Below are 128,800 nucleotides of genomic sequence, written 5' to 3' on the forward strand. Positions count from 1 at the left end.
TGTCATGGTACATCAGTCATTGAAGGTTGGCATGCAGGTATAGCAGGCGGTTAAGAAAGCAAATGGCATGTTGGCCTTCATAGCGAGGGGATTTGAGTACAGGGGCAGGGAGGTGTTGCTACAGTTGTACAGGGCCTTGGTGAGGCCACACCTGGAGTATTGTGTACAGTTTTGGTCTCCTAACTTGAAGGACATTCTTGCTATTGAGGGAGTGCAGCGAAGGTTCACCAGACTGATTCCCGGAATGGTGGAACTGACCTATCAAGAAAGACTGGGCTTGTATTCACTGGAGTTCAGAAGAATGAGAGGGGACTTCATAGAAACGTTTAAAATTCTGACGGGTTTAGACAGGTTGGATGCAGGAAGAATGTTCCCAATGTTGGGGAAGTCCAGAACCAGGGGTCACAGTCTAAGGATAAGGGGTAAGCCATTTAGGACCGAGATGAGGAGAAACTTCTTCACCCAGAGAGTGGTGAACCTGTGGAATTCTCTACCACAGAAAGTAGTTGAGGCCAATTCACTAAATATATTCAAAAGGGTGTTAGATGAAGTCCTTACTACTAGGGGGATCAAGGGGTATGGTGAGAAAGCAGGAAGGGGGTACTGAATTTGCATGTTCAGCCATGAACTCATTGAATGCGGTGCAGGCTAGAAGGGCCGAATGGCCTACTCCTGCACCTATTTTCTATGTTTCTATGTGTGGTGGCTGATGTGCAACGGTCACCACACGTTAAAAAAATCCATGCACAGGCATCTTCCACCTCCTCAACTGGAGTTCAGGACTGGAACATCAGGTCCTTCATTGAAACATCTGTGAACTCTTGTGGAAGCAAGTCATCCTCGTTCGAGGGACCGCCTATGATGATGATGATGGTTATTGCCACTCGAGTTCTATTTCTTTTTATCAGTAATGGACACAGGATGAAGGGCAGACTAGACTTGGCTTTGCCCTCTCGCCACAATGATATCTAAGAAGCCTCTGACACTCACCACACTGGCATTAAGGAAACCCCCCTGAGGGGGACAGTTGGAGGGCGGCTGATGGCTTCAAAACTCCCCACACCAGAGTTGGCATCTTCAGGAGAGTGGGAGAAGAGGGGGACAAATTGTGAAGAGGGGAGAAATCTGCACTGAGAATTTCAAAGTTTGCAGATCTGTTTTGATATTTGTCATGAACCCTTGTTGAGTGGCTTTGGCATATGCCACAGCAGCTGCCTTCAAACTGGTACATTACTCCTGGGCAATGCAGGAATCAGAAGAGTGGGATTTTAGTTCACAGATTAGTCTTTGGGTTTCAGTTTCTAAAGCAACCAGATGTGACTTGCTTTCCGACCTTAAATTGGCTCCGCTAATCTGCAGAGTTTCCTGAACCAGACCAACTCAGCCACTCCAAGTTCGGCTAAAATTGCAGTAATGCTGCCCTGCAGGCATTCTCCTTTGATACTAAATGTAGACTTGTGCCAGTGAAGAGTTGAGCATGTTTAACCAAGATAGAATAATTCAATTTTTTTTGCGATCTTGAACTGCTCCAACAATACAAGGACCTACTTTGTAGCAGAAAGGAGCAGTCAATCAAAGAGTCACTTGTACTCCAGCAGGTGCAGACAGAACCACTTGGAATCATCAAGCGAGGAAGGGAGAACAGAAAACCAGCAGAGGTTTGTGGGAAGCTAACTGATAGCTTCCCACAAACCTCTGCTTCAGATACTGGTTCAATCGGAATTAAGATTTAGGATTAAGATTGTCTGCATCCAAATGGGTAGCCTCGTTCATTCCAGTTGAAATCTGAATAAGTAGTTCATTGAATATATTTAATTGGAGATAGACAGATTTTTGAATGATAAGGGACTCGAGGGTTATGGGGAGCGGGCGGGGAAATGGAGTTGAGGCCAAGATCAGATCAGCCATGATCTTATAGAATGGCAGAGCAGGCTTGAGGAGACAAATGGCCTACTCCTCCTATTTCTTATGTTCTTATATGTACTTTTTGCACAACTTGTACCCTGCTGTGCTCCACTTCATACACCGCTTATTACCTGTAGAATCTTGTGTTCAGTGTTAATTGTTATGTTTCTGTTTGTTTTTTCCCCTCGCTCTTCTATTTCCTTCCCTCCTCACACAGCAGATTTTCACTGGTGTACAATTCCATGGGCACATCCAACTGGCTGCTCTTCATGATTGCCATTTTGAGTGTGGGCAGGCTGTTCTATGCAACTGTGAGTAGCATCACAGCTGAGCCCAATTCTGTTCTCCCGTTAGATATCTGCAGATGTCCTTTCGGGCAGTGGTCACTGGAACGCGATCAAGTGTGGAATGGAACCCTGGCTAATTTTTTCCTGCTTGAGCCAGGGAGCTGATTCCAATGGTCAGGATCCAACTTGCCACCCCAGCTGAGTGTAACGCAGACTAGCAATCCGATTCGAGACCTATTGATCTGTATGGCTCAGTTACTCCGCCTTTGAAGCAATGGAGGAGTGTTCCTGTTGGGAGCTAACATCAATCTGAGTGCCATGACACGTTCGCACACAAGCCTCTGGTATTTCTCTTTGTATTTGGATGTTTGGGTAACTCCAAGCTATCCCATAAGCAGATTTGGCAGCATATGCCCCTCATTTTTTTTTTAAAAGACACAAACTAAACCACATTGTGCAAACGATGCCAGTGGCATAAATCATTAATTCCAAATTTTAATTACAAACGAATTACAATTTTTACAAACCACATTTGATTTTTGTCCTTTTTATAAGCAAGAGCTTGTACGTGATTTGCAGCAGAGTACTTAGTGGTGAACCCTTTATGGAACGATGCAAGAGTCTACAAGATCTGTCTGTTGTGTGCTGCAAAAATCTACCGTAATTTCATAAAAATAAGTGTTAGTATATGTTTACATCTCAATAATTGCAGATTATTCAGAGGTTATGGTTGTGGAACGTTTCCAGGTACCATGCATCTCTCCAGATCTAAGTCCATTGAAGAGCAAGTTCTTGTCTGAACAAAGATGATTGAAAGCTTGTTTTAAAAAAACATTTAGGGCAAATATGTTGTATTGATGTGCATCTGGGTATGTTAATTGTGCTAAAGTGCCAAAATGTTTTTGTTTTTTAAATCGAAAAAAGTTGTGCTTATTGGGTGTGTTCATAAAATGTTTTAATTACAAAAATGCTTTGTATGCGTGTTTTTAGTTCGTTAGATTATGCTTTCTGAGCAAAGCCAGGGTTAGCGGTTTTCACAGAAATAGACGTTTGTGAAATGTGATTGCCAAACGCTGGTTTAAGGATCTCCGTTTTGTTTTTAATGCTCTCGCCATAACCCAATGGTCCTAATTATAGGCAATAGCATAGCCTTTTATATATTCTAGGTAATTTCACCCGGTTTCCATTTGACAGAAAACGAGAGAGCAGCAGAGACTCTGCCCAACAGATTTTTCTTATCAACCCATCACATAAGTCAATTTTACTCATTCAATCACCATAAGCCATTGGTCCTGATTGAACCAATGGGTTTATTTATGTATCAGGTGTTGTAGGCTTTTGTTTTTAACGCACTTGAATATTACCAGCTTTCAAGCTATTTTAAATAGTCACTGAGTCTCGTCACACTGGACCTCTTAGCCTTGCTTATTCTGCACCACCCCAAATTAATCCAGCAGCATAAATATGTGGGCAAGCAGTGTGTGGACAATTCTCAGTATAATTTTTTTTTAATTATGTCAGTCATGTTCACTAAATAACAGATGATCAGAAATCTCCTCCAACCACCGCCTCCCCGCTCCCCCCTTGCGAGATGTTTGCACTCCTCTAATTGTGCCCTCCTGAGCATCTCTGATTGTAACCGCTCAACAATTGGTGGCCGTGCTTGCTGTTGCCTAGGCCCCAAGCTCTGGAACTCCCTGCCTAAACCTCTCTCCACCTCTCTTTCCTCCTTCAAGACGCTCCTTAAAACATACCTCTTTGATCAAGCTTTTGGTCACCTGCGCTAATTTCTACTTATGCGGCTTGGTGTCACATTTTTATTGCATAATACTCCTGTGAAGCAGCTTGGAACGTTTCACTACGTTAAAGGCCCTATATAAATACAAGTTATATATTTCCCATTCCCTATTACAGCATTGGTCCATAGCTTTGTAGGTTATGGCCTGAGGCCCGAGGAAAGGAGCACTTTGAGGAGATCTTCAATCAAGACTCTGCCTTTGACTCGAGCGTTCTCGATTCCATCCCACAGCATGCCACCCGCCACCAACTCCGTGAAACCACAACAATGCACGAGGTTGGCAAAGCCATAAAACAGCTTAAGAATAACAAGGCTACGGGTGCAAATGGAATCCCTGCTGAGGCACTAAAATATGGCGGAGAGGCGCTGTTGGCGCGGATACATGACCTCATCTCTCTCATCTGGAGGGAGGAGAGCATGCCTTGAGATCTGAGATGCAGTGAATGTGACCATTTTTAAAAAGGGGGTCAAGTCCAACTACGGCAACTGCAGGGGAATCTCCCTGCTATCAGCCACTGGGAAAGTTGTCACTCGAGTTCTCCTCAATCGTCTTCTCCCTGTGTCCGAGGAGCTCCTCCCGGAATCACAATGCGGATTTCGTCCCCTACGGGGCACAACAGACATGATCTTTGCAGCGCGCCAGTTGCAGGAAAAATGCAGGGAGCAGCGCCAGCCCTTATACGTGGCTTTTTTTCAATCTTACAAAGGCTTTTGACACTGTCAACCGTGAGGGTCTAGGGAGCGTCCTCCTCCGTTTCGGATGCCCCCAAAAGTTTGTCAACATCCTTCGCCTGCTTCACGATGACATGCAGGCCGTGATCCTTACTAACGGATGCATTACAGACCCAATCCACGACCGCACCGGGGTTAAACAGGGCTACATAATCACTCCAACCCTCTTCTCAATCTTCCTCGCTGCCATGCTCACAATCAACAAGCTCCCCGTTGGAGTGGAATTAAACTACAGAACCAGTGCGAAGCTGTTTAACCTACACCGCCTCCAGGCCAGGTGCAAGATCACCCCAACCTCTGTCATTGAGCTGCAGTATGCGGACGACTCCTGCGTCTGTGCACATTCAGAGGCTGAACTCCAGGATATAGTCAATGTATTCACTGAGGCGTGTGAAAGCATGGGCCTTACGCTTAACATCCGTAAGACAAAGGTCCTTCACCAGCCTGTCATCACCGCACACACTGACCTCCAGTCATCAAGATCCACGGCGCGGCCCTGGACAATCTGGACCATTTCCCGTATCTCGGGAGCCTCTTGTCAACAAAGGCAGACATTGATGCGGAGATTCAGCATCGCCTCCAGTGCCCCAGCGCAGCCTTCGGCCGCCTGAGGAAGAGTGTTTGAAGACCATGCCCTCAAATCTACCACCAAACTCATGGTCTACAGGGCTGTAGTAATACCCGCCCTCCTGTATGGGTCTGAGGCATGGACGGTGTACAGAAGGCACCTCAAGTCGCTGGAGATATATCACCAACGATGTCTCCAAGATCCTGCAAATCTCCTGGGAGGACAGACACACCAACATCAGTGTCCTTGACCAGGCTAACATCCCCAGTATTGAAGCACTGACACACTCAATCAGCTTCGCTGGGCAGGCCACATAGTACGCATGCCAGATACTAAACTCCCTAAGCAAATGCTTTATATGGAGCTCCTTCATGGTAAACGAGCCAAAGGAGGACAGCGGAAACGTTATAAGGACACCCTCAAAGCCTCCCTGGTAAAGTGCGACATCACTGACACCTGGGAGACCCTGGCCGCAGAACGCCCGAGGTGGAAAAAGTCCATCCGGGGGGGCGTTGAGCTCTTTGAGTCTCGACGCAAGGATCATGAAGAGGCCAAGCGCAGGCAGCGGAAGGAGTGTGCGGCAAACGAGTCCCACCGACCCCTTCCCCCGACAAATGTCTGTCCCACCTGTAACAGGGTCTGTGGCTCTCGTATCGGACTGTTCAGCCATCAAAGAACTCACTTTGGGAGTGGAAGCAAGTCCTCCTCGATTCCAAGGGACTGCCAATGATCAGGTTATGGCACTTCAGGTGCATATCCAAGTATTTTTTAAATACAATGAGGGTATTTGCCTTTATCACCTTTTCAGGCAGTGAGTTTTAGACCCCCACCACCATCTGGGTGAAAAAAATTCTCAATTTCCCTCTAATTCTTGTACCAATTACTTTAAATCTATGCCTCCTGGTAATTAGCCTCTCTGCTAAGGGAAATGGGTCTTTCTTACCCACTCTATCTAATCTTCTCATAATTTTATACACCCCAATTAAATATACTAAATATATTCAAAAGGGAGTTAGATGAAGTCCTTACTACTCGGGGGATCAAGGGGTATGGCGAGAAAGCAGGAAAGGGGTACTGAAGTTTCATGTTCAGCCATGAACTCATTGAATGGCGGTGCAGGCTAGAAGGGCTGAATGGCCTGCTCCTGCACCTATTTTCTATGTTTCTATGTTTCTATACCCTCAGCCTCCTTTGTTCCAAAGAAAACACATCCAGCCTATCCAATCTTTCCTCGTAGCTAAAACTCTCCAGTCCTGGCAACATCCTCATAAATACCCTCTGTACCCTCTCCAGTGCAATCACATCTATCCCGTAATGTGGTAACCAGAACTATACACAATACTCTTGCTGTGGCCTAACTAGTGTTTTATACAGTTCAAACATAACCTTCCTTCTCTTGTATTCTATGCCTTGTCTAATAAAGGCAAGTATCCTGTATGCCGCCTTTTAATCACTTTATCTACCTGTCCTTCTACCTTCAGGGATCTGTGGACATGCACTCCAAGGTCTCTTTATTCCTCTATACTTCTCAGTATTCTACCATATATTGTGTATTTCCTTGCCTTGTTTGCCCTCCCCAAATGCACTACCTCCCACTTCTCCAGATTGAATTCCATTTGCAACTTTACTGCCCATCTGACTAGTTCATTGATCTCTTCCTACCATCTACAGCTTTCTTTCTCACTATCAACCACATGGCCAAATCTAATCATGCCCCCTACATTGAAGTCTAAGTCATTGATGTATATCACAAAAAGCAAAGGACACAGTACTGAGTCTTGTGGAACCCCACTGGAAACAGCCTTCGAGTCACAAAAACACCCGTCGACCATTACACTTTGCTTCCTACCACTGAGTCAATTTTGGATCCAACTTGCCACTTTGCCCTGGATCCCACGGGCTTTTACTTTTCTCACCAGTCTGCCATCTGGGATCTTATCAAAAGCCTTGCCAAAATCCATATACACTACATCAAACGTGTTACCCTCCTTGTTGCCACCTCAAAAAAATTCAAGCAAGTTAGTCAGACGTGACCTTCCTTTAACAAATCCATGCTGACTGTCCTTAATTAATCTGCGACTGTCTAAATGACAATTAATACTGTCCCTCAGAATTTTTTCCAATAATTTTCCCACAACCAAGGTTCGGCTGGCTGACCTATAATTACTCGGTCTATCGCTTTCTCCCATTTTAAACACTGTTAGCAGTCCTCCGGCACCACATTTGTAGCCAGAGAGGATTGTAAAATGCTGGTCAGAACCTCTGCTATTTCTTCCCTTGTATCTCTTAACAGCCTGGGAAGCATTTCATCTGGGCCTGGTGATTTATCTACTTTCAAAGCTGCTAAACCCCTTAATATTTCCCCCCTCACTGTTTACCTCATTTAGTATTTCACACTCCTCCTCCTTAACTACAATATCTGCATCGTCCCTCTCTCTTTGTGAAGACAGACGCAAAGTATTCATGAAGAACCATACCCAAGTCTTCTGTCTCCACACACACATTACCTTTTTGGTCTCTAATAGGCCCTACTCTTTAGTTATTCTTTTGCTCTTTATGTATTTATAAAACATGCTTGGAAGTTTCCTTGATTTTGCATGCCAATAAAATGTCATGCCCTCTCTTGCTTTCCTAATTTATTTTTAATTTCACCCCTGCATTTTCCATACTCCTCCGCTGTTACCTGCAGAGGAAAGCTACACCCGCACTTTTGCCAGTGGGGGTCAGCGCTCTATTTCTGCCCCTCTGGCTCACCCAGGAGCACATTTGATAAACTTGTGCAAACCCAGCCCATGATTATCTGTCCATTTAAAACCAATGGATGACGAATCACAGGCTGATGGTGTGCAATGTCGCAACATGTACTCCACCATACGTCAGGAACGCAGAAGTTTACCCCAGTGAGATGTTTATCAAAGATCTCACTCCATTTACTTTCATCTCTTGTAGCTGCTACGCACTTCGATAACACGCATCCAGTGTTACAATCGTCTTTATTTAGACTTTGCTTAAAATAGCTGCCCAGTCAGTAAAAATTATTACCTTCTAGGTTCTTGGTGACTACAGGTGATAATGCTGACCGCTGTGTTGAGAAGAAAGATTCAAACTTTAATGTTTTTAAGTAGAGTTATGTGTCATTGCTTTTTATTCTCTTCCTCCTAATCTGACCATGACAGTTAGAAAGCCAAGTGCTCACTATTGAGCAGACTTGAACATGAGAAATACTTGAATAGGAAGCACACTGTCAAATGCAACATCAAAATCACCTGCATTTGGGTCTTGAGCAGCATCTTATTGATGGCTTTATGCCCATTATAGGAACATTAGGCTGCAAATGCTTTGTGTTCTGTTCCTGAGCATTGGCTTGTATCCATATGAAAATCATGAATGATCTCCCGGTTGGGTTTCTGACACTTTCAGCTGCTGTGGCCAGGATCACTAACCTAGTAGGTTGGAACATAAGAACATAAGAATTAGGAACAGGAGTAGGCCATCTAGCCCCTCGAGCCTGCTCCGCCATTCAAAAAGATCATGACTGATCTGGCCGTGGACTCAGCTCCACTTACCTGCCCGCTCCTCATAACCCTTAATTCCCTTATTGGTTAAAAATCTATCTATCTGTGATTTGAATACATTCAATGAGCTAGCCTCAACTGCTTCCCTGGGCAGAGAATTCCACAGATTCACAACCCTCTGGGAGAAGAAATTCCTTCTCAATTCGGTTTTAAATTGGCTCCCCCGTATTTTGAGGCTGTGCCCCCTAGTTCTAGTCTCCCCGACCAGTGGAAACAACCTCTCTGCCTCTATCTTGTCTATCCCATTCATTATTTTAAATGTTTCTATAAGATCACCCCTCATCCTTCTGAACTCCAACGAGTAAAGACCCAGTCTACTCAATCTATCATCATAAGGTAACCCCCTCATCTCCGGAATCAGCCTAGTGAATCGTCTCTCTACCCCCTCCAAAGCTAGTATATCCTTCCTTAAGTAAGGTGACCAAAACTGCACGCAGTACTCCAGGTGCGGCCTCACCAATACCCTGTCCAGTTGCAGCAGGACCTCCCTGCTTTTGTACTCCATCCCTTTTGCAATGAAGGCCAACATTCCATTCGCCTTCCTGATTACCTGCTGTACCTGCAAACTAACTTTTTGGGATTCATGCACAAGGACCCCCAGGTCCCTCTGCACCGCAGCATGTTGTAATTTCTCCCCATTCAAATAATATTCCATTTTACTGTTTTTGTTTCCAAGGTGGATGACCTCACACTTTCCGACATTGTATTCCATCTGCCAAACCTTAGGTTAAGCGAATGGGCTATCTAAATCTCTTTGCAGCCTCTCTGTGTCCTCTACACAACCCGCTTTCCCACTAATCTTTGTGTCATCTGCAAATTTTGTTACACTACACTCTGTCCCCTCCTCCAGGTCATCTATGTATATTGTAAACAGTTGTGGTCCCAGCACCGATCCCTGTGGCACACCACTAACCACCGATTTCCAACCTGAAAAGGACCCATTTATCCCAACTCTCTGCTTTCTGCTAGCCAGCCAATTCTCTATCCATGCTAATACATTTCCGCTGACTCCGCGTACCTTTATCTTCTGCAGTAACCTTTTGTGTGGCACCTTATCGAATGCCTTTTGGAAATCCAAATACACCACATCCATCGGTACACCTCTATCCACCATGCTCGTTATGTCCTCAAAGAATTCCAGTAAATTAGTTAAACATGATTTCCCCTTCATGAATCCATGCTGTGTCTGCTTGATTGCACTATTCCAATCTAGATGTCCCGCTATTTCTTCCTTAATGATAGCTTCAAGCATTTTCCCCACTACAGATGTTAAACTAACCGGCCTATAGTTATCTGCCTTTTGTCTGCCCCCTTTTTTTTTAAAGAGAGGCGTTACATTAGCTGCTTTCCAATCCACTGGTACCTCCCCAGAGTCCAGAGAATTTTGGGAGATTATAACCAATGCATCTGCTATAACTTCCGCCATCTCTTTTAATACCCTGGGATGCATTTCATCAGGACCAGGGGACTTGTCTACCTTGAGTCCCATTAGCCTGTCCAGCACTACCTCCCTAGTGATGGTGATTGTCTCAAGGTCCTCCCTTCCTACATTCCCGTGACTAGCAATTTTAGGCATGGTTTTTGTGTCTTCCATTGTGAAGACTGAAGCAAAATAATTGTTTAAGGTCTCGGCCATTTCCACATTTCCCATTATTAAATCCCCCTTCTCATCTTCTAAAGGACCAACATTTACTTTAGTCACTCTTTTCCTTTTTATATATCAGTAAAAGGGAAGAGTGGTAACGGACATTGGAACCAGGTGATATCCATGTACAATTTTTTTTTTTTCCCTTGAATTTCCTGTCCACTTGCCCTTTTTATTTTTTGCTTGCTTGGTGGGGCACTGTTCCTTTGGTTGCCCACTTGTTGTTTTGGCCATTAATGTGAAAGCATAGACCGCAGGGGTTAACAGGCTATTCGATCACTCGGCTTTGTAGCTGAGCCAATTCCTCTTCTTGCACTATTTCCATTGGTGCATCTTTCGGCAAGTGTCACAGGGTAGTAATTAGGAATGGGAACTTGGATTCCCCCTCCCCCTGCCCCTTGCAGCTGCCCTGGCTGAGATCATAAAGCAGCACAGACTGCGATCAATCGTGAGACTTTCCTGGTCCATATAATCACAGGATAAATACAGTTGAGGGAAGCCATCTTACTCATCTGTCCTTCGTGTAAAGAATAACTTTATCCACCCTATCCATCACATCATTTCACCATTCCCATCTCCACTACCCAACTGGAAATCTGTTCCAAGTAGTGACCATTCTGTGTGCGATGAAATCATCTTGACATCAATCCTAAGTTGGCTTTTCCCGGTTTGAAACAATGCCTCTTTTAATGTCCTCACTTACCTTGGCAATATTATTCTGGATTTACCTTGTATATACCATTAGTATCTTATATATTTCTGTAAGGTCTCAAGCTGAGGCCCAGTTTCTCTCGCTTTTCCTTGTGCAGCTCTGTGTTACCAGCAAGTGACCTGGTGCTTAGTTACTTGCTGGTTAAATTCATTGAGCCATTGGGTGGGTGGGAGGGGGGGGGATGTAAATTTACTTCTACCATTTAAAAAAAAAACACTTAACTTTTTTTAACATTAGCAAAGTTTGGCCAAGTGAGAAAGTTGACAAATTGGTTGGCTAAGGATGATGCTATGGGACTGTTTGAAGGGAGCTCATGCCTCTTGGCAGAAGTGTAAAATCTCACTGTTGCGCTGCTTATCCGATATCTGCAAAATTCACCGTTAATATTTTTGCAGGTCAGGTTACTGTGAAAAACACAAGAATGTTGCTATCTAGAGTATTGACTTGGAAGTGGGCTTGTGGACAAGGGGGCAGCGCTACATATTCTACTGTGTGTGGTCTATAGTTGCGTCAACCTTGGCTCAGTGTGTAGCACACTCAAAGTCAGAAGGTTGTGGGTTCAAGCCCCACTCCAGAGACATGAGCACATAATCTAGGCTGACACTTAATGCAGTATTCAGGGAGTGCTTGTTGCCTTTTGGATGTGACGTTAAATTGAAGCCTCCTTTGCCCTCGGGTGGAAGTAAAAGATCCGATAGCACTATTCAAAGAAAAGCAGGATAATACTCGCCAATATTTATCCCTCAACTATCATCACAAACAGATTATCTGGTTATTTATCTAATTGCTGTTTGAGAACTTGCTGTGTGCAAATTAACTGCCGTGTTTGCTTACATTACAATAATGACTACATTTCAAATATACTTAATTGGCTGTGAAGTGCTTTGGGGTGCGAAAGGCTTTCTATAAATACAGACTCACTCCTTTTTACCCCTTTCTATAGATTGACTGCATCTACAGACTAATGGTGCTCTATTTATTCACTGACCATAGCATCACATCAATCTTAATTTATATTTCAGATGGGACCTGAGCATCGTGTGAACAAGTTTCTGGCACTTCTGAAAGACGAAGGAAGGTTGGTTTCATAATTTATCTACCTCCTCCACCATTTATCTCAAAGCGTCTGCATGAGTCGTTATCTTCAGGACAAGAAATTAGAGGGAATGAAACTGCTTGACTGCTATGTCATAGCTCTGGTACACAAGTCTGAAACTTGGTTATCTGTTCCAATTGGATATTGCACAATATCCAATCAATATTAATAAAGTGTGAATATAATCTCATCTGTTTGAACTGTATTTCCCAAGCTTAAAATTGACTAAGAATGCATGTGGACGAGGTGTAGATTTTCCAAACAGGAATAAGTACATGTGCACAATGTTCTGAGGGAAAAGAACAGACTCAAAATCTGTAGTAAGACTCTAAGTCAAAAGGTTTAGATAATGTCCTAAACTGCAAGAGTGCGGCTCAAGTGCTTTATAAGAACATAAAAATAGGAGTAGGTCATTTGGCCCCTCGAGCCTTCTCCGCCATTCAATAAGATCATGGCTGATCTGATCTTGGACTCAGCTCCACTTCCCTGCTCGCTCCCCATAACCCTTTACTCTCTTATCGCTCTCAAAATCTGTCGATCTCCGCCTTGAATATATTCAATGACCCAGCCTCTGCAGCTCTCTGGGGCAGAGAATTAACCTAGATTTACAACCCTCAGAAGAAATTTCTCCTCCTCTCAGTTTTAAATGGGCAGCCCCTTATTCTAAGACTATGTCCCCTAGTTTTAGTTTCCCCTATGGAAATATCCTCTGCATCCACCTTGTCGAGCCCCCTCATTATCTTGTATGTTTTAATAAGATCACCCCTCATTCTTCTGAACTCCAATGTAGCCTGTGATTAAGTTACAGCCTTCTAGTTATGTCCTACTATCAATTATTTTTCCAAATATCTATTATGGTTGGAAGTGTAAACCGTGACAATAAGTTTGTTTTAAGTAGTAGGACTGAAATTGTCCCAATTGGAAGCCTGAGACACATTAGTGACTAGAAAATAATAGTGGTGTTATTCACAACAAGGTAATGAGGGAATTTAAATGATAGGTTTTGTTGAGATTGAAGTGCGTTAGATAGGAAACGATTAGGAATACAAATTATCAATAGAGTAAATCCTTTTAAATTCTTCTCCTTGACTTTGAATTCTTCTATATCCTGGCTCCTCCTTTGCAATCTTCACCAAGCCCATGTCTTCTGGTCTGTGTCTCGTTCCTTCAGCTTCTGCTCCACCATTGGTGGCAGACGCTTTAACCATGGCCCTACCCTGCACAGTTCTTTTCCTAAATCCTTTGTACATCTCCCCCCACCATCAAAAGCCTCCTCAAAAACCCCGACCTGTTTAACCTTGCCTTCAGTCACCTCCCCTAACTCACTGACCTTTCCTGCTCGGTGTCCAATCTCCTCTGTCAGATTCTTTGGGATGTTTTGTTACATGAAAAGTGCTATAAGTGGAAATGTTTTATATGTAAATGCTTCAGTTGAGTGATATTTGGTGTTTGGTGAATGCACAATAATGTGGCACAGGCAATACACACATGCCACAGTATAAATGACAAACCAACTCCCCAAAGGCTTATTGGGCAAAGTAACTGGCTGGCATGGCACTATACTGTCGGCAACAGTTGGAGCAGAAGGTGTTGGGTTCAATAACCTGTATGTTTTTTGCTGATGTCAATGGGTCAGCCCCACTCCAAAGACATGAACACACAATCTATGCCGACGCTTCAATGCAATATTCAGGGAGTGCTGCACTGTCGGAGGTGCCGCCATTTGGATGCGATTGACCCCCTCGGGTTGATATACAAGATCCACCATTCAAAAAAAAAAGCCAGTGAAAACTATTGGTTTTGGTATTGGAATGGATGTGGGGTGGAGGTTGTGGAAGGGAAGCTCTGTCAGAGATCAAGCTATACACTGACATTCCAGTGACCAGCGCTGGCTCCAACGGGATTGACAAAGAAGAGGCCAGAGGCGCACAAGTGCTGCTTTAGTTTTGCTAAATTTAAGTTGAAAAAGATCCAATCTCTGTGTAATCTAAATCCAGTTTCTCTCTGCCAAGGTGGTACAAGGTCATTAGAAGTCACAAATAACAGCAACAATGACGGCTTGCATGTATATAACGCCTTTAACATAGTAAAACATCCCATGGCACCTCTAGAGCATTTTAAGGTTTTTAGAAGCGTCTTAAAGGAGGATAGAGAGGTTTGGGGAGGGAATTCCAGAGCTTGGAGCCTAGGCAGCTGAAGGAATGACTGCCTCTGGTGGAGTGCAGAAGGCCAGAATTGGAGGAGCGCAGAGATGTCTGAGGATTGTGGGGCTGGAGACGGTTACAGAGATGGGGAGGGATGAGGCCATGGAGCGATTTGAAAACCAAGATGAGAATTTTTAATTTGAGGCGTTGCTTAACCGAGAGCCAATGTAGGTCAGCGAGCACGGGATGATGGATGAACAGGATTTGGTGGAAGTTGGGATATGGGCAACAGGGTTTTTAAGGGAAGTTGGCCATGAGAGCATTGGAATAATCGAGTCTAGAGGTAACAAGCCACTTGTGCTTTATGAAGTACAATCCCCTCTTTCCCCTTTCTCCTCCCCTCCGAATAATCTTCAATACTGGTTGCTCTTTGTGCCTTGCAGTGATCCTCATCGCCAGGACAATTGGGATTAAAGGCAGGAATGATCATTTGGTCGGCACTATGAATAGCAACCAACGAATGAAGCACTAACTTGACCGGTCAACTGAGAAGAAACAAATCTTCAGTCTAAAGACCCTTAGCATTTTGCATGTTCCTTGCAAAGAAACTTCTCTTACATGTCTTAAATTAAAAAAGAAATATATAGACATCCGCATTCTTGGTTTTACTGATTTTAATATTGAAAATCCATCAGATATTTTTAAAGGATATTTCCATTTGTTGCTATACAGAGCTCTTTCATCATCACTCCCTCCCACACCGTCTCCCCCCTCCCGCCCTCCCCCCTCCACAATTTGCGTTTTAAAAAAAAGTGAGCATTAAATAGTTAAATTGCAGAGTTTGGACTGAATGACACTGTGAGGAAGTTGGAAAAACCGACCCAGTATCATTGCTTTAGAGCCCTGGAATTAGCAATATATTGGATTAGTTCAGTTAAGGAAAGCCAAAAATACATTGATCTATAGGAAAATCTTAACAACCGGAATCTGCCCACAGTGGCACACACAAGGGGGTCTCGACTGCATTTGAGTCTTCTGTAACCCTGCAAGTCTTGTAACATCAATATGGGGATCGCAAGCTGAGCATCCACTTGCTTCTTACAGGTGGAATGTTCTTTGGGTAACATTTATGTTTAATATCGGTCAGAAGTTTGAGTTTCCTGTAACTGAAGTCCTAAAGTTGGTATCCGCTTTTTACCCTTGAGTTCTTAAAGTGGCTGGAATAGCGCATCAAAAATCTATCGAGCCCCCATTTTTCTCTCTCAAAAATTATGGTTCCCCCATACCCTCTTGATTTAAATATTTCAAGCATAATGTAATTGTGCAAAAATTGAGGGAGCTTTCTGCTGGATGAATTTTTTTTATGTCCAATATAAACTATAAACCAAAGCATTGTTCTTGACATCTGTTAAATTATTTTTTAAAGTCTTGTCAATCTGTACTTCTGTTACATGCACATGGTTTGTTGTAGTTAGTTTAAATTGCAGTAAGTTGGCATTTCATTCTGTCCCTGCGACAACTGTACCAACTGCTTCACGCACTTGACTCTTATTTTCTATTGTCTCTTTCTCTTCCTGATCCTGCACTTCTTTGGAATCATAGATTTTGGTTGAAAAGATTCAGTACGAATCTCAATCCCGGAAGCGATTCTCGCATTTACTAGCCACGCACAGTTACTGCTCCTGTGTATGAGAGGTACAAAGGAAATCGCAACTGGTAGAACTTGGAAATGCACAGTAGGCTGATCAGGATCTCATTTTATTTCATATTCCTGTGGATTGGGGTGCTGACGTGATGGAAAGATGGTGTTCGTTGCTTAATTTTAGATGATCATCAAAACTGTTATAAGAGCAGTGTTGCAAAAATGTTCTAGCAAATTTTTCAGTAATTGTATAATAGGCTATTCTTGAAACATAAGTTTGGGGAATAAAGGGCACCTTAACTGTCCATCCGTCTTGCTTGACTAGGAACACGAATGATGCATTACTCCTCAGTTATGGAGCATTCTCTGGTCAGCCTGCTGGCACTACAAAGTTGGTGTCAAAACAGATCTAGTGTGTACTACTCTCTAGAACCAAACACTTTGGAACAACAATGGTTTCAGGCTGTGTATATCTTCACTGCCTCCCACCCCCCACCCCCCCAGCAGTCATGGGTTTCGAACACTGTTCTGGAGGGAGATCAGAATTCAGTATTGGTTAAAGATGTTTCTGGGAAGCTGGAGACTGGTGAAGTGTCCATGCTCCATATCCCATGTGTGTGTTTAAAGGATCGGAAATCTGCAGTTCTCTGAATGTTGTAGACTTTAAGTGGGTGAATTAGTTTACTCAAATCACTTCAGAGACACAGTGTGTGACATTGGCTGTAGGTGCTTCACAGTATTAGCATGCTAGCAAAAATGCACAGGAAGGGATTGGACCAGTACATTTTTATAACATTTCCAAAATTCTCTCTTTAACTGGGAGAAATTTTTCTCCATTTAAAAATCAAGTTTGGGGAAACAAATTGTGGAAATGTTCAAACCAAAACCTAAAATGCAGATGTCTACTGATAAATGTTTTGGCGTCTTGCTTGGGAAATGCAACTTACCTTCAGTACTGTATTTATTTCTGTGCTGTTTACAATGTGTAAGTATTAAAGAGAATTAAATTAAAAATAAAGTTGTTCTGTGTTGGCTTTCTGTTGGGTAGTTGAGGTGATCTGTGTAAAGTAATGGGCATAATCACTTGCTGGTTGTGCCCAGATATTCTTTGTCGAACCTTGCTGACCCCGTGTCCCAAGTTGTAATGAATTCTGTTCTAGTGTGATGTAAATCTTTTTACAGTGAAAATGTGCTGTTATTCAAAGCTGTTTATTATATGTTGAGTTAAATGCAGCTGTGATGATACAATAAAGATGCAGATGACAGACCTTGTCGGGTACCTTATGATGATTGAAGTGTCACTAAAACCACAAACCAAACATGTAGCAGAGAGTGAGTGTCAAATGCCCTTTTCACTAAGTCTTCTCATGATTACATTCCACAATTTGATCTGTTTTTCTGTGATAGCACAAAATCTTGCATGTAAATCTCGCTGCCAACAAGAAGACCAAGCAAAGTGGTTGTCCGTGTTCTCGTCATGTAGTGTAACATCAGAGACCCTCCCCTTGCAGCTTTGTCATTGATTCAAATCCGCCAGCTGCACGTGAGTGTGTGCAACATTTTGGGCTGGATTTTCCGGTCCTTTGCACTCCGGGTTTCTCCCTGGAGCAGTGTGAAAGGTGGCGACGAGGTCGCCTGCACCCCTGGTGCGATTCTCCGGGCGGGATTTGCAAGAGTTTTGACTCTTGCCCGATCCGTCCGCTCGGGAGTGCTCGCAATGACCGTCTGGGAAATCAGAACGGTCCAGCCATGCTGGTGGCAGTGAGGAAGGTAAAAGTGAGAGTGTGTGTTTTTTGTTTTAAATTTTTGTGCAATTTGTGTTGCGGTGGCGTAAGACCATAAGAAATAGGAGCAGGAATAGACCATAGGGCCCCTCGAGCCTGCTCTGCCATTTAATACGATCATGGCTGATCTGATCATGGACTCGTGTCTACTTCCCTGTCAGCTCCTCATAACCCCTTATTCCCTTATCAGACAGTTTCTTAACCATCTCGGTCTTAAATATAGTCAATGTCCCAGCTTCCACAGCTCTCTGAGGCAGCGAATTCCACAGATTTACAACCCTCAGAAGAAATTCCTCATCTCAGTTTTAAATGTGCGGCCTCTTATTCTAAGATTATGCCCCCTACTTCTAGTTTCCCCCATCAGTGGAAACATCCTCTCTGCATCCACCTTGTCTAGCTCCCTTCATCTTGTTTCGATAAGATCACCTCTCATTCTTCTGAATTTCCATGCGTAGAGGCCCAACCTACTCAACTTTTCCTCATAAGTCAATGCCCTCATCTCCAGAATCAACCTAGTGAAGCTTCTCTGAACAGCCTTCAATGCAAGTATATCCTTTCTTAAATATGGAAACCAAAACTGTACGCAGTATTCCAGGTGTGCCCTCACCAATAACCTGTATAACTGTAGCATGACTTCCCTGCTTTTATACTCCATCCCCTTTGCAATAAAGGCCAAGATTCCATTAGCCTTCCTGATCACTTGCTGTACCTGCAGACTGACCTTTTGTTTCATGCACCAGTCCCCCAGGTCCTGCTGTACTGCAGCACTTTGTGATTTTTCTCCATTTAAATAATAACTTGCTCTTCGATTTTTTTTTTTCTGCCAAAGTGCATAACCTCACACTTTGCAACATTATACTCCATCTGCCAAACTTTTGCCCACTCACTTAGCCTGTCTGTGTCCTTTCTCAGATTGTTTGTGTTCTCCTCACACATTGCTTTTCTTCCCATCTTTGTATCGTTGGCAAACTTGGCTACATTACACTCACTCCCTTCTTCCAAGTCGTTAATATAGATTGTAAATGGTTGGCGTCCCAGCATTGATCCCTGTCAAACATGACTTCCCCTTCATAAATCCATGCTGACTCTGACTGAATTATGATTTTCCAAATGTCCTACTGCTTCTTTAATAATGGACTCCAACATTTTCCCAACCACAGATGTTAGGCTAACTGGTCTATAGTTTTCTGCTTTTTGTCTGCCTCCTTTTTTTAAATAGAGGCATTACATTTACAGTTTTCCAATCTGCTGGGGCCTCCCCAGAATCTAGGGAATTTTGGTAAATTACAACCAATGCATCCACTATCTCTGCCGCTACTTCCCAAGACCCTAGGATGCAAACCATCAGGTCCAGGGGATTTATCTGCCTTTAATCCCATTATCTTACTGAGCACGACCTCCTTAGTGATTGTGATTGGGTTAAATTTTCCCCCCCTCTTCCACCCTCCTGCCCCCCCCCCCCCCCCCCCCCATAGCCCCTTGACTATCCACTGTTGGGATATTTTTAGTGTCCTCTACAGTAATGACTGATACAAAATATTTGTTCAGAGTTTCTGCCATTTCCATGTTCCCCATCACTAATTCCCTGGTCTTGTCCTCTAAGGGACCAACATTTACTTTAGCCACTCTTCCTTTTTATATACCTGCAGAAACTCTTGCTATCTGTTTTTATATTTTGTGCTAGTTTACTTTCATAGTCTATTTCCCCTTTCTTAATCATTGTTTTAGTCATTCTTTGCCAGCTTTTAAAACTTCCTAATCTTCTGTCCTCCCACTAGTTTTGGCCACTTTGTATGACCTTGTTTTTAATTGGATACTATTCTTTATTTCTTTAGTTAGCCACGGATAGCTATCTTTTACACCCTTTCCTCCTCACTGAGTTATGAAATATGTACACCACTGTTCATCAACCATCCTACAGTTTAATCTATTTTCCCAGCCCACTTTAACCAACTCTAACCTTTGCAGTCTTCTTTATTTAAGCCGAGTGTGCTGGTTTGAGATCCAACTTTCTCGCCCTCCATCTGAATTTGAAATTCAACCATGCTATGATCACTCATTCCAAGGGGATCCTTTACTAGGAGATTATTTATTGTCCTGTGTAATGAGACAGGACTAGATCTAAAATAGCCTGCTCCCTAGTTGATTCCGTTACATACTGCTCAAGGAACCCGTCACTTATGCACTCTATGAACTTTTCCTCAAGACTACCCTGACCAATTTGATTTGTCCAATCAATTTGGAGGTTAAAATCACCCATGATTATTGCTGTTCCCTTTTTACAAGCTCCCACTATTTCTTGGTTTATACTCTGGCATGGGCAATGTTTTAGGAATGTTTTGTTGGGATTTTTTTAAGGTTCCCCCTCCCCCAGGCCACTCTGAGCATTCCTTGGCTGACATGTTTGTCCATGAGATTCCCATCCTGCCCTCCCTTAGCGCTGCACCCCCTGACGCAGGGCCCAGATGCCCAAACTTACCTACTGAGGCGCAAACTATACCCAGCTGTAACTTTCCCGCCCGCCCTCCGTTTTCGTCCCAAAAACAGAAAAGCTTAAAATCCAGCCCAAATTGTGTGTGTGAGGTAAATGTTTTTCTATTAGCCATCCCATCAGGGCTCAAATGAGAGCCATAAGCTGATCAAGTTACCCTGAGCAAAAGAGAGAGCGAATATAGTAAGTATAGGAGCAGGGAGGCCTTCTTGCAGTTGTAGAGGGCCTTGGTGAGGCCTCACCTGGCATATTGTGTTCAGTTTTGGTCTCCTAATCTGAGGAAGCACATTCTTGCTATTGAGGGAGTGCAGCGAAGATTCAGCAGACTGATTCCTGGGATTGCTGGACTGACATATGAGGAGAGACTGGATCGACTGGGCCTGTATTCACTGGAGTTTAGAAGGATGAGAGGGGATCTCATAGAAACATAAGATTCCGACAGGACTGGACAGGTTAGATGCAGGAAGAATGTTCCTGATGTTGGGAAGTCCAGAACCAGGATAAGGGGTAAGCCATTTAGGACTGAGATGAGGAGAAACTTCTTCACTCAGAGACTTGTTAACCTGTGGAATTCCCTACCGCAGAGAGTTGTTGATGCCAGTTCATTGGATATATTCAAGAGGGAGTTAGATATGGCCCTTATGGCTAAAGGGATCAAGGGATATGGAGAGAAAGCAGGAAAGGAGTACTGAGGTGAATGATCAGCCATGATCTTATTGAATGGTGGTGTAGGCTCGAAGGGCCGAATGGCCTACTCCTGCACCTATTTTCTTTGTTTCCAGATCTCTCTGCGGGATGTTCAGATTCTCTGTGTGCTGAGGAAGGGGATTGCCATTGTCACCCAGACTTGAACAGCTCCTGGGGTTCTTTATTGCCCACTTTCCCAGCTGAAAGCTGCTCTGATGAACAGAACTAAACAAAGTTGGTGGAAATCTGTGAATGAGTAGATTTTCTCTCGGCTGTTGCTGTAAGCAGTGGTTCCATACCCAAGCCCAAAATCATGCACTTTGGGACATAAGGTGCAGAAAGGAAGATCAAAGACTGTACTAGACCGATGCTCCAGGCCAATGTACTTGGTTTGTTAGAAAGAGTTTAACTAAAACAATTCAGATGACTGCTTCCTTATTTACATCGCCATCACTTGCATTTATGCGTGTGTGAGACCACCTTTAGTTGCTTTTACCCCCTTCATTTAGGAAGGGCGTTCTGATCTACAATCGGAGATTGAGATTTAAATCAAGACAGAAGGTTAAGGAAGTTTTGATTTTTCTCTCTCAGAAAGAGACTTTGAGGTGGTCTGATTGAAGTTAAGAGTGAAAGATTAATCCCAGCAAATTTATACTGAAGTGCTGGAATACCAGTGGAAGTAAAGTAAGAAGAGTTCAAATGAAATTATGTTTTTACACATAATTAGACGAATAGAATAAATCACGGGTATGCCATTGAAGTGAGCAATAGAAATGGATTCCAAGAGACAATTAGATGTTTCTGAAGAGAATGGATGTGGTAAGAAAGGGGTAGGTTGGGATGATATCAAAGGGATGGGGCTGTACATCTAGAATTGATTTCCTGTGACTCTACAGATCTCAAACAAGCCCATACCCTAGCATTCTGGCAAACACTATTTCATCACTGCAACTTCACCAGCAAGACTAGTTCATTAGAGTTACTCTGAAGTGAGGGAATTTAATGATTATGCAACAGGAAATTCCATGTGACCAGGGTTTTTGTTTGCTATCCATTTCCTCCCCTCGAAGGTGACTGGTCACTCATCTAATGGCTGTTTGTGACACTGCTGGCACAGAATGGCTGCCATTTTGGTCTATGTAATGGCCACTGCACTCCTAAAATGATTGTATAAAGTGCTTTCAGATGAGACGTTAAACCGAGGCGCCATCTGCTCTCAAGTGGATGTAAAAGATCCCATGGCAATATTTAGAAAAAGAGCATGTCCTGGTCAATATTTCTCCCTCAATCAACATAACAAAAATAACATTATCTGATCATTATCACATTGCTGTTTGTGGGAGCTTGCTGTGTGTAAATTGGCAGCTGCGTTTCCCACATTACTACAGTGACTACACTCCAAAAGTACTTCATTGGCTGTAAAGTGCTTTGAGACGCCAATGGTCGTGAAAGGCGCTATGTAAATCCTTGTCTGTCTTTAAGATATTTCAGTGTAAAAGGTGCTATGTAAATGCCTATGTTGCTGTGTACCTGCTACTGGTCAGCTCTTGAACAGCACTGGTGTGGGCTGGGGAAGACAAGTGTTGAAGAGAGATTCTGCAAAGGCAAAAAGGGAGCAAATCAAATTAATTGCCAAAACAAAAGGCTGCAGGGCATGCAGGTGCTATTCTGTCCCACTTGTGCAGTCGATCTGTTGTTATTGCCAGTGGCAAATAGTTCAGAAAATATTCAGTAGTAATGTAATGAGGCTAGAAAATCTGCTGTGTCCAAATGGGGCACGATTTTTGAAACCCAGCTTTTTTAGAGCATCAGTATTGTAGTAAAATATAAATGAATTGGTATAAATCCTAAACCTGATCTTAACATGATTCCAATATTATCATTTTCATTCACTCAAGTGTGCAACACAGCCTTTATGTAGAAATCTGTAACCGACAGATCAGAAGGCAATAAAGATGAAGAGAGCTACAAAGAGCTTTAGAAGCAATAGAATCTTTCTTACTGGTGAAATGATTTCTGACTTCAAGAAGATATTCAAATCTGGCCCAAGAATCAGACATTATGGGAAATGTGTAAAGACCAAACCGCAAACTGAAGGAAAAAAATGACTTGCATTTATAGGCAATGAAGTACTTTATAGCCAATGAAATACTTTTGAAGTATGGTCAATTTTGTAATGTACGAAACACGGCAACCAATTTGTGCACAGCAAGCTCCCACAAACAATGACCAGATAATCTGTTTCTTAGTGGTGTTGGTTGGGGAATAAATATTACCCAGAACAACAGTGAGAACTCTCCTGCTCTTCTTCAAAATAGTGCTACGGGATCTTTGAGGGAGCAAACGGGGCTTGAGTTTAACATCTCATCTAAAAGACGACACCTCCGACAGTGCAGCACTCGCTCAGTACTGCGCTATATTGGATAATAGAAACCTTCGCAAGTAGTAACATGATATTGCATTTGATGGGTGGTCTGCAAAGAATTTGGAGAGCTCTTCCCTTACTACTAGAGAAAAGTGGTTCTCACACTGATCTGTAGAAATAGGCAAACTCAATTGCACTAGTAATTGTGGAATCTACTTCCTATGACATGCTGGAGCAATAATGACATCTTGCAAAAGGACTGAAAGAAATCATGTGAATTGCAAGTTGGGTTCTGTGGTGAAAAGCGTGCCAAAAACAAGGCTTCCACTTTGGCAGCTTTACCAGAAATACAAGGACTACATAAAATGCATATTTATATCTATGTTGATTTTTAAGAATCTTTCAGTAATATTTAGGGAGAGTCTTCTGGGTAGTGACATGATATGATTCATGCAATGTCTTTGCATGCTGAGGGGCCATTACAGCAGCATCTTAAGTTGCATTTGGTCAGATGATTCACTGGTGCAAGACTGAAGTGCGGGTGTGTGTGCGACCTCTATTTCTCACAAGAGATTATTGAACAAAATTAGGGCTCATGAGATTGAGGGTAATATAGCAGCATGGATTGAGGATTGGTTAAGGGACTGAAAACAGAGTAGGAATAAACAGGTCTTTTTCAAGTTGGCAGACTGAAACTAGTGGGGTGCCACAAGGATCAGTGCTTCAGCCCCAGCTATTCACAATCTATATCAATGATTTGGATGAGGAGACCAAATGTAATATATACATTTGTGATACAAAGCTAGGTGGGAATGTAAGTTGTGAGGAGGATACAAAGAGACTTTTAATGAGATATAGACAGGCTAAGTGAGTGGGAAAGAACATGGCAAATGGAATATAATGTGGGAAAATGTAAGTTATCCACTTTGGTAGGAAAAATAGAAAAGCAGGGTATTTTTTGAATGGTGAGAGATTTGGAAGTATTGGTGTTCAGAGCGACCTGGGTGTCCTTGTACACAAATCACTGAAAGTTAACATGAGGGAACAGCAAACAATTAAGAAAGGAAATGATATGTTGGCCTTTATTACAAGAGGATTTGAATATAAGTGTAAAGATATCTTACTGCAATTATATAGGGCCCTGTGAGACCACACCTGGAGTATTGTGTAGTTTTGGTCTCATTACCTTCTCACCGAGGGTCGTGAATCTGAGGAATTCTCTACCCCAGAGAGCAGTGGAGGCTGGGTCATTGAATATATTTAAGGTGGAGATAGACAGATTTTTGAATGATAAGGGAGTCAAGGGAGTGGGCAGGGAAGTGGAGTTAAGGCTAAGATCAGATCGGCATGATCTTATTGAATGGCGGAGCAGGCTCGAGGGGCCAAATGGCCTACTTCAGCTCCTATTTTTTATATTCTAAGGAAGGATATACTTGCCATTGAGGGAGTGCATCGAAAGTTCACCTGACTGATTCCTGCGGGGGGATTGTCCTATGAGGAGAGATTGAGTAGACTAGGCCCATATTCTCCAGAGTTTAGAAGAATGAGAGGTGATCTCATTGAAACATACAAAATTTCTTACAGGGCTTGACAGGGTAGATGCAAGGAGGATGTTTCCTCTGGCTGGGGAGTCTAGAACCAGGAGTCACAGTCTCAGAATAAGGGGTCGGCCAGTTAAAATTGAGATGAGGAGAAATTTCTTCACGCAGAGGGTGATCAATCTCAGGAATTTTCACCCCCAGAGGGCTGTGGAGGCTCAGTCTTTGAATATATTCAAGAGATGGATAGATTTTTGGATATTAATGGAATTAAAGGATATGGGGATAGTGCAGGAAAATGGAGTTGAGGTAGAAGATCAGCCATGATCTCATTGAATGGCAGAGCAGGCTCAAGGGACCGAGTAGCCTACTCCTGCTCCTAGTTCTTATGTTCTTATATCAAACTTTGCACCGTTGCATGGATGAATCTGAAACATTATTGAATGATGATGCCAATTTCAGAGTGCTCGGATTAGAGAAGCATTGTCTTCAATGGATCCAGAATAAAATCTCCAGGGATAAAGTATGAGTGGGAGCTAAGAACATGAGGTGCATGAGCTGTTGGAGCGCTGCGCTGTATTTAAATAAATGAACAAATATAGCAATTGTGAAGCGAGCAGAGCAGTTCATAGTGAATGACTCATGGATTTATCAGTCCTATATTGTATATTAGTGGTTTGTATAAGTAGTGTTCCTAACCACACTCCATAAAACTGCAGTGTGGGATCATTCCACAAGCTGTGTTCCGCCGAAGAAACATTTTGCACAGTTGGTTCTGCTCAGTCAGAATCAAACACAGGATCAAGCTGGCACCCATTTTAGTTGTCATAAATTATATATAGCTCAGGATCCCGGCTTGCAGGTACTCCATGTTGAATTATTTCAAATTCCATCCAAAAATGATACTCGTGGTCAGTTCCCATTTTAAAGCAAATGCCTACAGTGTGAAGGTCCATAGCCTGTTAACCTAGCCTAGTATGAGTTGTCCAGCACTGCATGTTCTATTCCTTCAACAAATATATAATTCGTAGCTTTCTCAATAAGTACAAGATGATACAGAGCTGTATTGGCCAAGTAGACCCCAGGATGAATATCTGAGTTTGTGTTGAGTTGGCTGAACTTAGTTTGGTAGCAGAATTGTCCTCAGCACACCTGGCTGGTGAGGAGGTGAGGGGGAATCATCTGGATTTCAGCTCCTAAAAGCTATCCAGTGACTCCTGCTGGAAAAGCGGTGTGTATGTTCAAGTCTTAGAGGTTTCTGATCCTCAAATTTTCCAGTCCTGGCTGTGGGCTACAGCGGTATAAGAACATAAGAAATAGGAGCAGGAGTCGGCCACCTGGCCCCTCGAGCCTGCTCCACCATTCAATAAGATCATGGCTGATCTGATCCTGGCCTTCCTCGCCCTCTCCCCATAACCCTCGACTCCCTTATCATTCAAAAATCTATTTCCACCTTAAATATATTCAATGACTCAGCCTCCGCAGATCCCTGGGGTAGAGAATTCCACAGATTTACAACCCTGAGAAGAAATTCCTCCTCAGATTTCCACCTTGAGAGAGGAACAGTTGAACCTTTGGCTACCTGGAAACTAACTTTTAGTAAATGACAACATGCCATTAAGTGCTAAGATAACAAGATCCATGCGATGCGCCGACTACCTGCTTAAAAGGCGGCCGATTAGAGGTGAATATCTAGATCACCTGAGAGCACTTTTCCAGAGGTTTTTTTTTCCTTTTTAGCCCTGGGGTTTTTTTTCTTCTGTTTTTTCGCCTCTCCCAGATTACGGCAAGTCATGATGCTCCAGGCATCAGCAGAGCGGGACAGACTTGACAGATCAGCTGGTCTTTTCCTATAGATGTTAAAATCTAGAAACTGCTGATTGCAAAAATCCAAGTCTATTCACTGATGTCCTTCAGGGGCGTGAACCCAACACCCCTACCTGGTCCAGTCTACCCGTGAAACTAAGCCCACACTACTTAGTTGATCCTTAATACCCACGAGACAAGTAGGGATGGGCAGTAAATACTGCCTTGGCAGTGTGATCCCCATCGCTACGTGAGCTGCTCCTGATTCCTAAATCCTAAGTGGAGGAAGTGCATCCGGGAGGGCGCTGAGCACCTCGATTATCATCGGCGAGAGCATGCAGAAATCAAGCGCAGGCAACGGAAAGAGCGTGCGGCAAACCAGTCCCACCCACCCCTTCCCTCAACGACTATCTGTCCCACATGTGACAGGGACTGTGGTTCTCGTATTGGATTGTTCAGCCACCTAAAGACTCATTTTAAGAGTGGAAGCAAGTCTTCCTCGATTCCAAGGGACTGTCTATGATGATGATACTCCCGATTCCTACACATTGACACTCGTGGGAGGATGGCAGCTGAGCACAGGATTCGGCTCAGCTGTGATTCTTCCACAGTCAACTAGCCGGCTGACACACACGTGAAGAATGGCACCTTCAGCAAGGGCCGCCAGCGGGCGATGAATAGTACGACAGCGGGAGTTAACGTCTGCAGCAACGCAAAGAAGAATGAATCTGTACAAAGATTTCAAATCAGAATCGGTGAGTACGAGTTGTCAGGTAAGAAAGGACAGTACACTAGAGTACACTACATGAATAAATTTTATTTCTTTGTTGGTAGCTATTTGTAATACTAAGAGAAGAATATGTACACTGAGTGACAGGAGAGATTATACATTTAACATCCGCTTCCATAGAGCTGACTGGATCCTGCATTGTGAAGCACGATAGTAAATGTAGCTCACACTGCCTTCAAGCCACCATGGCAAGTTTATAAACTAGAAACAGCAGATAAGACACTTTCTGCAAATATATAATCTCAGTTGAGTCATATATATACACATTGTGCAATAAATAATTATAAAAACATAGGCTTTAAGAATATAAAATCAAAGGGTCAAACATCTAATTTGTACAAAACTTTGGATATAGCAACTTGCAATACAGGTTCAACTTGGAGCTAGTAATTCCAGACTACAAGGTAGAAAAATGCTACGATAAATGTTGCAGACTGTTGATTAATTTTTAGAGCACAGGATGTCAACGCCCATCGCTTTAAGTAACTACTTGCTCATTCTGGGAAAGGTATCCATGGGGCTCAACAATGAATTCCCACCTTGCTTCTTTATCTTATCCCATCTCTTGTTTTTTCTTTCACAGAAAGAAGGCACATTGTTTGTAAATAGAATTACTCTTCACTAGGTGGTGAATGCAAGGTTCCCCGTCTGGAGGAAGTCACGTCCACATCCGTCCGCCAGGTCCACTCGAACCTCAACTTTCAATCGTTTGATAAAGATGTGATTGGTAGTTGAGAAGTACTGGCAGTATTAATACTTAGATCAGGTGTGGTGTGTGATACAGTCACCATCCGAAAGAACTAGGAAGTTTTTTTTTTAACAAGGATCTTGTCTGATATCTTTTGACTTGGGGATGGAATAAACGTAGAGCTGGAAGACTAAGCTGTTACAGTGTTAATATTTCAGCTTGTATCCTGGAGCCAACCGAAGCCCTGTGGGATATTGCAGTGTGCAAAGGATTCTGGGGGTTATAGTCTTTACTGTCAGGTTTGAAGGGACTTAATTCAGAAATACACGGTCATTTCAGAGGTCAAAGTACTAACTCCTAAACTAGCTGATTTAAAGGTGCACTGTCCTCAGGATTACTAGCTTAGAAACCAATAATTCAAACACTCACCATTCTGGGATGGTTTGTTGCAGTTCAGACAAGTATATCTTTGACAGTTTCAAAGGTAAAGGAATCTTCACACAAAAGCTCTTCTGTGAAGCTGTCGCCTCGAGAGACTTTCCTAAAAAATGTCTGTAATGTAGAAATGCAAAGGCCAAACATCTTCACCAGCATCCTTTATATACCCTTCTGCCTAGCGCTTCCAGAAATCGCCGAATTAGCTTGTGTATATATCTACGTCAATGTATGTGTCATTTATAATCACCAGTGCTTTGTATGGTGGCTCAGTTGACTTGTGCGATGATTATGTCCCTAGTTGAGCAGCACCTTATAGTTCCGTCCTTACAACAGTGACTACACTCCAAAAGTACTTCATTGGCTGTAAAGCGCTTTGAGACGTCCGGTGGTCGTGAAAGGCGCTATATGAATGCACGTCTTTCTTTTCTGCCACCTCTGTCCCGATGGCAAGTCTGAATCCCAGGGAAGGTCACATTTTGTCAGTTCTGGGATAGGAAACATGATGGAACCCAATCCAACTTGAGGTCCATCCAAATATTGAACAGCACTGGGTGGGGAGCGAGAATTCTCCCAATTCCCTCACCATCTGTCACGGCCTGTTGAGCAAGTTACCATTTTGATTGGGCCAAGCTTCAGCCATATGTAATTCATGCAACTATGGGATGGCCACAGCATCACTGAATGTATCGGTGACAGTAAAGTGGCAGGCCATGTAGAAAGCTGGGAGTAGGGCAGGAGACAGAAAACTCAAATTGTTGCACCAAAGGGGAGCTCAGGATATTCTGGAGATTTAAAATCACTGTCACTTTATTGCTTGCTTCCTCATCCATCTCAATAAATGACCAGCGAATCTGCAATTTCAAGCTGAGAGCAGATGTTCCTAACCTACCAGTTTTTGGATCATATAATAAATTTGACTTCTCTCTTTCCTCATATGTGCTTTTTGGTTCAGAGTAAGTTTCTTTTTAAGCTGGAAAGCCCTACTTGCTCCTAAGAGAGATTGAATAGATTGGCGAAAAGACTACACTCCCCAGAATTTATTTCTGCAATGTGCATGCACAGTAAAGTGCTCGTGTTTTGTTTTGCCCCGACAGTGACTGGCAGGTTCCAGATTGTGTGACCTTATTTCTTTTGTGTGTGTGTGTGTGTGTGTGAGAGAGAGAGTGAGTGTCCTGTTATTTGCACGTATGCACATCGTACACTCGAACGCACTCCTGGCAGCTGACGTAGCAGCACCAGTGGAATATGCAGTGACATTTCTCCTTGCGTTTCTCCGTCCTGGTGTTATGTCCACGGCCGCAACACAGCAAGTCGCAGCCATCGATGCCGTGAGAGGTCACGTTGCAGATCCTGTCCCTGGTCCCAAAGGAGCCCGTTTCGGGGTTTGGCTCGCAAAAGTTTGGCGAGTTTTCGTAATAGACGAGGTCTCGCTCAGTCGGGGGCTTAAAGAGCTCGTACTTGGCGCGCAGGGTCTCCACCCAGCCGCGGGACTCTCGGTGCTTCTCCACCACCATCTCGGACGCACTGTCGTACTTGTCCTTCAGATAGTCTCCGATGACCCGGAAATCTGGCTGTGCCCACCAACAGGTCTTCACCTCGCAGCTCCCGGACAAACCGTGACACTTGCATTTCAGGTGCATGTGATCCAGGATTGACTGCAACAATGATGGAGAAACACAATTAGCCAACACTAGTTAGGACAGTACAGTATTACCCTGATATATCTGTACATTTAAATGGAGAAAAATTGCAAAGTGCTGCAGTACAGCAGGACCTGGGGGACTGGTGCATGAAACACAAAAGGATAGTATGCAGGTACAGCAAGTGATCAGGAAGGCCAATGGAATCTTGGCTTTTATTGCAAAGGGATGGAGTATAAAAGCAGGGAAGTCTTGCTACATTTATACATGGTATTGGTGAGGCCACACCTCGAATAATGCATACAGTTTTGGTTTCCATATTTACGAAAGGATATACTTGCTTTGGAGGCAGTTCAGAGAAGGTTCACTAAGTTGATTCCAGGGAGGAGGGGGTTGATTTATGAGGAAAGGTCGAGTAGGTTGGGCCTCTACTCATTGGAATTCAGAAGAATGAGAGGTGATCTTAACGTATAAGATTATGAGGGGGCTTGACAAGATGGATGCAGAGAGGATGTTTCCACTGATGGGAGAGACTAGAACTAGGGCACATAATCTTAGAATAAGGGGCCGCCCATTTAAAACAGAGATGAGGAGGAATTTCTTCTCTCAGAGCGTTGTAAATCTGTGGAATTCGCTGCCCCAGAGAACTGTGGAAGCTGGGTCATTGAATAAATTTAAGAGAGATATAGACCGTTTCTTAACTGATAAGGGAATAAGGGGTTATAGGAAGTGGGCAGGGAAGTGGACCCAAGTCCATGATCAGATCAGCCATGATCGTATTAAATGGCGGGGTAGGCACGAGGGGCCAAATGGACTACTCCTGCTCCTATTTTTTATGTTCTTATGTACATCATCAGATATATCAACAGCATCAGCTGTGGCTCAGTGGGCAGCACACTTGCCGAGTCAGAACGTTGTTGAGCACATAAATCTAGGCTGACGCTCCAGTGCAGTGCTAAGGGAGCGCCGCACTGTCAGAGGTGCCATCTTTCAGATGAGCCGTTAAACCGGGGCACTATTTCAAAGAGCAGGGGAATTATCCCTGGTGTCCTGGCCAATATTTATCCCTCAATCAACATAACAAAAAAAAATTATCTGGTCATTAACACATTGCTGTTTGATGTGCACAAGTTGGCTTCCGTGTTTCCCATATTACAACAGTGACTACTCTCCAAAAGTATGTCATTGGTTGTAAAACGCTTTGAGGTGTCTGGTGGTCATGAAAAGCGCTATATAAATGCAAGAATTTCTTTCTTTCTTTACATTTATGTGGAAAAAATCTTTAATATCAACTTATCTGTGATATATTATGTTTATGCACATTTCCTGTCTATAAAATCTTAATTGTAGAAAGATTTCTGTCATGCTTTTGTGTCAACTTTTTCCATTATAAATTCCTTTATCCACATTTATAATGGAACCTGCCTGTCTGCCTGTGTAAATGTTTTATGCTGTAATTACATCCTCCTGCCACTGGTGGCACTATGGTTTCTCGGAGCTGTGGCCCCCAGCAGAGAGACTCCTCTACTTCCCAAATTGCAGTAAATAATAATACAAACTCAAAGTATTACATCAAAATAAGTACAGAATATGTGACTTTAAAATGGTGACTTAATTATGTCTAGGCATCCAGGTCCAATTATCGGCTACCCTATCACCCCACTCCTCATGTACATGAGATATCAAACACAATAGGGCAAAAATTGCAGTCAATGGCTTCCTGCAGGTGGACACTTCCGACCAAAACTTTTTTTTACGAAGGTACCTGGTGGTCCCGGAGGAACATATACTTGCGCTCCGAGGCCTCCTCTCTCAGCTCAGCCCACACATCCCAGGAACGTAAACGCAACCTGGAATCATGTGGGCCTGGACCACCAATGCACATGGAGTATTCTCATTGATGATAATGGTAAGTTCCGTTTGTACGAGCTGCCATTACTATCAATGAGAATATCCCCAAAACTCTGAAACACAACACACTAAATTTAAAAAAAAAACACCTCACATATTTAAAATAAATTGAAATTTAATTTAATTAATTATTTTAGACTGAATTTTTTTTTAATATATATTTTAATAGGGGTAAAAATAAACTAGCCTTAATGAACAGGGTTTTTAATATAAAATTCAGTGATGACATTTAATTTTTCTATTTTTTTAAAACTCCTACACTGGTAAAAGTAGGCTATACGAAGGCAGGCGTAAGAGTTTGAAGGACATTCACTGGGCAGGCCCAATCTCCACCCGCGAAGGCCCTTCCTGCGGGGATGCGTGCGATCTGTCCAAAGACATTTTGACAGACTGCAAATGCCGGTTCTTGGCGCATACACTTCGCGTGCCGAGAACTGGCATTTGTGAGGCTTCTTTGGGTGCGTGCGCGCATCGTACGCACCCAGAGAGGCCGCAATTTACGGCCCTATATATATATTTTTTTTTTCTTTTGGTACCATGCCAAAGCTGCTAAGTATCCATTTAGCACTTCAGCTATATTCTGATCCTCAAACCAAAAGACCCTGCTAAATAACATGAAGGGCCTATGCCATTTAGCTTCTGACATAACTACTCCCATAATTGCCTGGATAGGTCGGAGAGGAATTCTCCCAGATTTTCTCTCTCTAAATCGGCCTGGGTTTTTATCTGGTTTTTGCCAGAGATCACATGGCTCCGGTTGGGGTGGAACATAGAATGTTTCAGTATAAGGGGTGTTGCAGTTTGTGTGAGGCGGATTGGTTGGGCTGGGTGTTCTTTGCCTTTCAATCATTGTTCATAGGTCTATATGTAACCTTTAGGGCTGCTGACCAAGACTGTGCGGCTCTTTGTCGGCCGGCGCGGACACGATGGGCCGAAATGGCCTCCCTCTGCGCTGTAAATTTCTGTTTCTATAAGGCAGGAACATACCGAAGAATGGGATGCTCTAGTTCAGTATTAGGCCAATTGAAGCCACTAACTTTCTCCTTGGGCCACAATCCCAACCAACTTGCGTGAGGGCCACTGGATGATATGATGCATGGAATTATAGAAATTCATAGAAAAATTACGATATAGAAGGTGGCCATTTGGCTCATCGTGTCCATGCCGGTCGATAAAGAGCTACCCAGACTAATCCCACCTTCCAGTACTAGGTCCGTAGCCCTGTAGATTATAGTTCTTCAAGTGCATATCCAAATACCTTTTAAATATGGTGCGGGTTTCTGCCTTTCAGGCAGTGAGTTCCAGACCCGCACTCTGGATGGAGAAATTTTTCCTCACCTCCCCTCTATTCCTTCTACCAATTATTTTAAATCTATGCTCCTGATTGTTGACCCCTCTGCTGAGGGAAATTGATCCTTCCTCTCCACTCTATCTAGGCCCCTCATAATTTTATACACCTCAATTAAATCTCTGCTCAGCCACCATTGTTCCAAGGAAACCAACCCCAGCCTATCCAATCTTTCCGCATAGCTAAAGTTTTTCAGTCCTGGCAACATTCTCATAGATCTCCTCTGCACCCTCTCTAGTGCAATCACATCCTTCCTGTAATGTGGTGACCAGAACTGCACACAGTACTCCAGCTGTGGCCTAATTAGTGTTGCATAAAGTTCTAGCATAACTTCCCTGCTCTTGTATTCTATGCCTCGGCTAATAAATGAAAGCATTCCGCATATCTTTTTAACTACTTTCTCAACCTGTCCTGTTACTTTTAAGGATCTGTGGACATATACTCCAAGGTCCCTCTGTTCCTCCACACCTCTCGGTATCCTCCCATTTATTATGTATTCCCTTGCCTTGTTGCCCCTCCCGAAATGCATTACCTCACACTTTACCGGATTACATGCAGTGGTAGTCTTGCATCCTAACAATATTCCTTTACCTCCTTTGGTGAAATATCACAGGCAGGTGACAAATAGCCCTTTGATGTATTATGACCTCCAACAGTGCAACGTTATACCCAGCCAACAGGGGGCACAATGCGGATAATGGAAGATGTGCAATGCCAGTTGTCCTTCCCGAGATAGAATGCCTCATGTCTGTATGGCAGTCCAACCAGCAACTCTCTGGTCACTGTCAATCTTCACTCAATCACAGCAGATACATTCAAGAGATTCTTAGCCCATGCCCTCCTGTCTTAGCCTGAAGCCCTTACTGCATGAGACCAGAATGGATAACTATTTTCAGCTGAGCAATTACATGCATGGATTCTGGAACAGGCCAACAATACTTGAGAATGCAACATTCTCCATAGAATCACATAGAAATGACACCATGAAAAAGGACCTCCCAGCTGTTTCTCCTTTGACTGTATGAAAGTATAACAGGAAAGATAAACTATTGATAAGAACAAGGATTTATTTGGCAAATTCTGCTTTCTTTAAACTGCAACTAACTACATAGACTAATGTGAATACTACAATATTTCAGAAACTCTTTTGTGCAATGTGTAAAAGCTACCCTTTGTCCTTTGTTACTATACCCAAGAATGGCCAGTGTCACATTAGGGCGACACAGTTCTGACGAAGGGTCATCGACCCGAAACGTTAACTCTGTTTTTCTCTCCACAGGTGCTACCTGAACGGCTGAGATTTCCAGCATTCTCTGTTTTTATTTCACATTAGGGTGGGTTCATGACTATCAAGGAGCCATCAGTATTGGACAATAATGGCTTTGTGACATCATGGGTCCAACAAAGTAATTGAAGTCTGGCATCTGAAGTGCAAAGGACATAGCTTTCAAAAGAAAAAGGGGTGAAATATTTTACACATTATACATATAGTTAACAGGCTATCAGTGAATGGTGTGGGGAAGAGCAGGGGACTAAATGGATCACTCTTTCAAAGAGCTGGCACAGGCATGATGGGACGAATGGCCTCCTTCTTTGCTGCAAGATTCTTTGTGGCATCACAAAGGAAACCAGTATGGGCCAATATGTCTGAGAGTGATATTTTCACAGGTATACATACAAGCATCAATCCAACAAGGGCTTCCCATGAAATTTGCTCCATGACAACATTTAAATCCATGATGGAAGGGCTAGACGAGTTGAATGGCCTTTTCTTATTCCACGCTTTCTTAACATTTTTATACAATTGAACCTCTTGTTTCTGTTCTGAAAATGACTAGCAATGTGTCAACCATGGCAGCAGTGCGTACCATCTGTAAGATGCACTGCAGCAACTCGTCACAGCTTCTTTGACAGCACCTCCCAAACCCCCGACCTCTACCACCAAGAAGGACAAGGGCACGGGAGCACCATCACCTGCAAGTTCCCCTCCCAATCACACACCATCATCACTTGGAAATATATCGGCCGTTCCTTCATCGTCGCTGGGTCAAAATCCTGGAACTCCCTCCCTAACAGCACTGTGGGAGTACCTTCAGCACGGACTGCAGCGGTTCAAGAAGGCAGCTCACCACCACCTTCTCGAGGGCAATTACGGATCGGCAATAAATGCTGGCCTTGCCAGCGATGCCCACATCCCGGAACATTTTTTTTTTTAAAGTTGAGGTGGTTATGCAGATCAGGGTGCTATCAGTAATGACCAAGATCTACAGGACATCAGAGCAAAGCAAGTGAATAATAACATTGGCAATCCAAATGGCTGAAAATTAACCTATTCTGACATTAACACACATAGATTGCCAAGATATAATTTTCAGAAAAGATGCAGAAATAAAGTAATTTGAGTATGTAATCATTTTAAACTTGTTTATAAAGAACATGCATTAAACGGCTTTATACAAGAACGGAATCTTGTAATACGTTAGTAGAGGCAAAGTAAATTAGTTGCTTATAATCAAAGTTGCGCATAATGAATCAAAATTAGTGTCTATGAGTAGGTGTAAACTGTGGCTCACTGGTAACCCTCTCACCTCTGATTCAGTGGGTTATGGGTTCACTGCCGAGGTGTGAGCCATAGAATCTAGTTGGCAGTCCAATGCAGTACTGAGGGAGCACTGCCTTTCAGATGAGATGTTAAGTGGCCTGGCTCATATTTATACAGATTGAGCGTTCAGAATCCAGCAACCTCGGGACCAAGGCCGAGCCGGTTTTTGTGTTTTGACGGATTTTGGAACATCTTTCTGATGTCACGAATCCGGAAACACCCGAGCCCAGGTTCGGGTTTTTCCGGATTTTGGAACATCAGAAAGAGTGGCGGGGGGGGGGGGTACCTGGCCGAGGAGCTGTTCGGGCCCACCAAGGAGGTGTTTGCGTCGGACGGGACCCTGCTGAGGCAGCTGTCGGGTGGGTTGGCCCCACAGTCATGGTGTTCGGGCGGGGCCCCGCCAAGGAGGTTGTCAGGCCAGCCCCGCTAAGGTTGTTTCAGTCAGGCGAGGCCCCGCCAAGTATGTCATCGTCGGACAGGGCCACGCCGGGGGGGAGTTCGCATGGGCAGGTCACGTTGAGGAGGTGTTCATGCAAGCCGGCAAGGAGGCCCCGAGGTCGGGCAGCGGCGAGGCCCCGAGGTTGGGCAGGGTCGCCTTGTCCGGATTCCGGAACATTTTACGGATTCCGGATAGCCCTGCCACAAATTGTCCCGGAGTCCGGATTCCGGAACATTCCGGATTCCAGAACTCCGGATTTTGGACGCTACACCTATACCTCAACCAATATTACTACAGAGTATCTGGTCGCTATCACATTGCTGTTTGTGGGAGCTTGCTGTGTGCAAATTTGGTTCAAGCATTTCCTGCATACAACAGTCAATTCATTTTTTTTTTTAAAGTACTTCATTGGCTGTAAAGTGCTTTGGGATGTCTTGAGGTTGTGAAATGCGCTATATTTCCTTTTTTCTTCATGAAAGGAGCAGAAAGGGGCCAATGTGCAGATATCAAGTCATTGCCAGGAATGTTTTCATATTGATATCACATGAATGGATGGAAGTGTACAGGGAGAGGCATGATATCGAGCAGCAATGTTTGTAAAACACCCGTGGGAGTCTTTCCTTCCCTGTGTCTTGGGGCTGCTGCTAATGTAGCCACGATAGGTTACGGAGGATGAGATTTACTGCTGTCTCCTCTCCTCCTGCTTCCCAGTGACAGACAAGGTAATGAACAGTAACCGTTACACACAAAAAAAAGCACAGTGTTGAATATTTAGATTTCTCTTTTGGAAATTAGAGGTACAGATAGATTTATGGTTTCAGCGCTCAAAACGATTGCTTTGTTGAAGGTGAGGCAAGGAACTCCATAATCTACTGGAATAAGAACATAAGAAATAGGAGCAGGAGTAGGCCATTTGGCCCCTCGAGCCTGCTCTGCCATTCAATAAGATCATGGCTAATCTGATCTTGGCCTCAACTCCACTTCCCTGCCTGCTCCCCATAACCCTTGACTCCCTTATCGTTCAAAAATCTGTCTATCTTCACCTTATTCAATGACCCAGCCTCCACTGCTCTCTGAGGTAGAGAATTCCAAAGATTTACAACCCTCAGAGAAGAAATTCCTCCTCATCTCTGTTTTGACCCCTTATTCTGAAACTATCTAGTTCTAGATTCCCCCACGAGGGGAAACATCTTCTCTGCATCTATCCTGTCAAGCCCCCTCAGAATCTTATACATTTCAATAAGATCACCTCTCATTCTTCTAAATTCCAATCGGTATAGGCCCAACCTGCTCAACCTTTCTTCATAAGACAAACCCTTCATCTCGGGAATCAACCGCGTGAACCTTCTCTGAACTGCCTCTGTGAAAGTGAGAAGTGAAAGTAGTGTTATGTTTACAATAATTGGAGATTTTTTCCATCATAACAGCCCCACCTCCAGCACACAAACATTGACAAGGTTGCTGACAGAGGCGCCCATTCTGTTTGGTGGCCGTGTGTAAACTTGCTCTCCTCAGGTCGGAGTCAGAGGGAATTGAGGGGTACAAGTTGGATGCGGGCCAAGAATGTGATCATGATGTCTAAACAGCATTTGAAAATATAATATAATATAGATGTTCAAAAAAAAAGACTTGCATTTATATGGCGCCTTTCACAACCTTAGGACGTCCAAAGTGCTTTCCAGCCAATGAAGTACTTTAGAAGTTGCAAAGGAGGAAATGCAGCAACCAATTTGCGCACAGCAAGGTTCCACAAACATCAATGCAATAATGACCAGATAATCTGTTTTTAGGGATGTTGATTGAGGGGGAAATATTGGCCAGAAAAACTGTCCTGCTCTTCTTCGAAATAGTGCCATGTTTTACATTCAACTGAAAGGGCAGACGGGGCCTGTTGTAAAGTGTGTGTGTGTGGGGAATTGGGTCAGGGTTGTGATGCAGCCTAATATCTCATCTGAACGACAGCGCCTTTGACAGTGCAGCAATCCCTCAGTACTGCTCTGAAGAGTTAGCCTAGGTAATGTGTTCAAATCCCTGGAATGTGACTTGAATTCATAACCTTCTGACTCAGAGGCGAGAGTGCTATGCACTGAGCCATGGCTGACACCATAAAATGGCATTTTTTAAATGGGTTGCAGGAAGGGTGATGAAGAACAACTAGTATGTAAGGTATAAAGGCTGCACTCTTTCTCTCCTGGCAGTGCTAACTCAGCATGGGTACAGTTCCGCAGACACCCTTAGTCCTCTGGTACTTCACCCAAGTGGCTAAACTTTTACATGCATGATTTCATACAGTATCAGCAGGCTATTTGACCACAGAGTACATCACAGCCAACCCTGATCCTGTCCCCACCAATGCTCGCACACACACACCTTTCAACAGGAACGGCCATGAAAAGCAGGAACCCGGCTGATTTTCCCTTTCCTCCAGCCCAAGGTCACTGAGACCAGCTGGACCAGATCTGGCATGTCAGCGGACACTCAGGATCCAACCGGGATCTTGCTGGTCAGCACGGCTCAGATCCTTGATAGCTGAGCTGGCAAATGCACCATCAGAGAGCAGAGTTTTATATATTTAAGACATCGCTTACCATTACCATGTTAGCAGCACTTCTGATAGTAGAGTTCAAATTAATGCATGTTCATCAGAAACGGAGCTGAGAACCCTGCAACGGAGCTCCGACCAACCCACGACGGAGCTCCGAACACTGCATGACGGAACTGTCTGCAGCTCAGCCAGAAGACCATCACGTGTGAGCCTGTAACTCCAGGATTCCCCGCTCAGGCCTGAGTTAAAATTAGAAATCGGGTCTCAATGATGTCATTGGGCCGCAACATGCCAATGTAACAAAGGACCCCTTTGGCCCCGGGTGCGTGTCCTTGCTGCCTGCTCAGGTGAGCAGGTTAAAATTGTAGATGATGCGATCATGGCGATTAAAGCCAGGGCGATTTTAACTGCCCACCGGCCAAATTTCTGCTGAGCGAGTCAGGTTAAAATTACCCCCCCCCCCACAGCCAAGTGTAAGCAGGGGACCACAGCCACGTCTGAACCTTCCCCCTCCTTCACACACACACCCCGCACACATGCTCCACACATGCTCCACCCCCCGCACACGCTCCCCCCCCCTCATGCTCCTCCCCTCATACACCCCCACACGCTCTCCCGCCTCACACACGCATCCCCCCACACATACACGCTCCCTCCCCCCACACACACGCGCTCCCTCCCCCCGCACACACGCGCTCCCCCCCCCAACTCCACACACGCTTCCCCCCCCACCACACACGCTCCCCCCTCGCCCCTCCACACACGCTCAACCCCCTCCCCTCCACACACGCTTTCCCGCCCTCCCCTCCACACACGCTTCCCCCCCCTCCCCTCCACACACGCTTTCCCCCCCCTCCACACACGCTTTCCCCCCCTCCACACACGCTTTCCCCCCCTCCACACACGCTTTCCCCCCTCCACACACGCTTCCCCCCCCTCCACACACGCTTTCCCCCCCCTCCACACACGCTTCCCCCCCCTCCACACACGCTTTCCCCCCCCTCCACACACGCTTTCCCCCCCCTCCACACACGCTTTCCCCCCCCTCCCCTTCACACATGCTCCCCCCTCCCCTCCCCCCTGCACACGCTCCCCCCCCACACACACATGCTCCCCCCCCCCCCTTCACACATGTTCCCCCCTCCCCGCCAATCACGCTCCCCCCCCCTCCGCACACGCTCCCCCCCTCCCCTCTGCACGCTCCCCCCCACACACACATGCTCCCCCCCTCCCCTCCACGCATGCTCCCCACCTCCCCTCCACGCACGCTCACCCCCCAACGCACGCTCCCCCCCTCCCCTCCACGCACGCTCACCCCCCTCCCCTCCACGCACGCTCCCCCCCCTCCCCTCCACGCACGCTCCCCCCCCTCCCCTCCACGCACGCTCACCCCCCCTCCCCTCACGCTCACCCCCCCTCCCCTCCATGCACGCTCAACCCCCTCCCCTCCACGCACGCTCACTCCCCCCTCCACGCACGCTCAACCCCCTCCCCTCCACGCACGCTCACTCCCCCCTCCACGCACGCTCAACCCCCTTACCTTCCACGCATGCTCACCCCCCCTCCCCTCCACGCATGCTCACCCCCCCCTCCCCTCCACGCATGCTCACCCCCCCCTCCCCTCCACGCACGCTCCCCCTCCCCTCCATGCACGCTCAACCCCCTCCCCTCCACGCACGCTCACCCCCCCCCCTCCACGCACGCTCACCCCCCCTCCCCTCCACGCACGCTCACCCCCCCTCCCCTCCACGCACGCTCACCCCCCCTCCCCTCCACGCACGCTCCCCCCCTCCCCTCCACGCACGCTCCCCCCCTCCCCTCCACGCACGCTCCCCCCCTCCCCTCCACGCACGCTCCCCCCCTCCCCTCCACGCACGTTCACCCCCCCTCCCCTCCACACACGCTCACCCCCTCCCCTCCACACACGCTCACCCCCCTCCCCTCCACACACGCTCACCCCCCCTCCCCTCCACACACGCTCACCCCCCTCCCCTCCACACACGCTCACCCCCCTCCCCTCCACACACGCTCACCCCCCTCCCCTCCACTCACGCTCACCCCCCCTCCCCTCCACACACGCTCACCCCCCCTCCCCTCCACACACACTCACCCCCCTCCCCTCCACACACGCTCACCTCCCTCCCCTCCACATGCTCCCCCCCTCCCCTCACGCTCCCCCCCTCCGCACACGCTCCCCCCCTCCCCTCTGCACACGCTCCCCCCTCCCCACTGCACACGCTCTCCCCCCCCACACACGCTCACCCCCTCCCCTCTGCACACGCTCCCCCCCTCCCCTTCCCTCCACGCACGCTTGCCCCTCCCCCCAAACACACACACACGCGCCCCCCCCAACCTCCACACACGCTCCCCCCCTCCCCTCCACACACGCTCCCCCCCTCCCCTCCACACACGCTCCCCCCCTCCCCTCCACACACGCTCCCCCCCTCCCCTCCACACACGCTCACCCCCCCCTCCCCTCCACACACGCTCACCCCCCCTCCCCTCCACACACGCTCACCCCCCCTCCCCTCCACACACGCTCACCCCCCCTCCCCTCCACACACGCTCACCCCCCCTCCCCTCCACACACGCTCACCCCCCCTCCCCTCCACACACGCTCACCCCCCCTCCCCTCCACACACGCTCACCCCCCCTCCCCTCCACACACGCTCACCCCCCCTCCCCTCCACACACGCTCACCCCCCCTCCCCTCCACACACACTCACCCCCCTCCCCTCCACACACGCTCACCTCCCTCCCCTCCACATGCTCCCCCCCTCCGCACACGCTCACCCCCCTCCCCTCCACACACGCTCACCTCCCTCCCCTCCACATGCTCCCCCCCTCCGCACACGCTCACCCCCCTCCCCTCCACACACGCTCACCCCCCCCTCCCCTCCACACACGCTCACCCCCCCTCCCCTCCACACACGCTCACCCCCCCTCCCCTCCACACACGCTCACCCCCCCTCCCCTCCACACACGCTCACCCCCCCTCCCCTCCACACACGCTCACCCCCCTCCCCTCCACACACGCTCACCCCCCCTCCCCTCCACACACACTCACCCCCCCTCCCCTCCACACACGCTCACCTCCCTCCCCTCCACATGCTCCCCCCCTCCCCTCCAATCACGCTCCCCCCCTCCGCACACGCTCCCCCCCTCCCCTCTGCACACGCTCCCCCCTCCCCTCTGCACACGCTCTCCCCCCCCACACACGCTCACCCCCTCCCCTCTGCACACGCTCCCCCCCTCCCCTTCCCTCCACGCACGCTTGCCCCTCCCCCCAAACACACACACACGCGCCCCCCCCAACCTCCACACACGCTCCCCCCCCTCCCCTCCACACACGCTCCCCCCCTCCCCTCCACACACGCTCCCCCCCTCCCCTCCACACACGCTCCCCCCCTCCCCTCCACACACGCTCCCCCCCTCCCCTCCACACATGCGCCCCCCCCACCTCCACACACGCTCCCCCCTCTCCCCTCCACACACGCGCCCCCCCCTCCCCTCCACACACGCTCCCCCCCCCCAACCTCCACACACGCCCCCCCCCCTCCACCTCCATACACGCACCCCCCCCCTCCACCTCCATACACGCTCCCCTCCCTCCCCTCCACCTCCATACACGCTCCCCCCCCCCCCTCCCCTTTCCAATAGGATAATGGACTGAGGCCATCGCAATGCTCTGATCATTGGTTGAGATCACAGACCAGGGACCGAATCTTGGACCTTCCTGCTCTGAATTGTTGTGAGTGACGCCTCTTTTACCGAAGTGCCAGACTGTTGCCTCTGAAGTTCAAAAAGGACCCAGAATCCAATGCAATCTCGGGCCTTCACCTTTGGGCCCTGGGGACTACTCACTTGCCAAGACTCTGAAGGCTTGTTGCCGTAGGGTGAGACGCTGTTGAGTGAGACGCTGTTGACTTACTGTCTGAGTATGAATAGAAGAGCACACCACAATTGTGCAATTCCACGGCTAATGCAAGTGCTACTTTCATTCGTGGTACACTTGATAACTCCAGTTGCAGCACCAGCTCACGGTGTGATGAAACAAATAAATATCGGTTGCAATGACGTGTGGAAGCAAAGTCAGGAAAGAGAAAAAATATTTAGCCCATCGAAGCTCATTCCTCCAGAACAACAACAAACACTATATTTATTTAGCGCCTTTAACATAGTAAAACGTTCCAAGGCGCTTCACAGGAGTGCTACAAGACAAAAATTTGACAGCGAGCCACATAAGAAGAAATTACGACAGATGATTCAAAGCTTGGTCAAAGAGAGAGTTTTTAAGGAACGTCTTGAAGGAGGAAAGTGAGGTAGAGAGGCGGAGAGGTTTAGGGAGGGAGTTCCAGAGTTTGGGGCCCAGGCAGCTTAAGGTACGGCCACCGACGGCTGAGCGATTATAATCAGGGATGCTCAAGAGGGCAGAATTTGAGGAGCACAGATATCTCGGGGGCGGGGGGGGGGGGTGGGAGGGGGAGGTGTTGTGGGACTGGAGGAGATTACAGAGATAGGGAGGGGCGAGGCCATGGAGGGATTTGTAAACAAGGATGAGAATTTTGAAATCGCGGCATTGCTTAACTGGGAGCCAATGTACAGGGGTGATGAGTGAGCGGGACTTGGTGCAAGTTAGGTCATGGGCTGCCCGAGTTTTGGATGACCTCAAGTTTACGTAGGGTAGAATATGGGAGACCAGCCAGGCGTGCGTTGGAGTAGTCAAGTCTAGAGGTAACAAAGGCATGGATGAGGGCTTCAGCAGTGGATGAGCTGAGGCAGGGGTGGAGACGGGCGATGTTACAGAGGTGAAGATAGGTGGTTTTAGTTATGCTGCGGATATGTGGCCGGAAGCTCATTTCAGGGACAAATGTGACACCAAGATGGCGAATGGTCTGGTTCAGCCATTAACTCTTCCATCTCATGTGCTCACTCTCAGTCTATTGGCCTTGATTATTTTGCTTGGAAGAATTATTCTGAACATTTCTAACTCTTTCAGTAATTATTTTTTCTGATATCGGTTCTAATCTTAAATTAATTTCAATTTATGTATCCCTAGCTCCATTTGTTGGTGCATTGTGAAATAATAATCTGAAATAATGCCTTATTTATACAATTTAATATTTCACACATGTTGCTGCACCAATGGCCTGTCCAACTGTGACTTTTATAAAAGTTAATGCAGCCTAGATAACACTTTCATATTCTACAGAAATTGTTATTTGGATCAAACACTAACATGCTCACTGTCATGACTGTCAATTTGTTTTATCTGTGTTTTGACTCAAATGTTTGTGTTTAAATTGTACAGGGTAAGCAATTATCAGCAAGTGTCCCGACTGCTGGGACAACTGATTGTGGAACTACTGACTGAAATATATCTGTTGCAAGCGCATTCTAATTCTCTGAGTGGTACCTCAAATAAACCCAATGCGACCTGTCGGATCGGGCTTCTATGTTACCGGGCGGAGCGGTAAATTTTGCGCCGGCAAATGGTTTGCGTCTGCTGCAGCAAATTTCATCAGCTGGGCCCAGAGTTTGGAGCTGGGCGCTAAGGGAGGCGTTGCACACCTCTTTTAGGGCGCTAGGCCAACTGAGCAAGGGAAAATCCCAAGCTAAACAACCGGCCTCGGAGCACCATAACAGAAATCTAGGCTGATACTCCAGGGCAGTACTGAGGGAATGCTGCATTGTCAGAGGTGCTGCCTTTTTGGACAAGATGTCAAATCGAGGTCCCATCTCCCCTCTCAGGTGGGTGTAAAAGACCCCGTGGCACTATTTTGAAGAAGAGCAGGTGAGTTTGCCCCGGTGTCCTGGCCATTATTTATCCTTCACCCAACATTACCAAAACAGATTATCTGGTCATTACCCGATTGATGTTTGTGGGAACTTGCTGTGCGCAAATTGGCTGCCACATTTCCTACATTAAAACAGTGACTACACTTCAAAAATACTTTATTGACTAAAGTGCTTTGGGACGTTTGGAGGTCCTGAAAGGCGCCATGAAAATGCAAGTCTTTGGGGTGGAAATTCAGTCTTCTGCTGCCCCCATTAGTGCCCGGAGGGGCGGCAAGGAGAGCAGAAAGCACTAGCGCCCGGGCAGCCAGGTATCGACGGGGTGCGGAGTAGTAGAAAGACTTGCATTTATATAGCACCTTTCACAACCAGCGGACACCCCAAAGTGCTTTACAGTCCATGAAGTCCTTTTTTGAAGTGTAGTCACTGTTACAATGTAGGTAGGTTTTAAGGAGTGTTTTAAAGGAGGAGAGAGAAGCGGAGAGGTTTTGGGAGGGAATTCCAGAGTTTAGGCCTAGACAACTGAAGGCACTGCCGCCAATGGTGAGGTGATGGAAATCGGGGACACACAAAAGGTCGGAATTGGAGGAACGCAGAGGATTGGGTTTAAGGTACAGTTAGAAGTAGAGTCCATTGCATTTCATTTAAAAAGAGTGCTGCTGGCAGCTGGAGTATGACAGGCAGCAATCGCCAGGTTAAGAAGGGCCACGAGTGTAGATTAAATCAGCTCAAGCAGGCCTACTGATATTTCTTCTCACTTCCCTACTTCTAAAAAGTGACTAATATGGATTACGCTTCTGTTTTAGAAGAGTCCTGAGTAAGAATGACTGACACATACCCGTAGGGTGCTAAATCTTCAGTGCATGCCAGAAAGGTACACTGGCGTCACGCCACCTATCTGTTGACACACAGCAAACACCTGGATGGGATTTTTTTCATGCCAAAATGCCTAATATCTTATTTACAGTGCCAAGCTAGTTCTGAAGTGTAATCTACCGGCTGTTATTTACAGCACTAGGAAGTTGCCATAGTAAACGTGGTCACTCCCTCCTCAAACAACTATCCTCAACCCAGCCATCCTCCCAAGCTCTGCACCACCTCTATCCTCCTTTCCCTTGCTTAGGTCCTCAAATGTGATGTTGGCTCCAAGGTCTATGCCTACCTCTCTCAAAGCTCCCTGGTTGTATCCCTTCAGTCTGGCTTCCACCCTTTTACCATTACTGAGACTGCTCTGACCCAAGTCCCAAATGACATTCACTGTGACTGTCACCATGGTGCACTAACTCTCTTTGCCCTCCTTGACTGCTCTACAACACTTGACAATGCCTTTCTACTCAACGGTCTTACCAGTGTTGTTCCGCACGATGGGACTGCCTTCACATAGGTTCACTCCTATCTGTCTGAACAGTCAAGGCATGGCCCGCAATGACTTGTCTTTCTGCCCACTCAGCATTGACCATATCCTTGGCCCTTCATCGTCTCAAGGGGTCTACTCCTGCTCCTAATTCTTACATTCTTCCTAATCTACATGCTGCCCCTTGGTGACATCATCTGCAGGAATGGCATCAGCCTCCATATGTAAGCTGACGGGACTCAACTCTACCTCGCCATCTCCTCCATTGACTCTACGACCAGCTCTACGCTGTCAGACTGTCTCTCCAGCATCAAGGCATGAATAAGTCCAACTTGTTCCAACGGAACAACAGAACGACTGAAGCCATTGTTATCAACTCTCACCATAGACCCTCACATCCCTGTCGCCGAGGTACACCTGTCAAGACTGGGCATACCTCTGTTAACCCTGTGTCAAGTCCCAACTGAGTGCCACCCTTGCATTGATGGTCCTGTAGGTGCGGCGGGGGCTTCATCGCCACAATATAGGTTTTGTTGGGTAAGGGTATTGAGGGATATGGGTCAAAGGTGGGTAAATGGGGTTGAGGCATAGATTAACCTCGATCTGAATGGAAACAGGCTTGAGGGGCTGAATGGCCTACTCCTGTTCCTATGTTCACGAAGGCCATACAAGAATTCTCTATTCAAATATTGTTCTACATTTCCTTCCGTAACCAGACACACATGATCCTGTGATATGCTTCATTGTAAAGTGCCTTCAACATCAAGGCTGTATTCAACTGACTGACACCAAGGAACCATGGAAAACTGAGGCTTGTAGGGAGGGAGGGCTGTCAAAAGGAAAACCCTCCAGTGGCTGGAATCACACCTGACACACAGGAAGGTGACTGCAGGGGCTAATCAATGCCAGCCCAGGACTTTCCTGCAGGAGTTCCTTAGGGAAGCGTCCTTAGCCCATTATAATCTCGGAGTGAGACTGCTCGGTGACAATCCATAGCACTCAGCTCCATTACAACTCCTCTGATAATGAAGCAGCCCATGCCTACCTACAGCAAGACCTGGGCAACATCCAGGCATAAGTTAAGTGTCAGGTAACATTCAGACAATGACCATCTCGAACAAGAGGAAACCATCTGCTCCTAAACTTCAAGGGTACCACCATTGCCGAGTTCCCCACCATCAATATCTTGAGGGGCGGCCCTGACCAAAAGCTGAACGGAACTAACCATACAACCTGGTGGCTATTGGACCAGAGTAGAGGCTGGGTAACATGTGGCGAGTAAGTTCACCTCCTGACCACTCAAAGCCTCTCCGCCATCTACAGGACTCAAGTTAGTATTGTGCTGAAATGCTCACCGCTCCCCTGGATGGGTGCAGCCACAGTAACTTTACAGAAGCTCAACACCATTCAGGACAAAGCAGTTTGATTGTTTAGCGCCACTGCTGCTGGTCTTTACACCCACCCCCTCCACCACCAGTGCACTGCCGCTGCAGTAAGTACGAGCTACACAATGCACAGCAGCAATACACCATGATTACTTTGACAGCACCTCTGACCCCTGTAGCATTTTCACTGAGAAGGACCATCACCTCATACACCATCCTGATTTAGATGTTCCTTCATCATTGCTGGTCAACATCTTGCAATTCTCCACCTAAAACCACTGCGGGAGCACCATCACACAAAGGACTGCAGCAATTCAAGGCGGTGGCCCACCTCCACCTTCTCCGGGCAATATGTGTGTGATTCTGCCGGTGTTGCCCACATTCTGGGAGTAAATAAAACAAAATGTCCGATGCCAGATAGTAACGCTCACAATGTGTCTCTCGGTTTGCTAATAATCCACACCTCCTGCTTTAAAATGCTTCCTTAGTTACGTGGATTTATTTGCTGCAATATTCCTTTTACCCTTTCATAATATTCAAGTGCACATTCTACATTGTATACTGTTTATTTCCCAGACGCTGAGATTATGAACATCACAGTGATAAACTCATTTCACTTGTCACACCAGACTGCATCCCACAGTAGCAGGGTGGTGTGACTTATACACAGAGAGTGTGAAGGTGCGCTGTAGGTTGGGTTACTGCAAGCGAAGCACAGCCTCCTCAAAGCATTCTGTTCGGGCAATTGGAGGCAGGAGCACTTTGCTTCATACTTTCTGAGTGTGGGGCTATCTATGGGTGGCTGGTGTGAGCCTCTGTGCTGCCTGGCCAGCCTGTTTTCCTCTTTCTCTAAAATATGAATAAATGGGAATTCCAAATGGGAACGGCCTGGTGCCATCTGTGCAATTAGGGAGTGGGAGGGCAACTGCAAGCCTTGCAACATCAAAAAAATATAATTGCCTGATCCTTACAAAATACCTGCTGGGCTCTAAACTCACTTCCACCTATCCTCCACTGCCCAGCAATCAGTTCTACAGGCGAGAACATGGCTGGATGCCACTGACACTAAATAGGTCAATGCTGCCTGATTTGAATGCGCAAACCCATTTTAGGCTGAGTGCTTTTGCCATCTGTTGGAAATGACAACAGGTAAAGGGCAACGGTGGGCAGGGATCCAACATAATAGGTCACTGCCCAAATGTGGTACGACGTGGAAACTTTATAAGCTCCATTCATCGGTGACATATTCACACATTCACATTTTTGTGGATCTGAAAATAAAGGTGTTTATACTATAAAGTACAGCCAATGGAGTGGGACCGCATGTCTCTACTTGTAACATGCGAGCACCCAGTAGAACCCCAGAATACCCAACCTCCCTCTCATCTTCACTATTCAGTCCGAAGCAAGTAGTCTGCCAGTCCATGTGACACTCTTCGATTTTCTGGCCGTCCTTTTCTGGGAAATCTCCATAGAAAAGACTGAAATTCCAATATCATTTACAAGGATGGTAACACTGCACAGCAGTGACTGCACTGAGATAGATGCAGTAGTTGCAGGGCGATGATCCCCAACCAGCCCCCTTCACCTCATCAGTCGGAGTACATTAACTGTACTTACACCAGGGTTCAGTGGGTGGAACTTTTGCTCCTGAGTCAGAAGGTTTTGCATTTAGTCCCCAGTCCAGCTTGCCACCTCAGTGCAGTGCTGCATTGAATTCAGATATGCTGTTCTTCACAGATGGGACTCTAAACTGAAGCCTCAAACAGATGCCTTGAAGATCCCATTCAGTGTCCCTGTGAATATTACTCCCTCACAAGGTAAAAAATGAACTTCAGCAGTGCAAAATGGCTTTAATTTTGCCAATATGTTCGAATTAAATTTCAATCTAGAATAGAAAATTTAAAAAAATATCATAGTGCATCGAGTTCACCTCGTTCCAATTCAACTCAATGTAGTCTGAAATTAATTTGCACACACGCCAGTCCACGTCTATCCCACTCCTTACCGTCCGTCCAGCTTCATTGTTGTGCCGGTTCATGGCAGACCTGGCGTCCGGCCTGTTCTCCCGGGCGTCGGCAAACTCCCGGGACACCAGCACGCCGAACTCGGCGTCCTCGCTGCAGCCGCCCCACTTCCAGCCTTCGCCCGGCGGGCCCTTGTGGTGCGAGTCGCAGCCGCAGATGGTGTTGGAGCCCTCGGCGCACGAACGTGTCACGGCGAACGCCACTCCAGCTGAGGCAATGGCGTGGACAAAGGCCGACTCCCGGGTGGCTACGAGTAAAGACAAAACAAGAAGAGGGGACAGCAGATCAGGAAGTGCACAGACTTCAGCACAGCCACAGAAAAGAAGTCAATGGGGCATGTTTTGTAAAATGTACTAACGGCATGATTTATCTGTAAACCATTGTGAAGATGTCTGCTGCCAGTGCTTGTGTTTCTTTTTGATACTTTGAAATTTAATTAGTATATATCACATTAAATAGCAGACATGGTAATGTGGGTTAAAGAGAGTCTTGCCATTAGGGCCTCTTCTGAGAATCTATTGCTGAAGTGACAATGAACTGAAGCAGTATTTTAATTTTTCTTAAGTTCAGTTTTATTTTGTTGACTAAACCGAGGATGGAAAACAGTGTTAGCAAACTAGCCCAGAGTATGTCACTGAACCTCACAGTGTGAGGGAGTCCAGTTAATTGACATCCTGCAAATGATTCTGGCTTCATTACTGTATTTACTGTTGTGAATCCAGCAGCCCCTATTTAAGAAAAAGTATTTAAACTGAGCAGAAATAGAACTTTTTTTATTTTTAAAAGTTTTTGATCTTCATCATAAATTTGCAATCGCACTATTTTTCCCCCCAGAATATTTCTCCTATTTTCTCTCCTAAAATACTCTCAATCATGTTGGACTCCAGATCCAGGGGCACTTGCAGCCTTCCAGGACCCCACACTTCATTCTCCATTTGAAAGAAAGACTTGCATTTATATAGCGTCTTTCATGACCACTGGACGTCTCAAAGCGCTTTACAGCCAATGAAGTACTTTTGGAGTGTAGTCAATGTTGTAATGTGGGAAACACGACAGCTAACTTACGCACAGCAAGCTCCCACAAACAGCAATATGATACTGACCAGATAATCTGTTTTTGTTATGTTGATTGAGGGATAAATATTGGCCAGGACACTGGGGATAACTCCCCTGCTCTTCTTCAAAATAGTGCCATTGGGATCTTTTACGTCCACCTGAGAGGGTAGGCGAGGCAGACTCGGTTTAACGTCTCATCCGATGAGAGCTATTTAACTGTTGGGGCATCACAGCCAAGCCTGATCCTGTGCTTACCCTAATGTGCAAAGGCTTGAACAATTTCCAGCAAGGCTTACTGGATAATAATCAGGAGAGGGGTCTCTGGCTTACTGTCCCGCTTTCTCACTCAGAGACACTCAGGCCAATTGCAGCAGAGAAATTGTCTCATTTTTTAAAATAATATATACTGATGCTGAAACTCCTCAATTAAAAGGGACACTGATGGCAAGATTGCCCCATTAAAAAGGAGCACTTATGATGTCACTCCTCTTTAAGAAGGGGCACTGAAGGTGAGAATCTCCAAATAAACAGGACACTTATAATGAGACTCCCTCTTCAAAGATGATGAGAGTCACTGTTTAAAATGAAAATGTTCCCATATTGAAAGGAGTATAGATGGTGACATCTCTATTAAAAGAGCTACTGATGGCGAGGTTCCCTCATTAAAAGGGCCACAGATGGTGAAATTCCCTCTTTAAAATGGGACGCTTATTATATAGAATTATTACATGCATACTTATTACATAGAATTATCACATACATACTTATTAGATAGAATTATCACATACATACTTATTACATAGAATTATTACATACATACTTATTACATTGAATTATTATCATGGTGCGATTTCCCCATTTAAAAGTTTCACTGATGGTAAGATTCTGTCTTTAAAATGGGGCACTTAGGGTGAGATTTCCCCATTAAGAGAGGCACTGACGGTAAGCCCCATCTCATTAAAAGGAGCACCAATGGTAATAGTTACACTTTCAATGGAATCTCAGAGGTTTGCTGATAGTCTTGAGTTCTCCTTTCATGACATCAACAAATCCCGTCCATTGAGTTGCACACTGGGGACTCCCTTCAAAGCATCCGTTATTAACTTGCCAGTTACATTGGAACCATTTGGCAATGAGATCAAATTAGATGGAATTACATTCACATTTCTACATCAATTCATTAAATAACCAATGTTGTTACGTGGTAACATAACATTTTAATGGTTTTGTACAACATTTCTCTGGACATCATTTTAATGGAAATAGTGCCCCATTTATTTTAAGTTGGTTAACCCCTCCATTAAAAACAAGACAGGGGAATTTCATCAGGATCTGCTAATGTTTTCAGAATGTAATTATAGCATAGTGTGATTTTGCCCCACAAATCTATTACCTTTAGAGGAACTGGGATAGAGTGGGTTTGACACTGGCCATTCACCTCTGGGGAATGAATTCCAATTAAACCCAGACTAATGGGATGAACGCTTTCTCTGTTGGTTGGGTCCAATGTGAACTGTGCTTTGGCAATCTCATGCAATGTTACTTGATCGGCTGTAAAGCGCTTTGGGCTGTCTTAAGGTTGTGGAAGGCACACCCTTTCTCTCTTTTTCTTCCTTTCTTTCCCACAGAACTTGGAAAGACACAAGAGCAATCCCAGGGTAAGTGTCTCTCTTGTTTCTCCTCCGTTCCTGTGCGGTACCTCCCTGCAAGGCACAGCTGGCATTGGGACTTGACTGTGTACAGAAAGGATGGTCAAAAATTCGCATCCTGCCTACTCAACCGCTGTGAGTGACAGACCTGAACAAGATTGCACTCATCTGTGCTACCATTGACAGTAGCGCTTGCCAAAGCTCATGTGAAGAATGGCCCCCTGAATGAGATAGTGGGAGATGACAATACCTATGGAACTCTTTACCCCAGAAAGAATCAGCACCTTCAGGAGAGCAGAGGAGAGTAAGTAAGGGTGAAAGTGCATAAAGAAACACATCACAGGATCAGTACACCACACTGCAACAGTCTACATTCACTTTCTCAATACAAGTTTTCTTTGTCTTTAGAAATATCCCATCCCACCTCCCATCCTCTTCTGTCCTGTGCCCAAGACAGCAGTGTCCTGGCGAATATTATCCCTGAACCAATGTCACAAAAAAAAGATTATTATAGAATCATAGACTACAGCACAGAAGGAGGCCATTCAGCCCATCAAGCCTTTGCCGTTATCTGTTCATTTATTTCATTGCTATCTATGGGACCTTGCTGTGCACAAATTGACTGCCATGTTTCCTATATTACAACAGTGACTACACTTCAAAAAGTACTTTACTGGCTGTAAAGTGCTTTGGGATGTCTTGTGGTCATGAAAGGCGCTATATAAATGCAAGTCTTTATAGCGGGGCCCGGATCTCCAGCCGACTCCTGCTATTTTGACAATGTAGCTGTTCTTTACCTGTGAGCCTTCACTGTGGACTGTCACACTCAGTTCCATAATGGAAACCTGCATTGTCTGCTCTCTAATTATTCACATTTCTCTGTCTAGCACAGATAATGCTGTCAATTATCTCTGGCAATCTATCCTCTAGTCTGTGTCAGTGTGTTGCAGTATGTGTGACTGAATTTAGAAATCTGCTAAATACAAAGAAAGGGAAGGAAAGAAATAAGGAAGGCAAGAAAGATATACTTGCATTTATATAGCGCCTTTCACAACCTCAGGATATCCCAAAATGCTTTACAGCCAATGAAGTACTTTTGAAATGTTGTCACTGCTGTACTATAGGAAATGCAGCAGTCAATTTGCATACAGCAAGCTCCCACAAACAGAAATGAAGTAAACAACCAGATCATTTGTTTTAGGTGCTGGTTGAAGGATAAATATTGGCCAGTACCTCTGCTCTTCTTTGAAGTAGTGCCATGGGGTCTTTTACATCCACCTGAGAGAGCAGACGGAGCCTAATTTTAATGTCTTATTTAAAGACTGCATTCTAACATTGCTGCATTCCCTCAGTACTGCATTGGAGTGTCAGCCTAGATTATGTGCTCAAATCTTGTAGTTCATGGAAATCCTGTTTCCCCACCATTATGTTTGCTGGCAAACTCACTACATGTATATCAGTGTTCAGGTTCATCAAGGCACTTTTACTCAGGAGAATCAAATCCAAGTTGATGTTACAGTGAAACCTTCACTAAATGTTCATTCTCTGAATTGACTTCAACCTATTGCATAAAGACGTGGCAGCTTCAATCTAAATGGTTTCCCTGAAGGTAACTAAAAATGACCATGAAAACTATTGAATTGTGATAATGACCCATTGGTTCCCTAACATCCTTCATGGAAAGGAACCTGTCACCCCTACCCAGGTTGACTTTTAATGCCCTCTGGACAATTAATGATGGCCAATAAATGTTGTCTTACCAGTGCCACCCACATCCTGAAAACAAATGACAAAATGGCAAAAGATATAAACAATGAGTATATTTGTGTTTGATCCTTTGTCCTAAATATCAGAAAGGGAAGATGAGTCACAGATAAGGGTGTTTGCATGTCCAGTGACAGTAAGATAGAGGAGTGTGAAGATAATGTTGAAGACATGGGAATGTTTTGATGCCAGGAGCAAAACAAGCCATGTTAAGACAAAACAAAGTAACTGTAATGAGGGAGCTACCAATAGGCACGGTACAAGAGCAATGGATAACAACTTATGAGACTAATTTATGATAGAGGAATGGGAATGTATTGGACAGTGTGAGAGGGAGTGAGAGTGTGATGCTGGAGGTGTGGGATTGTATAGGACAATGTGAGAGTGAGTGTGAGACAGCGATGCTGGAGATGTGGGAATGTCCTGGGATAGTGTGAGAGAGTGAGTGTGAGAGAGCGCTGTCAGAGATGTGGGAATGTATAGGACAGTGTGAAAGAGTGAGTGTGAATGTGAGAGAATGAATGTGAGAGAGCGCTGCCAGAGATGTGGAAATGTTCTGGGATAGTGTGAGAGCGCTGTCAGAGATGTGGGAATGGAAAGGATAGTGTGAAAGAGTGAGTGTGAGAGAGCGATGCTGGAGGTGTGGGAATGTCCTGGGTCAGTGTGAGCGAGTGAGTGAGAGAGAGCGATGCTGGAGGTGTGGGAATGTCCTGAGCCAGTGTGAGCGAGTGAGTGTGAGAGAGCGATGCTGGAGGTGTGGGAATGTCCTGAGCCAGTGTGAGTGAGAGCGCGAGTGTGAGAGAGCGATGCTGGAGGTGTGGGAATGTCCTGGGTCAGTGTGAGCGAGTGAGTGAGAGAGAGCGATGCTGGAGGTGTGGGAATGTCCTGAGCCAGTGTGAGTGAGAGCGCGAGTGTGAGAGAGTGAGTGTGAGAGAGCGATGCTGGAGGTGTGGGAATGTCCTGAGCCAGTGTGAGCGAGTGAGTGTGAGAGAGCGATGCTGGAGGTGTGGGAATGTCCTGAGCCAGTGTGAGTGAGAGCGCGAGTGTGAGAGAGCGATGCTGGAGGTGTGGGAATGTCCTGAGCCAGTGTGAGTGAGAGCGCGAGTGTGAGAGAGTGAGTGTGAGAGAGCGATGCTGGAGGTGTGGGAATGTCCTGTGACAGCTCAGGACAGAGGCTGACTCTCTTGCCTAGAAAATGAGCTCCATTACCTGCTGAGTATCTGAATCTGCCTTTGTTAGCCCGGTGTCACACTGTATTATTAATACAATGGAGAGAGTTACTTCAGGCAACGTTACCCACTGCAGAGTTCTGGCATTCCCTGACAAATCGTAGCAACAGCCAACTATTCTTAATTCTAGTGTGTCCCCAATCGGGTGGGATAGACTAGGAAATCCCTATTGAAACACTTTCATCAAAATGACTAAAGGGCGTGTGAATGGCGCAGCTATGGCCGTAATCACTAGTTCGCGCTGATATAGTTTGCCCTCTCTCGCAGTGGGGTAGGAGCTTAACTCTTTTTCTCAGTATAAGCTTATTTTGCTCTTTTTAATCCCTTTAGCTCATGAAGCATCAAAACTGATCCTGGCCATTTCTGCCCAGAAGCAAATAATGATTTTTTTTTTATTTAAAGGAGATATGCTTTAAAAATGTAATTTAAATGGCAGTAATGAGGCAGAACCAGGCCGCAACATCTTGTCGGGTCTGCTGACCTGGTGCTGGGAGGTTGGGTTGAGGGGCGGCGCGGATCAGGGTTGAAGGTGTCCCCGGCCGCGACACACACACACTCCCCGCTAATCTCAGCACTCTTTCCCCCCACCCCCGACCTGATTGACGAGCGAGAAATTTCAGAAGAAGAAAAAAACCTACTGCATCTCTGAACAGAAAAGCAGAGGAGACAGAACCACGGGGTGCAAAGAGAAAAAACCGAGAGGGGCTGCTGGGAATAAATTCTAAAGGGCAGCAAACACTTTAAACTGATTTACTGAGAAGGGGGTGCGCAACAGTCTGACTCTGACATACTGCGGATAAACTATGCTTTTATACACATCCTCCATTCAGTTGTTAACTGATTCATTCAAATTTTTAAAACTGATTCATTTCAAATTCTTAAAACTGATTCGTTCCTTTCTTAAAATGTATCAATTAATTAATTCTTAAAATTGATTAATTAAAGTCTTAAAATGTATCATTTGATTCATTCCTTCTTAAAATGGATTAAAACATGAATTCAATTCCTAAAAACGATCAATTAATTCATTAATTTCTTAAATTAATTCATGTTTTTCTTAAAATTGGTTCATTCATCTCTTAAATGTATTAATTCATTCATTCGTTCATTTTTTTAAAGGTTTGCAGGGTTCAGGGAGAAAACCACTCGAATTATTGAATATAACCCCCCCCCCTTCAAAACACGGCCCAAATCTCAGGAACCCCCCCCAACCCACCCATTGTACTCGAAATGCAATCAGTAATTATAAAGCAATCATCCATTGACCCGGTTGTGGGATGTGTTCCCCAAACCACTAACGCCGCAGATCCCGGTGAATGTAAGGCTACCTCAGTGATCAGTGGCCCGCGATATCTTTAGACACGGATCGCTGGTATAACATTCCTATTACTATAGTTGGTAGAGCAGCCCAATATAACAGTGATAAGTCATTGTTGCCCAACCACCAGTTGTGTGTCCCTGTTCCGTGCCTTGTAACTTGCTGTTAACCCGTCCGAGACAGAAGTATTTTTCGCGGAATTAACAGTAGTGTGACTGAGAAATATACGGGGGCTTTCCTTCTCTCTTTCTCATCAAATTACACACTATGCGGACACCTAATCCTGAAATATTACCCTGTAAAAATGAGACTCTGGAGGAAAATAATCTATTTTGGGATCTGCTTAAAAAAAATGCTTCTGTTAACAAATCCTCAACTTATCCCCAGCTAACTGCGAGCGACGAGGACAGCAGGAGCTGAGGTGGGGGGGGCGAAAGGATGGGTCAGGGTAATGTTGAGACCCACGGTATTACTGAACACAGTGAGGATTCGGTACCACTGAGCTGTGCTTAGACCCCAGCCTGATGCCGGAAAGGCGTCCATTGCATCTTATATTTTCCAGACATATATACATAAATGGAACTACAGCTTCTTAAATGTAGTTAAAGTACAAATACAAGTTCTTATTCTGAATAGTGAACACTGCAATGTTCGGTCCCTTCTCTGGTATAAAATGCAGTGGAGGACCACTGGCTCCATAGGTCAGAGGCAACTGGTCTCGCTGTTGATTGCCTGAAGCGCAATATAATTGGGAGGTATTACACTGAACTGTGCGGCAGTGCACGGAGCAGTGGCGAGGGCATGTTTGGGGTAGGAGAACCCTATCTGATATACCCTATCATTTAGAAACATAGAAAATAGGAGCAGTAGTAGGCCATTCGGCCCTTCCAGTCTGCGCCGCCATTCAGTATGATCATGGCTGATCCTCTATCTCAACACCATATTCCTCTTTCTCCCCATACCCCTTCATGTCCTTTATTTCTAGAAATCTGTCTCCCTCTTAAATATATTCAGTGACTTGGCCTCCACAGCCTTCTGTGGTAGAGAATTCTACAGGTTCACCACCCTCTGAGTGAAGAAATGTCTCCTCATCCGAGAGGCGTATGTGGCCGATTACTCTCTCCTACAGCTCCCCGACAAGACTGCCCATTGCCTGGATACAGAACCTTCACAGAACCTTTGCTGCTCCTGCAGCAAGTGACATTCCATCTTTATGAATGGGCGGTGTGCCAGAGAATTTCAGACTGGAGGCAGCACACAAGTCTCAACACTTTTCGAATATTCTCTTGTAGTGCAAATAAAAAGTTGCTCGCGATTGGTCAGAGACCACGTAACAATGTGCAGAATCATTCAAAAAAGAACACCTTCACAAATGTCTATGAAGATCCCTTCATACAACAGAGCGTTTTATTCAATCAATAAAAGATTCTAAACAAGTATCGTTAAACCATTTATCATATTTTGTGTTACATTCTGCAAAAAGTTACAGCAAGTCCCGCACCGTGAGCTGCTTTTACATTGTGCTCCACTCAGAAGCATCCCGCAGAGTGAATTCCAGGTGCAGTCACTTCTGTCTGAATGTCCCAGCCCATCCACACAGCAACACATCACCGCCCCAAGGTTTAACAAAACACTAGAAATCAGAGACCTCATCAACAAAATGCAATTTCATCATATTAGGAAGTTTAACAGCACATTACTCAGAGATTAGAACAGGGCGGCGGGTCGTGTGGATTGCTTGTTGATATAAAGTCTGCCGTTAAATTCGGCACTGAGCTTAGTCAGAATGGTGATTTCACCACAGGCTGCGATCCTTTCGGGGAGTCAGTTTCAACCTGAAAATAGTTTCCCCCGAGGTCAGTCTCCTCCTGTCTCCCCCCGGGGTCAGTCTCCCCCTGTGGTCAGTCTCCCGTTGTCTCCCCCGGGGTCAGTCTCCCCCTGAGGGTCAGTCTCCGCCTGTCTCTCCGGGGTCAGTCTCCCCCTGTCTCTCCCGAGGTCAGTCTCCACCTGTCTCCCCCGGGGTCAGTCTCCCCCTGGAAGTCAGTCTCCCCCCGGGGTCAGTCTCCGCCTGTCTCCCCCGGGGCCAGTCTCCCCCCAGGGTCAGTCTCCACTTGTCTCCCCCGGGGTCAGTCTCCCCCGGGATCAGTCTCTCCCCAGGGTCAGTTTCCGTTGTCTCCCCCGGTGTCAGTCTCCCGCTGTCTCCCCCCGAGGCCAGTCTCCCCCTGGGGGTTAGTCTCCCCCTGTCTCTCACGGGGTCAGTCACCCCCTGGGGGTTAGTCTCCCCCGGGGTCAGTCTCCCCCTGTCTCCCCCAGGGTCAGTCTCCCACTGTCTCCCCCGAGGTCAGTCTCTCCTTGGAAGTCAGTCTCCCTTCGGGGTCAGTCTCCCCTAGGGTCAGTCTCCGACTGTCTCCCCCGGGGTCAGTCCCCCCTTGGAAGTCAGTCTCCCTCCGGGGTCAGTCTCCCCCTGTCTCCCCCGGGGTCAGTCTCCCCTAGGGTCAGTCTCCCACTGTCTCCCCTGGGGTCAGTCTCCCCTTGGAAGTCAGTCTCCCTCCGGGGTCAGTCTCCCCCTGTCTCCCCCGGGGTCAGTCTCCCCTAAGGTCAGTCTCCGCCTGTCTTCCCCGGTGTCAGTCTCCCGCTGTCTCCCCCCGAGGTCAGTCTTCCCCTGGGAGTTAGTCTCCCCCTGTCTCCCCCCGGGGTCAGTCTCCCCCCCTGGGGGTTCTGTCTCCCCCTGGGGATTAGTCTCCCCCTGGGGTCAGTCTCCCACGGGAACAGTTTCCCCCTGTCTCCGCCTGGGGCTTAGTCTCCCCCTGGGGTCAGTCTCCCCTGGGGTCAGTCTCCCCCTGGGGGTGAGTGTCTCCTGGGATTAATCTCCCCCTGGGGCTAGTCTCACTGGAATCAGTCTTGCTGGGATTAGAGGAGAGAGAGTTGGAGAGGTGGAGAGGTTTAGAGAGAGAATTCTACAGCCTAGGGCCGAAGCAGCTGAAGGCGGAGCCCCGATGGTGGGGCGAAGGAAATCAGGAATGCATAAGTGGCCAGGACTGGAGGAGTACAGATTTCTCGAAGGGTTGTAGGGCTGCAGGAGTTTACAGAGATAGGGAGGGGTGAGGCCCCGGAGGGATTTGAACACAAGGATGAGAATTTTAAATTTGAAACGTTGCAGGACTGGGAGCCAATGTCGGTCTGTGAGCACAGGGGTAATGGGTGAACAGGACTCTATGCATGTTACCCTACGGGAAGCAAAGTTTGGGATGAGCTTACATTTATGAATGGTGGAAAATGGGAGGCTGGCCAGGAGAGCATTGGAGTAGTTGCGTCTGGAGGTAACAAAAGCAAGGATGAGGGTTCCAGCAGCAGATGGGCGGAGGCAGGGGCAGAGACAGACTTGGAGTGTAACAGGCCACAAAGATTCACACATATGTTTGTTGGATAAATAGAACTTCCAAAGGGATTGTGATATTCTATTCTATTGCTAACCTGGAGCTAATACTACAAAACCAATAATACATTGTGCACGGTGTCTTCTAACATATAAGGTATAGCTGAGGGAGAGGGCAATGTTTCCTTGTAAAAACAGTACCAAAGTTGGAGTTTTGTGTATGTGATAAATATCAACAGTTAAATGAAGAACACCCTAGCTTGTATCACTATTCCAAGGTAATCTCACCCACTGTGTCTTTTTACTTCACCTGACCTAGTAGCAGCCAACCATTTAGGTTATTGTGTCATGGCTGTTAGCACTCTTTCACTATCGTGCCTAGCGGGAATTCTTGTCGTGTGAACCTGTCAGCAGGCCATTTGGTCTGACAGCCATCACAACACAACCAGATCCAACTAGTTCACTAATTTCCTTCAGGAAAGGGAGGCTATCTGATCTGACCTGCATGTGACTCCAGTCTCACACTGCATAGTTGACCCGTAATTCCATTTGTAATGGCTTAGCAAGCCAGTCAGTTGTAAATAAAAATTGCACTAAAGCAAGAAGAAGACCATCTTCACAGAGCGATTAGGATGGGCAATACATGGGGGCTTGGCAGCACCATCCACTTTCTAAGAGCAAATAAAAACCATCATACCTTGTACAGATCATCCCAGTAAGTTAACCAGTTTCATATCTGATGATTAGGGAACTGGTGAGGGTGCGGGGTTGGGGTGGGGTAGGGGCGGGGGAGGTGGGTTAGTGGGTTAGTGGTTGACCTTCTACCTCTGGGATCTAGCTTTGAGTCCGGCCCAAGCTAATGGGGTGAAAGTAGTGTCTGTGTACAGACGCCCTGCATCCTATGTGAACGGTGTTTTGGCGAGTCTGACACCAATTAGTGTTGGCCATGAGCCCACAGCACAACAAGTGGCCATGCCCCTCGGGATAGCTGCTGTGCAGGAAAGGGATGTGCTCTTCTGGATTTGCAATTGAGGCATGGTGTTGAGCGAGGTGCATTGATGAGAAATGATGGAGCTTTATTTTACATGCTGTACCTGACCAGGGTATCCAAAATGGAAAGTGGCCTATTCTTCAACACTAACATTCTTCATCTCGATGAGCAACAGATATTATTAATAACAAGATTGCACAGTATCTTAGATCTATGCAGTCATCATCATGATAGGCAGTTCCTCGAAGTGAGGATGACTTGCTTCCACGCCAAAAAGGGATGAGTTCACAGGTGTTTCAATGAAGGACCCTAATATTCCAGATCCCGAACTGCATCCTGAAGGGTGGAAGATGCCTGTGCGTGGATTTTTTTAACGTGGGCTGGCCGTTGCACACCAGCCACCACACGGGCTTGACAGAGCTAGGTCTTGGTCCAGTGGCAAGGATTACCCAAGACGACTGGAGACCAGCTCTGCTGCACAGACTGAGCGCGCACACATATCGTGGTGTGGGCTGGCCCGTGCTGCCCCTGGACCATCGCCTCTTCTGGGGCCCAGATTCATGTCTCTCTTGGGCCCCAGTCACTTCCCTCTATGGCCTCTTGCCGCTCCTTTGCCCCTCCTGCTATGCCTGCCCGCACTGCAATCAGCGACCTGGCTTCATAGCTGTCGCCCTCCTGCAGTGGTATGCCGCTGCGCGCTGCTCTCTCCAATGGCCCCGGCCTGCTGATGGTCTTGCAGGCCGGGACCACGCTGATTTCTGGGCCGGGCCGCCGCACAAACACACACACACACACACACACACACAGAAACACACACACACACACACACACACACAGAAATACACATACACACAGAAACACACACACACAGAAACACACGCACACATACGCACACACATACACACACAGAAACACACACACACAAACACACACACACAGAAACACACACACACACAGAAATACACACACATACACACACACACATATACATATGTATACACGCATCTATACAGTGGGACATACCCAGCCCTACATTAACTTATGAAGCCTGTAGCATGTGGAGGTCACATAAAGAAAAGAAAGGCTTGCATTTATATAGCGCCTTCCATGACCTCAGGATGTCCTGAAACAATTTACAGCCAATCACTTACTTTTCAAGCATAGTCACACATGGCATGGGCTGGTATTTATTTTTACTATCAAACTCAGAGATTCAGCTATATAATTGTGAAAGTCATTATATAAATGCAAGTCATTCACTTTCCTTTTCTTTATCTGACAATTGCACCTTCCAGCACAAATCACTGGATATGGATTAGGATAGGGAACCTGGCTGATTCTTTCCCCATCCCTAACCCAAGGTTTTGAGACCAATTGCATCAACTTAACTGCCACCTTGGTTGAGATTAGCTAACTCAGCGCAGACTGGGGAATTGAACGTGGAACTCTCTACACGGTAAGTCTCAGCATCACATCCTGCGGTTCTTGGCCATTAAGGAGTTAATGCAAAACCTGCTGTTAATAGGCTGTAGGTGTTCCTCATTCTCACGGAGTACTGAAAGCCCCACCATCTGCACCTGCTTCAGATCACTGTATGAGGTACTCAGAGAGGGAACAAACGACATATTTGCTTTGATATGGATATAATCTGTACCTCAGCAGTTCACTTCTTCATATAATCCATCCCAAGCATGCTGATCTTGAATGATCATACATTCAGGCCTCATGTCAACATAACAACATACAATCAATATGGACATCGGTGAGGCTCACCATTCAGTCCCCACATTAACAACTATTCAGTGGCTTGAGGTCTGCACACCACAAAAGTCCTGCAGTTAAACATCTCTTAAGTAAAGCATATTAATATATATTCATGTGACTTTTGGCCTGTTTCCCTTTTCTTTATTCACCAACATTTTACATTTATTCATAATTATCTAAGTAAGGGATGGTGGCAAAGAGACGTGTAACACTTTCCTATTCCAAGCACCCAGTGTCAGCAGCATTGTGGTTAAATTACAATAGCATAGTGGTTAAATTATGGGGCTAATAATCCAGGGACCTAGACTAATAATTTAGAGTTCAAATCTCACGTCGGCAGCTATGGAATTTAAATGCAGTTACATTTGAAAAAAAAAAGCTATCAGTAATGGTGATCATGTAACTACTGGATTGTTGTGAAAACCCATCTGGTTCACTAATGCCGATTAGGGAAGGAAATCAGCCGCCCTTACCTGGTCTGGCCTATATGTGTTTATGGCTGTCAAGGGATATGGGGATAGCGCAGGAAAGTGGAGTTGAGGTAGAAAATCAGCCATGATTCTTATGGTCATCAAGGACTCCCATATACAGGTTAGATGAAGAGTAAATATCCTTTTACTCTAGCTCAAAAATGTGCCTTGACCACTATCTCAGATAAAGACATTGCTGTGGCAGTTGCAATTTTCCCAACAAGTGGTCCTATTGGCCTTCTGAGTGGAATTGCTAATTTAGTACTAATAAGGGACATATTAGACATCTGCACAGAAACTGGGTTATGACTGCCCAAACTCATTTGTGTATGATCCCCAACAGCCAGCAGGCAGAGGAGACTTTAACCCCTCAGTCTACAACAACTTGTATTTATATAGCACCTTTAATGTAGTGAAACGTCCCAAGGCAATTCCCAGGAGTATTATGAGATAAAACATTTGACAGTCTAGGGTGCAGTCAAATTCAGATTCCAGAAATAAAAAGCTAGAGAACTAATCCACGGCACCACCTTAAATAACAATATATATAGTGCCTTTAATGTAGCAAAACGGCCCAATGTACTTCACAGAATCATTATCAAACATTGACACCAAGCCAAAGAAGGAGACGTTAGGATGGGCGACCAAAAGCTTAGTCAAAGAGATAGATTTTAAGGTGCAACTTTAAGGGGGAAATTGGAGATGAGACAGGAGGCCTTCATGCTTTATATAGTAATTCCTTTCTCTTTTACTAAGTTGTCAAGGAAAATGGTCAATAAGCAAAAGACAAAAAGGAAAATATAAGATGCTGCAGTTCTAATGATCCAATAAGAGACAGACTGGAGGAAGTCAATAAATAAGATGCCACCCTTTGCCAAGCAAGCCCTAATCTGTGACCAACTATAACAAGTGGAGCGATTCCAAGTAAGTGATGGTAAAACTGCTTCACTGTCAGTGCAAAGAGCAGCTGGGGGCTTCAGCCAATGATGCTGCTGGCAGCCCTGTTTTTATTTTTATCCACTGTTGTTAACCACCCCTCACCTCCCCCCCTCACCCCCCAACCCTCACCTCCCCTCTCCCCCCCACCCCATCACCTCTCCCCCTCACCTCCCCCCTCATCCCTCACCCCTCACCTCCCACTCTCCCCCCCACCCCTCACCTCCCCCTCACCCTCCACCCCCTCACCTCCCTTCTCCCCCCCCACCCTATCACCTCTCCCCCTCACCTCCCCCTATCACCTCCCCCAACCCTCACCTCCCCTCTCCCCCACACCCCATCACCACTCCCCCCTCACCTCACCCTCCTCATCTCACCCTCCCACCTCCTCACCTACTCCTCCACCCCCTCACCTCCCCCCTTCCCCCACCCCCTCACCTCCCCCTCTCTCTCCCACCCCATCACCTCTCCCCCTCATCCCCTCACCTCCCCCTTCCCCAACCCCTCCCCTCAACCCCCCACCCCATCACCTCCCCCCTCACCCTCACCTCCCCCTTTCCTCCCACCCCTCACCTCCTGTCTCCTCACCTCAGCCCCTCCCTCCTCACCCCTCCACCCCCTCATTCCCCCCCCCTCACCCCCCCCCATCCCCTCACCTCACCCTTCCCTCCACACACCCCCTCCCCCAACCCCTTTCATACAAACAGGGCAGTTTTAACAGGAAATGGTTGAGAATTCAAATATACAGAGCCACTTTATCAGTGTGTCCCTACTTTGAAAGCTCTGTTAAATCAACTTCTGGAGCTTGTTGGAAATTGTATTGCTGCTGTAGTTAATGGGTGTACGGTGCCTGGGAAATAGATATCAAATTACAATTGTTAGACTTTTTATATATATATATATTATATATTTATATACACACACACACTCACACACATATATATATACATAAACATACACACACGTATATATATATATATATATATATATACACACATACACACAAACATACATATATATATATACACATATTATATATATATTAAATACACATACATATATATAAATTATTTATATAAATGTATGAGAGAGAGCGAGCAAGAGAGGAAACTATGTTTTACACTGCTACCATTACTGCCAACCTTCCTAAGCTTGTGATATTTGGAGACTATTCAGTTGAGTTCCCAGCAACATCAATGGCATATGAACTCAGACAGTCGCTGAGACAGGTAGAAGGTGTAACATACCCTCATGTAGCATGCTGGCTGCACACTCAGTACAACAAGGTGTCCCACTGAACTGACTGAGGTGCAGACTGGGACAGACAAATGATCATTCACTAGCTCACTAAAGCATAGGTCTTGTCCAAGAGTTTGGATTGGAAATGAATGAACCTAATGATTTAATACAACACTGAACTCTGGGTATTGAACTTACAGTGATTTGCTGCCTGCTGCTGACATGAAACACCCTGAGCTATTTTGCCTACATTTTCCCTGTAAATGTTAGCTCTACATACTGCTATACCAGAACTGGGCACCATTTGCTGTTTTACACTAGATGAAAGAGAATATTTATTTAAATTGTTCTGCTGCATTTGAACTCTGATGGCTACACTTTTGCCCTGTACAGTATCTTAAACAATCCAATAACTTACCCAATATAAACCTGAGACAGCTTCTATTACCAATCTATGCTATAATCCAAACTATTCCTTCAAATTATTATACAGACTACTTCTGTAAATTGTATCTTCTGTACCATAATTCTACAGAAAACCAACACTGTCTTGTTTAAAACGTACAGTGAGTTAAATTATTTAGGGTGAATTCTGTACTGAAAGTGAAAGATGTCGGTGAAGGAAAATGGAGAATTTTTACACCCAAGGGTCGATATGCTGAGTTCTTGCCCTTGCCCAAGAAACCTGACCCACCATGAACTTGGTTCGGAAAATACCTGGAGATTGCACTATCAATTTTCCCATTGTAGTGGGTAAGAATTTCATAAATCTGCCGCCAATCTCAACACTGAGCACTCCTTGAGTCCACAAGAATATCTTCATCATCATAGGCAGTCCCTCGGAATCGAGGAAGACTTGCTTCCACTCTAAAATGAGTCCTTAGGTGGCTGAACAGTTCAATACGAGAACCACAGTCCCTGTCACAGGTGGGACAGACAGTCGTTGAGGGAAGGGGTGGGTGGGACAGGTTTGCCGCATGCTCTTTCCGCTGCCTGCGCTTGATTTCTACATGTTCTCGGCGGTGAAACTCAAGGTGCTCAGCGCCCTCCCGGGTGCACATCCTCCACCTCATAACCTCATACAAATAACCCCAGCCACATCTGTGCAACATTTCAATTTCCCATCCAAGACGTCCTTATAATTAATTGCCCTGCAAGAGATTGGCAACTTAGTGCCCCTTAGTGCAGCGTTCCCCTGCGTGGATCCTAACCAGTGTACTCTGGACTCAAATCGACCAAAATAATTTCACTGCCATCAGAGAAAGGAGAGTCTCGTTACTTCTGTCAAGGCTGATTTTAAATCCAAATACCAGAGGTGAAGCCACAGTGCCTAACTCATTGCACCATCTGGTCAGCTACATAGTGTTCAAAGTTTGGAGCTTTTAGGACCACCTTCTTCAGTGAAGAAAGGAGACTGAGGTGCTGCCAGGAATGATTTCTTATACTGAGAAATGTGGCTGAAGAGCTGAGAATGGGATGCCACCAACACTGAAAAGAGTAGAAGAGAAGATGGGGGAAAATGTCAAGATGTAGTTGCTAGGTGACACTAAGCTTGGGGTTTCTCAGGAACTGAAAGGGTAGAGGACGAGAAGGGAAGAGAAGATAAAGTTCAAGAAAATGACTATGGGACAGACAGGAAGACAGGGCCAGTTCAGTTCTGGATACTCACAACTACATGTCTTAATAACCCGAATCACTTGCTATGTCTCCAATAATGGCAATACTAGTTTAAAAATCAGAAGGAGAGCGTACAGGGCCTAATTTTTTGAATGTGTGCTCCCGACATGGGGCATCAGTCAATGGGAAACAGCTACTGGGACATCGCGGGCATGCTCCCTACGATTTTTCATTCATCCATTGTAATGGATAAAAATATTGTAGAGAGTGTGCATGAAAGTGTCTGATAGGCACTGCTGCCGGGTGAGGTCTCATGCTGGGTGCACTCATTCAGAAAGATTGTCTCAGTACAACGCAGCATTATGCAACCAATGTGAACTGTACAAACCCACAGTGCAATGCACAAATCACTGCACTATTAACAAACCCGAAACAGCGTTACAGAAACCAAATGGTATTGTTGAAATTGAAATTTTTTCAAGAACCAATACATTATAAAACAAATCAATAGGGTATCACACGGTCTTAACATTTTGATGTGGGAGTTATAAAGGTGTGCATGAAATTTCTACTTCCACAGTTTTAACGGAGGCGTTAATATATTTAAAATAAATGGATTAACAATTCTGTTAAAATAACAAAGGAGGGAGTCTCACACTTTAAGCATTTGTAATTAGTTTCCCATGGCGTAATGTCAAAGCCAACATGTTTATACAACCCACTTAGTATAGTAATAGATAGAATTACAACTGTAAGTTTTAAACACCACATTATAATGTTACACAGAAAAAAAATCACAATATAATAAAAACTAGGAGTCCATGTATGGAATCTACACAGCAATGGGTCAGCAGATACTGTCCCTACATTTTTTTGAAGAAAGCCCTGACTCACCAGAATATGTATATAATGGGGTGAGGTCACTGCTCCCACTGGTTTGAACTAGTGGTAAGCAACGTACAGTACTCACCACCTATACCCTGCAGCAACTTAGCCTGGCAGTGGAGAAACTTCTGCTTGTCCAGTCAGACAGTTGCGGTGTATCTCAATCTGTGCGTAAAGCTAAAGACAATTATTCTGCTTCACTTTGAAATGCATCCCAGGGTATTACAGAGATGGCGGAAGTTATAGCAGATGCATTCGTTATAATCTACCAAAATTCTCTGGACTCTGGGGAGGTACCATCGGATTGGAAAGCAGCTAATGTAACGCCTCTGTTTAAAAAAGGGGGCAGACAAAAGGCAGGTAACTATAGGCCTGTTAGTTTAACATCTGTAGTGGGGAAAATGCTTGAAGCTATCATTAAGGAAGAAATAGCGGGACATCTAGATAGGAATAGTGCAACATGGATTCATGAAGGGGAAATCATGTTCAACAAATTTACTGGAATTCTTTGAGGATATAACGAGTATGGTGGATAGAGGTGTACCGATGGATGAGGTGTATTTAGATTTCCAAAAGACATTCGATAAGGTGCCACACAAAAGGTTACTGCAGAAGATAAAGGTACTCGGAGTCAGAGTAAATGTATTAGCATGGATCGAGAATTGGCTGGCTAACAGAAAGCAGAGAGTCGGGATAAATGGGTCGTTTTCGGGTTGGAAATCGGTGGTTAGTGGTGTGCCACAGGGATCGGTGCTGGGACCACAACTGTTTACAATATACATAGATGACCTAGAAGAGGGGACAGAGTGTAGTGTAACAAAATTTACAGATGACACAAAGATTAGTGAGAAAGTGGGTTGTATAGAGGACACAGAGAGGCTGCAAAGAGATTTAGATAGGTTAAGCGAATGGGGAAGGTTTGGCAGATGGAATACAATGTCGGAAAATGTGAGGTCATCCACCTTGGAAAAAACAACAGTAAAAGGGAATATTATTTGAATGGGGAGAAATTACAACATGCTGTGGTGCAGAGGGACCTGGGGGTCCTTGTGCATGAATTCCAAAAAGTTAGTTTGCAGGTGCAGCAGGTAATCAGGAAAACAAATGGAATGTTGGCCTTCATTGCGAGAGGGATGGAGTACAAAAGCAGGGAGGTCCTGCTGCAACTATACAGGGTATTGGTGAGGCCGCACCTGGAGTACTGCGTGCAGTTTTGGTCACCTTACTTAAGGAAGGATATACTAACTTTGGAGGGGGTACAGAGATGATTCACTAGGCTGATTCCAGAGATGAGGGGGTTACCTTATGATGATAGGTTGAGTAGACTGGGTCTTTACTCGTTGGAGTTCAGAAGGATTGAGGGGTGATCTTATAGAAACATTTAAAATAATGAAAGGGATAGTCAAGATAGAGGCAGAGAGGTTGTTTCCACTAGTCAGGGAGACTAGAACTAGGGGGCACAGCCTCAAAATACGGGAAAGCCAATTTAAAACCGAGTTGAGAAGGAATTTCTTCTCCCAGAGGGTTGTGCATCTGTGGAATTCTCTGCCCAGGGAAGCAGTTGAGGCTAGCTCATTGAATGTATTCAAATCACAGATAGATAGATTTTTAACCAATAAGGGAATTAAGGGTTATGGGGAACGGGCGGGTAAGTGGAGCTGAGTCCACGGCCAGATCAGCCATGATCTTGATGAATGGCGGAGCAGGCTCGAGGGGCTAGATGGCCTACTCCTGTTCCTAATTCTTGTGTTCTTATGTTCTTATGTTCTTTCATTGGTTTTAATGACAATTTAGCAGGATATTTTTTGCTTTACCACAGTGAGTTAGATTTTATTTCTGATTATATGACTGGATAGACTCTAGATTATCCATCAGAATAAGTAGGGTTAACCTGCCTTGATGAAGCTGTTACAGGTTCTGTACTTTACTTGTTACTGAACTCACACATGGCTTTGTTCTGTTTTCTTCCCTCTGCTCCTGAAGGTGCTGCCCCTTACTGGAGTCCAGTTTCACACGGGCCATCAGGCCTTATCCAAGTATGCATTCTTCACGTGCAATCCTAGACAGTATCCGCAGGGCATTTGATGGTTGACGCAGAGCCTGATCTTCAGCTGATGTCCACACAGGTGGACCTTCTAGCAGTGGTCTATGGACAGCATTCAGGTTGTGGAACCATGGCTGATATTTTTTCTCCCCCCTTGCTAAGGGTCAGCAGGGCCCATTGACTCAGTGTAGACCGGAATTGAACCTGGGACCTTTGTGGTCTATATGGCCCATTTCCACACTTGGCAATACATTTAAAACTTCAGGGAAGCTGTCTTAATGAAAAGAAAGAAGAAAAACTTGCATTTCACAATCTCAGGATGTCCTAAACTCTTTTCAGCCAATGAAGTGCTTTTTGAAGTGTTGTCACTGCAGTAATGTAGGAAATATGGCAGCCAATTTATGCACAGCAATGTGATAATGACCAGATAACCTGTGTTTTTTTTAAGCAATTCTGGTTAAGGGATAAATATTAGCCAGAACACTGGGGAGAAGTCCTCTGCTCTTCTTCAAAATAGCACAATGGGATATTTTATGTCCACCTGAGAGGTTTAACATCTCACCCAAAAGTCAACACTCCAACAGTGCAGTGCTCCCTCAGTTCTGCACTGGAGTGTCAGTCCAGATTGTGTGCTCAAACTTCATAAGTGGGACTTGAAGCCACAACCTTCTGACTCAGGCCAGAGTGCAGCCACTGCACCACAGCTGACAACCCATGAAAGCAAATTAAAAAACTATAATATGTTTACTACGTGTCTATCTATCTGCCAAAAGTCACCGGTTCCTCTGTAGTTCTCCATACATCGATTGCAGGAGTCATGTGCTCAGGTGGCTGCAAATACAGGACACAGGCAATATGTAGAGCCACATGGGGCAGGAACTGTCAGTTAGAGGGGTGTTCCATGAGCTGACACATATTTTGGTGGTGAGCTAAGCAATGAAAGGATGTGGTGATAATTAGTAAAGTTCAACTAGGGTGGTCAGCTGTGAGGACACGAAAGTACTTTTAACAATATCATTGGAAAGAATCTGTCACGTCTTTAAAGACGTTCCCGGCAAAGGGATATAGACATGTTTAGTGAGTGGGCAGTAAGATGGCAGATGTGGGGAAATGTGAGCTTATTCACTTTGGTAGGAAGCATAGAAAAATAGAATTATTTATAAATGGTGAGAGACTATCAAATGTTAGTGTTCTGGGAGATTTAGATGCCCTCGTACAGAGAGTTAGCATGCAGGTACAACAAGCAATTAGGAAGGCAAATGGCATGTTGGCCTTTATTGCAAGGGTTGGAGTACAAGAGTAAGGAAGTCTTGCTATAATTGTACAGGGCTTTGGTGGGACCACACTTGGAGTACTGTGCTCAGTTTTGGTCTCCTTATCTGAGGAGGTATATATTTGCCTTAGAGGCGGCGCAACGAAGATTCACTACATTAATTCCTGGGATGAGAGGGTTGTCTGGTGAGGAGAGATTGAGTGGATTGAGCCTATATTCTCTGGAGTTTAGAAGAATGAGAGGTGATCTCATAGAAAGGTATAAGAATTTCAGGGAGGTTGACAGGGTAGATGCTGAGAGATTTTTTCCCCCTGCCTGGAGAGTCTAGAATGAGAGGCATAGTCTCAGGATAAGGGGTCGGCCATTTAAGACTGAGATGTGGAGCAATTTTTTCACTCAGAGGGTTGTGATTTTCTGGAATTATTTCGCTCAAATGGCTGTGAATGCTGAATTATTGAGTATATGCAAGGCTGAGATAGATAGATATTTGGACTCTAGGGGAATCAAGGGATATGGGGATCGGGTAGGAAACTGGAGTTGAGGTTGAAGATTACCAATGATCTTATTGAATGGTGGAGCAGGTTCGAGGGGCTAGACGGTTAATTCTTACGTACTTGTTCTTTCAGCTGATTATTTCCCTCCAGATTGTTTTCTCTCTTTTATATGCAGCTCCCCAATTCTGGAGGTAAAAGGTCTGGTCTCCCAAAACTTTTCTTTTCTCTTGCCCGTTCTGGCAGACCTGCAAGGAATTTCCAGCATTTTCTCTTTTTATTTCAACTCTCTGGAGTTCCAATGTTTTTGCTTTGATTGACGTTTTACTTACAGAGGCAAAAGCTTTCATGGACTTGCGACTTACTCTCCCCTTGATGTTTCTTAACACTCCTTCCACACAGTTTTATTCAAAACTACACTGTGCATTAGACACACACAATATGTTACATCACTGTACACAACATTTTATATGAGCCTATCTGGTACATCTGCGCAGATTTGCACGTTATTTTATCGATATAACCCTACACTGTATTTTGTATGTATCTGTAGGGTGTTTTATACCATTGAATCCCAATAGACTCATTTAATTGCTCATACTGCAATTGCCCAGTATAACATTGTAGTACAGAACATATTGGGCAGCAATTTGTGGCCCTATGGGCGCATACAAGGTGTGCATGTGCCCATAGGAGCCGCACAAGTTCTGGGTTTAGGCATACGCTGCGCATACGCTAAAATCCGGAACTTATGATCTGATTCCCTTGACAGACTGCACGCATCCCCAGGAACAGGGCCTCCGTGGGCGGAGAGTTGGGCTATTTTCCCAACTTCTGCCCAGTGAATGTCCGTGAAATTCTTCCACCTGATAAGGCCTGCTTTTATCAGTGCAAGAGTTTTAAAACAAATAAAAATATATTTTTTTCATTCATTTAAATATTGTAACACAATAAGGTAAGGTTATTTTTAGCCCCTTTAAAATATTTAAATTCATTTTCAAAAAATTAAATTTTTGTTTTAATGTTTAATTATATTGTATTTTAATTCATTTTAATATGTAATTTTTATGTTAAATGCATTTTTTATGTGATCCCCATTCATTCTTAATGAAGTCTGTGCATATGGAATCCCCAAAAGTATGAATGGGGATTCCCTTCTTTGACTGGTTGAGCCAGCTTATGTGATCCCAGGGGTGCTTGTGAACCGCATGTGCCCCTGGGATATGAGGGCCTCTATGCAGGTCTATGTGTAGAGGCCCTGGAGCACAAGTTTCCATGGATCCTGAGGCAGAAGGTAAGCATGGAGCCTCCGACCGCAAATTCAGCCCCGACATGATTGAGAAAGTGATATTTCTGTTTTGAAAGAAAGGCATGCATTTATATAGCAACTTTCACAACATCCGAAAGTGCTTTACAGTTAATGAAGTACTTTTGAAGCGTAGTCACTGTTGTAGCATAGGAAACGTGGCAGTCAATTTACACACGGCAAGGTCACACAAAAAGCATGTGATAATGCCCACATTAATGATGTTGGTTGAGAGATAAATATTGGCCAGGACACCAAGGAAATCTCCCCTGCTCTTCTTTGAAATAATGCCATGCAATCTCTTACTTCTACCTAAGAGGGGGGGACAGGGTCTTAGCTTAGTGTAGCATCTTATCTGAATGACACCACCTACAAACAGTGCAGCATTCCCTCAGCACTGCACTGGAGTACCAGCCTAAATGTTGTACTCAACCTCCTGACTCAGAGATAAGAGTGCTGCCACTGAGCTGCCATATAGCATAGCTGATCTATACTGAACTGAATATTCCAAAATGCTGAGTAATTAAAACATGAATAATTAGAGACGGTTTTACACTTGGATCAGAATTCTAGGAAATCAACCTCTGTCAATGTAATGCACTCACAGATAAGGTGGAATTATATAAATAAAAGTTGTTGTATGTTCATCTGGAGCTACCAAACCTATACAATATTTTATCAATCTACACAATATTCTGCCATGTTCGTGCAATATTTGTATTTTGTACAATCTTACACAGTATTCGTCCTGGTCTATATTCCTATATATCTCAATGGGTTATCCTTATACAAATCTACACTCCAGCCCCAGCAGTGAAAGTTGGTGATATTAATGGTCGAACAATTAACAACATTCCTTTTCTGCTATTTTAGCAGAGCCGTTGACATTTAAAATAAAGAGGGTAATAAAATAAACAGGGACAGAGGAATATCATAAGATCACATTAAATGTTGACCCGTTATTACCATCTGTAGTAATATTGTTGGCTAATATCATTATACATGAACATTCTGCAAAGCTATACTGTCTATTTTTGTATTTGTTGCCCATTTCTATTGCAATTGAGTAGGTGGTAGTGAGCCGCCTTCTTGAACCGCTGCATTGCGTGTGGTGAAGGTACTCCCATAGTACTGTTAGGGAGGGAGTTCCAGGATTTTGATCCAGTGACAATGAAGGAACGGTGAAATATTTCCAAGCCACGATGGTGTGTGATTTGGAGGGGAACTTGGAGGCGATGGTGTTCCCATGCGCCTGTTGCCCTTGTCGTTCAAGGTAGTACAGGTCGGGGGTTTGGAAGGTGCTATTGAAGAAGCCTTAGCGAGTTACTGCAGTGCATTTTGTAGATGGTACACACAGCAGCCATGGTACACCGATGTGGAGAGAGTGAATGTTTAAAGTGGTGGATGGGGTGCCAATCAAGTGGGCTGCTTTGTCCTGGATGGTGTCGAGCTTTTTGACTGTTGTTGAAGCTGCACTCATCCAGGCAAGTGGAGATTATTCCATCACACTCCTGACTTGTGCCTTGTAGATGGAGGAAAGGCTTTGGTGAGTCAGGAGATGTGACACTCACCACAGAATACCCAGCCTCTGACCTGCTCTTATAGCCACAGTATTTATGTGGCTGGTCCATTTAAGTTTCTGGTCAATGGTGACCCCCAGGATGTTGATGTTGGGGACTCGGTGATGGTAATGCCGTTGAATGTGAAAGGCTCTCTTGTTGGAGCTAGTCATTGCCTGGCACTTGTGTGGCGAGAATATTACTTGCCACTTATCAGTCCAAGCCTGAATGTCGCTCAGGACTTGCTTCATGCAGGCATGAACATAAGAACATAAGAAATAGGAGCAGGAGTAGGCCATTTGGCCCCTCGAGCCTGCTCTGCCATTTAATAAGATCATGGCTGATCTGATCATGGACTCAGCTCCACTTCACCGCCCGCTCCCCATAACCCTTTATTGTCTTATCGTTCAAAAATCTGTCTATCTCCGCCTTAAATATATTCAATGACCCAGCCTCCACAGCTCTCTGGAGCAGAGAATTCCAAAGATTCATGGCCTTCTGAGAGAAGAAATTGTTCCTCATTTCTTGGGCTGCTTCATTATCTGAGGAGTTGTGAATGGAACTGAACACAGTGCAATCATCAGCAAAAATCATCACTTCTAACCTTATGATAGAGGGAAGGTCATTGATGAAGCAGCTGGGCCTAGGACACTGCCCTGAGGAACTCCTGCAGCGATATCCTGAGGCTGAGATGATTGACCTCCAACAACTGCAACCACCTTCCTTTGTGTTAGGTATGACTACAGCCAGTGGAAAGTTTTCCCCCTGATTCCCATTGACCTCAATTTTACTAGGGCTCCTTGATGCCACACTCGAACAAATGCTGCTTCGATGTCAAGTGCAATCACTCTCACCTCACCTCTGGAATTCAGCTCTTTTGTCCATGTTTAGAACAAGACTGTAATGAGGTCTGGAACCGGGTGGTCCTGGCAGAACGCAAACTGAGCATCAGTGAGCAGGTTATTGGTGAGTAAGTGCCGCTTGATAGCACTGTCGATGACACCTTCCATCACTTTGCTGCTGATGATTGAGAGTAGACTGATGGGTGGTAATTAGCCAGATTGGATTTGACCTGGTTTTTGTGGACAGGACATACCTGGGCAGTTTTCCAAATTGTCGGGTAGATGCCAGTGTTGTGGCTGTTTTGAAATAACTGAGCTAGGGGCGTAGCTAATTCTAGAGCACAAGTCTTCAGCATGACAGCCAGGATATTGTCGGAGCCCATAGCCTTTGCTGTATCCATTGCGTTCGCTGGTTCTTGATATCACGTGGAGTCAATTGAATTGGATGAAGACTGGCTTCTGTGATTGTGGGGACCTCAGGAGGAGGCTGAAATGGATCGTCCATTCGGCACTTCTGGCTGAAGATGGTAGCAAACGCTTCAGCCTTGTCCTTTGCACTCGTGTACTATGCTCTACCATCATTGAGGATGGGAATGTTCCTAGAGCCTCCTCCTCCCGTTAGTTGTTTAATGGTCCACCACCATTCACGACTGGATGTGGCAGGACTACAGAGCTTGGATCTGATCTGTTGGTTGTGGGATCGCTTAGGCTTTTAAAACTCGAGCCTGGTATCACTGAACCACAACTTTTTGATTCAGATTGTCTTCTCTCCTACTTTCTGCAACTATGGTAGTGCAACTGAGGAACTTGACTCTTCAACTGTTCGACATTAAACAAATCTACAATCTTGTCAAAAACTATACTTGTTTAACTTTAATAAATTGTCTATTTTACAGGTTCCCAAAATTGTCCTCATGAAAATAAATCTTATTATTATTTTGATTACTGTCTATGCTGATAACATTGATAAAAATTTATTTTTATTTATAAAAGCTTGATTGCAATAAACTGTAATTACTGCTTCAATAACCTTCAAAAAGAAAATGGAACAGCATTCTTGTTTATTCTATTTTCTGAACCTAAACTTGATTTTTAAAATGAACGCATATTACTTCATCTAAGTCTTTAAAAAGACATTTATTTCCATTTAAACCTCAGTTATTATGTTAATCGTGTCTCCCAAGTGTGTTGTAGCGAGAAAGTGTATGACTCTCTCATTGAGGCTATCGCACAGCAGTTTGAATTTGCATCTGGTACAGTCTAACCACAGCCAAATAGGAAGCTGCATTTCAAAGATGCTTGGGCTGCCCATTGAACCAGCTGAGAACTCATATACGTACTATCCAATATTTTTAATATTAGCGGAGCATTGATGCTTGAACTCTTCTAACATTGCTTAGGGAGTAGAGCACTTCATAAACATCCATGAAGAAAGAACTTGCATTTATATAGCACCTTTCACAGCCTCAGGATGCCCCAAAGTGCTTTACAGCCAATTAATACTTTTGAAGGGTAGTCGGTGTTGTAATGTAGGAAATGCAGCAGCCAATTTACACACAGCAACTCCTACAAACAGAAACATGATAATGACCAGATAATCTGTTTTGGTGATGTTGGTTGAGGATTAAATATTGGCCAGGACACCGGGGAGAACTCCTCTGCTTTTCTTCAAATGCTGCCATGGGATCTTTTACATCCACTTGAGAGAGCAGAGTCTCAACTGAAAGACAGGATCTCTGACAGTGCAGCACTTCCTCAGTACTATCCTGGATTATCAGCCTTGATTTTGTGTTCAGGTCACTGGAGTGGGACTTGAACTCACAATCTTCGGCCTCAGAAGCAAGAGAGCTGTTCACTATGCCATGGTTGAAACACATCCAAGCACAATGCATAGACCTCAGTGTGATTCGCAGTTGGCAGTACAACTCTGATGTGCCAGCACGGCGCATCACGCACCACAGAGACTGTTAACTGCAGCTTCATTTCTAACTCTGTTGCAAATAAAGACAAGTCAGCTGCTTTAAATATGGTCGACTGATAAAAAAAGTAACTAGGAATACAGATAACGTTGCTGCCTAACTGGGAAGTGGATGTTATGACAGGTTAGTTACTGGCCTTTCTGTCTCTTGGGACCTGGATTCAAATCCAGCACTGAGAGGTGGGATGAAAGTCTTTTTAGCCCTCTGTGAAATAAGATCAGGCAGTCACAATCTAGTTCTGAATGGAACATGTCTCTACAGCACCAAAGTGCCCCTAATGCTGAACCAATGTGCACTGTCACTCATTGGCCTAAGGACAGTTGGTGTGGGAAATAGTAAAAATAGCCAGACTAGTGCAGTCGGGAGTGCTTGATGCTGATACTGAGAGTCTGAAATAAGAGTTCAATTCCTCAGCACTAACTATCTTCACCAGATAAATCGGTAAAAAAAAGGCTGAAATCAAAAGTAACATGACTGAATAAGTCAGAAAAGAAACTGCTTATGCTCCTCTCCTAAATCCTGGCCCTAAAACATAGTTTTAATCTCTGATAACCTTAAACTTGTAATAAGGGGGTGGTTTCCTCTGTAGCATAGTCCCAAAGCAATACTAGCATTCAGCTAACCATAGAACAAGGCTCAATTAATCAACAACTTGCCTTTATAAGTTCTGATGAAAGGTCATCGGGCTGAAACATTAACTCACTTTCTCTCTCCACAGATGCTGTCTGACCTGCAGAGAGCTTCCAGCATTCTCAGTTTATATTTCAGATTTCCAGCATCCACGCTTTTGAATTTGTATTTATACAGGAATGTAGGAAAACGTCCAGTCACTTCACAGTAGCGTAATCAGACAAAAATTGACACCGAGCAAAAGGAGGAGGTATTGGGAGGGGCGACTAATAGCTTGATCAGAAGCAGGTTTTAACGGGGGTCTTAAAGGAGGAGGGGGAGAGGCGGAGAGCTTTAAGGAGGGAATTTCCAAGTATAGGGCCTAGATGGCTGAAGGCACGGCCACCAATAGTGGAGTGAAGGGAACAGGGGATGTGTAAGAGGCCAGAGTTGGAAGTCAGAGATCTCGAAGGGTTGTAGGGCTGGAGAAGATTATAGAGATAGAGAGGGGCAAGGCCTTGAAGGGATTTGAACACAAGATTGAGAATGTTGAATTGGAGGCATTGGAGAACAAGGCTTAGTCCCTAAACAATGCTACAATCCAGATAATTTCTTAACCCTAACAACAGTGCTACAATAATATTATCCTAACCAATACTATCGTATTTTTCAGTGTGCGAGTGGTCAATCTATGGAACAGGCTTCCCAGGGAGATGGTGGAAACAGATAGTGCTGATTCACTCAAATGTAAATTAGTTAGATTTCTTTCAGAAAGTAACATTTTGGGATACAGTATGTGAGTAATTTGAGACATGACATATGGTGAGTGTAGTGAGCTTGGGAGGAACAGATGACTTTGGACCACGGTTCCCAAAGCTGTCCACTACTGGGGCTTTCCTCGCCTCATGTCTGGGTCTGTTGTAGACTCATTGATCGAGATCGATCGCTGTGATTGGTCAACAACTCCATTATTGCTGGATCATGTGACTACCAGGATGGCAGAAAGTGAATTAGATGCAGCTTGGTCTTTTTTCATCTAGCGATTCCTATGTTAATTCCCTAAAATGTGCCGATAATTTTGGCCAACCCTTCAGAAGGGAGCTTTTCCCATCCTAATGAGAAATCTGCCAGTAAAAAAAAATCAGTACCTACTTGGAATAATCATAGGTGCAGATTAAAGGAACATAAAATTATTTAAGAAATTAGAGACACGTTTCAGGAAGGATTCAATTGTGTTGTGGATTGGAAGCACAAGGATGGGGAGCTGCACACTCCAACCTCTCTTACTATAGAAGAGATTCTGTTGCCAGCTCTGATCTGCTCTCACTGCCACATCGTCCAACACAACTCCAGGCTTCAGCGAGTGCCCCAAAGAGAGTCGCAAAAGAGAGATGAAAATATTGTCCCAGAATTTGCTGGAGCAGGGCATCTCATGTTAGTTAGACTTTACCTCACCCTTCAGTTTGAAATATGTTGCTGGAAATGCAAGTTGATGTATGGATAACAGCATGAGGAGGGCGACAGGGAACATGGGACCCCAGTTAATCTCCGATTAACCAATTAATTTAAAGATTAAGAAGGAAGTAGATTAATGATGGAGAAGAAAATACGGTGAATTAGAGTTTAACAAAAATGTATTTGTTGATGGGGCGTGGGCATCATTGGCAAGGCTAGCATTTATTGCCCATCCCCAGGTAAGGTATGTTCATAAGGTACAAAAAAGAAATAAAGAGGTAAAGAAAGATTGGATTAAGAAAGGGGGAAAAGAGAGACAGGAAAAGTAAGCAATTTAAACATTTTTTAAATGTTTTAATTTTAAAAGTATTTCGGAATAATGTATTGCCTCTGCAGGAGTGAGATTCCACCGTTTCAATGGTTCCCTTTCTGAGCCTCTCAGGTTGAGTGACATTGCAGGAAGATAAGCCTCGTCATTAACAGAGTCCTTATGTGGTTAAATACCTACCCTAACTTACTATGGCGAGTTTAATTCGTTTTAATAGCACAAACGCAACAATTTCTTGTCACTCACGGGGAGATTGGTGGCGAGCTCCCGTTTTCATGAGGCTAACAGCGGAGCAGTGCAAATCGTCCAGCAATGTGTGGCGATTGGCAACTCGTGGCGTATCTCTTTGCCACAAATTGCTATTTGTACCACTAATGGCGTACATATTAAACTTGCCGTTAATCCACGGCAAATTCTGGGCCATTGACGGAAGAGCTCAGACAGCTGAAGGTTTTGAAATGGGACTATTTGCGTCGGATTGTTCTGCAATAAACTCACAATCCTTATCATTCACATTCACATTTATTTTACGAGCTATGCTTGAGCAGATTTCCAATTTACGGACAATCCCTCATTTCAATGTATCGGCACATAGCAGTATTAGAACTGGCTCGCAGGTCAATTAATACCAATGGTTTAAGCACAGTGAACATTAATTCTCCATAGGAAAGTGACGGCGAGGATCCGCTTTGAAGTGCATGTAGGTTTCCTCTGGTCATAAACGGGTTACTCCAACAAATCAACAAACCAACAAACATTCAATCAACTCTCTCAGTTCAGCATCATTCACTAGTTTACTCTGAGTGCCAGTCCCCATTTCTGTAAAAAGTATTACGATTATATAGGCTAGCCGTTCCCATAACTCTTACTATTAATTTTTTTTCATGGTTTATTGAGACTGGGAAATCTGCCCTACGGGTTAAGATTGCAGTAGAATACCAATCATATTCACTAACCAAGAGTTCCTTGATTGGTTGGTTGTATTTGGAGTACAATATGAGATTCGTTCAGGAACTGCTCAGTAAATATATTTGGATATCTATTTATTTCTCTCTTCCACTCTCTGATTTCTTCCTTCCTTGCCTCGCCCCCCGCCCCGCCCCCGGTGCAGTTCTGCGTGGCCTTGTCTAATCTTGCCCGGGGTATGTCGCACTGAAATACCTTTGTCCAGCACCGGTCCGAAGATGGCCAGGTTGTCATTGATGGTGGTGCAATTCCATCTCCTGCCCCTGAACTGATGTTGGCATTCCTGGATTCCGATCTTGACTCCCTCGGCCACACTCGGCATGATCTCGATGTAGTTCCTGCAGAAGCGGAGTTGCTTCGGGACGAGGCCGGGGATGCTACCGCACAAGATGGGCTGGGAGCCGAGGGACGAGTACTGGTGTCCCAGGGCCAGAGACCTGTACAAGACAAAAGCTGGTTAAAACACTCCATTTCACCGGTCAGAAATAAAGACAAGATCTTGTAGCTACAATCTTGCATCACATTTATTCCAGTTCCAGCCAGACCATTGCATTTATTGGTTCTCAGCACAGATACGATGGGCCGAATGGGCGCCTACTGTGCGGCAGGATTATTACGGGTCCTGATGGTTTACAGCTACAATCTCCTGATGCAGTAAGGACTATCTGATCATGTCACCAGCGAATGGTTGGTTACCTTCAATTACATTTTAACCCTATGTCAAGAATCTGCAGACTAAGTGAATCCCAAACGCGCTATTTTGCCAATAACTAATTGAGTGATGTCAGAATATTCCTCGCCAGGAAATGTTTCTAATACAATTACTATCCCGTGTAATTACTTTTCTACCGGATTCAGTGTATGGTTGGCTCGTTCGTAAACACCTTTGGTATTTCTCTAGCGCCCTGTGCGGTGAAATACTTTGAGATGCTTGCATTGGAGAGAGTCCTATCTCTTTCACGATGTGTATGAAACGATGATACAACCACATACATACACACACACACACACACTGACAAGCAAGTTACGAGACATTGCAGAGGTAACGAACCAAAGGAATGTATAGACAGAAAGACTTGGATTTATATAGCGCCTTTCACGACCACCGGACGTCTCAAACCGCTTTACAGCCAATGAAGTATTTTTTGGAGTGTAGTCACTGTTGTATCGTTATAATCAAAAAGGCACCGACTGCACGGGTGCGGCGATTGGCAGGGCCCACACAGCCAGTGTCTGTTGGTGATCGCTGTGAATTCGGGCTAAAACCTAGAAGTGGAACGTTTGGGATGTCAATGGGTGCAATAAACATTCAGGGCACCTGAAATTATTCCGGAATTTAGGCTAAAAATTATAATCTTTCAAATGGGGGCTCCATTTTTATATATATATATATATATATATTGCTGTTCAACAATCAGCATTGGTCTCGTAGAACAGGGAAGCGAAAGAAAACTGGAAATTTCGACGGGAACTCGCAGGGATAATCTGTTCAATTTTATCGAACTGGGTAAATCAGACCGAGAGCCTGTCGGTGGGTCATGTACCGAGCGCCTGTGGTATAATACTTCTGCATCCTAGACTTCAGAACTCATATAACTTTATCTAATCATTGTAAAATGTTTGTAAACATCACCAATTAATATTTCTCCCTCCCGAGTTCCCATTAAATGCCCTTTTCCAAATGCAAGCGTGCCTGCGTGCTATTCTCATTCCCATCAATTTGAAAAAAAAAATTAAAGAAAATGTTGAACGTCGTTATATTCCAGTAAACTTTCTCGGGAAAAAAATCTGGTCAGATTCCCTGTCCGCTTTTTCTCATGTTCCTAAACTCCCCACTCCGGCAAAAAGAAAGGACGAGTTTTAAATCATCTAAATATTGATCGAAAAAATAGGCCTCGCTGTCGGTGCTGGAAGGTTGCGGTGTGGTATGGTCAATATTGTTAGTTGCTGATTATGCACACTGCAGCTCCAACTTTCGCCTTGGGTCCGAATTCTGGCTTCCTTCAGTTAAATTGTGTTATTAAATATGAAGGTAGTATTGACAATAGCACAGCTGATGACAGTGTGTGGACTGGAACAACGGTATAGAGGTTGTGGGTGTGTCACTGATTTATAAATGCCCGCATCCCATCCATGTACAAACACTTTTACCATCTCCCCACTGATACCTTCTGAAGGAGCTGAATTCACGCCACAAAGATGTTTTACCGGGTGACAGAAGAAAATCTACAAAATGTTTTTTCACAAACACCGGACGTCTTAAAGCGCTTTATAGCCAATGAAATACTCATTGGAGTGTATAACTATTGTTGTAGTGTGGGAAGAACAGAACTGGTTAAATAATTGGTGTCGAACTTGTTTTTGATGTGGGCGAGACCGTAGATTCCTTTACCGGTTCTTCAATAGTTCACTCGTGGAATACAGTAAATAATCCACTTTGTAATGCATGATTGTTAACCAAATGTTTAATATAACATTAATTAATCCCAATTACAAATTAATATAGTGAACAAAACAGATTTAAAGATATAAATGTAGCTGACAGTCTGCGCGAACCAGAACATCGAAAAACACCCACATGTGGTAAAAAGATATAATTGACAGCCACTCAGCCAAGTAGCTAGAAACACATTCTAACACTTGCAACATTATACATATATTAGCGTGTATACACGTAAAACACGAGCACAGTCACACATAACACAAGTTTTAAATGGATTATCAATATTTAAAATATAAGAGTTCAGAATCTTGTACCGACAGGAGAAGCACTGATGGGCTGTAGGAAATATGGCAATTTACTTTGATGCATACACACATCAACATTATTGAAACATGCATACATTCACACACACTTACATAAATATAATATACACCTACATACACACACACATACATAAATACAATAGAAACATGCATACATACCCACACACTTACATAAATATAATATACACATAGATACATTCCCACATGTGCATAGAGATATAATCGTGCCCATGCACAAATATAATCAATACATGCATATATTAATATGTATTTTATTTAGTATTTTTAAAACATAGCTACTGTAAGTGGAAGTGTAAACATGTCAATTCACTAATTATACATCCATTGGAGTTTTAGTTTTTTCTATGTACTTGAGAAAATGGACAGAGAATATTTCCTCTTCTAAATGTTAATTTATTTTTCAAACAAATTTTGACGCTAACTGAAAATCCCTACTTGTTTTAATTGATAGTTAGAAAATGCAAGTATTTCAATTACTGACAGCTGTGAGACTGTAAGAGAGAGAAAAAGAACGAGTCAAGAGACAGAGTGTCTTTTCTCATCCTGATGGGGTTAATAATACAATCGATTTGAGCTTGAAAAGCAAACAAAGTGTTTTGGTGAAAACGGAGAGCGGGTTTTGGATAGGAGAGGGGAGCAGGTTGAGAGTGCGGGTGCAGTGGTCTCGGGCCCCTCAACCTACGTCCTTGGGCAGAGTGGGGGGTGGATGGAGAGGGATTAAGGGTGAGATGAGTTGACAGCAGACAGAATGGAGTGGACATTTCAGACATTCAGTGGGTAGTTCAAAGGGCAAGAGGCAGGGGTAGTAATGAGCATGAAATGGGCTAGTGATGGGGTAGTAGTAAGGCAATGGGAATAGTCAGAATGCAAAGGGACCCACGAAGGGATGGGGAAACACAGCTCATGGGAGGGAGGGCCTGGGAAGGCAGCTGCTGAGATCGACATTGTCCCTCCAATGTCCACCAGAAATTGCAGGCTGCAGCAATCAGTAGCTCCTTCCCACGCAATCCACTACCTCACATCTGAAAGAAAGAAGAAGAAGGAAGATGGAAGATGAAGAAGAAGAAGAAGATAGGCAGGAGAAACAAAATTAAAAATTGAAAGAGAAAAAAATGAGTTGCAGAAGAGAAGGGAAAGAGAGAGAGAGGGAGAGATAAACAAAAGAGGAGAGACATAGGGAGAAACAGCAACACACAGGCAACAGTGAAAGGAAACAGAGACCATATTCTCTGACTTACCATGTGTAATGCCATGGGAGATTCACTAGTAGATATAATAGCTACATAGATAGGCACACATATATAAATTTACGCACATACATTTCCATACATGTAGATATAATAGATACATGCATACTCAGACATACAGATAATATAGTGCATACATACCCACATACCATAGATATAGATATAGTAAATGTATACATGCCTACATGCATAAATATGATACATACATACCCTCACACACATAGATATAAAGATCATCATCATAGGCAGTCCCTCGAAACGAGGATGGCTCGCTTCCACGCCAAAAAGGGATGAGTTCACAAGTGTTTCAATGAAGGACCTAATATTCCAGGTTCTGAACTACATCCTGAAGGGTGGAAGATGCCTGTGCATCTTTTTTAATGTTACACACCAGCCACCACACAGGCTTGACAAAGCTTGGTTTTGGTCCAGTGGCAAGGATTAACCAAGACAACTGGTGACCAGCTCTGTTGCACAGACCTAGTACACCCACATATCGCAGTGTGGGCTGGCCTGTGCTGCCCCTGGGCGCTCGCCTCTTCTGGGCCCGAACTCACGCCTCTCCTAGGCCCCGATCACGTCCCTATACAAACTCTCGCTGCTCCTTCGCCCTGACCTCGCGCTCCTTCACCCTGACATCACCACAACTTTGCCCCGACATTGACGCTTCAGCTGTATCTGCCCGCACTCCAATCAGCGATCTGGATTTGTGTGACATCAAATCCAGTCACCCTCTTTATAGCCATTGCCCTCCTGCAGCATTAGGGCCATTAGAGGGAGCAACATGCGGCGGTCTGGCCTTGAAAGCGGCGTGGTCCCGGCCTGCAAGACCATCAGCACGCTGGGGCCATTAGAGTGAGCAATGTGCAGTGGCCTGGTCTGGAAATTGGCGCGGTCCCGGCCTTCTGATGGTGTTGCAGGCCGGGAGCGCGCCGATTTCCGGACTGGGTCGTCGCACGTTGCTCCCTCTAATGGCTCTGGCCTGCTGATGATATAATGATACATACACACCCACGCACATATAAATATAATGATACATATATAGCCACACACATAGATACAAAAAATAGATACATAGTCACACACATCTATATCTGACAAATCTTTTTTAAATCTGCATGCACGTCCTGTCTACAAACCTTACATTCTGATGTTACATTTTTTGGGGTCACACTTTTGTGTCCATTATAAATTTCTATATCCACATTTAAAATAGATATCTCTCTTTTCAACTGGCTATTTTCACCTTGAAATGAAATGTTCAGGTCGCTTGGACACACTGTATTATGATTTCTCTATAAATTACTTAAAATGTTTTCAGAAAATTTATCATTTACTTTTTTTTACAGTCACTGAGATTGCAATTATCCAAATTAAGGTATTATACAGAATTTAAAAAATCAAAGTTATTCCTTTCACAATAACATGACTAATAAGTCAGAGACAGATAGAAGGAAAGAGACAAGCTAATAAAAAGCAGATAGCATGTCGTTCCTCATCTTATTTTGATTTATTTAATACAAAGCAGGTAGGTTGAATTTTGAAAGCAAATAAGTCTTTATTTGAGGAAAATAGATAGGAGGGGAAGAGGGAAACAGATTTAGAATGAGCAAAAGCAGACATCTGGCCTCTTGTCACCTGCCCTCAGGGTGAGCAAGTAAGAGTGAGATGGGATGGATGGAAGATTAAGAGTGAGGTGGCGGACAGCAGAGCAAGGAGAGGTGAGGATAAAGTGGGTTGTTCAAAACAGAAGAAGTGGGTTAGTGATGGGTTGGGGTTAGATGAGCAGGGTATCAATAGCAGTGAGGGTGTAATGAGGAGGTGAAGAAGTAGAGGACATGATTTAGGTTGAGGATGGCGGAAAGTAAAGCAAGGGGAAAGGCTGGAAAGGGAACCACTGAGAGCCACATTTTATGCAGAACTCCCACTGGAAATTGCAGCCTGCAGCAATCGATGGCTTTTTCTCAAAGCCTTCCACCCATAAGGAAAAATAAAAAGACAGGAGAGACGTAGAAAAGGACAGAATGATAAATAAAATGAAAAGAAAGCACAGAAAAGTTAAACATAAGAACATAAGAAGTAGGAGCAGGAGTAGGCCACCTGGCTCCTCGTGCCTGCTCCGCCATTTAACACGATCATGACTGATCTGATCATGGACTCACTTCCCTGCCCGCTCCCCATAACCCTTTATTTCCTTATCGCTCAAAAATCTGTCTATCTCTGCCTTAAATATATTCAATGACCCAGCCTCAACAGCTCTCTGGGGCAGAGAATTCCACAGATTTACAAACCTCTGAGAGAAGAAATTCCTTCTCATCTCAGTTTTAAATGGGAGGCCCCTTATTCTGAGTTTAGGCCCCCTAGTTTTAGTTTCCCCTATGAGTGGAAATATCTTTTCTGCATCCACCTTGTCAAGCCCCCTCATTATCTTATATATTTCGATGAAATCATTTCTCATTCTTCTGAACTCCAATGTGTAACCTACTCAACCTATCTTCATAAGTCAACCTCCTCATCTCCGGAATCAGCCTAGTGAACCTTCTCTGAACAAGAGAGAAGCAGTAGCAGAAGAGGAGTGGCAGAGCAATATGAAGACAATAAAGCCAGGTAAACAAGAGGCTTATTCGCTGACTTGCCATGCGTAACTCCATGTGAGATCCATGTATATGTACACACACATAACAGATATATATACATACCCACATACATATAAATATTGTACATACACACCTATAGACATAATAGGTACATACCCACACTTTGACAAACATATGAAAAATAACAGGCAGGAAAAGACTAGCTGATCCATCAAGCCTGCCCCAAATTCATGATTGCTGGAGTGTTGTGACTAGATATGTTCACCCTCAACGCCCCTTCCAACCCCCAATGATCCCATGGAAGAGGAGCAATCCCAGAGAAAAATAAGGGAAAAAATGATCTGCAAAATTCCTCTCTGACCCCTTCAGCCGATCAAAACCAGTCCGAGATCACGTGGACCATGTGCCACGTGTTCATTACTTGTTAATCCATACACAATAGATACATAACTTTACACGCACACATATATATAATAGACACACACATACTCCGATATATACAGATATAACAGATATATACCCACATACATACCGATATAACAGATACATATATATATATACCTTCACATACCATTATAGATAGATATACACACTACATATAAATATGTGACTAGATAAACCAGTATAAATACTATTTCAGTTCTGAAGTCTATTACCAGCTCCTCTAATAGTCATTAAGTGTTGGCTGCGCTAAAGAACAGCCGAGGCCGGAGGCCAGAGAGGTTTATTAAACAGTTGGAGGCTTTTGTTGGACTAACACCGGCTCAGGTTTATTATTAGACAATGAAGGGCCCTGATTGGCTGGCCTTCAGTCATTAAGATATTGGATTTAAGAATAACTTCCAAACTATTATACAGGGAAAATAAAACGTCGGGGAATTAAAGTTAGGATTCCAGGGATAAAGTGAGCACTTTAAACTGCCAACAGGAAGAAAATCTAACACAAATATGGCTTAAAAGTTAATGTGCAATAGGCACCTTAACCCATCCTCTGATTAAAATGACCCTAGTGCTTATTATTACCAGGTTCTTTGAAATAGTGTGGGAACTAGAGCTCTCGCTAATATAATTAAATAGAGGAGGGCATAAAATATGGTGCAGTGTGGCACAAGGTGATTGGGCTCATAGAATAGCTGGGCTCTGGCACAGCGAGCGGTGTCAACGTGACGTCTTTCCTGGGTGTATATTCCATGAATGAATAGTTGATCAGCGCCTTTCGCTTGGGATGTGTTGGTCTTGTAAATGTATGTGAACAGTGTTCCATCAGTGATCCCACTGACAGTGAAAGCGGCTGCCATTAATGGTTTAAAAATAGGCAATAGGTGCAGGACCTTTTCCATGAGGTCACACCCGTTGTTAGAACCTCGGTGGCGTCTCAAGCCCAAAGTTTGAGGTGAGCAGAAGTTGCAACGCAGGCCTGACTTCAGTTCTGAGTTAGGTCAATAGTATACAGGTTTACTGGTGCTGTCGTGTTGATGGGACGCTCACTGCACCCCGCGGGTATTGGTGTAAGAATTCTGCAGTGAGCAGCCCATTTCCAATGGGAATAATAGCGGCAGTGTGCTGAGGAATCAGCTCCATACAAGAGGGTGAGCTTTCTGTTTGTCTGGAGTGTGCTTATAGGCTTTGGAAGCGAGAGGGAGTAAATGATCACATCAAACCATGATTCCGGCCATCACTGTAAGAGTGACAGCTTGTGAAGATAATTACTTCAACAAATGCCAGCACTGAGCTTTACAACAAATGCATTTATTTAAGGATACTTTTAAAATGTTGTATCTGCTCCAGCCCCACACCCGTCCGAGATGTCTGCGCTCTTCTAGTTCTGGCGTCTTGAGCATCCCCGATTTTAATCGCTCCACCATCAGCTACTGAGGGCCGAAGCTCTGGAATTCCCTCCCGAAACCTCTCCGCCTCTCTACTTCTCTCTCCTCCTTTAAGACGCTCCTTAAAACCTACCTCTTTGACCAAGCTTTTGGTCACCTGCCTTTATATCTCCTTATGTGGCTTGGGGTCAAATTTTGTTTCAAAACGCTCCCGTGAAGCGCCTTGCGACGTTTCACTACTTTAAAGGCGCTATATAAATGCAAGTTGTTGTTTTTTAAAAGCGGCATGTCGTAGTTTAATACATTGAAAGGTTTATAAAGGTTGTATGTTATTGAGGGAGATCAAAATATCAAGAAGGAGCCAGCGAATTGCCCCTAGGTGACAACCTTGGCTCACTGGTCGCACTCTCACCTGTCAGACAAAACGTTGTGGGTTTAAGCCCCACTCCAATCATTTAGGCTGATATTTCAGTCGATGCTGTCTTTCAGATTCAAGGTTAAACCGAGGCCAGTTCTGCCCATTCCACTAAATGTAGACGACCCCAGGGCATTATTCCACCAAGAGCAAGGAGTTTCTGGCCAAAGTTTATCCCTCAACCGACACCGCCAAAAAACTGGTGATCTAGTGATTTGCTGCTGTTTGTGGCAGCTTGCTGTGCACACGTTGCCTGCCATCTTCCCCTGCGTTACAATAGTGACTACACTTCAAAAACAAATAGTACTTCATTGACTGCGAAGTACTTTGGGACGTCCTGAGGTCTTGAAATGCGCTTTGGACATGTAAGTTCTTTTGAGGAAAAAATATACTATCAGAGTGAGGAGATGTCTGGTTTTAAACAGGCGGCTGAGCCGGTGCTTGCTGAGGACGTGGCCTCTGCTTTTCCACATGGCGACACATTACCTGAAGCACCTGTCACTCAATGGGGATGAAGAGCACTTTGTTCCGTCACACGAGCTGAATACATTGTACTCAACCAGACAAGAACAGGCACCTGTGTAAGTGATTGATAAACTGTGTACACATACTAAATTAATTGTGTCAAACACAAAGACACAACGGGTATGACTGCAAAAGTAACAAACCAGAGAGGAGATTGGAGCTGGTTTTCAAAGGAAACTTGCATATCACAGCCTGCTGGATAGACCGAGACTTCACAGTGTTCGGGGTTGATCGCTTTTGACTTTCTAACCTGACTGGGCCGCAGCAACGTAGAAATACAGCAACAACAACGTTTATTTATATAGCGCCTTTAACGTGGTAAAACGTCCAATTATATCTCCACGGTAATCACCGTGCTATGAATATTTCATCTTAAAAATTGCATTTTAAGCTTTGACTGTCAGATAGGAGGCCGTCACTGTGTGCCCCGAGTGGATTGTTCAGTGTCCTGGGCACCTTACCAGATCCCGCACCCTCTGCCTTTCCTCGCATTCATTTGCTCGGTCTCATTCCTGCCCCCAGTCAACACGTCCTGATTCGCCGTCTGTTGCTCTTAAAGGTGGCCCTTGACCCTTGACCTTGGTTTGGAAGTTTTCAAATCGGTGCAATTTTTGTACCGCCGCGTGGTTCTGTGGGCATCGAAATAGTCACACTGGCGCTGGGAAATGAAGTAAGGGCTGTTGGCCCGGCTTCTATTCGGGCAGACATCTGGCCAGAAATGTTAGTTTAGGGGGCGACAGACAGGATTGGAGCAGAGTACCCACAGACACTGGGAGCATTTTCTGGGTCCAAATTCCTCATCTACACGATTCTAAGGGATTCCCTTCCAGGAGTGAGGCGGTGTTATAATCGGTATTCTTATAATTGACCATAATATATTCCTATAACTTTATGTATTTCAGTCGCATTATTTAACCTGAGCCCTCTTCAGCAGTGCAGCCCTCTGTGTATATCCTGACTCACGTGGCAAGCAGCAATGCCCTGTTTTACCAACCTTTAGCGCTCAATATGCTGAATATATATTTCACCTTGCACTTTCAATTCGATTAGTTTGGACTATACTTTGCAATCATTTTGCCTATAACCCGAGATATTCCAATGGAGGGACGGACGGGTCGCTTTAGTCAAAGCATCTCTGGTAATGATTTTATTTTATAATCCGTCTAGGAATCCGTTCAGACATTCTACATGTTCTGTGGGGGTTTGACTCGACTCCTTAGAATACACTCTCTAATGCCATGAACAGTCAAGTATAAACCACGCGGTCGTCCCTCCGGGCCCTGCATCAGGCGCTAGATGCACTTTTCTCATTTTCCCCCTTGTAATATGACAACTTGCTTCAATCTTTGCTTGACATAAAATTGCTGGGCTTCAGAGCCTGTCGGTTGCAACTGAATCGATTTTCTGCGATTATATATAGAGAGAGATGCATATATACACACACACATACATACACGTGTGTATGTGTGGGTGTGTATTCATCTCTCTATTGTATATCAATTTACGTGTGTATGCATCTGTGTGTTTGTGTGGGTATGTTTGTGTATGTATCGCTATATGTTTGTGTATGTATCGCTATATGTGTGTGTGTATCTCTATTTGTGTGTGTGGGTATGTGTGTGCGCATGTATCTCCTCTATTTGTGTGTGTGGGTATGTGTGTGTATGTATCTCTCTATATGTGTGTGTGGGTATGTGTGTGTATGTATCTCTATATATAGGCGGGGATGTGGGACTAAGCACAACTGCTGCTTCAAAGAGCAAACACAGGCACTACGGGTAGAATGGCTTCCTTCTGTGCTGTAAGTTTCTATGAATCTATTATGAAACTATATCTCTTTCTATATGTGTATGTGTACCAGATAGACAGATGGAGAGGTGAATGCAGCGACACACCAAGGAAGAAATAAATAGACACATGAATGCATAAACACGGCAGACATATAAACAGATAATAGATGTATGAATACTTCGACACAGAGAGATAGACGGAGTAACCGAAGCTTCTGGTTGGAGCAACGTGGAATTGTAATGTGGCGTGTGGCTGAGATCACGCCAAGATGAATCGGCTATCCTTTGTTGTAAAACGCGGATCTTTCTTCTATGTCCCACTAGTCCCGATTTGTTTCACCGAGCAGCAGGTGAAACAAATCGGGAGCGGGGTTTTCCTTCTACATCACAACAGTGACTACGCTCCAAAAAGTACTTCATTGGCTGAAAAGCGCTTTTTGACGTCCGGTGATCGTGAAAGGCGCTATATAAATCCAAGTGTTTCTTTTTTTCCATACCTGTGACAACAGTTATAGATCTATGTTTGCAATGACTTTAGCTAGTTGCCTCAAAAGGCCCACCCGATGGAAATGCCAGCGGTCCGCATGATGTGTTGTTCTAATGAACATTATGTTACAACCACTGCAATTAACAAGAATCACTTCCCCGCTTGCATTCCTCCTAAAACAAGTAAACTACTACACTAAAGGACGTGGAAGTAATTAATATAACTACATCCAAAGAAACTACCGAGTACACAAAATCCACATTAATGATGTGGGGGGAAATAGCAGAACTGCAGCAACCCGCCTAAACCAGCCTTTGGATGACAGCCTCGATATCTCGCGGAGATGATTTACATTACACTGAACAATGTTGTACAGCTTTTAACCGCAAATAGCTGGCACGTTTGCTATGTTGACGGAGCTCTGTCGCTTCTGGGCTTTCCTTTCTTTCTCTCGCTGTTTGTGCAAGTGAGGACGTTTCCAGTTAAAGCTCCTCTCTCCGTCCCAGTATCAATCAGTGACGAACGCTACAGTCTCCTTCCTGGGAGTCCACTGCCCTGCAGCTAGAAACGCATTCGGCAATCGCTAAAATCGAATTCCATTCCATTCCATCGCGAACATGTTGGAATTGAATAGTCAGTCCTCCAGAAGGCTTGACTCTGGACTTTTTTTTTAATTTAGCGTTTGCGAGTGTGTGCGAGAAAGTAAAGGGGGAGCTTGTAGAAGGAGAAAGATAAACGTACTCTAAAACAAGTAGAATACTACACTAAAGTACGTGGAAGTAATTAATACAACTGATCTAAACTTTACATTGATTTTTTTTATATGGGGCTGTTGTGGGTAAATGCACTGTGTAACTTTGATAAGTGGCATTTGTTTTGTTAAAGTGTGTCGCTACAATTGCTATCAATCTCTATTTAATTACAATTCACTCTATTTGACTTGAGTTAATGATTCAACCCCGTAGCAATGCTGAGACGGCCTCAGTGCTTATATATAATAGCACAGTGAATTAGCAGGGAAGAAGTAGGCGTGGGGGTGGGGTGGAATGGTGAGACGCCATTCATTTTGGAGGGGTTAATCCAACCAGTATCATTTCTAACCCAGGATTTTTATATCGCCGCAATAGTCCTCTGGCAGTGAAATGACTAACTCAGCTCAGGAAAATGAGCTGGGGAGTTCTCCTGGTGTCCCGGCCAACTTGCATCTCTCATCCAACACCTGAAACAGATCATCTGGTAATTTACTCCACTCTTTGTGGGAGCTTGCAATGCGCAATTTGGCGGACATGATTCCTATATTACACTAGCCTTGTATTAGAGTAGAGTTTGCATTGCATTCGAGTAGAGTTTGCAGAAACTAGCATTGTGTTAGAATCAGATTTGCAGCAACTGACCTTCCATCCTGAGTTATTTGCCATGCATCCCATAAAACAAGATTCTAATCCTGATAAACGAGCATCCCTGAAATCGGCACTCTATCTTTCCCATTCAGATGCTGATTGTTTTGGGTTATATCACCAGCATGCTCTGCTTTTATAGTGTTATCCACACACCCAGCTGACAAATTCAGGAGAAGATACTGGCGATGGTGCAGCTGCGGTTCATTTCTCAACTGTAAAATACTTCTAAGGTTGGTCGGCTGCAGGTATCAGTAAGTCGTTTCCAATAGAGAACATCAGAAATGAAATGATAAATTGTTATCGGTCACCTCTTGGTACCACCAAATGATAAGTAAAAACGAATTGCTTTCAATTTTAATTCTTGTGACCATTGCAATGGACACCTTGCTAAGATACCACATTTGACATTGTAATATTCCTTTATTGTTACTGCCATTGCCCGTGCCAATAATATTTCATAATAATTCAAATAAAATGTGTATTAAATAGGTAGAAAGATATCACGCACATACCCTGGCACACTCGCACACTTCAAAGTGATAAGCATGCCCATGTACAGGGTGACAAAATAATGAAAGTCATATCTGAGACGTTACATTGACAACCAGCAACATGAGTGTTATTTAACAAATGCCATCGTTGAATTGTTTAAACTCATCTATCATTTTGTTGTGTACACTTGAACATGGGTGTATGCAGATTGTTAAACTGAGGGCAATTTATTACTGGGCTTAACTCACCACAGTTTACATTTAATTCAAAGCTATTTGATTCCATTTTTTTTTGCGTGGAATTACCACTTTGCTTAATCCAAATTATTGGTTCCTTATTGTTTAGGACAAAAATGCCTTTAAATGATCAGGTGTGGACTGTAGCCTGTCCCTGTGTACTTGCATGATCTTCTCTTCACCTTTACTAAACTGGTGCGGACAGCATTGTGTTGGGAGGGCCAGCATACTGCAACACAGAAAGGTGAAATTTGGATTTTTGCTTGCATGTTTAAGCCGTCGCTTACAGGAAGGCACAACGTAGAGATCAGGGATTTCCGTAATAGCTTCAACAGTTTTCTTTAGGTGGAGAGAGAATTTCAGATTTCCACTGCCCTTTGTGTGAAGAAATGGTTCCTGCCATTACCCCTGAACAGCCCAGTTCTAATTTTGAGGTTATGTCCCCTTGTTCTGGACTCCCCCACCAGGGAAAACAATTTTTCTCTATCTACCCTATCAACTCCTTTAATCATCTTAAATAACTCAATTAGATCACCTCTTAATCTTCTATACTCGGGGGCGTACAAGCCTCTTCTGTACTGGCCTCATAATTTAACCCTTGATTGGACCATAATGGCCCCCTCTCCCACGATGCCACAATATTAGCCACGATGCCCCTTCCCTCAGCTTCGCTCTGAAGTCCTCACACCAAAACTTGGCCATGATGGTCATCCCCAGACCACCTGCTAACATTCCCTGTTTAGGGTCACAAATAAAGAATGGTCTCTGTAAATGGTATCAAACTTTTAGAACTTTCAAAGGACGAAGACGGAATCTTACTGACAACAAGATATAAATTAAAATTATATAATATGTGTGGGGCAATAATAGTCGATGAAAGAAAACACTGTCATTGATTGCCAGGCAGTCGTTGCCAACTTTCTTGGACGGAACATAAATTGACATTATATTTTCATGACTATTTCTTCTCATTGACACCTGTAAGTTTTATAGATTGGCACTGCCCAGGCGGATCATCGCCATCTCACCAGTCTGCTAGTAACCCACTCAGAAATGAGGACCGTTTGTCAGTTACCAGGTGAGGCTCGCGTGTGCAGAGGCATTACATCAGGAAGCAGCGAGGTACAGAAAACAAAACAGGGATGGGATACCGAAGTCAGCCAGCAAGAAATTGCACCACTGTTGCTTATTATGCTGTGTTTTAATTGCATACCATAGTATTTCGCTGATTAAAAACAGTGTGATCCACCCACACCCCACACAGTGACCAGAGAGGTGCCAGAGACCACGTGCTTTCGCACATGGAGGGAAAATCTGAGGAAGCGCCATCTACAACCACTTTTGGAGTTGTGGAAATGACTGATTCGTTTCCCCGAGGGACATACTAACAGCACAGCGGGGTAATAGAGGAGGATCGGGTTTCAGAGAGCGCACAGTTACTGCTCTGCATAGATGCATTTAAGGGGACGCTAGATAAGTACATGAGGGAGAAAGGAATAGAAGGATATGCTGATAGGGTGAGATGAAGTAGGGTGGGCGGAAGGCTCGTGTAGATCATAAACGCCGGCTTGACCTGTTGGGCTGAATGGCCGCTCCCTGTGCTGTAAAATTCGATGTAATTCTATGCACTTACTGGGGCTGAAGCCTCAAACTCCGCTTGGTCAGGCTGTGGGTTTGGGAACTGCTTGATGCGAGGAGAGTACAAGTAGTAAACTGCTTTTCACAAAGCTACATAGAGCTGTGGAACAAAGTATAAATGACAAGTAGACAAGTAGATGTGTCTCTAGAGGCAACTAGATCTGTTTGTGGAGGGAGGGGGGAATGACAGGTACGCGGAGAGGTGCTGTGGTTGTTCGTGAATCCCAGGACAAAGACTTAGATTTCCTTCTCTTGTTTTCTGATCACACTGAGGAGCTCTGTAAAATTACGAAGTGCTGATCAGGGACGAGTAAGGAAGGACGGAATATAAATTATATATATATATATAGTGCCGTATCATGTCCTGAGTACATGCAAAGCACTGCATTTTCACACAGTAAAGTTACCTCACAGATAAATGAAAATATGGCCATATAATCTGTTTTATTTAATATAGAGCTGATTGAGGGAGTAATGTTGGCCAGGATACTAGGACAACCCCTTTGTTCTTCTTCAAATGATATCACCAATTTTCGCCCGAGCAGGCTTCGGTTTAACGTTTCATTTGAAGGACGGTAGCTCAGACCATACCGTGCGCCCTCAGTACTGAACTGAATGAGATTTGGAAAAGGTAACCAGAATGTGTCAAAATAAATGAAAGGGGGGCGGGCAACCAAGGTGGGAAGTGGGACTAGTAGCAATTGCGAGGAGAGATTGGGGAGGAGTATTAGGATGGGCATGCTAATTTTTAAAGAAGGCTTTTTAGAAGTGAACACTGAGACCAATCCTACACATGTGATGTGAATTTATGACTTTCTATGAAACGTTTCCATATTTTATAAGTTATAGAAAGAGTTTGCATTTATATAGCGCCTTTCGCATCGATGCTCCAAAGCGCTTCACGGCCAAAACAATTTTTGTTTTCAAGTCGAGTCACGGTTTTAATGTAGGCAACGCGGCAGCCAATTTGTACACAGAACATACGTGTTAAGGAACCGCTGGATATAACACTTACCAAACAGCTGGGTCAAATTTACAACAAGTGAGCAAACCAGCTGTGATGTTGGTTTGGATAATTACTGTATCCAACCTGTGCCAAATAAGTTGTGTAATAAAGAGACAGATCAATGAATGTGGCCCAAATCCACCCAAAAAACAAGATATAATTTAGAATGTAATACTGAATATATAAGAGTCAGCAATAATTGCGTTTATGTCGCGCCTAAGATACATTAAAATGACTTTGGAGATGCAGTGACATATAAGCCAAATTATATATTTAGCTCGAATAATATATTATCTAATCTATCTATATATTATGCAAGTTAACAGCATTATTTGCAACAGCAACATGAGTCGGCCATTCAGCCCCTCGTGCCTGTTCTGTCATGCCCATTAGACCATTCATGGCTAATCTGTATCTTAACTCCATGTACCCACCTTAGAAGAATTTGTATTTTGATTGGTGATTTTTGTTAATATTTTGGAATATTATTTCCGTTTTTTCCCCGTGTTGTTCTCTTTTCTAGGTCTCCCCATAACTGGTGTGGTATCCCAGCCAATAGACTTCGCCAATGCTGATATTTGGTCATTCGGAGCAATCCCGATGCGGCTCTCCTTATATACCTGTGTGTGAGGAACCATCCACCTTCTGCTCAGTCCCACCCCCCACGGCACACCATGTGATTGCACTGCGTTCACGGACAGTCGGTCTATGCTCCATTCTATTGCACCACAGTTAGTCGTTTGCTTAATCAGATAGATGCCTCTTAAATGTGTGGTTTGCATTAAGTGTTACATCGTAGGGGCTTTTGTACCAATCTATACAAAGTTACACAATTATTTATATACACATTTATATACACACACGCGCATGCTCATACATGTCCAAGTATATAGTCATGCACGTACATACACACATTCAATAGATACATCCCAGACATATAGGCATGCATATACATGTACGAATGAATAAATACTTACAAATGTAGCTGCATATACATGCGCACAGCCAAACATACATATGTGCACATGCGCACAAATACATGCAGACAAGTACACACATACATAATCACACAGACACAGACAGGCGTGCAGATACATGCAAATACACGGGCAGTCAGAGACACATATTCGCAGGCACACAGTGCTAGACGCGCACACAGACGAATCTTATTCTATCAAACAAGCAATATGTAACTGCAGCACAGAAATGAGAAGGAATATTCTCTCAGAGGATCGTGAATCTTTGAAATTCTCTACCCCAGAGAGCTGTGGAGTCTGGGTCTTTGAATATATTTAAGGTGGTGGAGATAGATGTATTTTTGAATGATAAGGGAGTCAAGGGTTATGGAGGGAGGGCAGGGAAGTGGAGTTAAGGCCAGGATCAGATCAGCAATGACCTTACTGAATGGCGGAGCAGGCTCGAGGGGCTCCTATTATGTTCTTACGTAACATAAAAGGCTAGCTAAAGCATCACTGAATATTTAAGGATCAGAATTGTGGCGAATACATGTTTTAGTGAGATGAAAACACGTGTTCACTGACTTGTTTCAACTTGATACAGGGAACATATATGACACCCACTGGGTGACGATGTGTGTGAATGCTTTGCTGGTTTCCTAGGGTGAAATTCTATAACACACCTCTTGCACTTAATGTCTGCTACTAACAGAAACTCGCGGATGACTCAAAGGGTTAAATGTCGTATAAAGGCGGAACGTTAATCAGTAGAAGGAATTGTTACTTCTCAGCAAACATACGGGAAATATCGCATTCAGCCCAGACGCATGTTTGGTGAGATAGGGCTATGTTATCCCTCCTCCCCACCTCCCCCCCGCGCGTTTTAGTTTAGCTGTGGACTCGCTTCAGTCTAAAGTATGGGAAATTTTGCAAATATTTGCAGGTGCGACTGTGTGATCTTTTTTTTATATCATGCGTCTCCTCATCCGTGACATATCAGGGTCTTGAAACTTGCACAGTAAGCGGTTCTTCTTCAGCAGGAGGCGATTTCCTGGCGAGAGATGTATGTGTCATTTCGCCAGGCCCCTGGCACCAATCCCAAGGCGGATTCCGGGAGATCACAATACTTGGGAGCAACTCTCCCCAGATGGGAAATGTAACCTCGCGCTGTTTTTTTTTGGTATTTGTCTATTTAAAAAAAATTAAGAGGATGTCTAGATATTTTTTCCTACCACATGTCATGAAAATAAAGCACAATGGAAATAAAGTAGGTAAATATAAGTAAAAGTTTATTGTTCTCGCGTGTATAAGATGCTACATACACATGTACACATATATGGCTATGTGTAGAAAGATGCCTGCACAGACAGATACCTGTACTATCCATGCTATCTATCTATCGATATCTCTATCATTACTTCTCTATCACTATCACTTTATGCATCTATTAGCATATGTCTGTCACTTTCCGTACCTCTCTGTCGCTCTCTGTCTCTCTATGTAAAATACATCTATCTACATCTATTTTATCTCCTTCTGTGAATGTAGGTCATAATCCCATAGACACGCACAAAAGTTAATCATCTAGTTCACGTGTACGCACGCACACACGCCCACATACACACAGGAATATTTCCCCAGGTATGTTACTGAATCACCGAAAGCTGCGTCATTACTTAACGGCGACCCACTCAGAAACTGCATGTTTTTTCCATCATTTTGAAAAAGGGATTCGAAATTTTGGAAAAACTCTGTGTAAAGGCATGTCTTGCTGGGGTTAATTTGTCCCGCAATCATCCGAATATATTTGTTATCACGCATTCCTGATGGGATCAGCTTAGACTAGAAGCAACACTCACGCCTCACTGAAGAACGCTGGCTATCTGCTTATAAAAGTGATATATTAAATACGATATTGTTTCCATTACTGGAATCGTAGAATCTGACAGCACAACAGGAGGCCATTCGGCCCATCACGCCTGTGCCGGCTCTTTGAAAGAACTGCCCTATTAGTCCCACTGTCTCTGCACTTTCCTCACAGCCCTGAGAATTTTTCCCCTCCATGTATTTTGAAAGTTACTATTAAATCTGCTTCCAACATCATTTCAGGCAGTGCATTCCAGATCATAACTCGCTGTACAACAAAAAAACCTTTTCATTCCTTCATGGACGTGGGTGTTATTGACAAGGCTGGCATTTATTGCCCATCCTTGATTGTCTTTGAGAAGGTGGTGGTAAGCTGCCTTCTTGTACTGCAGAGGGCAGTTAAGTGTCAACCACATTGCTGTGGATCTGGAGTCACATATAGGCCAGACCAGGTAAAGTAGGCAGATTTCCTTCCCTAAAGGACATTAGTGAACCAGATGGGCAATCCGATAGTTTCATGATCACCATTACTGATATTAGCTTTTTATTCCAGATTTATTTAATTAACTGAATTTAAATTTCTCAGCTGCCCTGGTGGGATTATGAAGTACTGTCCCTGGATCATTAATCCAGGCCTGTGGATTTCTAGCCCAGTAACATAACTACTCTGCTACCATTCCCTGTGGTTCTTTTACCAATTACCTTAAATCTGTGCCCTCTGGTTACCGATCCTCCTGCCAGTTGGAATAGTTTCTCCTTAATTACTCGAGTAAAGCCCTCATGATTTTGAACACCTCTATTAAATCTCCCATTAACCTTCTCTGTTCTAGGGAGAACAATATTGTTTTGAAACAAATGCCATAAATGTATTTTTTATTAAAAGAAAAGGCGTCTATTCCGAACAGGTAATCGCAACACCAGTTATCCCTCAAGGATTGAAATTACAACAGGCCATTTGGACAAAGACTGTAAATAATTGGCGGGATGGGGGGCGGGGATGAAGGTATGTGGATGACGAGGGCCCAGTGAAACTTTCCCCCCCTCCGAGGCCAGCTGGGCGAGCACTGGCGCCCACTACCACTGCGGAGAAGACATATTCCATCATTCACAGTGTACAGGGCACTGGGTGACAGGCCGCTTCCTCCATCCATCATATTCGTTGGCGGTGACTCACACAGCGGACTGGAGGGCGCAATTCCCCACCCCTCTGACTGAGCTGGGAAGAATGCAGTTTTGTCGCATCGAGTAGATAGTGGGGGGCCTTTTTTTGGGATCTAACGCCCCCTTTGATTGTGTCACTGATCTTGGTGAGATGCTGGAGATATGGGTCATGGTGTCACGCGCATTCACTGAAGAGAAGCGTAAACATCCTGAGACTAAACAAGACTGGGATATCAACCGCAGAAATTTAAATATTTGAAATTTAAAACCCACTAAAGACGCCAATATAGACTGGGCGGGACGCCAAAGCTGTTCACATGGGTTCACATCGGTATAGTGTATAATCCCAGTTCCATGGTATGCCTCTATAGGAACATCTCCCTTGGCCATTTCGTGTGGTTCTGTAGAATCACAATTGGGGAATTCGGAGTCCGTTGACAACCCGCACATTAACCAACAAGTGAAGTTAGGGAAGGACACACGGGTGGAAAATCTTGGCAACTTTTTGATTTGTTAAAATATGTTTGTTACTTCAGTTCGCCCAGTAATCGCCTCTCTTTCAGCGAAACACGCCCGCTCTGGTCTGCTCTGTGTTGGGAGCTTTGAACTGTCTTGTGTTAATCTGTCAGGTGAGAGTTCGTGACCTGGCGTGCTGCAGGTAAACCCCCAGGTCCATGGGGAGAGAGAGAGAGGCAGGTCAGGACCCGGATCTCACCCCTTATTTGTGTGAGGATTCATTACCGACTAAATCCCCGCAATTGCCCGCTCTGATTGAGAATTTCCTCTTCCTAAAATGATGTCATTGTGTCAAAAGAAAACGGAATGATAAACCACGGGTTCTGGAGAGGCACCCAGGCCTCAGTAATCAGCATCTCACAAAGGTTAAGATGCAAAAAAAAATCAATCTCGCGTTTACCTTTATACACAAGAATTATTGAACGGAAATGTTCCTAGTATAAACCGGAGGAACGTTGAGTCTGGAGGGTCGGTGGGTTTTGCTTGTTAACTTGGCGTGAATGTAACTACAGACACAAACAACACAGAGGAGGCCATTCGGCCCATCATGCCTGTGCCCGTCTTGTTTGAAACTCCCACTCCTGTGCTCAGTCTCCACAGCCCCCCCATTCCCCCCTTCTAAAGATATATCCAATTCCCTTACTATTGAATCTTCTTCCATCGCGCTTTCAGGCAGTGCATTCCAGATCACAGCAACTCGCCGAGTAAAAGAAATATCACCTCATCTCTCTCCGCCCCCCCCCCCACCCCCCCCTTCCCTGCCCTGGCTTTTTGCCCGGTTTATTTGCCTGAGCTGACAACAGATTGCTAAAGCTATGCTTGGCGGCATTTGGTAAAAATCCGAGGTGAATCTGTCAGATGTGTAGGTATATGGGCTTGGTTGTAACGGCGGAATCTGCACGGTAAGGTTTTAACCACGGCAGTGTGACGGGGTGTCACTGCTGATTGGTTCAAAGTAGCCCAAAGAAGCCGAACTTTAGAGTTACGGTGAGAAATATCTATGTCTCAAGGAGCTCGCACAATTGTCTGGGACGTTCCTTCCATCAGTTTAATCTTTATTAACTGTACAGATTGAGGTTCAGGCCTGGCCGAGGGCGGATGAAGATGTCTGAGGGAGGGGCGGTGCAGGTGCTGGGGGAGAAGCGCTAAAACATGTATTTCAATAGGAGTTTGAGTGAGCGCACCCGTGCGCCAGGGATATCAAATTGACCCGGCAGCCAGCGTGCGGCCTAAGGGAGAGAACCACAGTCTGGGTCCATCCACTCCTAGGCAAAGACCAGCCTGGACCCCGCCACTGTCACTCCTGCCCACCCTCAGTCCTGGCTGCTGAATGGACAGGAAGACAAAATGGATTTCAGCTCTCTTTGGTCATATATACATATTCCATGTCTCGCTTTCTATTTCTGTCTCTGTCTCTTTGTCTGTTTCTCGTTGTCTCTTCCTGTCACTATCTCTCTGTGTGTCTGATATTGGTACAATATTCTGTCCCACAGTCTCTACGTGTGCCTCATACAAATCTCTGCCCGTCTCCTTTTCTATACATGATAGAATGCACGCACAATTTCTCAATAGACACGTGTATATAGGAACACAGGCGACACAGAGAGAATCAGAGCACACACACACACACACAGAATATATATTCCAATAGACAGCGAGGGAGTCATTTTGCACTTTATTTTAATTCTGGAAGTTAATTACTGTGCAATGTGTCAGTTTCCCGTAGTAGTAACTTTTGCAGAGAAGGATTCACTGGGATGTTGATGTCAGTCGCTGATATTGACAACATGCGGGGAAATATTCACACTGCTATTGGTAAACAGTGACCGGATCGAATAAACAATGCAGGAACAAACCAAATATCGGAGATGATCAGACACCGCCAAGGGGTCGACGTGCTGGAGGGATAGAGAAGGGCGCGGTGTACAAGCCTCTGTGTATGAGTAGCAATGCGCCTGTGCGCGGATGGGGAGAGACGGAGATACGATAGGCGCGGGGCAGTAAGTGCTCTCAGAACAACACTCCTTCCCCACCGTGTCCCATCCAGATTCTACCGGGCTGAGATCAGTCTGTGAGCGGGCGAAAGCGGCGCCGAAACCGCCCAATATTTGCAGGAACTGTTGCCCCCTGGACCTTTTGCTGTTTGTGTCACCGCATTTAAAATAAAAATCACAGTGGAGGAGTGAGTGGGAGAATTAGGAACATTCAGAAAGCTGGAACTCCCCTCCCGGGAAGCGGGTCCCAATTGGAAGTTGCGGAAATATTTCGCATGTGACAAGAGCAAACGGGAGCTGGGATGCGAGTTCGAATAAAATGGGCTTCATTTAAAATCAGTGCGTGGCGCAGTCTGCACTTGTCAGCGTTACCTGTCTTTTTAAACTCTCACCTCGGGGTGTATTGCTAAAGATTTTCAAAATGTTCTGTAATAATTAGAATCAGGATGTGGGTTATGAAAGCGGTTTTAATTTCAAGGGAGTTCTGTCCTTGCCAATCGCTGTTCAAAACAGTCTCGAAATGTACTTGATGAGGTTTTTTTTCCTGTTCCCTGCAACCTCTGCGGTTAGTGGAATGGCTAACACCAAAGTCCTTTCTGTCCTCGCTCTGTCGCTAAAGGGCAGATCTGATAACGATTTACAGAAAAGTTAAAAAAAAATGTTTAAACCTGTTTTGGCGAAATGAAGACGTTCAGCGCGAGTCTGAATCAGACCCAGAGAGAGAGGGAGGTGAGGGAGGGGCTGATGCACACATTCGGCAGCGCTCTTAACTTCTTTCAAAGTCTGCCCGGGATTCGCAACAAGTCACAGCCGCCCCGTCCCCTCTCCACAGCCCCTGCAAGATATTTCAGGTGCACGACCCTCCCGTGAGACATCTTTTGCCGGGTGTTTAGGCTGGCTCGGAGACGCCCTTTCCCCGGTATAGCAGGCGGTGAGTCACATAGCTTACCTGACTCGCCATTCCTCTTTCTCGCCAGCCTAAACACCCGTTTGTCAGCCTCGCGTTCTCTTTCTCAATACTATTCCCACTGTCTCTCTCTCTCTCTCCAGTTCCACCTTTTCCTTCGCAGGCCCATCTTTCCCTAGTATCTCTCGATGATTCTCGGCCCCCTTGTTATAATTCGACTCTCTTCTCTCTCTCTCTCCCGCCGCTCTCTCCTTTTTATCATTAAACCTCCCCAGCGTGCCTATTTTCCGCTCGAATTTCTCCCCCCACCCACCCTACTCGCATTTCCTTCTCGCTTTGCGATCCTCTCGTTCGGCTCTGAGGCTGCGAGCAGTGTAATCGGATCAGGCAGTCGGTGCCTGTGATATAGCCGGCATCAGATAACACCGGCCGTCCCTCAGACATTACCCTAAGTGCAGACGCAACTCTCCTTGACCGCCTTTTCAAATGGTCTGGAACGAGTTTCTTCCCAGCCAATTCACAGCACACTTTCGGAAATAAAAAAAAAACACACGCACACATAGGCGCACACCCGCAAGTGTACAAATAGAAAGAATCTCACTTACCACCAGATCGGGTAGCCTGCGAGTCCGCGGGTTGAATTCAACAGGAACGACAGGACAAATCCAAAGAGGTACAAATCCATGAGTGTGGCAGAGTGAAAGTGAGAAAGGAGATAGCGACAGAGAGAGAGAAGAAAAAAGTTTCTTAAAAAAAAATAAACTTGGAAGGCAGCAAGGCTGGCGGGGTCAGCACTTCACCATAAGGCCTGGAGCTTCCTCACATTATACAGATGCTAATATAAAAGTAAAGGGGTTCAAATGCACGCCGGGACCCAATCAGATCTCATCGCCCGAGGACACAGATGATTATATAGTTCAGCGCTGTCAATCATGTCTTACCACCCCAATATTCAGCTAATTGCACACGGTAGTGTTTTGATGCCGGTTAGATTGTCGGCTCTGTAATGATAAAATTGTTGCGAGGAGGGCACTTTGAATGGGAAGGATGGGAGAATGAGCTCCTGCCGGGATGGTCGCCATGGTAACACTAGGAGAGTTATAACCAGGCTTGGCCTTTTCACAGCCCCCTAAAGAAAGGAGGGAATGTAAGAATGATAATGGGCAACATGTGTTAACCTTCTCTTCAACACAAAACAGCATGATGAATATGGGCACAGCAAGAGGGGCAGCAAATAAATTCAGGATTATATGTGTCTCTCTGGGGCATTTTAAAAAGACAGTGGCCCTTTGACAGTCTGACATAGTCTATATTTAATAATTCTCAACGATCACATTGACAGAAAATCTTTTCACACTGGTGGAACATTTTTAATTACGAAATGTCCACGATGACAACGAAACAGTCAGGTCGATTTTTGCAGAAGTTTCGTGGGGACATTTAATCTATTTTGTTTCGTATTAAAGAACCGAAATGGTTTGCGAATCGCTTGGGAGGGCAAGTAAAACCGTGGGGGGGGGGGGAGTGGGGGGTGGTGGCTGGGTCTTGTGAACCCGTTTTATACAAGAGAAATTCTCTCAGAGCTCATTTCTCTCCCCCCCCCCCCGCTTGTTCGCCCGGAGGGGGGGGGGGGGGAGAGATCACCTAAAACTACACATGTACACAAATCTTATTGGAGTTAATATGAACGAACCGCCAGCGATTAAAAGGGCGAATACACGTGTAAACAGGTTGGGAGTCAGTGTGGGAGGGAAGGAGTGGGAGAGGTAATTCAACCAGGGTTGTGTTTGGTAACAAACTGGGTCTTCCATCGGGGTAAATGTAAATAAATATGTCTATTATTTAAGGATTTATAGTGTATCTGACTGTCGTGAAATTTAATACGATGAGTATTTATTATTCTGCGGTAACAATAATATGCACCTGCTGTTGTTGAAAAGAACTAAATAACATTTGCAGCTTGTAAATAAAACTATTCCTTTTTTTTAAAAACAAATGGCAGTATTTATTTAATGCTTGTGCTTTGTGCACACCGTGTATTGTTAAGGAGCGGAAAAATGGATTTCCTACTAGCAGGACGATGAGACGAACAGACAGCGAGAAGCAGGACAGGGAAACAAACAGGGAAATGAAAACTCCGAAGGGCTCCCGCGGGGTTCAGACAGTCGGGCCGTCTGAAGATCGGCTCTCACCTTTACTGCTCTTCACAGGATCCGTTCGAGTGCTTGTTGACACTGTTTAAGAAAAGTTTACCGAGCCATGGGGGCCGGACAATGAGGAGATCCCGATCAAGAGACTCCTCGCTCTCCCATTCACTCCTTATTCACGAGTCCTTACTGTATTGAGAGCCTGTCTGACCGGCGCAAGGATCTGCGCCAAAATACAAGACACACGGAAAAATGCAATTCACTGAACACACGAGAAATGTTCGTTTAAATTTGTTTCGTTAACCTGCCCAAATGGTGTTGTTCTATACAAGGAAAAAGGGCAAATTGTAACCGAGTACATTCTAACTTTGGGTATCATTCCCTTTAAACGGGGTGCACGACAGGCCCGGGTGAAGAAGGGCGAAAATCAGGAGAATAAATGGGAGATAATGTAATATTAGAGCTGGAGGGAGAAACATGTTGCTATGCACACACACACGCACACACAGACAACATTAAAAGGAAACATAACAAGGAACGCGCCTCAACCCGTAACATCAAATAGTACCAAACACACAAAAGAATCAACACACGGAATTTCTACAATTTATTTATTATTTTCCCAGCGTCTGTGTAAACTCCTTTGATCCGGGCCGATCGCATGCAATACTGTAATTTTCACAGCACAGCGAGAGTTTAGGCGCTCATTACAACCACTCAGCACATAAAGTGCTGGCTGAGCGCTTCCATTTACCTCCATCTCCCCAGCAATGTGACCGAGAGCAATTAGCAATCTCACGGGGTTAGGGTTATTGCACCAACACACACAGTCATCTCACACCCTCGCCTCCTCCTCCAGCGTTCCCTGAAATCTCTCACTTCAAGCGTATTAAATATTCTGCACATGTGTTGGAATTTTGGATACCCGGTTCTATCCCCGAATAAAACGGCCTCCTCACACGAGCCATTTACAAACGGTATTTTAGTAAGCCGATTTTTCCTCCACTCCGACTGATTCCATCAATGTGTTGAGTCATTGACCGTATTTGTGCGGATTTCTCCGGTAGGCGTGCTATCCGAAGCATGTCTGGTCCATTTACTCACTCATTCAACACCGGGCAACAGGAATTCTAATGGGATTGAAAAAAATCAATATAAAAAGTAGTTCCGCACTGGTCACCGTGCCTGTGTCGATTTTGCTATTTGTCGTGCAAGATGCAAACGAAATAAATTACCTTAAATAAAATACTTTTGGGTTAAAATGTCAAGGCTGTGTCTCTGGCCATTTCCTACTGACAAATCGCGACAGGAAAATAAACAGGTCTAGCTGACCACACGTACTATAGAACGAAATGATAAAAAAAAAACAAGATAATAGTTTGTGGAACTGCGGGAATGTCAACAAAGAGGTGTGTTTGTGACCAGAGCGCTGGGAGGTAAATTCAAATAATGTCCCATTTGTTACATTGAGACGGGTGACAACGTTTGTATTGGCTCATAATGTTGATTTTCGACATTCGCAGCTATTTCACAATTAAAGTAACAAGGGATGAACACGAGCGAAATATTAATCAGAAGAATTGAAGCGAGGTAAGGTGGTGAGGACTGTAGCTAATGGACTCACAATACCTGATACCATCTCAAACTGCATCTCGTTGAGTCTTATCCTGCAATCCATTGACGGCAGCGCCATCTCGTGGACATGGCGCTCACCAACAACAATCCCACTGGCTTTAGAACTTGATTGAACATTAGGAGCAGAAGTAGACCATTCGGCCCCTCGAGCCTGCTCCGCTATTCAATGAGATCATGGCTGATCTTCTACCTCAACTCCACTTTCCTGCACTATCCCCATATCGCTTGATTCTCTTAATATTCAAAAATCTATCGATCTCTGTCTTGAATATACTCAAAGACTGAGCCCTTTCCACAGCCCTCTGGGGTAGACAATTCCAACGATTCACCACCGCTGAGTGAAGAAGTTTCTCCTCATCTTAGTCCTAAATGACCGACCCCTTATTCTGAGACTGTGACCCCTGGTTCTAGACTTCCCAGCCAGAGGAAACATCCTCCCTGCATCTAACCCGTCAAGCCCTGTAAGAATTTTGTATGTTTCAATGTGATAACCTCTCATTCTTCTAAACTCTAGAGAATATAGGCCTAGTCTGCTCAATCTCTCCTCATAGGACAATCACCCATCCCAGGAATCAGTCTGGTGAACTCCCTCATTAGCAAGTATATCCTTTCTTAGGTAAGGAGACCAAAACTGTATACAATACTCTACGGTGTCCTGCAAATGTATTTTAATGGGGCGATCCATCTATATATCTTTCTTGCACACATGGCTTTTCAGGGAGATTTCCTACAACAATAGCCCACCCAGCAGATGTTTAATCTTAGTCTTAATAAAAATGTAAAATGCGTTTATAGTGGCAGAAGGGCCTCTGTCACTGACCGCAGCTTTACACACAACAACAATACCCTTTATTTTTATAGCACTTTTAAGGTACACTAATATCCTAAGGCACTTTACATCATCATCATAGGTAGTCCCTCGAAATCAAGGAAGACATGCTTCCACAACATGACTTCTTAGGTGGCTGTACAGTCCAATACAAAAACCATAGTCTCTGTCACAGGTGGGGACAGATAGTCGTTGAGGGAAGGAGTGGGTGGGACAGGTTTGCCGCACACTCCTTCCGCTGCCTGTGCTTGTTTTCTGCATGCTCTCGGCGATGAGACTCAAGGTGCTCAGCGCCCTCCCGGATGCACTTCCTCCACTTAGGGCGGTCTTTGGCCAGGGATTCCCAGGTGTCAGGAAGGATGTTGCACTTTATCAAGGAGGCTTTGAGGGTGACCTTGCAACATTTCCTCTGCCCACCCGGGGCTCGCTTGCCATGTAGGAGTTCCGAGTAGAGCGCTTGCTTTGGGAGTCTTGTGTCCGGCAAGCGAGCAATGTGGCCCGCTCAACGGAGCTGGTCGAGTGTGGTCAGTGCTTCGATGCTGGGGATGTTGGCCTGATTGAGAACACTGACGTTGGTGCGTCTGTCCTCCCAGAGGATTTGCAGGATCTTGCGGAGGCATTGTTGGTGGTATTTCTCCAGCGATTTGAGATATATAGTCCACATCTCTGAGCCATACACAAATATCCTAAGGCACTTCACAGAGGTGCAACTAAAAAATGGACACCAAGCCAAAGAAGGAGATATTAAGAGGGGTGGCCAAAAGCTTTGTCAAAGAGGTGGGGTTTAAGCAGGGTCTTAAAGGAGGAGATGGAGGTGGCGATGCAGAGGGGCGTACCAAGGGAATTCTAGAGTGTGAGGCCTAGGCGACTGCAGGGCAATGGTTGGGCAAAGGGGAATGCACAATAGGCCAGAGTCAGAGGAATAGATACTTCAAAGGGTGGAGGAAGTTACAGAGACAGGGATAAGTGAGGTCATGAAGGAATTTAAACGTGAGGATGGGTGTTGTGAATTTGAGGAGTTGGGAGCCTGGAAGCCGATGTAGGTTTGAGAGGATGAGGTAATGGGTGAGCAGGACATGGGGTGGGATTGGATACAGACAGAAAACATGAGGACATGGGACCAAGGAATGGGGATTCCCTAACCATTCTTAATCTATTGCCTACCCCACACAAGAGATTGGTGTGCAAAATTAAAGCACATGGTATTGGGGGTAATGTACTGACGTGGATAGAGAACTGGTTGGCAGACAGGAAGCAAAGAGTCGGGATAAACGGGTCCTTTTCAGAATGGCAGGCAGTGACTAGTGGGATGCCTCAGGGCTCAGTGCTGGGACCCCAGCTATTTACAATATACATCAATGATTTAAATGAAGGAATTGAGTGTAATATCTCCAAGTTTGCAGATGACACTAAGCTGGGTGGCGGTGTGAGCTGTGAGGAGGATGCCAAGAGGCTGCAGGGTGAGTTGGACAGGTTAGGTGAGTGGAGAAATGCATAGATGCAGTATAATGTGGATAAATATGAGGTTATCCACTTTGGTGGCAAAAACGTGAAGGCAGAATATTATCTGAATGGCGGCAGATTAGGAAAAGGGGAGGTGCAATGAGACCTGGGTGTCATGGTACATCAGTCATTGAAATTTGGCAAGCAGGTACAGTAGGCGGTGAAGAAGGCAAATGGCATGTTGGCCTTCATAGCTAGGGGATTTGGGTATAGGAGCAGGGAGGTCTTACTGCAGTTGTACAGGGCCTTGGTGAGGCCACACCTTGAATATTGTGTACAGTTTTGGTCTCCTAATCTGAGGAAGGACATTCTTGCTATTGAGGGAGTGCAGTGTAAGTTCACCAGACTGATTCCCGGGATGACAGGACTGACCTATGAGGAGAGATTGGATTGACTGGGCCTGTATTCACTGTAGTTTAGAAGAATGATCGAAACATATACAATTCTGACGGGACTGGACAGGTTAGATGCAGGAAGAATGTCTCAAAGTTGGGGAAGTCCAGAACCAGGGGCCACAGTCTAAGGATAAGGGGTAAACCATTTAGGACCGAGATGAGGAGAAACTTCTTCACTCAGAGAGTTGTGAACCTGTGGAATTCTCTACTGCAGAGAGTTGTTGATACCAGTTCGTTAGATATATTCAAGAGGGAGTTAGATATGGCCCTTATGGCTAAAGGGATCAGGGGGTATGGAGAGAAACCAGGAAAGAGGTACTGAGGTGAATGATCAGCCATGATCTTATTGAATGTCATAGCAGTGCATTTGGAAAGAGGTGACATGATAGATCCAAGTCAGCATGGATTTGTGAAAGGGAAATCATGCTTGACAAATCTTCTGGAATTTTTTGAGGATGTTTCCAGTAGAGTGGATAAGGGAGAACCAGTTGATGTGGTATATTTGGACTTTCAGAAGGCGTTCGACAAGGTCCCACACAAGAGATTGATGTGCAAAGTTAGAGCACATGGGATTGGGGGTAGTGTACTGACATGGATTGAGAACTGGTTGTCAGACAGGAAGCAAAGAGTAGGAGTAAATGGGTACTTTTCAGAATGGCAGGCAGTGACTAGTGGGGTACCGCAAGGTTCTGTGCTGGGGCCCCAGCTGTTTACACTGTACATTAATGATTTAGATGAGGGGATTAAATGTAGTATCTCCAAATTTGCGGATGACACTAAGTTGGGTGGCAGTGTGAGCTGCGAGGAGGATGCTGTGAGGCTGCAGAGCGACTTGGATAGGTTAGGTGAGTGGGCAAATGCATGGCAGATGAAGTATAATGTGGATAAATGTGAGGTTATCCACTTTGGTGGTAAAAACAGAGAGACAGACTATTATCTGAATGGTGACAGATTAGGAAAAGGGGAGGTGCAAAGAGACCTGGGTGTCATGGTACATCAGTCATTGAAGGTTGGCATGCAGGTGCAGCAGGCGGTTAAGAAAGCAAATGGCATGTTGGCCTTTATAGCAAGGGGATTTGAGTACAGGGGCAGGGAGGTGTTGCTACAGTTGTACAGGGCATTGGTGAGGCCACACCTGGAGTATTGTGTACAGTTTTTGTCTCCTAACCTGAGGAAGGACATTCTTGCTATTGAGGGAGTGCAGCGAAGGTTCACCAGACTGATTCCCGGGATGGCGGGACTGACCTATCAAGAAAGACTGGATCAACTGGGCTTGTATTCACTGGAGTTCAGAAGAATGAGAGGGGACCTCATAGAAACATATAAAATTCTGACGGGGTTAGACAGGTTAGATGCAGGAAGAATGTTCCCAATGTTGGGGAAGTCCAGAACCAGGGGTCACAGTCTAAGGATAAGGGGTAAGCCATTTAGGACCGAGATGCGGAGGAACTTCTTCACCCAGAGAGTGGTGAACCTGTGGAATTCTCTACCACAGAAAGTTGTTGAGGCCAATTCACTAAATATATTCAAAAAGGAGTTAGATGAGGTCCTTACTGCTAGGGGGATCAAGGGGTATGGCGAGAAAGCAGGAATGGGGTACTGAAGTTGAATGTTCAGCCATGAACTCATTGAATGGCGGTGCAGGCTAGAAGGACCGAATGGCCTACTCCTGCACCTATTTTCTATGTTTCTATGTTTCTATGTTTTCTATGAATGATGGTGCAGACTCGAAGGGCCGAATGGCCTACTCCTGCACCTATTTTCTATGTTTCTATAGTTCCAATTTCCTTACTTTATGTGGGTCACTAACACTAGATATAATGCCAATGCTATTTGACTCAGGCACCGTACTACAGAACAGTGTGATATAGTCAGCATTGAGCTAAATTGCTGGCTCTGCCATGTTTTCAATCGGAAGCAGTGTGAGACGACCTTCTTGAAGTGATCTCAAGCAGCTTAGGATAAAGTGACTGCCTTAATTTGCAGTTATGCTACAGAATCTATGTTGTTCCGATACAAAAGTCCATGTTGGATTAACAGAAATGTGCAGTATAACTGTCCTATAGCATGATTCTGTGGGAGACTGGATGCTGGGGTAAATTAGACCGTAGCCTCAGCAGCTGGGTTCGAATCCAGCTCAAACTGATGGGATGAAAGTCTGTCTGCTCGCTGTAAGGGTATGGGAGACAACACACCACTATCCCTAATTGCAATCTTATTCAGCGATACCACAGAATGGCTTCTGTGGGAAATGAAGAAAGTAACACTGATGCAAAAACAGGGACAGGAGAACCAGACAATATGAATATAAGCTCGGGGATGTTGTTCTGAGGTTAGTATGAGGCATATTGTTGGGATTGATCAGAGAGAGTTTGCTCTGTATCTAACCCTACTTTACCTGACCTTGGCCCTGGAGATGCCTGAAATGGGAAAGTGTTTGATTTCCTTACATTAACATCCCTCAACTTAATGAGCACCAAAAAGTTATCACATACTTTTATTTTCTGACTCCTTTATATTCATGTACTCCAGTGCTCTAATCCTGGCTCTGTACCTCAGTGGATCCAGTTATTTATTAATTTGTAAGACATATTTTATCGCATATTATATCTCCTGATATCTCCTATATGGCTTGGTGCCAAATTTTGTCTGATAAGGCTTCTATGAAATGCCTTGGGACGTTTCCCTCCGTTAAATATGCTATATAAATACAAGTTGTTGTTGTTTTACAATGTTAAAGGCTCTATATAAATGCTAGATCATGAAAATACTACTTTAAGATTTTCTTGACAGCAGTACATTTTGGGGACACAATTATATTATCTATGATTATTTCACATAACAGGCATGAATGTATGTGCATAAACATATATATGTGCATATATATAGGCATGAACTTGGGTTAGAATATTGAATGTTTTGACTGCAGTATATGTGAGAAAATATTTTCAATAGGGAGGAGAAAACTGGATAGTACAGATGGCTACAACACAGTCCCGTCGCCTTCCTGGGACCTGGATTGGAAACCAATCCTGACTGAAGGGTAAAAGTCTCCCCTTTTTGCTCACTAAAGGTCCTATGTGAAATGAATTTTGGCCATTTTCAATCCAGCACCCAGTAGACAGATGCTCACAGAGCAAAACTGACCACGTTCAGCACTAAGGGGTAAAATATCATCTGTTCTCATTCTTGGTGTACTCTTCTGCCTGTATCCTAGCACACAGTCCTGTTCCCCATCACCCCTGTGCTCGCTGACCTACATTGGCTCGTGGTCCAGCAACGCCTCGATATAAACATTTTCATCCATCTGTTCAAATCCCTCCATGGCCTCACCCTTCACTATCTCTGTAACCTCCTCCAGCACTGCAACCCTCCAAGACCTCTGCACTCCTCCAATTTTGGCTTATTGTGTATTCCCAATTTTCATCGCTCCACCATTAGTGGCCATGCCTTCAGCTGCCTAGGCTCTAAGCTCTGGAATTCCTTCCCTAAACCTCTCTGCCTCTCTCTCCTCCTTTAAGGTGCTCTTTAAAACCTATCTCTTTGACAAAGCACCTGTTCTAATATCTCCTAATGTGGCTCGTTGTGCTCAATCAAAACCTCCGACCTCTGACCCATGCTCCCTCTGGGCTGGGCTCACTGCTGGACCTATCTTGTGTTGGTTGGTGCAAACGTCTCGAAGATCATACCCCTGAAGTCTTTTACATTCCACAGTTTTCACTTTTGTTGCTGGAGCTGTGGGGTCACTGTTCAGGTCCGACCACAAATTGAATCTTCTCAAACATTACTGTTTTTTAGTTGGGCCCACCCTCTCTCATTAAATCAGAGTGACGTCAGAATGTGAATGGGTCATTTTGTTGAAATTAAGAAGCCCAGGTGAAGGGCCAAGGCAGGACCACATGGTGCAGGACTTGGTTACAAAGAGTAGAAGAGATGATGAGATAGACTTGGAAATACATCGCCGTTCCTTCATCGTCGCTGGGTCAAAATTCTGGAACTCCCTCCCTAACAGCACTGTAGGAGCACCTTCACCATACGGACTGCAGCGGTTCAAGAAGGCGGCTCACCACCACCCTCTCAAGGGAAATTAGGAATGGGCAATAAATACTGGCCTTGCCAGCGATGCCCACATCCCAGGAATGAATTGAAAGATCTAGGAGTAATGGTCAAGTGACACTGGTCTTGGATTTAGAAAGCCTGTTGATAGCGAGAGGAATGGGAGACCAAGGGAGTTAAACAGTTTCACAGTGCTGAGGGCCTGGCAAAGAAAGTATGAGGGGATAGAGTCTCCACTTTGGGCGTAGTCGGGAAATTGTGCCTAAAATGTGCTCAAAACTGTGCTGCTTAAGTTTCAGATAAAATCGCTTTAATAATCACAAACGTAAAATCTTCCGTGAACCAGTGCAATCGGGCAGCGTAACAGAACACAATCGTTTATTTTATTTTCTTTCCATTAAAAAATATTCCTTGGAGTATTTAAGACTGATAACCTGGTGCAGTTTTATTAATACAGCTGAAACTGGGTTTATCACAAAAAATAAGCATTTTTAATAAGAATGTCCAGTTCTTCACCCTGCGACTAACCTGAATTCAAATCACTGAAAACGACTTAATAAATTGATCCTGAACCATTTACTGCTTTCATTGGTCTATACTAGTCGCTTTCTTAGTAAATTACTTATTTTTTTGATATGAGAACAGGTTAAAAACATGCCTACCAAGGCCTGTGCCCCATTTGAAGAGCCTTCCTGAACCAGCGTAATCATCAGAATCTCACAATTTCGACCTGAAGGCATTTTGTGGGCAGGACCTTGAATTAATGTAAAAGATTGCGGTAACTTGCGTGTTAATGGTTCTGTGCATAATTCACCGTTTTTAACACTAGTTTGGCCGATTCCACTATTGCCATGGACATGAAGTGGCGGAAACTCTACCCTGTGGTGTGTGATGGTTCTTTTTCTTATTCGTTCGTGAATGTGTGTGTCACGGGCAAAGCCAGCATTTATTGCCCATCCCCTACTTGCTCTTGAGAAGATGGTGGTGAGTCGCCTTCTTGGACGGCTGCAGTCCGTGTGGTGAAGGTGCTCCCACAGTGCTGTTAAGGAGGGAGTTCCAGGATTTTGACCCAGCAACGATGAATATATTTCCAGTCAGGGTGGTGTGTAACTTGGAGGGGAACGTGGAGGTGGTGGTGTTCCCCTGCACCTGCTGCCCTTGTCCTTCTAGGCAGTAGAGTCATGGGTTTGGGAGATGCTGCCGAAGAAGCCTTGGCAAGTTGCTGCAGTGCATCTTGTAGATGGTACACACTGCAGCCATGGTGCGATGGTGGTGAAGGGAGTGAATGTTTAAGATGGTGGATGGGATGCCAATCAAGCGGACTGCTTTGTCCTGGATGGTGTTGAGCTTCTTGAGTGTTGTTGGATCTGCACTCATCCAGGCAAGTGGAGATTATTCCAGCACACTCCTGACTTGCGCTATGTGGATGGTGGAAAGGCTTTGGGGAGTCAGGAAATGTGACACTTGCCGCAGAATACCCAACGTCTTATCTGGTCTTGTAGCCACAGTATTTATGCTGGTCCAGTTAAGTTTCTGGTCAATGGTGAACCCCAAGGTGTTAATGTTGGGAGATTCAGCAATGATAAAACCATTGAATGTCAAGTGGAGATGGTTAGATTCTTGCTTGTTGTAGATAACACCTACACTTGTGCCTGGCACTTATATGGTGTGAATGTCATTTTCCACTTATCAGCTCAAGCCTGAATGTCATCCAGGTCTTGCTGCATGTGGGCATGGACTGTTTCATTATCTGAGGAAATGTGAATAGAATTGAACACTGTGCAATCATCAGCGAACATCTATATTTCTGAACTTATGATGGAGGGAAGGTCATTGATAAGCAGCTGAGGATAATTGGGCCTAGGACACTGCCCTGAGGAACTCCTGCAGCGATGTCCTGGGGCTGAGATGATTGACCTTCAACCACCACAGCCACCTTCCTTTGTGCTAGGTATGACTCCAGCCTATGGAGAGTTTTACCCCGATTCCTATTGACTTCAGTTTTACTAGGTCTCCTTAATGCCACACTCGGCCAAATGCTGCCTTGATGCCAAGGGCAGTCACTCTTACCTCACCTCTGAAATTCAGCTCTTTTGTGCATGTTTGAACCAACATTATAATGAGGCCTGGAGCCGAGTGGTCCTGGCGGAACTGAAACTGAGCATCGGTGAGCAGGTTATTGGTGAGTAAGTGTGGCTTGATAGCACTGTCGACATCACCTTCCATCACTTTGCTGATGATTGAGAGTAGACTGATGTGGCGATAATTGGCCAGATTGGATTTATTCTGCTTTTTGTGGACAGGACATACTAGTTTTCCATAGTGCAGGATAGATGCTAGCGTTGTAGCTATACTGGAACAGCTAGTTCTGGGGCATAAGTCCAGCACGACAGCTAGGATGTTGTCGGCGCCCACTCGGCATTTCTAGCTGAAGATGGTTGCAAATGTTTCAGTCTTGTCTTTTGCACTCACGTGCTGGGCTCCGCCATCATTGAGGATGGGGATATTTATGGAGCCTCCTCAGTTGTTTAATTGTCCATCACCATTCACAACAGGATGTGGCAGGACTGCAGAGCTTTGATCAGATCTGTTGGTTGTGGTTGTTTTGTCTATAGCATGCTGCTTCTGCTGTTTAGCATGCATGGAGTCCTCATTGGCAGCTCGTTTTTAGGTACACCTGGTGCTGCTCCTGGCATGCTCTTCTGCACTCGTCATTGAACCAGGGCTGGTCCCCTGGCTTGATGGTAATGGTAGAGTGAGGGATATGCCGGGCCATGAGATTACAGATTGTGGTGGAATACAATTCTATTGCTGCTGATGGCCCACAGTGCTTCATGGATGCCCAATTTTGAGCTGCTAGATCTGTTCTGAATCTATCCTATTTAGCACAGTGGTAGTGCCACACAACACGATGGAGGGTGTCCTCAGTGTGAAGACAAGACTTGGTCTCCACAATGACTGTGCGTTGGTCGCTGCTACCAATGTGGTCATGGACAGATGCATATGCGACAGGTAGATTGGTGAGGATGAGGTCAAGTAGTTAATTCCCTCATGTTAATTCTCTCACCACCTGCCACAGGCCCAGTCTGGCAGCTATTTCCTTCATGACTTGGTCATCTCGGTCAGTAGAGGTGCTATCGAGCCACTCTTGGTGATGGACATTGAAGTCCCCCACCCAGAGTACATTCTGTGCTCTTGCTACTCTCAGTGCTTCTTCCAAGTGGTGTTCAGCATGAAGGAGTACTGATTCAGGGTGGTAGGTGATAATAAGCAGGAGGTTTCCTTGCCCATGCTTGACCTGAAGCCATGAGACTTCATGAGACCCAGGGCCACTCCCTCCCGACTGTGCTGCCACCTCAGGTGGGTCTGTCCTGCCGGTGGGTCAGGACATACCCAGAGATGGTGATGGAGGAGTCTGGACATTGGCTGGAAGGTATGATTCTGTAAGCGTGACTATGTCAGGCTGTTGCTTGACTAGTCCGTGGGACAGCTCTCCCAATTTTAGCACAAGTCCCCAGATGTTGGTGAGGAGGACTTTGCAGGGTTGACTGGGCTGGATGTGCAGTTGTCATGTCCGAAGCCAGTGCTGAGGTCGATGCCGGGTGGTCCGTCCGGTTTTATCCTGTTGTTTTCTGTAGCGGTTTGGTAGAATAGAGCAGCTTTTTGTTATATGGCAATTTCAAAACGGACGTAAGTAAAGAATTCTATTTCCTTGTCAACAGAGATTCTGGGTAAATACATTTCTACCTTAGACTCGATCCTTGCTCGAGCCTCTCCTGAACTACAGGCTTCTGTTCTATACTTCAGGATATTGCTTACTGATAGCTGGGATCTCAGTTTGGAGGCATTCCTTTTTATTGGCTGTTATTATTTTGGTATCAACAACAACAACAACTTGTATTTATATAGCACCTTTAACGTAGTGAAACGTCCCAAAGCGCTTCACAGGAGTATTATGCGATTAAAAATTTAACACCGAACCACATAAGTAGAAATTAGTGCAGGTGTTGGTCGTATGTTTTAAGGAGCATCTTGAAGGAGGAAAGAGAGGTCGAGAGGCGGAGAGGTTTAGGCAGGGAGTTCCAGATTTTGGGGCCCAGGCAACAGAAGGCATGGCCAACAATGGTTGAGCGATTGTAATCAGGGATGCTCATGAGGGCAGAATTAGAGGAGCGCAGACACCTTGGGGGGTGCGTGGGGCTGGAGGAGATTACAGAGATAGGGAGGAGCGAGGCCATGGAGGGATTTGACAATAAGGATGAGAATCCGTGCTTGATTCGGATCTGGAAAAAAAACGAACCCCAGATTCTGAGAACAGTCAGGGCCAGAGCACATCTGGGCAAGTCAAGATCAACAGACACAAAGTAATTAATTGGCTGTGTGTGGGCTCCCTCTTCATCCAAAACCGGGGGATTCCCATTGGGAAACCTATTGGTGGATGTGATGGCGCCTGGTGTGTAAAATAAATAATATATAACAATTAGCACAAAGGCTCAAGAGAATCAAAGAGGGGAAAATAAACTAAAGGAAGTTAAACAGTTAATAAACGATTGAAAAGCACTTCCCTTAATATTACTGTATCCTTTCCATAATCTCGAGGGTGCTGACCATAGCCTAGCAATTTCAGATACCCAATGATGTGGGCGTAATGAATGTTTGATGTCCTGAACAGTAGAATGGCAGGAAATGGAGCCGCGTCAAATTAATACTTGAAAGAAACGCCCACCCGTTTGAAATCAATGTGCCCGCTGTCTGATAGGCGCTGGCGGCGGGCGAGGTTCCCCGCCAGACTGGGAAACTTTGGCCCAAGTTACATCAGCCTGGTGCTGAACACAAGCTTGCATCTGCTGTGTGTGAGCGGCCCCTGCGGGTCAAGAAAGCACGGAGCAGGAGCACATTCTGCTCCTTCAATGGCACCGAATAATATTGTTTGTGTTCACATTGTCTGTGCGCTTTCCAGATTTCCTGCTCAGCAATAGTTTTCCATTACGATATTTACTGGGCTACGTGAGACTGCTATTTGGGATTGGATGTAATTACTGACAACGCAATGTTAATGATCAGTTAATGCTAGGCTAATTACAAATTTGTCCTAGAATTTCATCTTGACGGGGAGAGTCTAGAGGTGGGAAGGCACAGTATATAATATTGGGTTTAGTCGAGAATGATTGTGAATACAGAAAATGGTACTTGGTACAGTGGTAAATCCAGACATGTGGTTCAGTTGGCTGTGTAAATGGAACAAAGTAACGGGAGGAGGCCATTCAGCCCTTCTAGCCTGTTCTGCCATTCAATTAGATCATGGCTGATCTGCATCTTAACTCCATTTACCCACCTTGGTGACATATCCATTAACACCCTTACCCAACAGAAAACAATCGCAGCTTTAACATTTACAATTGACCTCTAGCCTCAACAACTTTTTGTGGAGAGAGTTCCAGATGTCCAGTCCGCTTGAAGAAGTGCTTCCTGACAACAACCTTGAGCAGCCTGGCTCTAATTTTAAGGTTTAGCCCCCTTGTTCTGGACTCACCCCCCACCCCCCTCTCCCCCATATCAGAGGAAATAGTTTCTCTACCTATCCTATCAAATCCTTTCATCAAATTAAACACCTCGATTAGGTCACCCCTTAATCTTCTATAGTTGAGGGAATATAAACGTAGTCTACAATCTGTCTTCATAATTTACCCCATTTAGCCCCGGTATCATTCTGGTAAATCTGCACTGTAGAGAGCAGATCCAATATCATTCCACTATACCTATCATCATAGGCGATGCCTCGTATCGAGGATGACTTGCTTCCATGCCAAAAAGGGATGAGTTCACAGGTGTTTCAATGAAGGACCTGATATTCCCGATTCCGAACTACATATCGAAGATGCCTGTGCGTGGAATTTTTTAACGTGTGGTGGCTATTGCACACCAGCCACCACATGGGCTTGACAGAGCTAGGTCTTGGTCCAATGGCAAGGATTACCCAAGCTAACTGGAGCCCAGCTCTGCTGCACGGACCTAGTGCGCACACATATCGCAGTGTGGGCTGGCCCGTGCTGCCCCTGGGCCCTCGCCTTTCCTGGGCCCCAATAATGTGTACCATACTGTATCCTATTAATCTCAGTAGATCAATATTCCTGAACCAAACCTGATCCCGAAATATAAAATCCTAATCCAATCAGTGGATTAATCAGCACATTAAATACTAGGACGTTTTACCCAGTTAACAGCACCAGCGAATCTCTGCTTGAGTGGTGGGCAGTGGCACAGCATCAGATGCACGTATTCCTGGGCGATGGAGGGGGAATCAGCTGGAGGCCCCATGGCTAACAGGGATCCAGTCGCCCTGATTGGAAATTGTAAAATTGTAGATCTGGATGAGGACAGGATCGAACATGCTGTCTCGGGTCACACACGAGGTATTACGGCTATTGGGGGAAGTGCCTGTTGGGCAGGGGGAGCCCACGGAGGGGGGAGTATTGTACAGAATCGAGGGCGTTGCTTTCACCCTTCCTGCAGTTGGATTGCCTGTGCACAACGAATATAGGAAACTCAGGTAGGGAGGCGCATGGGCCCACCTGCACCCTCTCCCTGCCCATTGGGTCAAGAATCGTGTGAGCCTGTGAAAGTTAAATCCATCCCCAGTTTCTAGTAGTGCGAGGGCAATATTTATCCCTCAACCAATATCATCGATTTAATTTGCTGGGCGCAAATTGGCTGCTGCATTATTCTACATTCCAACAGTAACTGCATTTCAAAAGTAATCTATTGGCTGTGAAGCACTCCTGAGATCCTGAAAGGCGCTATACAAATGCAAGTTCTTTCATTATGTATACTCTCCAAACATTTGGATATTTAGCTCAGTGAATAGAATCATAGATTTACAGCATAGAAAGAGGCTACTAGGCCCATTGCACTGTGCTAGGCTCGGTGCCAGGATGGAGCTATCTACTCTAAATATACTGAAGAACAATTATAAAAATCATCTGGGCCAGGCACAGATTTTGCACTCATTTCTCCTCCTGCATTCTCTGCTTAAATAATCAGGTAACATGGCATCAGCTCAAAACTGTTCGGTTTTCCCCGCTAATCACCCTCAAAGCGCAAAATCACACTTTTTTAAGCTGTGAGTGCATGCTAAGTGTTCAGTGTCGAATGAGCTACCTGCTGTGCGCTAAATCCAAGAAATCAGCTTGAGTTCCCATACAACGTACAAAGTAGTCCAACTTACCCATTCAGGTAACGTTGGAGCACTGAGCCGACAGCGCCATCTACTGGACAAGTGCAGCGTAGCCATATAATTGAGCCCATTAATTTCCCAGGAGAAGCTGCAGACACCTTAACCAATGGGTGGGGCGAGGGATAGGGCGATTAGGGTGGACTGTGGGAGGGGGGGGGGGTGGGGTTAGGGGATGGGATGGACTGGGGAATGGCTGGGGTTAGGAGAGGGGTGGGGTTAGGGCAGACTGGAGGAATGGGAATGGAAGCGGTGGGGGAAGTGGAGTCTCATGAAATTTACCCGATGGCTGTTGATGAGGATTTGTGTTGGATGCAAATCCACAATCTTAAGCACGCTGCTAAAACCAGCTTCAGCAAATGAGAATTAGTTTTCCATCTGACTTTCTATATAAAGGCAGGGAGAGTCAGGTGACAATATGACTGGGGAGTCGATGGATGTTCTGTGCAGAGTTTTTGGAGCTTCATGTTTCCTCTCTGATAAGTTACAAGCTTTCGAAGAACATCTCGGAAGAAGGATGTGACTATTGGATGAGTGGCTCTGCCTACACTTGACTGTCAGTAATGTTGGAGACCCACCAAGGTGGTAATCGCTCAGTGATTTAAATATGGCAGCTGGAAAGGTTGCAGGGGAACCACATCTCTTGCTCTCAGACTCTTTGTTTACACTTTTGATAAAGAATATAACAACAACAACAACTTGTATTTATAAAGTGCCTTTAACGTAGTGCAACATCCCAAGGCGCTTCACAGGAGTGTTATGAGATTTTAAAAAATTGACACCGAGCCACATAAGTAGAAATTAGGTCAGGTGACCAAAAGCTTGGTCAAAGAAATAGGTTTTAAGGAGTGTCTTGAAGGAGGAAAGAGAGGTAGAGAGGCGGAGTTCCAGAGCTTGAAGCCTATGCAACAGAAGGCACGGCCAGCAATGGTTGAGAAATTGTAATCAGGGAAGCTCCAGAGGGCAGAATTAGAGGAGCGCAGACATCTCGGGCGGGGGGGCGGTTGTGGGGTTGGAGGTGATTCCAGAGATTGGGAAGATAGGGAAGGGCGAGGCAATGGAGGGATTTAAAAATAAGGAGAATTTTGAAATCGAATCGTTGCTTAACTGGAAGCTAATGTAGGTCAGTGAGCACAGGGGTGATGGGTGAGTAGGACTTGGTGCGAGTTAGGTCATGGGCAGCCGAGTTTTGGATCACCTCTAGTTTACGTAGCGTAAAATATAGAAATGGACTCGAGGAAGACTATAACATTTGGCGACGACACCAAGCTATGTAGTCAGGTGTCTAGTGTATTGGAGATAGAAATAAATCAAATAGACCTGGAGAAATTATGCAGATGGGCTAAGAAATGGCAAATGGAGTTTAATGTTGAGGAGTGTAAGGTAATACTGCTCAATATTGTGATTTTCCAATCTGCACTGGTGATGGTTGAGGCAACTCACTGCCGGGTAAGGTTGTCCTCACTTGATGGAAAATTTAGGCTAATGCAGTTTGAATTCTCTGACTCATTCATTTTCCTGTCCATTCACTGAATGTTTCTGAATTGTGAGTCCATGGGTTCTGCCAGCCCTTCAGTACTTGGTCACCTTTTATGGGTGAGCTTAGATAGTGAATGTCAATTGGCTATTTAACTGTGGGGGGAAATGGCCCAATCCTGCACTCAATGCCACGTCGATACATGAGCACTTTCCAGCTGATGTCTCTGCATAGAGATCAGGAGGAGGAGTCTGACTGAACTTTGCCCCCCTTCCTTATTCTGGAAACACTGAGGCCACTTCTCGCAACAGTTAACTCAACACGGAACGGGCAATGCACCTGGGACCTTTCTGATTGTAATGTATGCACGTGTGAGTATGCTCACAGGTTTGTAGAGCTGTTGCATGGAGCAGTCCCGTGCAATAAGTTTTTAAGTTGGTTCACGGGCTCCCAGGCCGCCTGCAATTTCTGCGGTCTGGAAGAGTCCGTGTTCCATGTTTTTATGGAGTGTGTGAGGTTGCAGCCCCTGTTCCATTATTTGAAGGGGCTGCTCCTCAAATTCTGGTTGCACTTCAGTCCCACACTCCTGATCTTTGGGCATCCTGTGTGGAGGGGAGCGGGCAGGTTGGAAATCCTCCTCGTAGGACTGGTCAAGGGGGCCATCAGCCGGTCCAGGCAGCGGCCGGTCGAGGGGGTCGTTCAGCCCAACTGCCTGCCTCTCTTCTGTGGTTACATCCGAGCCAGGGTATCCCTGGAAATGGAGCACGCGGTGTCCACCAGTACGCTCACCGTGAGAGATGGGCACCGGAGGGACTGGAGTGCATCATTACCCCCGGCAACCAAATTTTAATTTGATTTAAGTTAATGTCCAAAGTGTAATTTATTTAGCGTGTCGGTTTTAGTGCCCCCCCCTTTAATCAGGGGGCACTTGATTTACAGATCAATTTAAAATAGTTGTGGAGCTGTTGCATTGTGAGTTACTTAGCCAGTCATGTGATGTTCACAAGACTCAATAAATCCCCAGCCAGTTGGGTTCGGGGGATCCACGATGAGGTATGCAGTTGTGAGCCTGGTGGATGAACTGGTAATGTGTAGTGTGATTGTTAAACCTTTGTTAATAAACCAACTAGTTCTTAATAGCAATGTGTTGCTATGAATTCTTAAGCAAAGAACCCATGAAGCAAATACATTACACTGATCACAGCTCCGTTCCACAGTCACATGGTGCATTTGCCTACTGAACCTTTAGGCCTCAACCAAGAAGATTAAAGATTGAACATGTAGACACACCTATAAGTTCTTAATAAGTCCCTGGCACTGGGTTTCTGCCCATTACTCTGGCATGACCCTGACTCAATGACCTGGGTCAGAGTTGTTTAACCATGCAGGGCAGATGCTCGGCAGGTTCTCAGTCACCAACAGCGAGCCCAGTGATGCCAGAAGGTACAAGTGTGTGATGATGCTGCACAGGAGGGAGGAGGGCGTCAGCTTAAAGGGGGCAGAACAGTTCCGAACATTGGATGACTGAAATTTGTATTGGAAATAAGAAAGATCTGGATTTATGTAGCGCCTTTCATGACCACTGGACATCTCAAAGCACCAGTAAAGTACTTTTTTGGGAATGTAGTCACTGTTGTAATGTGGGAAACATGGCAGCCAACTTGCACACAGCAAACTCCCACAAACGGCAATGTGATAATGACCTGATAATCAGTTCTTTTGTTATGGTGATTGAGGGATAAATATTGGCCAGGACACCAGGGAAACTCCCTTGCTCTTCTTCAAAATAATGCCATGGGATCATTTACATCCACTTGAGAGAGCAGATGGGGCCTCGGTTTAAAGTGTTATCTCACAGATGGCACCTCCGACAGTGCAGCACTCTCTCAGCAATGCACTGGAAAGTCAGCCTACATTTTTTGTGCTCAAGTCCCTGAAATAGGATTTGAACCCACAATCCTCAGGCAAGAGGGCTACCCACTGAGCCATAGCTGACACTTAGGCCTCAGACTGAGGCAAGGCGTAAATATAGGTAGTGCCTAAGGATAGAGTGAGGTGACCATTACTGGGCCGGTTCCCTCCCAAAGGAGCATCAGAAAGCATCAGGGTCTTCTTCCACCCCTCTCCTGGGGATTTGTGTGGGGTTGCCAACTTAGGTTGGACATATTCCTGGAGATTTCATCACATGACCTCCTGTCTCCCGTCGCTCTGCTCAGTCAAACAGCCTCTTGTCCCATCTCCAATATTTTTATAACTAATAAACAAAAGTGCTTGAAGAAAATGAACAAAACATGCATATTTTTTAATGGTCCTATGATTTTTCTCCCAAATTGCTCCCAGCAGTATCCAGGACATTAATCCTCAATTCCTGGAGGGTGCAGGGAAACCCTGGAGGGTTGGGAACCCTCAGTTCGTGGTGTCAGCGATGACTGTGGTGGAAAGCAGGGAGATCGGCTGGGTGATTGGTCTGCCACCATTTACATGTGGTATCGTGGTGAAGGGGAGGCTGGCAGCCCTCCCAGCTGGGATGGGATGTTGGGGTTGGGGGGTAGGAAAATCCAGGTAGGGATGTGGCTGCAGCAATAGGCCCTCTCACCTGATTACAGGCAGTACAGAGGGAGAAAAATCCAAACCTACACTGCAACTTGGTGGCAGGAACACACTATAAAGGCAGTCACAAGTGCCAACCGATTTTACTGTTCACCTTCACAAGACTGAATACATTTCAAAGCTAATTAATTAGCTGGGTTTGTTCTTATTGGAACAGAGGAGGTTGAGAGACCTCATTGAGGTGTACAAAATATTGAGGGGGCCTGGACATAGTGCATAGTTGGGGTCTATTTCCATTGGTGGAGGAGTCTATTACGAGGGGGCATAGTTTTAAGGTGGTTGGTGGAAGGTTTAGAGGGGATTTGAGGGGGGAGGGGCTTCTTTACGCAGAGGGTTGTGGGGATCTGGAACTCGCTGCCTGGTGGATGCAGAAACCCACACCACTTTTAAGAGATGGTTGAATGGGCACTTAAAGTGCAGTAACCTGCAGGGTTACGGACCTGGAGCTGGTAATTGGGATTAGACTGGATGACCTTTTGTTGGACGGTGCAGATATAATGGTAAGTACTGCAGGGAATAGAATACGGCCAGGGTGATCTCCTGGACTAGTTTCGATGGGTCAGAAAGGAATTTTCCCAGATTTTTTCTCCCTAAATTGGCCTTGGTTTTTATCTGGTTTTTGTCTCTCCCAGGAGATCACATCGCTCTGGTTGGGTTGGAGTGTAGAATGTTTTAGTATAAGGTGTGTCGCAGTTGTGGTGAGGCGGATTGGTTGGGCTGGGTGCACTTTGCCTTTCCGTCATTGTTCATAGGTTTATATGTAACCTTTAGGGCTGCTGACCAAGGGCTGTGCGGCTCTTTGTTGGGCGGCGCGGACATGTTGGGCCGAAATGGTCTCCTTCTGCACTGTAAATTTCTATGTTTCTATGTGAATACATTGGACCATGCCAAGAATGTGGAAGCATATTAAAGCAAGATTTTCTCTTTTTGAGTTTTTCCTATATAAATTACATCATTATTATAAGCAGTCCCTCGGAATCGAGGGAGACTTGCTTCCGCTCTAAAAATGAGTCCTTAGGTGGCTGAACAGTCCAATACGAGAACCACAGTCCCTGTCACAGGTGGGACAGAAAGTTGTTGAGGGAAAGGGTGGGTGGGACTAGTTTGCCGCACGCTCCTTCCGCTGCCGGCACTTGATTTCTGCATACTCTCGGCGATGAGACTCGAGGTGCTCAGCGCCCTCTCGGGTGCGCTTCCGCCACTTAGGGCGGTCTTTGGGCAGGGACTCCCAGGTGTCAGTGGGACTGTTGCACTTTATCAGGGGGACTTTGTCTGCCCACCTTTGGCTCGTTTGCTGTGAAAGAGTTCCGAGTCTTGTATCGGGCATGCAAACAATGTGGCCTGCCCAGCAGAGCTGATTAAGTGTGGTTAGTGGTAAATAAATTACATTACAACAGTGACTACACTTCAAAAGTAACGAAATGGCTTTGAGACATCTGGTCGTTGTGAAAGATGCTATATAAATGCAAGTCTTTCTATTTAAATACAAGTTATTGTTGAAGGAGGTTGAATATGCTCCACACACCACTGTCCTCTCGGCAATGGTATGCTTGTATTTCACATATTGTTACAAAGCACCTGTCGTTTATATACAGTAACATAGTGGTGCTCCAACTCTGGTGCAGTAATCCAGAGGTCTTGAGCTCAAATCCCAACATGGCAAGTTGGAGAAATTGAAATGAATTTACCGGGTACACAGGAACATTCAACCCCTCTAGCCTTTTGAAGAACTCAGTAAGTTGATCGGGGAACACTTTAAACCGGCGAGCAGCATGCACATGGCGAGACACCGGTTTTACACGCACCGGTGGCGAGAAGGGCAAAGCGTTCCAGACTTTGTGGCAGACCTCCGGCGACTGGCGAGCCTATGTAAGTTCCCAGATGCATGCAGAGTGGAGATGCTGCGAGACTTTTTTTATTGAGGGCATCGGGCACGCTGGGGTTTTCCAGAAACTGATCGAGACCAAAGACTTGACCCTGGAAACAGTGGCTTTGATGGCCCAGACATTTATCTCAGGGGAGGAAGAGACCAGAATGATGTTTGACAAAAATCTTGGTTTAAATGCAGCAAATGAATAGGGAGTCAACATTGTTAACGCGGCACACAGTTCTCCAGGCAGACAGGGGCAATTGGACATGCCCGAGCATGTAGTCGAACCCAAAGGGGGAATTCAACAGAGACAATGG

General features: G+C 45.0%; 2 protein-coding genes across 3 annotated transcripts in view; one reads left to right on the plus strand and one right to left on the minus strand.

Moving 5' to 3' along the window:
- The window catches only part of LOC139233982 (vesicle-fusing ATPase), a 322,181-nt gene extending 304,793 nt beyond the window's left edge, over positions 1-17,388 (plus strand). For both annotated transcript variants that reach the window (XM_070864726.1, XM_070864727.1), the window contains exons 20-21: positions 12,245-12,300; positions 14,906-17,388. In XM_070864726.1, coding sequence (XP_070720827.1) covers positions 12,245-12,300; positions 14,906-14,936 — 87 coding nt within the window. In that variant the 3' untranslated portion in view covers positions 14,937-17,388. The remainder of the gene's footprint in view (positions 1-12,244; positions 12,301-14,905) is intronic.
- A 12,478-nt stretch (positions 17,389-29,866) lies between these two features.
- LOC139233676 (proto-oncogene Wnt-3) lies at positions 29,867-105,415 on the minus strand. Its single transcript, XM_070864078.1, has 4 exons — positions 105,336-105,415; positions 81,080-81,321; positions 49,720-49,985; positions 29,867-30,346 (listed from the first exon to the last, which is right to left on the minus strand). Exons 1-4 carry the CDS (start codon positions 105,413-105,415, stop codon positions 29,867-29,869), a joined length of 1,068 nt encoding a protein of 355 aa, XP_070720179.1.
- Positions 105,416-128,800: the final 23,385 nt, after the last annotated feature.

This window comes from Pristiophorus japonicus, chromosome 21, assembly GCF_044704955.1.
Source record: "Pristiophorus japonicus isolate sPriJap1 chromosome 21, sPriJap1.hap1, whole genome shotgun sequence".
NCBI classification, from domain to species: domain Eukaryota; kingdom Metazoa; phylum Chordata; class Chondrichthyes; family Pristiophoridae; genus Pristiophorus; species Pristiophorus japonicus.

Coding starts and splice junctions, on each gene's coding strand:
- LOC139233676 (XM_070864078.1), bottom strand. CDS start 105,415: ATGGATTTGTACCTCTTTGGATTTGTCCTGTCGTTCCTGTTGAATTCA. Junction 49,986..81,079: donor CGGACCGGTGCTGGACAAAG/GTATTTCAGTGC, acceptor CTTTACTCGTAG/CCACCCGGGAGTCGGCCTTT. Junction 30,347..49,719: donor ACAATGAAGCTGGACGGACG/GTAAGGAGTGGG, acceptor TCATTGTTGCAG/TCAATCCTGGATCACATGCA.